This window comes from Podarcis bocagei, assembly GCF_964188305.1.
Source record: "Podarcis bocagei genome assembly, chromosome: 15".
NCBI classification, from domain to species: Eukaryota; Metazoa; Chordata; class Lepidosauria; order Squamata; family Lacertidae; genus Podarcis; species Podarcis bocagei.
In genome coordinates, this window is record NC_138141.1 from 24,195,023 (window position 1) to 24,316,918 (window position 121,896).

At 44.5% G+C, this 121,896-nt stretch overlaps 3 long non-coding RNA genes across 4 annotated transcripts in view; all 3 read right to left on the reverse strand.

Moving 5' to 3' along the window:
- Positions 1-11,378, reverse strand: part of LOC308574696 — a 14,550-nt gene extending 3,172 nt beyond the window's left edge. Inside the window, exons 1-4 of one of the 2 annotated variants that reach the window (XR_014002546.1) lie at positions 11,297-11,378; positions 8,477-8,602; positions 7,796-7,893; positions 1,768-3,252 (exon numbers count right to left, since the gene is read on the reverse strand). This is a non-coding gene — a long non-coding RNA (uncharacterized lncRNA). Of the gene's footprint in view, positions 1-1,767; positions 3,253-7,795; positions 7,894-8,476; positions 8,603-11,296 lie in introns of those variants that run through there. The other variant, XR_014002545.1, reaches the window with a different exon arrangement.
- Positions 11,379-29,918: 18,540 nt separating this feature from the next.
- LOC308574710 lies at positions 29,919-43,165 on the reverse strand. Its single transcript, XR_014002561.1, has 4 exons — positions 42,732-43,165; positions 41,693-41,775; positions 34,951-34,986; positions 29,919-30,248 (listed from the first exon to the last, which is right to left on the reverse strand). It is a non-coding gene; the product is annotated as an uncharacterized lncRNA (long non-coding RNA).
- A 13,376-nt stretch (positions 43,166-56,541) lies between these two features.
- LOC308574712 lies at positions 56,542-116,686 on the reverse strand. Its single transcript, XR_014002563.1, has 5 exons — positions 114,100-116,686; positions 72,366-72,462; positions 61,729-61,888; positions 59,782-59,831; positions 56,542-56,729 (listed from the first exon to the last, which is right to left on the reverse strand). It is a non-coding gene; the product is annotated as an uncharacterized lncRNA (long non-coding RNA).
- Positions 116,687-121,896: the final 5,210 nt, after the last annotated feature.

Genomic DNA, 121,896 nt, shown 5'->3' on the forward strand with positions numbered 1-121,896 from the left:
ATAAATTAGCACATGCAAATATTATGCAAATCTGTGTCCTCTTCTGACCTTTCTTGGGGGTGATGCAATGGTGGGCCACCTTTATCAGCAATCCTGCCCCCTCCCTCTGATCCTTTATTATTCCATGAATTTGCTCTGAATTCTGCTTTCTTTGAATTCTGGCTGCCCTCTATAGATGTAAAAAACCAATTGTCTCTTTCTTCAGGTTGTGTTTTCTACAGATCAGCTACACTTGCTGTGAGACATTGGTCTTATATGCAGTATAGGATTGGGAAGAAAAGAGGGGTGGGTGGGAGAGAGGGGGTGAGTGGTAAAGCTTATGTTCTTTTACTCAGCGTATGTGTGGGGGTTTTGTGTCAGCATCCCTTGAGTAGGTTCCCTTTCTAGTCACTTGTTATGTATCCTTGGTGGTGAGAGAGGTTGGTGTGGTCTAGGGTGTTGTGGATTGTCTTTGGTTGGCTGCAGTGGGATTTGTTTGTTTGTTTGGGGGGCCATATTGTTTGGTTAAGTTAGCCATATTGAATTGTATGCTGTCGGTGGGTTTGGTTTGTTGTCTTGTTGGGCTGTGTATGTGATAAAGGGGAGCCATAAAAAGGAATCTTGGTTTGATTGTACATGCACTTTCATCCAGATTCGTTTGCCCAAGCCAAGATGGCTTTTTATGATGGATAAATTTCTAAAACAACAATGGGATATCGGCTCCGCCCAAGGCATGACAGATAACAGCAACAATTGGGGGAAAGAAAGACATAACATTTTACAAGGACAGGACGAAGCACCATGGACAGAATAATTGCCACACACAGGAAGAACAAGGATATAGTTTGAGCTCCTCACTTAAAGTTTTTATAAATCATTTAATACGTCAACACAGATAGAAGTTATTAATATCGCAGTTGTTGTATAAGGGATTATTATTATGACTGGAATGTAATTGAAACTAAGGTTTTTGGAATGTAGGAATAAAGAAAATCATCAAATCTAGCTCACGGGGGGCCACTTTAACTAAATTATATAATTCGGTATTTGAATTATTGGTATTAATAATTGTATTATAAATTGTTTTTTTAAAATAAATTGGTATTGTTATAATGAGGCTATTATTGGAATGTAATTGAAAACTAATAAAACTTTTTATACAAGATTGCTTTTTATGGTGGGTGGGTGTTTTGAAATTGATGCACACATGTTCTTTTTTATGCAAAAGGGGAAGGACAGCTCTAAAGGCAAGTGAGACAAACAAGTGCTAACCCCAAATGTTTCCTGCTAATGCAATCACTCTTAGCTTTCAGAATGCTGTTCCGAACTTTTGGATCAGTTTATTTTCTTTTCTTTTTTTGGGGGGGGGGACGCGGGTGGTGCTGTGGGTAAAACCTCAGCGCCTTGGACTTGCCGATCGTATGGTCGGCGGTTTGAATCCCCGCGGCGGGGTGAGCTCCTGTCGTTCGGTCCCAGCTCCTGCCCACCTAGCAGTTCGAAAGCACTCTTAAGTGCAAGTAGATAAATAGGGACCGCTTTATAACGGGAAGGTAAACGGCGTTTCCATGTGCTGCACTGGTGCTGGCTCGCCAGCTGCAGCTTCGTCACGCTGGCCACGTGACCCGGAAGTGTCTTCGGACGGCACTGGCTCACGGCCTTTAGAGCGAGATGAGCACGCAACCCCAGAGTCGGACATGACTGGCCCGTACGGGCAGGGGTACCTTTACCTTTTACCTTTATTTTCTTTTTTAATCAATCCTGGAGAGAAGGATGAAGATCAGAAATTAAGATAGGGCTGAAATTTGTTTTGGTTGCTCACATTTTAATGCAATTTGACTTCTTGAAACAATACATGAACTAAAGCACAGCTGACCTTTAAAATTCATAGAATTTTGCAGTAGAGTTCTCAAACCAATTAAAGTTTACAAAAATGTATAGTTCAGAGGAAGCTGTGCTAAAACGTTATGTATTAAGGAAAATGACACAAAAAATGCAGTACATTGGGGAAACTGCATGAAAAAACTCATGTATTAGATAAACCTGCATATACAAATGTGTATAATGGATAGCATTTGTACTAAAATGCTGACAATTTTCTTGAGGACTTGCAGAATGTAGTGAACAATGGGGAAGCTGAGGATCTCCACCCCTGCTCTAGAACCTTGGGTCTATGAAAACCATCCCTTGCAGAAATAGACAGAGACAGATACACTGGTCCATAATGGGTTTGTTGTTGGCATCTGTCTGTCTCAAGAGAGAATGGTTAACATTTTGGTATTTCCTTCATCATACTCCAAGGGAAAAGCTTAAACTTTCCAAGTGAAACTCTCTATTTTAACAAGACCATTTGACCCTTAAAAAAAAATATGCTCGATTGTCCATCATCCAAAGGCTGTATGACAATGATTTGGAGCCTCAACATATTGCCCAGTCATTTTTAGCAGCTTTTGTTCTGTCAGTTAGTGGGACCCAAATAGCACCAGTCAAGAATCTCTTTAGCCAGCCAATTTTGCTGATGGGAACCAGGTTCAGGTTCCATGACAGTTTTTTAAAAGAAATGGTCCATTGTCTCCCAATGACTATGATACTCATTGTTAGACCTGACACCTAGGCACCGCTGTTAATTATAAACTGCTCCATTGTGACTCTCAGCTCAAAAGACGTAATGAAACCCTATGCGCTTTAGGTGTTCTCTAACTGGAGCAAAAACAAGTTCTGAAGCGTTCATCAAGATGTGATGAACAAAGGCTCAGATACTGCAAAGTGGTCTTGTTTCCTCTCTGGGAAAAGACTGGCTATGGAGGCACACCGATACCACCTTGCCATCAAGTCGTCCACTCTTTGCTAGCAGGTCAAACTTATAAACGACTATTTTAAACAACTTCTTTAAAAATTAATCAAAACTTTCTTGTCACTTGAAAATTTATTTCCCACCCTTTCTTTATGCGGCACCTGTTATGACAAAACCTTTGCAAATCCCAGATTTCAACCAGTCACCCTCCAAACTTGGGCTCTCCAGATATTTCTTGTTATTAACTCCCATCATTCCTGGCCATTGGCTATGCTGGCTGGTGGGGTGTGTGTGTGTGTGTGTGTGTGTCAAATAGCCTCACACGGGGTGGCATATTACCAAGGTCTGCCCATGATCCAACAGTGTCCAGAGAGCACCAGGGTGGTAGTCTAAATGACTTAGTAGCAGTATTCAAGTAGTTCCCCATACAGTGAGGCTGTTCAGATATAACAAGCTTAGTCCAGAAACAATGGTGTATCAGCCTAAGAATAAGACAGATACATGGTTAATCAGACCAAGAATGAGCCTTGAGCCTGCATGCTACCTCATTCCAGTGCCTTTTGCTTCTCTCCTTGCATACTCAGCTTTGCTGCTAATATCCTGGCCTGGATTTCAAACTGGGAAACTGGCTAGAAGTACTGCTTACAGACTAGGAGACAAAAACAGGCTCAGATGCATATCTCCATCAGTTTATCCTCACAACAAACCTGTGAGGTAGGTTTAGGCTGAGAGATATCCATGGTCCACTGGATAACCCAGTGAGTTTCATGAGATTTGAAGCTGCATCTCCCTGCCCCTAGTCCAGGGATGCGGAAACCTGTGTCCCTCCTGATTATGTTGGACTACAGCTACCATCATTCCTGAGTCTGGGTCATGCTGGTTGCTGCTGATGGGAGCTGGAGTCCAACAACATCTGGAAGGCCACCAGTTCCCTGTCATCTACTTGAATATTCCAATCACTACTACACACCGTCTCTCATGGGATGACCTTTGAGTTCCTCTACCAAGCCACCAATGCTTATGGCTTGTGATGCAGCCACCTTGTTGAAGCTAAGCTATTTTGGGTCTCTTCAGTGCCTGGAATGGAAATGGTCTGGGAACCCCATGAATGCAACCTTGCTCCATGATGGAGGAAATACAGCATGAAAATGCAATAAATAAAGCTTTTGGTTTATTTTCTCCAACTGTGGGTCTATGAGCTCCATTCCAGTGGTTGTAAAAAGGTTGCGGAACTAATGAGAACATCTGCAATTGGCTTGGCACTGAAGTTATTGTTTTTGAGGCCATTTTGACCAGAAATAGATTGACTTAACAAGCTAAAGAGGGCCTGGCTAAGGCTTTGTGATTTTCATAATATGGAGCTGGTGCAATCTACTAATTCCACCCCCTGCCCCAAATTACCAATGAAACGGGACCTTCTTCACAGCCTGGCCTGTGATTTTGGTGGTGATTTTGACAATGTTGATGCTTATGTGGTCCAGCAAGACTCCTAACAATTTCCAATCAGTCTGTGGAAAAGTGTGAGAACTGCTGCCAATTTATGTGTTCCCTTTTTTTTGCTCACAGTCAACCATAGCCTTTTCTGCATGTCTTTTGTTGTTTAGCTTTTAACTTATGATGCCAAAACCAAAGATCTCTTGCCATATCTTGTAGAGGATGGTGGACACCAGGAATGGGCAACCTGTGGCCTTCTAAATATTGCTGGACTCCAGCTCCCATGAGTCCCAGCCAGCATGGCCAACGGCCAAATGCTATGGGAACTGTAGTTTAACAACAACTGGAGGAAAACAGGTTCATCCTCCCTTCTACAGAACTATAACAGAAACATACATTTTTCTTAACCCACCATGAGCAAGTTTAAGTGCCACCCTTTGTTTTTGAAGTAGCTTTTTAAAAACACATGTATGAGAAAATTGCCTAGAACTTCCGTGGAAACACTCCAAATGCTTTTTATACCTTTGACAGAAGTAAATCCATTATTCAGCTTATGGGCCTCACTGTATACTAGGAAACCAATTCTAGAAGCTGGAATCCTTGACATTCAAGGAGAGAAACAAAAGCACAAATCAATGCTGGAGGAGCGGGACCAAAGTTAGCAGTTCCTGTGAGATGTGTGCCTGGGGAAAATAATATGACATTTGCAACAGACTCAGAGGAACATTTATTTGTAATCTGCAAAGACGCAAACCTTACTGGGTTTAATAGGGAGGTTATTAGGGAGACTTAGAATGCAATCCTATGCATGTCTAAATCAGAAGTAAGCCCCATGGAGCTAAATGGGACTTACTTTCTGGTAAGGGGATATGGAGAAATCACCTTTTCAAATGTGTTTACTAGAGCAGGACTTGGTTTAGATACAATGTATGTGTATGTGGGGTAATGTAAAAGGCTAGATTTGAAATACGAAGTATCCATTGGTGACTGATTACGTCCTTAAATAAGGCTGACCTGGTAAAAACTGGGTTCTTTTAAATGCACACAGGTCCAGCTATCGGAATGCTCATTATCTGAAATCTCAGTTTTCTGAACACAAAGAATTATATTATTATTTATTGAATTTATCTATTGCCCTATACGTGTTGGTCTTAGGGCGGCTCACAGAATAAAATCAAAATATAAAACCACAAAATACATAATCAAAATAAAAACAAGAACCCAATAACCCCCCCCCCAAAAAAAAACCACCCCACTACACAAACCTTATACCCAAACCTTACTACACAAATGACTGGTTCAGATATCCAAACAGCTGGAGTTTGCCCACTTCCTTAATTGTTTGTGTTTCACTGATTGACAGCAGCCTTTGGGGGCAGAAACCATGGAAGGAGAAAAATCTGTTAGACAAACCAGGGAGCAGGAGAGATGGGACAAAACAGTCCCTGCCCCACTTTGTTTGGCTTTTGCTAATTAGCTGCAGCAGTTTCAGGTAGGAAGCATGGAGGGAGAAAGCATGGATTAGAAATGTTCCCATAGGAAATGATGGAAACCATCAGCTCGTTATGTGAACTCTCGCTTAACAAATGATTTCCTGAAAATGCATTGCATTCAGAAAGGGATACTTGCATGTTCTAAGATAAAATTGCACTTCTGATTGGCTTATTACGTAGAAATTCTTGGTCACTCATTGGACAGGGGAAGTGGTGAGATGAGAGGGAGAATTTTGTTCTACTCGATTCTGGTGGGTTGGAGGATAGGCTAGCTAGAACATTAAATGGACCTTTTTACTACTGGAGGAGAGAGGCAAAGACAAGGATGAAGACAGAGAGTGAGTTTGGCTAAAGATCTGAGGGAGAAGGCCAAAAGGTAGAGCCTAGTTGCAGAGTGTAGGCCAACAACCTGAGGGGGGCAGGGCACAGTGGGAGCCTACTGCAGCTCACCTCGCAAAGTGGCATGGGCATACTCATGAGCCACAGTCCAGGCAAGGAGAAGGGTGGGGAAGCTGCCTCTGACTCTCATCCTGCTCTTCACCCTTGGGTCAGACCCGCCCCAGGAATGGAACTGTGGCCAGGCATGAGTGCCGCAGCTTAGGAGAGTGGGCGGCAGCATTACTGACCACTTTCCTTTCTCTGCCAAGATATGAAAATTCTGGAATAAAACCCACTCATCTCCTGAAGATTAAATCAATTTTGGGGGGTGTTTTCACCTCACACCCCCAAATCCAAGAAAAATTCTAGGCCTAATTCTTAAACCCAGGACTCCCTTAATTGCTCACTGCAGCAGGGAGTGCTAATGTACCAACACCACCTATGATAGCCCATGTCAGCAAATCTACTTCTTTTGTCAATAACAATATGGTGAATGCCCAAACTGGAGTAGGAATTCAGGCCCTGAATTCATGGATTCCACTCTCTACTAGCTCCATCTGGTACACAGGCTGAGATCCTACCTGCTGCCTGCAGACTGTCTCGCCAAAGTGGTGCATGCTCTAGTTATCTCCCGCTTGGACTACTGCAACCCGCTCTACGTGAGTCTACCTTTGAAGGTGACCCGGAAACTACAACTAATCCAGAATGCAGCAGCCAGACTGGAGACTGGGAGCATCTGCAGAGACCACATAACACAAGTCTTGAAAGACCTACATTGGCTCCCAGTACGTTTCCAATTCAAAGTATTGGTGTTGACCTTTAAAGGCCTAAACAGCCTCAGCCTGGTATACCTGAAGAAGAGTCTCCACCCCCATCGTTCTGCCTGGACACTGAGGTCCAGCGCTGAAGGCCTTCTGGTGGTTCCCTCACTGCAAGAAGTGAAGTTACAGGGCAGAGGGCCTTCTCAGTAGTGGCACCCGCCATGTGGAATGCCCTCCCATCAGATGTCAAAGAGATAAACAACTATCTGATGTTTAGAAGACATCTGAAGGCAGCCCTGTTTAGGGAAGTTTTTAATGACTGATGTTTTAATGACTGATGTTTTAATGTGTTTTTAATCTTTTGATAGATCCTGAAGCTGAGGCTCCAATACTTTGGTCACCTCATGAGAAGAGAAGACTCCCTGGAAAAGACCCTGATGTTGGGAGGGATTGAGGGCACAAGGAGAAGGAGACAGCAGAGGATGAGATGGTTGGACAGTGTTCTTGAAGCTACCAACATGAGTTTGACCAAACTGTGGGAGGCAGTGGAAGACGGGAGTGCCTGGTATGCTCTGGTCCATGGGGTCACGAAGAGTCGGGCACGACTAAATGACTAAACAACAACAACAAGAAAACACCCCAAAGCTTTTGATGGAAGCTGCCCACAGTGGCTGGGGAAACCCAGCCAGATGGGCGGGGAATAAATAATAAATTATTATTATTATTATTATTATTATTATTATTATTATTATTATTATTATTATTATTACATTACTCTCCTTAGATTGATCCCAAAATAAACAAGCACAATTGACCAGGAATATTGTTCATAGATGTACTTCAAAGTTACCCACTCGTCAATCAATGCAAGGATGGAGGGCAAGATTCCAATTTCCCTGATAGCATACTCTGGAGTCCCTCCCCTTCTGGTATCCCATAACACACTTCATGCAACTTACCAGTGTCAGTGGGTGATGCTGGGAAGCCTCCTGCCCCTGAGGTCTTGGATGCAAAACCCTTTTTGGCTTAGCACACTTTGTCTTTTTAAAAATATCCCCTGAAGAAGAAGAAAATGTCAGCCACAACTCATCCATTGCATTTAATTTAATATTACATTTCAGCTACTATGGAATGAACTGGAGTTCTCTTGTTCAGATTTTCACAGCTGCAAATGGATTTTATTGAAATATCATGAACCTCTGCATCATTGGTGTATTAACATGCTGCTGGAACACCAGAGCATGCAGTTGATGCATCACAGCTACATACCTCGTTTCTCTGATCCTATCTACCTTCCACCCTTTACAGCAGACCAGAAACCCCGCTTTTAGAGCAATGCATTTCTGAACTTTCTGAATTTTCTTTTCTTCTGCCACTCATTCCAGAGCAATGCTCATTTTGGCTTTGCAAAATAAACTAAGAATCTAGGACTGATGGACTTTCCCTTCGTTTTCATTAAAACAAACATTAAAAACATTAAAGCAAAGTAACAAGGAAAAGTCGAAGGTATCTTGCAATGCACTGTAGTAATAGGCAAGTAAAAGGAAAATGGAGAAATCTCAAAACAGGCATTATTTAGACCCAGCACTATCCAAGGTGTGAGACAAAGTGAGAAATCTGTCCATATCTTGACACATTACCTTTCCACCTCTTCCTTTCTCCTTTTGCTCCATCGCTCAAGGGCTGAAAGGTACAAAATAGCTGTTCCTGTGCCCACTGCAAAAGGTCCACGTTTGATTGCAAAACTGCCACATTCTCCAGGAAGTCTAATTAATGTGATGGAAGCCATATGATGGAAAACTAATTAGTGACAAGACATATGGAAAACATACGACAGAAGGATATATGGAGGACATATGACAGAAGGGCACTCAAGGACATATTAGGAATGCCATAATTAATCAACAGTCCAATATTCTTATTATGAATGCTCTTTTCCAGAATTGCCAAACGGCTACCTTTCATGTTAATTTCAGTCCTGGAATGCTCATGGGTTCCAGGAAGTAAGCGGGAGGTTCTCTCTGAAGCAGGCAGCATTCTATACAATGGATGGGGAACTCAAAGCACTGCTGTTCAGTCAAAGCTCTCGCCATCCCTGGCCATTGGCCATGCTGGCTGGGGCAGATGGGAGCTGAAGGACAACAGCACCCAGAGGGGACCTGGTTTACCATCCTGTTCTGCGTTTCCTATGATTTGATCAAGTTTACAAAGTTAAGGAACATTTCCCAGAGATGAACAAAGGGGGGGGGGCTTGTTTTCCACTAACCTGTATACAGCAATATATCAGCAAAAAATGATTTTTTTTTGGTTTTTTTACTGTTCCAAGGATAGAAAAGGACAACACAGAGATAACAGAACTTTCAGGTGGGTGTAGTTTAGTGGATCCTGGGTAATTTCCCTTCTGCCTTCAATCATGATTACAAGTTTGAAATGGGGAAGAGCCCCTTACCATGTTTTAAGTCCAGTGCCAGTTACTGTGAACTGGCCACAAATATTTTAGACCCAATCAAAATGGGTTCCCCAGCGCCATCTTTAATAGGAGTATGAATTCCCAAGGCCAAGTGATTTTGCAGTCCTTATTTCTAGATTCCTTTTGAAGGCATAAATGAGACAAAGCACTTTGCTGTTGGCAACAGATTTCAATGAAACATAAGGACAGTCTCTCACCACATTCTTAAAAAAAACACCTGACACAATTATAGAAAGGAGGGGGAAACTGGTCCTCCAGATGTTGTTGGACTCCGAGTCTACTCATTCATGGTTATTGGTCATGCTTGCTGGGGCTAATGGGAGTCCAATAAGAATATCTGGAGGGGCACAGATTCTCCAGCCCTTGATCAGAGGATGCACCCAGAGGGAAACCAATATGCTCCCTACCAGATGATGCGGTGCAAACAACTCATGGTCATCTGATGCAGTTCTATGTCAGTCCCACTGACAGGAGGGTGGGCTGAGCCAATGAAATTGAGGCACTGGGTACAATTGAACTGCGTAAATGAGAAGTACTGGAATTCTCCCTTGAACTCAAGAATTCAGATGACATGGCTGAAACCAGAACAAGCACCACTGAACCCTGCATGGTACACCCACTCTTGTGTAGACTTAGTCCAGTCTTTTTCCAACCTGCTTCCCTCTGGATGGTTTGGACCACAGTGACCATAATTCATAACCTTTGGCTGTGCTGGATTGGGCTGATGGGAGCTGTAGTTCAAAAGAGATGGCTGAGGAATGGTCCGGGACTGTCAGTTTCGTACAGCCCTGGCATAGAGCTAATCAGGTCAGATCATCCCATATTAGAACTAAGCATGCAGTACAGCCCCCAGGGTTTTTCAGTTTTATGATTCAGGTGAATTCAGATTCGCCATGGCTGATTCACATCAAAAATGCCCTGCATGTAGAAAGCTAACAAAGCTGAGAGAAGTTTTAACCAAGCTTGCCCTTGGGTATCTTGTTTTCTACTGGAAATGGGAGTAGGGAGATATATGTATATATATCATGATGCATTCAATACAAAAAGGGTAAGCACATTATCCCCTCTCAGTGCCTCGTAACTGCATAAGATATTCACCAAATTGTCCTTAGAGTCCTTTGGTTGTGAGAAATTAAAGGGGTGGGCAGAGAAGCAAGCAAAATATATGCTCACAAAACAGAACCTTGATGCAGTAATGCAAGACACCAAAGCTCCTAAGCAAATTCCAGGCTGCAGCCACAACCGAAGAAGTCAATTATGTGACCAAGGTGCTTTCTTGAATGTGCAGCTTTTAAGCTGGCCAGAGTCTAAGAAATTGGGTCCATTTCCTGGTGGGACAGGGTTGCGGTTGGGCTGCCTAGCTGCCCACCTTAGTGTGGGAGCAGGACAGCATCCTGCGTTACGCTGGGAGAGACCCTGGCCATGTCAGGTTGTTAGGGGGCCAATCAGGCCACTTGGGGGCATAGACCCATTAATAAACCTAAGTTAGATCAATTAACTTAAATGGGCATACACTGAATAGAGCTTAGTTGGCTATGACCATCTGTCTCCAAACATCAGCCCAAAACTGACCCTGTGTCTATTGTTCTCCTATGCCCAGGATAACATCACCTTCAGTCAGGTGGGGAGGAAAGTCCTGTCCTTTTCCTCTGGAAGCATCATTTACTTGTAGTTTCTATGGCAACACACCAGTTCTTGGCCAACTCTTTAGTCATGCAGAGAGATGCTTTACAGATAGGGCTAGGAGCATTAACGTCACAAGGTTTGACCACTTTGGCAGTCCCTTCTACTACAGAATCCCATCCTAAAGAATCCCATTCATAGGTGTGGAGGGGACCCAAAGGTGATGTCCAGACATCACCACCCCATTCCATAAACAGCCTGCAACTTTGTAGCCCAACCACAAAGCTGATTTGTCTTTGGGGTGTGGTGCATGCCAGGGAAGGGAGACTTCATTGACTTAAAAAAAGATTCACAAAACACACCTTACCTGTTGTTTCTCAATTTGACCGTGGACAGCAAAACATTCTCGAAGGTTTATAGCCTTTTCACCATGCTCGCTGTTTTGTGCAAGACCCAGGGAAAGCTAGGAGGTTGTACAGTTATCTCCCTTGGTGTAATTCTAAACCATACAACCTACTACCTCAACCCGGATACATGCAAGAAGTCAAATATGTTGGGAGGGTCAAAATCCCTGCCCCAATAATGTCCCAGCACGTACTTGCCAGGGTAGGCCAATAACGTGAGTGACCAGCACAGCAGCAGAAGTTGGGAACGTGCTGGATAAATGAAATAAACAAGTTCACGGCGGGAGCACCACCACCTACTAGATCAACAGAGAGCAAGCAGGAAATATGGTGCCAGAAGAGACAACCAAGATGAAAGAGACCAGTAAAAGAAGTTGGCAACCCCACATAGGAAGAGGTGACCACACATACAGGCACAAGCTAGGATCAAACTGATTGTGCATTAGTTTGGCAAAAAAAAGGGGGGGATTAGAAGTTGCAACATCAGAAGCAACAACAAAAGTCCTGTGTGGGATGTTGTGGCAAAAAAAAGGTCAACATCATTCTTAGCCTAGAATGGAGTAGGTGGGGAGAATACATTTATTTAAAAGAACTACAGTACATCTGGCCAGCGCATTTCTAGGAGGGTATTGATAGTTTGCAAATGTTTTGGTGAAGAAAAGCAAGCATGTTGTAGCATCATGTGGCCCAGCCACATCACAGTATCACCATCCAATCAGAATTAGCTAATGGCCTTTAGCTTAGTCACTTCCCAGGGATGTGATGATGCAGGTGGATCTGATCCTCCCACAGAATGGATCTCGCAGCTCATCCGGAACTCCTGGACAGAAGATAGGGCTTTCAGTGCTGATCAACTGATGGCTATGGGGAATTCTGCAGCAGCTAGTCTTCAAACTGCTTGCAAACAGACTTCAAAGGGGATGGCTCTCAGCACCCATCAGATGAATGCAAACTGCTTACCAGTGGACTTCAAAGGGGATGACTGTTGGCACCCATCAGAGGATCAGTGCTGACAGACAGTCTTCAAGCAGACTCAGCAGGCCCCTTTCAAGTTGTCACCTGGCATCAGTTGATTGGCAGGTGGGCAGTCGCACCAACCTGTCAAAGTTGGCCCGCGGCAGGTGGGGCAAAGGAAGGATCCAGCTAACCAGTCAAATCCAGTTCTTTGTTATTTACCATTTAGCTTCATTTCCCCCCATGGCCAAAGTATAGCCTTTCCTCACATGGGCGCCCATGTTTGTGCCCTGTATCCTCAACTCATTTGGGTGCTGATTCCATTTGAATCTCCTGCATGCACACTGGGTTGATCCTGACTTTCTCCCACCAAATGGGATCTACTCACCGATAAGCAGTCCCCAGATGGATGGGAGCACATTTAAAGGACACCTGAATGCTTTCAGAGAGTTAATTTGAGAGGGGAGAAACAACAAGCCCTGCTTCCTCTAATGTCCTTTTTCCTATTGGCAGTATTTCCTTGTTGATTTTAGACAATTATGTCTTTACCGAATTAGTGCAATTATAGATAATTATGCAATTAGGGTGAATATGTGCAGTCATGTAATAACAATGTGACATTACAATATGTGGTAATGTCATGAAGCATTAGTGAGTAAATATACCACAATGGTGAAAGTATGGCATATAAAAGTAGCAACCAAAAGCTGCAATTAAGTTTATCTGTTTGGCATGCTTTACTTTTGTTTTCTCTCTTTCTTTCAATATACAAATCCAAATTCCCATAAATTATTGTTTCAAAAAGATATGGGACCAAAGAATCTAACATGCAATCCTATACCCACATTACACTGGGTGGGGGGGCTCAGGTGACAATTGGGCACCCTAACTCTAACCCTATACAGTCAAACCTCGGAACTCAAACAGCTCCGTTGCCGAATATTTCAGTTCCCGAACACTGAAAACCCGGAAGTAAGTGTTCCGGTTTTCTAATGTTCCTCAGAACTCGAACGTCCGGTGAGACTTCTGCTTGAGTGCAAGAAGCTCTTGCAACCAATCAGAAGCTGCGCATCAGAAGTCAAATGTTTCGGAAGTCAAACGGTCTTCTGGGATGGAATACATTTGAGTTCCAAGGTTTGACTGTATCTCTCCAGCCTTGTGTTGAGCACAGAATTATACATGGGCAAATCCCAAATTTCAGGTTTTTAATTTTTGTTTTTTGTTTTCCAAGTCTTAGGTTCACTTCTCCAAATTTCTTTTGTTTGGTTCTCATAAAATTTACCAGCATTTTCCTGGGGATTTTTCCTTCCTTCCTTCCTTCCTTCCTTCCTTCCTTCCTTCCTTCCTTCCTTCCTTCCTTCCTTCCTTTCTTTTTTTTTTACCAATATTGGATGAATATTCTCTGCTGCTGAATATCAGTTGCTAGAAACCACAGTAGGACAGGGTGCTTGGGTCTTGCTTGTGGATTTCCCACAGGCATCTGATTGGAAACTGAGAAAATGATGCTGCACTAGATGGTCCACAGACTTGATCCAGTAGGCTCTTCTTGCATTCTTATTTTCTTAACATGCAACTTTTAAATGCAATTTTGACATATACACATTTTTGCAAGCAATTTCACCTAATAAGATTGCTTTTTTCTATACCTTTTTTCACCAACACGTGCATTTTTACTCTAGTAAATGCATTTTTGTACACATTACTTAGCTGGAGAGCTGTATTGCAAAATTCAGAGAAGTGTGAATTTTGAATGATTGCTGCAGTTTGGTTAACCAGAGTTTCCCAAACTTGGGTCTCTAGCTGTTTTTTTGGACTACAACCCCCATCATCTCTAGCTAGCAGGTCAGGGATGATGGGAATTATAATACAAAAACAGTTAGAGACCCAGGTTTGGGAAGTCCTGGGTTGTTTCAGGAAGTGCAAATTCGGCAAGCTCAACCTCTAAATATTGGGCTGAATTTCTCCCGCATCCCTACATACAACTCACCAGGTGAAAACTTTTGTGATGGGAAAGAGGGAGAAAGGGTTCTCTGCACACACAGAGAGAACACTTTGCACAGAACACCCCAAGACTAGAACATATGGAGGAGCTTAGACATTTTGCTAACACTTCACTGTTCAGAACTTTAACAGGTCCCTTACCTTTGGACTTCAGAGGCAAACCCTCAATCCAACTTCACTCCAACAACTAGAGAGGCCAGGGCATCCCACAAACTTAAGCAAGGGGGTGGGGAGAACACATGCTGTAATGTATGGCGGCTGCTGTCACCACCATCTTTCCCAAACTCTTTAATATATGTCTGAGCTGGACTGCTCTAGCACTCTTCACTTCCTAACAGCAGGGAGCAGTGTCCTGCAGACACAAGTGCAGTGCTCATTCTCAGGTAAGCTCACCTGCTGAGAATAGCCAGGCACTCCACGCCAACCATGGCCAAACACTCATGCACACTCTCGCCTTACAAAATTGCAGCCTGGATACATATAGCAGACCAAGCAAACACTGTTCATACCCAGTGCTTCACTGCAGTGCTCAAGGAGGAAGTGCGCTCACAGTCACAACCATGCTGGAAGAATCTGAAGCAGTGCTCCTTTTGTTTGGCTCAGCTGTGCCTCCGTGTCTGGGGTCCTGACCCCACCTTTCCTCGAGTGTGGTTGCATGCTGGATTCAAATCAACCCCATGTGTAACACAGAAGTAGCTCTACCTGGCTAGGGTTCCTCCTGCAGCCTCTGTGAGTTTCATAAAATCATGGTCAACAATGACCAAAATTCACACAACACACGAATAGCTTGGCTTCATCCAGCTGACAGTGGATTCAGGTGATGTGTGGCCCACCTGCTGCTTACATGTGTGTGGCTGAAGCAGAGCTCCAGGATGGTAGAAGAGGGAGCAAAAGTGGTGTGAGTCTTGGGAACAGGAGGTCATGAGTTTTCTGGGGAAAGATCATAGCTTAGTGCTAAACCACATGTTTTGCATGCCTTTGGTCTTAGATTTGCTTCTCACTATTTCCAGTTAAAAGGCTATAAAATATTAAGGCTGGGAGTAAGGACAGGGACAAATTCATTCAGTTCACATCCTGGTTTGCAATTCTGCCCCAAACAGTATGCAAATTGAAACACAGCTATTCTTCTAAATTTGCACTTCTCCAAATTTTGTAATGCAGTTCTCCATCAAAAAATGTGCATGAAAATGCGTGCATTAAGGAAGCATGCACACAAAAATGCTTATATTATGAATGTGTGTTCAAAATGTATCACGTTAGGAGAAAATGCTTTCAAAAAATTTGCATATTATGCAAGGTTGCATACAGAAAGGTGTATGTTTGGTGAAAGGCATGTGCATTGTCATGCACTGGAGAACTGAGCTTAATATTGTAAAAATGAAAAACAGAGAGAAACCAAACTTGGCAGATTCATCCATTCCTAGCTTGGTCAGAGTAGCCCAAATTGACTAGACAGTGTGATTCTGGATCCCAGAAAGCATCCAAAATAAACCCCAAAACAAAGGAACATGTGTCTCAAGATGCTGTAAAAATAATTTGGGATTTATTTCCAAAGCAGCTTAACACACTTTGGACAATCATTGTCTAAAACGCTTTCTTCAGGGGTTAAACTGGAAAAAGGTCCAGCAGAGATAAATATATTGGGGGCTATATCTAACAGAGATCTCTGCAGGTCACTTTTCAGTTTAGCCCCTGAAGAAGGTTCAAGTGTGTTGAACTGTTTTGCAACTGATTTTATACTTTTTCAGCACCTTGAGACATATGCTCTTTTGGGGTGATTCTGGATAAGGCAGCTTATTTCATTCTCCTGCTCATGAGTCTCATTTTTCAAAAGCAGTTTTTGCTCATGTCATGTCCATATATCCTTCTTGTAGGAACCAAGTCTTACTACTTTAAAAAAATAATCCTAATAATCCAAAAATACCTCTTCCTTCTACCTAGTTCTCCATCAGCTTTGCATTCCAGGGTGTTATCCCTAATTAGTACAGGTGTTGTCAAACACCACTGACATCATTCAAGGCAAGCAAGCATCAACACAGAAATCAAGCATGAAAGCACTGCAAAAGTTTGGTTCAGAAGCTGACTGAAGACATTAATTGAGAAACCCTTCAAGCTCATCATCCATAGCAAATCCTTTGCTAAGAAAGGAATAGAATAGAACTTCCTGTCCAATTGCAAGCAGACTTCAATGAAATAGTGAAGCCTATTAGCATTACAGTACATCAGCATTATAAATAAAATTGGGAATCGGGAGGGGGGGAGTCAACCTGTGAAATTTGCTTGGAAAGCAAGGATCAAGGAAGGCAAAAGCAGTCACCTGCTTTGTTCCAGTCCTGAGAAACACCTGTGGATTTGAACGCTACAAGCAAAAATAATATCGCAAGATAAATCTACCACATGATGGTAGCTAAATAACAGCTCAAAGTGGGGCAGGGGGAGACTTAGGCTCTTTGAAGTCTTCTATCATAATCCAAGTCAACTCCCACATGTAGAGAAGAACAAACATACACATGCCATAGACAGTGAGATCAAGAACCACATGCGTTCCACGACTCCATGCAAGCCAAATAAGCAGATAGTGGCAGCATCCTAGGAACTTCACTCGCTTCCAATTAAAAGAAACATGGCAAGGTTCTGTCCTTCATTCTTGTGTGAAGATAGGTCCCCAATTTGGCCCACAAAGCTGTTTCTCCCCCAAACTACTCTCACTTGCCCCATGCCGTATGTGATATCAGGTATGGCGCAGGTAGAAATGTAGCTACAAAGGAACAATTGGGAGCTTGACATGAGCTCCTGGTTGCTCTTTTGTAAGCTGGGTGAGGCCCTCAAATTATAGCTCCCAAGATCTTTTGCAGGGGAGCCAGGACGGTTTAAAACTGTTATGAAACCAGCATGCATTTTTTGGTGCATCCCAATGGGAAATGGTCCACTGGGACAACTGGGGCATCAGAAGTGCTTCTGCCAATCAGAACAGACAATGCAGAGCTAGATGGACCAATAAACCAGCCCTCCTGAATTCATTACATTGCACACTTTGTCATTTACTTCCTTTGAATAAAGTCATTTAAGCCACATTTGGGGCACTATATGAAACATAACCAGGATGTCATTTTAATTGTGCAGCAAGATTTGTATGGCTAATTTCAGTGCTCCTGCACAGAAGGGAAGGGGGAAGACAAGTGAGGCAGTTAGGCCAATCTAGTTATTGCCATATTGAAAGCATTAAACATTTATTGTTATTTTTAAAATCCACGTTTTGTGCATTGGCCAAGCAGACACATACCTATAGATACAAGCTTGTGTAGGATAGGAGCACAAGTTCGGATCTACGGGTTTGTGGCAACTGGCAGGAAGGTCTTCTTATAATATTAAAGAGAAATAAGCCATTTCTGGAAGTGAAAACACAAGGCTGTTAGAAATGGGAAAAGTTCACTCTCAACATTTTCACAAAGGCACTTAAGAAAATAAAAACAAAACAAAAAACCCAGCTGATTTTCAAATACTGGAATCTACACCAGAAAAGGATTGTTGATCTCCACCCCAAAACAGGTCTCAAAGATGTGGCAAATATCCAAAATGTATTCTAGTAACTGAAACAATTCCCACCAAAAATAAGAATAAAAAACAGGCAGATTGTTTGCTCCTTTCCTAGTACCTTTATCCATGCCTAGATTACATTCAGTTTATAATGGCTGGAAGATGAATGTATGAACTGAAGACATGATGCTATGGGGGCAGAAATGGAAAACATTTGAGGTCTTGAAAAGCTGGGTCTGTGGAATTACATTTGCAATGGCCTTTTCACATATTCACTTGATGAAGCATATTCACTTGATGAAGCACATCAAGGGATGAATATGCGTACATGAACCCACCCCTCCTTGGTTACTTCCTGCAGTGTCCAAGTTGAGGTCACACTGCTAAGTCTATCAGTGGCTGCTAGGCATGAAAAATGGGGCCTCCAGTACAGCAGAGCAAATGTTCTCCTGATCAGGGTTGCAGCCAGGCATGCCCTCCTTTAGACTACTCCATTCCATCTACTACCACCTCTAGCTATTTTCTTTCCCATCTGACACTCAACTTTCCAGGGCTCCTGGAAGCACTCAGCAGGTTCAATCCTCCTAATTGGGTTTTGGGGGTAGGACGATGGGATTTGAGGCCTAAAGCACTTGTACTTCTGTAATGCTGAGGCTTCTCCAGGCACACAGAGTTCACTGTTAGAAGGGAGTGTTGGCCACGTTTAGAGGAAGGGTGCCACTGAATGAATGCCAGCTACGGAGAGGGAGGACTGGCCCACCCATGAGGCAAGGTGAGGTGACTGCCTCAGGTGGCAAGATCCACAGGGGCAGCAGATCTGGCCTCCAAGGAATTCACTGCCCACTGCTGTTGCTGTGGTAGCAGCACTGACTGTGGCATGTTCCTTGGCAGGGCCGCCTTTACCTGGGGGTGCAAGGGGTCCAGTGTACACGGGCACCGAATTCGGCGGCGGCGGCAAATGTATACCTACTGTATACTGGTCCCTCTCGATCGGTGGCAGTGAAAAGCAATGGAGTGAAAGTCCCGCCCCCCATTGCTCTGTTACTCCGTAGCGTCAAATATTCCCGACGAGTCAGGAAACAAAAGCAGTTATTTCTGCTGGGTCGTTGTTACAGGTGAGTGATTTTCCTCCCCCAAAAAAGGTCAACAAAAAAATTTAGGGGCAGCTAAACTAAATTTGGGTGCGCAGGGCTGATATTTGCACCCTGGCGACACATATGCTACAGACGGCCCTGTTCCTCCCAATAAGCTGCCTCTTCAGTAGCCCCATGATGAATAGAAGGCACTGCTGGTCTCCTCCCCACATTGTTCCCAACACAAATCTTTATGCCCCCCTTGCTTCTGATGTAGATCTTCACTCACCCCTTGTTCCCTGGCTAGGGGGATGCCATTTTGTGTTTTGCCTCAGGTGCCAAGATGTCTTAGACTGGCCCTGGTGAGAGGCAACAGTGGGAGAAGGTTAGGGCACCTCCTTCTCCTGCTTGTGGGCTTCCCTAGAGGCCTTTGGTTGGTCACAGTGGGAAGCAGAATATTTGGATTACCATCAGCCTGATCCAACAGTGTTTTTCTCATGTTTTTACACACGTCCTGGAGGCCAGCTCCCTTCTGGGCTGCCCTACGCAGCTCAACTTTCATCTGCCTAGGAAGGAGGCTTCACCAACCCTTCTCCTCTTTGGTGATCTGTGGCCAGGGACCAATATGACAACCCTCCAGGAGCACATGCAGATGTGAAGCCAATCAACAGTTTTGGCTTCCAGCTTTCTGACAGCTTCTGCGCTTCCTTCCCATTTATTTTCTGTTGCCCCTCTTTGTTGTTACCCTTGCCACTTTAAATATCAACAATACATCACATTTCTTTATTTGCTTGTTTGAAACATTTTTTATACTGCCCATCAATGCAATTGGTTCCAAGACAGTTTGCACAATTAAGGCATCAACACAACTAAGGCAACCCCATCAAACTGCATGAGGAAGCAAGCTAGTGAATTAGACAGATGAAATTGCCAAAATTTAGTCTGCCAGCCTAGACACCTGGGGTAGAGGATTGTTTTCAGCCTGAGGGCCACATTCTCTCATGGGCAACCTTCCAGGGGCCGTGTGCCAGTGGTGGGAGGGGCTGGAGGCAAGCAGTGGGTAGAGCAATGCCTGTGACTCCTCCCTGTGTGAAGGAGGCTACATTCCAGCCATACAAAACTCATAGACAAATGGACTGTGTTGAAACAGCAAAGCTAACAGCTAAAATAAGAGAATCTAATGATGACTTTTTTTAAAAAAGAAAGAATAGAAGCCTTTTTTTGGATTATTTGAAGAAATACCACAACACGAAGAATCCACGAACAGGTTTTGAACTAGGAGCAACAGAGGAATTAAAGATTATTGTGTTAAAAATATGGAAGAGGGGATGCAGCAAAGGGGGTGGATAAGAAAAACATCACAGAAAATGGGAAGTCGATAATATAAAAGATTTTTTAAAAATATGTATTGGAATTTTATGTGGAACTTTTGTACATTTAATAAAAACATTTTTTAAAAATCAGGTATTTCTATGTACACCCTCCACCTTTCTATCCAGGCAAATGCGAAGCCTTTTCACACCTCAAGGGCATATATTCCAGCTCAGCAAAATCACTCAAGGAGGGTGGAGGGGGAGAAGGGCTGGTGACACCTGAGGTCTCTCATGGGGGCATGGCCTCATGAAAGGCCTGAGGCGGGAAAGGAAAGCGCTGGAGGCCTGAGGTTCCTACCCTTGCTATATACACTGAGGTCACACCCATGGCCTAGATTTAAAGTGCATTTGACACATGGCTCACCCTCAAAAGGTCCTGGGAACTGTAGTTTGCTCCAACACACTAAGCAAACAGCTCAGCCAGGATTTGTCCATGCCTACAGGAGAGTTCAGGATATGGATGGCACTGTGGGTTAAACCACAGTGCCTAGGACTTGCCGATCAGAAGGTCAGCGGTTCAAATCCCCGCGACGGGGTGAGCTCCCATCGCTCGGTCCCTGCTCCTGCCAACCTAGCAGTTTAAAAGCATGTCAAAGTGCAAGTAGATAAATAGGTACCACTCTGGCGGGAAGGTAAACGGCGTTTCTGTGCGCTGCTCTGCTTTGCCAGAAGTGGCTTAGTCATGCTGGCCACATGACCCGGAAGCTGTACACTGGCTCCCTCAGCCAATAAAGCGAGGTGGGTGCCGCAACCCCAGAGTCGGTCACGACTGGATCTAATGGTCAGGGGTCCCTTTTCCTTTACCTTTACAGGAGAGTTCAGGTGGCTTTCCAGCTCCCATCAGCCCCAGCCAGCATGACCAGTGTTTAGAGATGACAAGTGTGGCAATCCCGCACCATGTGACGTGCCACAGGACAGCAGCCCTATGCGCAAGAGCCATGGGCAGAGGCAAATGCAGGAAGTGAAGAGATTTTAAGGAGTGGGGTGTTCCCTCAGCATTGTTGCCCTGATCTGAATCAATTCCGACCTTTATACTACCTATGGCACTTTAAAAGCACCAAGGGGGGGCTATCTTGTTCATGAGTCTTCCTCACAAAACATTGCATGACGGTCTCCCAAGCCCCACTCCTCAGATGTCCCTTCATAAAATTCATTTTTGAGTTGCCACAGGGTGATGTTTGGCCTTTTTCTCACCTGGGAAGGTCGTTCTCTGTTTACAGCTTGCCCCCCCAAAAAAAAGAGAGGAAAATTTTTATTTGAGGAGGCTTTTTTTGCAGGAACACCTTGCGTTTACTTTGCTTGAAAGCAAAACCACAGAGCCATCTGCAAATACTGGAGAAAGGCTTGCACAGTTGCAAAGATAGCATCAACGCTACCTGTTATTTCGTGGCTTTTGTGGGGGCGGGGGCGGGGAGGGGATGGGGAGGCCAAGCTATGCTCCTAAGCAATAGATCCTGAGCATTTTATAAATAGGCAGCAGGGGGATTGCTTTGGCAGAACTGATGTAATGGGTCGATACGGAAGGAGGGAGGCATCGAGATGCCGGAGAGAAACGGCTGGGAAGCCACATTAGTTAAGAAGATCATGTGACCCTTTCGCCCAGCCAATCATAAACCAAATTAATCTTCCCTTTGTCTTTTATCACAGAGCCACAAACCATTTTTTTTGGGGGGGGAATGTCTACAGCTCGTAAAATCCTCTACTTGTAGGAAAGACAAGCATATTGAGGGGCAAAACACAGCAGCAAACCCTATTCACCAAAGATAGACGATGCTGCTGAAGGCTGCTCCAAAATGCTCAGTGAAACGGCTTAAGCATGAGCAATTTAGTTAGAAAGGGGTGGAGGTGGGCTGTGTATACTTGTCAGGTGCTGGGTGTAAAAAACAACAACAACCAGGAGGTCATGGTGGTATTGAAACCCTTCCTCACTGCGACTATAATGCCCAATGATGAAATTAAACACACACACATGGCAATTAGCTTTGAAATATCTTGAGAACAAAGGAAGGATGGCTGGACATGCAGCGGAGCAAGCAGAGTTCATAATACTTTTGAAAGCAGCCTTCATTAATGAAGTAACCTTCAATCCAGATATGACAGACTGCGAGTGCAATCCTATACATACTACAGTTATGGTAGCAGAAGGGCTATAGCAACTTTCCTGACCCATGGACCTTCCACATGTTGTCAGACTACAACCCCCATCATCCCTGACCACTGGCCATGCTGGATGGAACTGATGGGAGTTGGAGTCTGAAACACCCAGAAGTAGGGGTTAGGGGTCGTGGGGGTGTTCAAAGACCTGCTGCTGTTTCTCCAGCAGGATCCTGGCATGGTCCCCCATCTAGAGTATCCTAGAATTGCTCAGTCAGCATGAAATGGGAGCTTTTTAGACACTGAATGCTCCAAAGATAAGCATTTTGGAACAGTGAAAACACAAGGCACGCCAGTTTCCAGAGAAAGGGGACATGTTACCGTATGTTACGTAAAATAGGACTCCACAGAAAACACAGCATAAATCACTCTGAAAGAAGTGGCTGGTGCACTCCAAATCGTTGGCCCATTTACGTCCACAGAAAAATAGATCTAGCTGAAAAGCAACACATGGAGATCTGCACTGATGGTTGCAATGCATCCCTTATTATTATCATCATTATTGTTGCATAATCTTAGAAGGGGCCTGACTGTGAAAGGATCTGGCTGTGTGACTATCATGAAGGGACCCTGCACTTCTGAATTTGCCACTATCCTACACCAGGACGAGGACTGTCCAACAATGAGATATGACAGAAGCCCCCTTCTCTGGCAAAATGTGAGAAACGCCACCAGCACGCAGAATATGCCACTGCAACCATGCAGTTATGCCACTGCAGCGCTACACCAATGGACCTGCTATGCTCACACGACTCTGCTAGTATGGCAGAGATGTGTGTGGAACAAGGGAGGAGCAAACTGATGTCACAAATCCTCTAACCCATCAGAAGATTAATGCATCCCTAAATGATGGGGAGAACTCTACACTGGCCAACCCAGTTCAACAAGACTTGGAGGAAAAAGCAAACCACTGCTCCCCACTGCCTCTTGCTCTAATATGACAGAGTACAGGACTTAGCATTAATCAGCACCCAATCACAGCATGCCACCATCAGTAAATAAACCCAACCAAGGGAGACTCTGATTCAGACAATGCAAATATAGCATGGGGCTATATCTGTCTGACCTCATCCTGTGCATGCCTAGAACACTATGAGGGATAACTCTGATGATAGGAAAGAGGGAGAATGGGAAAAGGAAGTGCTTTAGCTAAAGACTTTGTCCTTGCACTTGAGGGTGGTTACCAGGCCACGACCAGCCTACCCCTACAGAAGGAAGAAGCCACCGCCAAAGAAGATAAAGAAGATGGGCAAAATAAGTTAATGAACTATGCAGGACAATTTAGATAATTTGAAATTCATGAAAGAAAGAGGACATTGATTTCAAAAAAGGGGAATTTTTTAATGCATATTTTTCAGATCTTTACATTAGTAGAACTTTTAAAAGTCACTTGGAATAACATGAATAAGGTTTTAAAAATGGACTGTTAAGAATATAAGGTGTTATAGACATGCATGAATAAGCACGAAACAATGGAACCAAGAGGGGGAGTGGAGAGAAGTCAAGGGATTTTTGAAATTCCAGGGTATGGTGATGTTATGATTTGTATATACAGTGGTACCTCGGTTTACGAACTTAATCCATTCCGGAAGTCCGTTCTTAAACTGAAACCATTCTGAAACTGAGGCACACTTTCCCTAATGAGGCCTCCGGTCGCAGATGCCCTTCCACCATTCGGCTTCTGTTCTTAGACCGAGGTAAAGTTCACAAACCAGGACTCTACTTCCGGTTTTGCGGAGTTCGTAAACCGAATAGCTTGTAAACAGGGCTGTTCTTAAACCGAGGTACCACTGTATAGTTGAGTTAAGAATTATGGTTTGAATTTTTGTTTGTGATGTTTTTCTTATCAGAAAATTAATAAAATGTATTAAAAGAAAAAGAAGGAAGTGCTTTGCACCAAACACCCTGTCTCCAGAATACAAAGAGGAACTTGACCTCTTTTGCTTTGCCTTGGAAGTCCAGCTGCAAACAGGAACCCCTGCCCCACTTGAACAACTGGACAGAGCATCCTGTAGCCATGCTACAAAGGGTATCTGCCGCAGTTGTCTCCTGTGTCTCTTCCCCTCCTTTGGTATATGTGAATATCCCGTATCTTGCCCAAATTGTATTGTTGGGAGCGTCTCTCATCCAAGACTTACTCCCACATGTATCCTAGCTCTCTACTGACAACGACAAAGAACTTCACTGAAAGCATTGGTACTTTTGCTGCTGTGGTGGCTGTGGCTTCCCTCATTGCCTCTCCTGGCCCTGCTCCACAGAAAGAGATAGACTCTTCCTCGCTCGGTGACCCTTGAACCTTTCTCCCGATGGGGGCTGTGCCTTCTCCCAAAGGTCTTGTCTGGATGCAGCCTTACATGGCCTCTCCCCCCAAAAAACCAGTACTTGTGAGCAGTGTGTGTGGGGGAAATCAGGGGAAGTGAAGCTTTGTCTGCAGGAACACCTCTGATTCTCGATTGCTGGTGTCTTACTATGTGGACCGCAGTGGCTCATGCAGCAAAGAGAGCTGTGGAATCATTCTATTTTTTACATATGTTTTTACTGTGTGGTTTTATGCACTTTTGTTATAAACTGCTTTGCTTGTTTGTTTTTTAAAAATAAGACAATGGACTATATTTCCAAATAAATAATAATAATAATAATAAATAATCTGACATATTCTGGGGGGTATCAGAGTATCATACTGGTGGGTGGTGCCAGTTAGTGAATTGATTCCTTCTGTGTCCAGCTGCTGTGTGTGTGTGGGCATTTCCACACATCCCCACACCAACTTCACATAATCTCCTCGGCATCTTCACAACTTCATCATTCCATAGATTAAACTATGGAACTGGCTCCCACAGGAGGCATTGATGGCCACCAAACAGAATGGCTTTTTTAAAAAAAGGATTGAATTAAGTCATGGAGGAGAAGTCTATCCATGACTACTAGTCCTGATGGCGATGCTCTGCCCCTGAGGTTGGTAGCAGCGATGCTTCTGAGTACCAGTTGTTGGAAGCCAGAGGAGGAGCTAGTGCTATCGTGCTCAGATTCTGCTTGAGGGTTACCCACAGGCATCTGGTTGGTTGCTGTGAGAACAGGATGCTGGACTAGAAGGGCTACTGGCCTGATCCAACAGGCTCCATGACACCACCACGCAGGGTGTGACTGGTAGGTGGAGGACCCCATTCTGTGCTTTTCAGAGGAGTGTCGTTTCCCCTTCCTTTTCTGGAATGGTGGAATGTAAGATAGGGTGGACATTTCTGCCAGTGTACTGGTGATATAGTTTGCATGCAAAATAAAAGCAGTTTGCAACCATTTTGTGTTTCAACCAGACCAATGTCGTGAAGACATCCAGAGCTTTTTGAAACACTCATGTCAGTGGTCATAAATTTATTCTTCCAGAACTTACTTATATTTCGCAGAACTTATTGTGGAGAGGGCAGAATGGGAAGAAGAAAAAATATAGAACTGTTGCTGGGGGAGGGCCAGAACTGGAACAAAAGGTATGTTAACGATTCGTCAACATATTGGGGAAATGCTTAGTGAATAGATGTCCCCATCTTGTTTTGCCCAAATCTTTGACAAATGAATTCAGGGGGTCAGGGTGAAGATCCGTTGATTTTAAAAAATATATCCTTATATATTGGGTTCATATTAACCAATATGCTGGGTTTTTGAAAGAGTTATTGATGAGCAGTGTTTCTGATGTGAAGCAAGAGGAATCCCCCTGGAGACAGGTGACATTTTAAAACAGAAGCCAGTTGTCTATATCATCACACACATACACATGTCTCACCTGGACTCACCTCCAGGATAAGGTGCTAACTTTAAGAAAATACAAAATAGCATTGCTTTCCCGCATGCTTGAAGACAATGGGTGGGGCAGGGGGATGGTGCTAATTTGAATATTGCCCAAATAAGCAAGGGGAAGGGCACAACTGCAGTAAACATATCACATATTGGGAGGCTACCAACATTGTACTAGGGGCAGTGGATAATACAATGTAGATGCATTTGAGAAAAAGTAATAAGATTTAGAGAAGTGTTACCTGTTTCCACAAAGGCTCATCAATTCTCCACTGTAACTTTTAACATGGATGGAGGAATAATTGCTCCGGCTGCCGAGATTGTTACCCAAAAAGAGAGAGAGAGAGAGAGAAAATAGAAAAATCACGGGGGGGAAGGAGAGCGGCAGAAATGCTTATTCTTGGTGCTTTTGCAAATGCTATTCTCTCTATGCCCCAGCAGGATTCTTGGCTGCTAGTCCAAACCTCTTTCTCGTGCCAAGTTTTCAAAATGCCGGTTTTGCCTTTCATTTTATTGTTCCTTTTGCAACCACTTAAAACCACGCAGCTGCTAACAGGAGGGGGAAGAAGAAGAAGAAGAAGAAGAAGAAGAAGAAGAAGAAGAAGAAGAAGAAGAAGAAGAAGAAGAAGAGATATTTCAGTTTTGCTTTGAAGACCACCCCTGGGATGGAAATGAAGTGATACCTACAAAGATGTGTTTTTGTTTTGTTTTTTGGAGGAGGGTTTCTCATACTCAAGGCAGAACTTGGATTTTTTAATTTCTTTTTATGAAATGACCAGGGATGCCACTCAAAGAACAGGCAAAACTAAATTGTTTGAATTTGTTAGCCACCATAGTTATGTAAAGGCTGCTGTTGGGTGAGGCGGCTTGGGTCTGCCCATTTCCACACTCTCCTCTTCCATTCCATCTCCCATGAAGGACAAAGCTCAAAACCAAAACAAAGGGAGAGAGGAAGGTTTCCCTCTTATTCCTTTTATAATGTAGTTTTTAGGAGGTCCGGCATTCTTAAGCTCACTGTATTTGCCTCTGCCAATGGTACTGCACCCGAATAAACAATAGAACAGGAGTCATTCTCAGAATTCAATTCTAATTGGAAAAGGACAATTGTTCAATGGAATTGGTGACTGTAAGTGAAACTATGGTGTTTTGAGGTTGGTTTTTTTCTGGTTTGGGGTTTAAAAGGGAAAAAAGTTAAATTTTGTTAAAAAGTTAAAAAGTTAAATTTTGTAAATTTTGTGGGGAATGATCAAGGAAATAATTTTATTTTTTCCACATATGACAGTACAACAGACAGTCATGGCAAACCTATGGTGACGCATGAAGGTAATTCTACATTTTTGGACCACAAATTTGTAGTACACTATACAGACCAATCAAATTTTTTGCACCAGATGTATTGATATGGCGAAATAAAGAAATGTATGTGATGGTCTTTTTATTTTTTTTAAAAAAAGCACAAACCACATAGATAGGCAAATTTAGAGCAAATCATATTGTTTATATGTAGATAATTAGAGGTAGGCGTCCCTAAATATAACATACTAAATCAGTGTCAGGAATGTTTATACTATCTAAATTTAAGTCTCTATGATTCACTGGATTCAGGAATAGAATTATAACAAAGAATAAAGTTATTTTGTTGTAATGAAAATAATCATCAAACCCTCTTCAGTTTCAGGAAATTAACTAGCACAGGTCTTATGCTTCAGTGGAAAGTGATTTTTTAATTTAAAGAAAGAAGGAAAAACAGAAGCTGGGAATAACAGTAATCCAGAACGACTAACAGCATAAGTATTTCAAATTGAACCAATAAGAGTTTTGTGTGTGTGTGCGTGTGTACGGTGTGTGAATTAAGGAGAGAGGAGAAAAGCGGAAGGCAGAGTAGAAGCATGAAATGTAAAATCGGAAAATCAGATGGCAGGATCTGCAATTCCCTTCATAGAAATGAATCGATCCGCTGCTACACTGCAGTTTGTGTGCCAAAAAAAGTTTAACGCTTGCGGGCCCGGAGAGGCGGGGAAAGCCCTTCTGCTTTTATTTTGGAGATGTACTCTCCAAAATAATTGGTGGTTAGGTCTGCGGAATAAACGCTAGAGCAGACTAAACTATATTGATATGTTTTTGGGTTGTTTTTTTTATAGAGGATTTAAAATAAAATTTACAAAGCCTGGGAGGGATGGAGAGGATTAATCCAGCGAACACATGCGATAGACAAAAGAGCAAGGAAATAGGGACTGTCCACTTTTCATTTCAACTTCTACTGTATAAAAGAACACGATTCTCTCTCTTACAATGCCGCAGAGAACCGGGAAGGGCGGCCAAAGGGCCTTCAGCCTCCGCAAATCCTGCCCACAAGAAAGGGAGCTCTCTGGCAAAACCATCAAAAACAGATTTTCCGCAGAAAATGAAATAGCAACAGAAGAAGAAGAAGAAAAAGAAAGAAAGAAATAAGGTGACATATCTCCCTCATCTAGTTCATTGCAAAACCTCCACTTACCGAGAAAATGTCTTGCGGCAAAGAGAGCACCCTTCTCCCCCCTTTCTTGTCCTTTTTAGCTAAATATTTTCACCAACTTTCTTTCTTTCTTTAACAAAGGAAGCACAAACAAAACAAAACAAATAAAAAACAGCGGCATAGTAGACATTTCCCCCGTTATAATTATCATTTTTAAAAGGTAATATAAGAATAAGGCACGCTTTTCACAGAAGATGGATTCCTCCAGCTTAAGAATCTCTATGTATGTAACACACTATATATATATATATATGGGGATCTTTCTGCCTATTGCCTTCCTCACCCACCTTTCTAAACTCCGCTGCAGTTCTCTTTAAACTGCTCCTTGTTCCAATGTGGAGCCCCTGCTTAACTACAGAATGACAAGTAACATCTGTTTGTATGGAAGCCAACATCGAGTCGTCCAAAAAAAAAAAAAGAAAAAAGAGGGGGGAAAGAGGCTTGGTTTCTTTATATTTTCCAGCCTCGTGCTCTCTCTCTCTCGCTTTTCCTTTTATCCCCCCACCCTTTTTTAAAAAAGAAAATGCAATGCAAGTTTGGAAAACCTCTCCAGTGAAGCAGTCGCTGTTTCCCAAGAGTCAATTCCGAGATATAGCATATCTCTAGAAGACTGCTTTCTTACACCAAATTCAAATTTAGCCCCCACAGTATTAACATAGTAATACGCAACTTTTTTTCCAAAAAAAAAGGAGTCACATACCTTCATCACTATCAAGCCACTCCCTCCTATAGGGGTTTATTCTTCAGCTGTCAAGTTTAGGGAAGGGAAAAAAAGTGGGAGGGGGAGAAATGGGAGGGGTTTGGGAGGAAGAGAGAGAGAGAGAGAGAGAGAGAGAGAGAGAGAGAGAGAGAGAAAGAGAGAGAGAAATCTTGCCCCAAAATATTATCTTTTGTTTTACAAGTTCGGTTCTAAAAATAATAAATTCAAATGTGTCCCAAATTACTTAACAAATGGCAGGGTGCTGATGATTCTGTAGCTTGTTGAATTGGCCAGGGGGCCGGAGGGGGTGGGAAGGCAAGGAATCACTGTTCCAAATTGGAATAACTGGGAAGAATCCAACTCTGTAGCGGTTTCTTTGAATGAAAAAGTACTGAGCGCCCCCTCCCATTTCCCTGCGCGCACAGCACGTCCCCCCCCCCAATAACCGTCTCTCAGACAACTAATTTAATCCAGTAATTGAACCAAAGAACATGAGAGTAGCTGGAAAACAGCGCTGCTTCAAAATGAAAGGAATGTTTTATTAAACGGGTGGTTTGGGGGAGATCCGTGTACATACACGAGCCTCTGCACACCTCCCCACCAACATTTTTTTTTTTAAAAAAAGAAAGATGTCAGACAAGTTGCTAAGGAGACTTGTACAAACTCTGAGCACCAGCACTTTCTTGCCCTTTCCCCCTATCTTCCATCTCGTATTCTGATCACGCTCCACTGCGACACAGCCGCACCAATCCATTGCATTAATCTTGGCCTTTAACGGTGCTGACTGGCATCACAAACTGTGTGTATATATCATCTTTCAAACTTAACAAGTTAAGGGAGAGAGAGGGAGAGAGAGAGATGTACAGAAAAAGGAAGAAGCAGAGACAGGGAGGAGGAGGTAAAGGAGGTGGGAAAAGGGTGGAGGAGAATCCCTCAGTTTTGAATATATAGAGGTACGAGTAAAAAAAAAAAAGGAGCTGAGCAAAATAAGGGAATAAAGAGGAAGTGGTGCTCAGGCATATGCTGAATGCATCCCTAATTCTTATTCTCTCTCTCTCTCTCTGCTTATAACAAGATCCCACATTCCCTGGCAGATGTTGAAAGCAGCTGAATCACTGCCAAATCTAACAATGTAGAACTCAGCCTATACCGCTAGCATTTTCTCGGTCACAAAATGAAACTCCTTCTCTCGGCATAGTGAGGCTGGATGTGTATGTTGTGTGTGTGTGTGTGTGTGTGTGTGTGTGTGTATAGTCATACTTTGGCCCTTGGAGACAGGGGAGGGGGAACATTAACTGTACAAAAAATCAAAGTGTCTAACAAGCCCACCACCACCACCCCTAACTAGGGATGTTTCTGGAGGGAGGGCGTTGAATGCCTTGTCCAACAAACCATTCCTTCCCATGTCAAACACCTCCAGCAAACAGGAATATCAATGCCAGGAAAAGGATGAACAGTTGGATTTCTTTCTTTCCTTTTTTAAAATACGTATGTCCAGGGCTGAAATTAACATTTTCTTTCAATACACAGTCCCAGCCAGCTTCTCTTTTCTTTCTTTCAGCTTTTCTCTCTCTCCCCCCCTCCCTTTTTTCTTAACCACGTTGTGTGTCGGGAATTCTTAATTTCCCCTTTTCAGTGGTGGCCGAGTTGAGGAATGGCACTGTACATGCTCCTGGGGGAACTTACATCGCTAAGGTTTTGCTTTCTTAAGAAAGCACACCCTGTTCGCCCCTCGTCATCATCATCTCTCTGGCCATTCTGCTTTCTTTCCAAAAATATCAGGGTTTCCAACTCACTCCACCATAGCCTCTTTCAAGCATAATTGTGTTATGTTTAGTTTAGCGGAACTCCTCAGATTGCCTCAAGGCAAAAACAAAACCCCCAAAAAAGAACGCTGATTATAATTGAGGGATTTTTTTGGGGGGTGGGGTGGAGATTAAATGAATATTCAGGTGTGTACAGGCCAGAACATCGCTCTTCATATTTTGTGTCATTTCAGTGTTTGTCCCTCAGTTGTTCATGGCTAATGGCCATATATTAGAAGTGGGAATCATTTTTATGCCTGTGAGACACGTTCACTTCTGAGAAGCCTTCTGGGGACCACATGACAGTGGTGGGAGGAGCAGAAGTGAAAGTGGGCCAAGCAACAAACGTAAATTTTACCCCTGAACAGTAGGCTGGTTTCTACACATCCTCCTCTGTGTCCTTCATCCAGGCGAGAGAGAGCCATTATCAGAGTTCAAGGACACATTTCTAGCCAAGCAAAAACACTCAAGGAGGGTGTGAAGCAATGTTGCTTGAGGGGTGGGGCTGGGGAAAGTTTTGGTGGCCTGGGAACAGTTCCAAGAATGAGAGAGAGAGAGAGAGAGAGAGAGAGAGAGAGAGAGAGAGAGAGAGAGAGAGAGAGGGGTCCAGCAGCTCCTCACCCCTGCCATACATGCATCTTTCTGCTACCGCCATTGCAGTCTTTTCTTTATTATCATTGCTGAACCTTCACCCAACTGCATCCACAATACTCTAAGATAAACGAGGTTCAACAAGAATAACCCTAAAGCAGAACACTTAATGGAAGGTTCTTGGTGCATGACCTTGCAGCACACAACATGCCTGCACAAGATGGTCTACACAAGGGTGTTAGTTGCCTGTCTATTTTGTTCATGGAGAGACTTTCCCAGGTAGGAATTGCGTGGCATTTGAAAAACTCATTGAAGAGAAGGAGGGGCACAGAATTCTGCCCTCCTCTCACCAAAGCACTGTGGTCCAGGTAGATAATCTCCAATCCTCTCCCAGCTGGAATTGAAAATGCATCAAGTGGCTTTCTGAATCTCTGAAGCTGTTTTATACTGAGCCAGATCTCCCTAAAGTGGGTATCACCCTTTCTACTAGAAATGCTTTTTTAGTAGAAGAATGAAAGGAGGAGACTTCTGCATGCAAAAAAAAAAAAAAATGTGCTCTGCTATGGTGGGCTTCCACTAACAGCTATAGCCAAAGGCTACACAATATGCTGCAATTTCCCTTGACAGAAATATTCTCAGCACAGGGGGAAGTGGAATGTGACAAGTGGCCCAGGATCTAGAGTAAAATATCTCTTCATCTCAAGATGGCCCCAAGAGTTGCGGCAATCCTCTGCCCCAGGAGTGAGCTCTCCTGTAAGATCTCCATAGATCACAAAGAAGCATCTCCTGAGGCCATGAGACCTTTTCCACTGACCCCTGAGAATGTCTCTCTTCCAGTGTCCAGAGGATCCCTCAGCTCCTGACATCCCAGCTTCACTGCCATGGAAGAGACACAGCTGAAGAATGCAACCCAGGCTTCAATCCAGCTCCTCTTTGAGCTGGGCTGAAGGGCAGAGGCATCCCTCATTCCACCCACTAAATGAGCAGGTGAAATGCTGTAATGGTGGTCCACAGAAAGCCACAGCATTGGGCAGGGAGGGAGTGGCAGGGGGCTGAATTAGTCCTGCATCCACTGGATCCTGATCCAGGCCTGCTCCTTAAGTGTGGGCTGACTTCTCCAGGGATCTGAAGTCAAGTTCACCCACCTCCCTCCCACAATGTCTCCATCTTACATATTCTATTGATTGACCATGGAGCAATATTCAGAGTTGCCTTCACTTGGAGCCCAGATGCCTTGTGATCTGTCCTTCATCCCGCTGCCTTATCTACCTGTCCTGATGACCTTGCGTTTATCAGATCTTCTCTAAGTATGGAAAATTCCACTGCATCTTTATTGGATGCAGTGGTGCCCAACTGCAAGATGAGCCTTACGCTGCCCAGTCTTTCCACTGAATGGCAGCCCCACACAATTCTGAGCCTTGAACAGGAGTCAGTGAAGCACCACAGGTAAGACTGCCTTCTCTACCAAGCAGAGGACATCCCTGTCTAGGTGGGAGAAGGAAAGCTAGCTGGAAGCAGCTGGAAAATGTGTGCATGTGGAAGGGAAACAGCCACAACCTTCACCCTATTGAACCTCCTGGGGTTTCAGAATTGTAATTGAGCTCCTCCTACTTCTAACACCACATGCGCTAACAGGATCAGGAAGTGGTCCAAAAGATACATCCTCCAAAGCACCTACACATATGAGCTCATAAAGTTTGAATGTGAGATGTAGGATATGACCAGATGATGGTCTGAAGGCTCATGAAACAGTTCTATTGTTGAAGCTAAGCAAGCTTGGCCATGTACCCTGCTTGGCTGGGGGACCACCTGGGAACCAGATGGAAGCTGCTCTGCAACTTGGATGGACAGTCTTGCAGCTTCTAAGGATAGGAGGAGAGGCAAAATGCAGATATCGATGTGCCTGACCTGCAGTTAAAGGATGTGAGAATAAATTTTGCTGGCTGTCTTATTTCCTCTCTGAAATTTCGTTGATGTTTTTCCTGATATTCCTTGAATTCACTTCAAACTTCCATGTTATGCAAAACCTGATAATAGTTAAGGCATGTGTGGGGAAAAGGCACACACACTTCTTTAGAAATGCAATGAGTCTTCCAGAACTCATCTGGGTCCCAGGGCCAGCTCTGCCATTAGGCAGGGTGAGGCATTTGCCTCAGGGAAGGAGTGATGTGCTTGTGGGATTGTCCTCCTTAGGTGCCAACTTAGCTTGGGCTGGCCTTGGGCGTTCTGTACCTTGACTTGGTGTGGGAAGAAGGAATCATTTCCTGCTCCACCTCAGGCAGAAATGCATATTAGGCCAGCCCTGTCAGCTCTCCTTAATACACATCACCAAAGGAGGAATCTCTGGATTTGCATTTCAATTTATTTATTCAAAAAATGTACAACCCCCCCTTCTCCCCCTGACTTGCTCAGAGCAGCTTGAGAACAAAAAGCAAACATAAAATCACCAATAATTCAATCACCAACACACAAAATAACGCAACTATTAACAAAAAAACCAGCAGTAAAAGCATCAAGGGTAACACTAACAGTCATCAGTAGCAGAAGTTTGAGCTTGTTTGAGAAAGCTGAGTGTCTAAGCATCTGCTCTGCATGCAGAAAAGTTCAACCTCCAATGGCATCTTCAGGTAGGACTGTGAACATCCTCCACCTGGAACCCTGGAGGGCTGCTGCCAGTCAGTGTAGAGCTAGCTTGGCCATTGGTCTGACTCAGTATAAGGCTTCTTTCCTGTCTTCTGGTGAAACTTTTCAATTGCCATCAGAACACAAAGATAGAGAAAGCTAACTTGATCTCTTGGGAGCAGGGAGTTCCACATAATTTCAGGTGCAATTTCAGTGGGACCTTATGGAAATCATTATTTAGTGTTGTTGTTATTCATCATCATTTGAATATCCTGCTTTTCATTGCCCAGGCCCAGACATCCTGAGCTTCAGCAAGGTTCCTGCAACTCAAGTCTGAGTTCTCAGTTCACCTTACACTGCTTTCTTTATCATGGAGGGAGCATGCAGAACATTTGACCCAGGTTTAAGATCAGGCATGTTCAGTACCCAATACCCAGATTTCAAGACCCAGAGGTGTTCCTGCCCCTAAGGTAGATTTACCAGATATCAAAAGGTGTTTGGCTTACCCATTCTGGCAACATCTGCTTTCTGAATCCATGCACCTGGGAATTTAAAACAGCAACCATGAATTCACGAGAAACAGCTAATCTTCAATAGGATTTTAGGCAAGAAAAGAGCCCATTCAAAATGCACCAGCTTTCCCAAAAAAACATGACAGAAGGAAATACAATTCTGACCAGTGGACTTTGGCACAGATTGTCCTGTCCAACTAGCTTTAGCATAGCAATCATGGTGAATTTTATTGAAGGGCTGCTGACTTTGCTCTGATGCCCTGCCTATGAGCTTTGTAAGGGCACCTGGCTGGTCACTGCAGGAAATGGCCAGATAGTGCACTGTTGCACTGGGGGGATATTTGGCCTGATGCAGCACAACTTATCTTATAAAGGGTCTTACCTCCATAGTGGCTGGAAAATGGCAACATACAAGTTTGAGGCAGATTATGAGGCAGGAAATCATGAGAATGCAGAGTCATAATCCATCACTCTATATGCGGTTATGGGGCTCTTGGGGGGGAAAAGATCCCTTCCATTCTGTACTTCCAGGGTCAGGAGCAGGAGACTCATTGATCTCCTACTGGGCAACCATGCATGGCTATTGGGTTATATTTGACTTGGAAGGTCACAAGATGCACAAAGGTGTCCTTGCATGAATGCCTTTCAGTGTGGGTCCCAAGGAGAGCCACAGAATCATAGATTTGGAAGAGATAATGAGTACCACCTAGTCCAACCTCCCGCAAGGCAGGAATATGCAGCTCTCCCATACGGGATCGAACCTGCAGCCATGGCATTATTATTAGCACCACACTTAAACTAACTGTGCTATCCAGGCCCAAAATGGAAGCGTGGTGGGGTGGGGAGAAGGCAGTTTCAGACAGGTCCCCCATTTCTCTTGCAACCCCAACACTTCCTGCACTTTGCCAGGAAGCCCCGAGGGCTGCAGCCAGAAGAGAAATGTTGGGTCCAAGAGCACCCCATTGCATGCATGGGGCTCTAGTTACAGAGCTCTGTATCCCACCCGTTGTCCTGACATCATTCTGCTGCTGCTATCCAAAGCACACTTGCCATCAAAACAAATCAATCTCACTTCCAAGCAAATGTATTTAGATCTGGGACATAATCGAGAAGCTGTAAGGACAAGTTCAGCTGGAGACCAGTGTGGCTGTTTGGCTTGTGTTAATTGGGAGCAGCCTAGAGGTGCACATGTTTTAAAGGGATTTAGAATATGCAGATGGGCAATACGGGCGACTCTCCCCCTTCCCTTTCCCCAGACGAAAGAGCAACATCAGTGAGTCCAGCAGGGACAGCAGAAATCAAGTTAAGAAGCCGGCACAAGACAAGGCTCATCTAGCTCTCCCCTCCTTTCAGCCGCTGCTCGAGAGAGACAGCGACAGCCCCACCACAGTGTAGCTTTTGGCTTCATGTCTCTCTGCAGCAGACAGAGCCTCAGCTCAGCTTGCAAAATCTAGGTCACCTGAATGTTTGCCTGCCTGCATTTCTTAAATGATACCTCCCGTCGGCGTCTCATGCACCAGCGCTGAGTTGGGGAATGACTCAGAAATAGCCTTCATCAAGCACATAGTCTGGGGCTGGGCTGACACAGTCTGCCCAAGTGTGTGTGTGTGTGTGTGTGTGTGTGTGTGTGTGTGTGTGTCTGGAGAGAGGTGGCTGTGCGCTTTTGGCAAGGTAGCTCATGCTTCTCCCTGCAGATGGAGCAGGAAGAAAGGAGCAGATCATCCATTATTGGCAATCAGGGAATTGCTCCATGGAGAATAGACTTTGAGTTTGCAATCAGAAGGAAGGGGTATTGATTTCTTTGTTGGTTGCCAGAAGCAAAGGCCAATGGGCGGCGGAGCTTAATCAGCGCTCTGTGTGCATTCTCTGATTCCACCTAAGAGCAGTAAATCTGAAGAAATTAGTAAGAAATTTCTTACATTTAAAAAAACACACACACAGAGACACACACATGCATCTATCCCTTATGACTACATACTCAGTGATCCAGAAATGCAGTTTGTTACAGGTGCTGAGAGCTGTAGGGAGCAGGGGTGCCAACTTGAATAAAATATTTTGGGGCCCAGGTAAGCCCCACTCCACACAACCGATCACATGACACAGTGCACACACACCATTTGAATGTCAATGCCCATCAATTTTGTGGGGGCCCAGCTCCCTCAAATATTTTATTGCAGGGGCTGAATTCCCCACAACCCCTAGGAGTTGGCTCCTATGGTTGGGAGACCACCCCCCCATTCACTTTCCAGAGCTATATTTCCCAGCATGATTTAACAATCAATCCCTCTTTCCAGGGAACTCTGGGAACTGTAGTTCTGTAAGAAGAATGGGAGCCTCTGAACAATTCTCAGCACCCTGAACAAATGACACTTCCCAAGATTCTTTGGAAGCAGTCCTGGCTCTGGTATGATACAGCTTTAAATGTATAGTCCGGATCATGTTCATTAATTTCAATGTGTCTACTCTGAGTAGCATTTAGTTGAATTGATTGAGATCTTTCTTTGCATTGATGATCTACTCTGCGTCAGATTTCCATGGACTCGGATAAGGGCCTGACGAGATGAGATATGGAGGATTGTTCCCACATCTTGGATAGTTTGGTGACTAAGACCAATGTCCAGTTATTTGACTCACTCTTTTGAGAAAACGCTATCAGTGTGAGGCACTCTCCTTGTTGGACAACAACTTCCAACATTCCCAGCCAGCATGGCCCAAGGTCATACAATGGGAGTTGCCGTCCAACAACATTTGATTCACAGCCTCTTGGATTTTCTTTTTAATGAATGATTTAGAATGTCGCCCCCGATGAATTAGACAGTGGTTAGAAAAATATTATAAAAACCACAAGCATCTTTGATCAAGCTCCCCTGCTTTTCTCAAATACAGGATAGAATGCTTTTCCTCAAACAATGTTGGTGGCAATACATATTTGCATCGAAGAACAAATTGCAGTTCTTCTACAGAAGTAAAGGAGGATTAGCTGAATTCTTGGAGGAGAAAGCCATCAGTGATTGCAGTGCAGTGCAGATGCAGTGATTGCATGATGGCTGTGCTCTGCATCTACAGTTGGACGCAGTGATGATCCTGAATACAAGCTGCTGCAAACTACAGGAGGGGAGAGGACTATTGTGCTCAGGTCCTGCTTGCGGGTTTCCCACAGGCATCTGATTGGCCACTGTGAGAACAAGATGCTGAACTCAATGGGCTATTGGCCTGATCCAGCAAGCTTGTCATATGTTCTTATTTCATATCCACTGCACATTTGTGTAGAATTCATCAGAACCTGTAGGATGAAGGAACTGCAGTTTAATTGAGTGACAGACTTATGTCAGGCTGTAGCTTCCTGATTCAACATAAACTTTCTGCACAAGGAATGGAAAGCATCTAGCCCTCCTCATTGTGAGCATCCTTCCCAGCCAATCTGTTTCTTAGTGTTTCTAGTCTTTCCAAAATTTCAGCTTGGGCTGGAGGCAGCAATGACCAAAATCGGCTTTTGCTCGCTCATAGGGTATTGAGAATCATATAGGGATGTGCCTTTCCTTTTTGATTTTGGTGACTCTTGTTTATGATGGTCAAGCCAGACCATCTCCACAGGACTAGACCATCTAGCCCTCCTGATGTTTCTGAACTACAACTCCCATCATGCCTGGCTATTGGCCATGATGGCTAGGGCTGATGGGAGATGTAGATGTGGCGGGCATCATTTTCCCCAGGACCCAGGATCTTGCTAGCTCTTGCTTTTGCTGAAACCTAAATTAATATTTATTTTCCACATGTTGAAGCTGCTGTGGCTCTGTGATTGGCTGCACATGCCAAAGGTCCCAGGTGGAATCCCATCATCTCCAGGTAGGGATTGGCAAAATCCCTGTTTGAAACCCGGGAGAGTCACTGCCAGTCAGAGCAGACAACACTGAGCTCAATAGACCGATGCTTTGATTTGTTGTAAGGAAACTTCCTATGCATGCATGGAACTTGACCATCATGAGGTCTAGGGACTTTAAGACCTTTCAAAAGCACATCTAAACAATGATTTGGGAGTTGGGGGTCAGACTGAATGAAGAATTATTCAATTATAGGGTGGCAGTGCAACTTCGGTTGTTTATTTGAGTTGTAAAACACCTTGAGTACAGTAATGTAGAAAGGTGGTATGCAATTCAAAAGTGAAATGAAATCTATCCTCAGGATTTTTAAAGATGAGCTGTAATACAAACTCAGGGCAGTGCATGATCAGTGTGCTGTACATCTCACTAACTCCTGTCCATTCTCAACATAAGGCATCATAACCTTTCCCCAAAGATATGAATGAAATCCAAGCGTTCAGCATGCTGAAAGCCCAGCAAGACCTCACTTCAGCTGCATGAAATTTGTTCCAGAACAGGCTGTGGTTTCACTTCCTCCCACATTCACCAAGAGTGGTGACTCAGAGATCCACAGCAAGGGCAGGGAGCAACTTTTGCTGGGACTTAAAAGGAAGAGTGGATGCAGTCCCTCACCCCCACCCCCACCCCAAAGAACTTTCACTTTCAGAGAATATGGTTTCAATCAATTTCCGTTTCCATAAAGGTTGCTGGGATTCTCCCCCTCCCCTTTTTCTTTCTTTCTTTTTTTGAATCTCTGCTCATTTGACAAGCGAGCATTATATTTGCAAGCTGATCAGCAAGCCAAAACACGCTCGCGTTCATTCATAACACTGAACTCTCCTGCGTTAAACAGCCGATTAGCGTGAATGAAGTGGGTGTGTAACTTCCTTGAAATCCTCCAGAGACCTGTCAAAGCAAAGCTACCGCAGCGCAGCGCTCGCCGTGAAGCACGGAGATCAGAGGTGTAGCTGAAAAGCGTTGCTCTGCAGAAAGACAGGGGTGGAATCTGCCCGGAAGGTTTGTTAGGAAAGGGCTGGTGAGGTTTAAGAAGTGGCCATGGAGCCGTTTCACCCCACGAAGCTGAACGTGGAAAGATTCAGGACAAACAAATGAAAGTACGACTTTGGAAAGTGCATAGATAAACTATGGAACTCACTTCTGCAGGAAGGGCTTGAAAGAGGATTGGACAAATTCATGGAAGAGAAAACTACCAATGGATTGCGAAAACTGTGTGGTTCTGAAGTAGATGGAAAGTCCCCGGGGTCTGTTCAGTTTTGGCCACTAGTGATGCAAGTTACCTTTATACCATGTTACCTTGATTTGATTCCCTGCCTTCAGCCTTAATAAGGAAGAAACTGTTCTACCAAGGAATCAGAACTGCATTCTCTATCAGCAGCTCTTATCCAGGATATCCTTTATACAGAGGGGTGCACTGAAGAATACACAATATTTTATGCACAAAGGACTTCCTGATCCCTTTGTGGCCCATATGAACTGGCTACGTAGGCCTTCCAGCAGCTAATGGTCAGTGCCAGATCACCAAATACGCAGAGTAGGCTCCAGCCTATGGGCCCCATGCTTTTTAGGGGCCCCACAATAATGGATCAAAATAATATTGATTTTAGAGATTTTTTAAAAGGCTGGCACAGCTAATGGTGGGGGTCAACCAGGAGACTCTGTCAGCAAAACTGCCTTGCTCTACTCCCCATCCCACTAAAGCAACTTAGAAGCTTTGAGAACCATGGGCCACAACTATGCAGCACTATAGCGCCACCGCTGCAGCAGTCCAGCAGTGGTAGTGCAACTTGCAGCCTGGCAGGGACCAGGTGACCGTAGCAGCCAATAGGGATCCATCTACCCTTTTGACAGCTACTGACTTTCTTGGTTTTGTTTGTTGCTTGTTTGTTCCTGACTAAGCAATTGGCCATTCTGTGCGGCAAACTGGATTGCTCACAGACTGCCTGGAGCCAACTTGACTTTAAACCAGTTCAGAGCCTGTCTCATTTTGTTTTATGGGCCTTGGCATTCAGGCAATGGGATGCCACAGTGATCTGCCCAACTCCAGCAGTCATCTGCCAGTGCCCTTTTCAGGGCACCCCAGTTGTCATTGCAGAGGTGGGTGGCCATCAAAGAAAGGTGTTTTTGCCCCCTCCTTCTGCCAGTGGTGGTGTTCAACATCCTCCCTAGGTGAGCTTGCTTGGCACCTCCATTTTTCTTTAGGTGCCAAGAGAAGAACTTTCAGTTGGTTTTTAAGGCATCCTTAAGTATCTCTCCAAGTTTTTTAATTGGTTGTTTATAGAGTTTTTGTGGATTTGCCTGCTGATGTTTTAGCACTTTTTCAGTCTTGTTTTTGGTCGCTTTCATCTTTTGATGTTTCATTTGTTATAGCTTTGCCGTAAACCTCCCTAGAATCCTTGATGGAAGGCTGGTATATACATTAAATAAAAATAAATAACAGTTTAGGGGCTGAGCCTTGGCTCATATGTCAACCTTGGCATGACAACACACTCCTTCCCTAGCCGTAAGAATGTAAGGAGAGCTTTGCAGGATTGGCCCAGGAGTCCCATCATTGAGTCCAACATCCTAATTCCGACAGGGACCAATCCAATGCCCCCAGGAAGGACAAAAAGCAATAGCTCTCCCCTACTGAAAATGGTATCCAGGGCTACATTGCCTTTGAACAAGAAGGTCCCATTTAGCCAGGCATGGCCCTGCAGATTTTGCTGTCCCCCAAAATCTCCCACCATCTTTGGACATCAACGTCTGATCTTGCTGTCTCCCCCCAAAAAACTCCCACCATCCCTGGACATCAATTTTCCTGCATTTTTAGTTATCATCGGTGCTATTTTTCCAGAAAAAGAGGTGCCAGAACTCACCATGAAAACACTTCCCTCATTCTCTTGGAATGCCAATAGCACCCACATGAGAAGCGCCAGAACTGAGTTTTGTTGAGTTCCAGCTGGGGGAAAAAAAGAAAAAGTCCTGGTTATCATGACTAAGACCATATTCACACCATACATTTAAAGCACAACGAAACAACTTTAAACAGTCATGGCTTCCCCAAAAGAATTATGGGAGCTGCAGTTTGTTAAGGATGCTGAGACTTGGTTGGAGACACCCACACACCACATTCCCCTCCCAGTTCCCCAAGTTCTCTGTAAAGAGGCTTTGAATGTTAAACCATTCTGGGAATTTTAGCTCTGGGAGAGGAGTAGGGGTCTTATTGCCTAGCCCTCATCTTAAGGTCTTATATACACGTTTGCATGTAATTTTGCCCAACAGACAACAAAAGAAAATGTGGTCTTGCATCATAGACATACCTGCAAAGCAATTTCCCCTAATTTAATACAGTTTCATGTGTTCTTTTCACTGATCTATACATTTATATGCATCGTTGACCCATTATTGTGCATTTTTATACACATTTCATGACCAGAGAACTGCGTTGCAAAATTCAGAGGGGTGCGAAGTTTAAAAGGATGGCTGTGTTTCAGATTGCTTATTCTTTCCAAAGCTTTAAATGTGAACTGAATCAAATTTCTCCCCCATCCCTGATCCCAAAAGATGGTTCCTGCTGTCTTAATTCTGAGCACCTTTATTTTTATGAGTTGGGCTCTGAATGCACACATAGACACCCAGTCTTCTGCATCTGCAGACATCCCAGGGCTCTCCTAATCACAGTCCACCACATGCAACACAGCCAGTAGTACAGTAAGGATGAGTTCCAGTAGGAACTCTGGCTAGGAGAGGAGAGGAGGCAATGAACTCCTCACTTCAGTTTCCCCTTTTTAACTGCAGGAATTCAGGCGTTGGCAGGCAGAGCTGAGACTAAGAAGTGATACACACTGTTTCCATTCTCGTTACCCTGACGGGCATGAACATTCATTTCTCTATTTGCTTCTGGCTGGCACTCACCGCTCGCTTTTGGAAGGGGATTCTGCGGTTTCATTGCTGTGAAGTGATCGTGGCCGATGACTCAAGGCGCAGAAGACGCATTTGCAAAGCCAAACTCATTGGTGGAGAGACAGGCAAGGGGGTGTGTTATATGGGGGGGGGGAGGGAGGGGAGAGAGAAAGACACACACACACAAAAAAAACCCCTTGCCTTCTTCCCTGGCAAAATGGGCAGAGTGACGGGAGGGTGAGGAGGCGCAGGTCCCTCTTGTCTGATTCATTTCCTGAAGAAATAAATGCCATACAGAGCAAACGAGTGATTAATGCCGAATCTATGCCTGACACATACTGGAAGAATGATGCGAGTGAAATCTGGCAAGCAATTAGCCACTTAGAAAAATAACCTGTTGCCAAAAAAGGTGGAGGTTATTTTTGAAGCCAATAAAGTCTCTCTCTCTCTCTCTGAGCTGGAGGGAGGATTAAAGACAGCAGTAGATTAAGAAGCAAATCAAAGATAATTATTAAAAAGGTCCTGAGCCAGCAATTGCTAAAGGAGAGAAAATAAATCTCCCCTTGGATTGACTGGAATGCACCAGGAACCCAACACATATTCTTAAATACTGTTTTCAAAGTGTTTCGATGGTATAGGCTGGCACAGAGAATGAACACTGTGAAACCCAGGGCATTTTGGGGTCTCTAATGCCCCCTGGATAGCGATAAAAATCTAGCAAAAAGCAAATTGGAGGGAAAGTATTAAGTCCAGTAGCTTTCTGGGAGATAAGAGCAAAAGCTCCCTTTCAGCACACCTGCATACAGTACCAGACTCACTACCAGGCATCTCCAGTAAAAAGGGATCTCACAGAGTAGAGCCGGGAAAGAAATCTCTCTAGGAATTGACACAGAGTGTAATCTAGGGTCATGGAGGATCAAGGAACTAGCACTATTTCTGCAGCAGAGTCGTTGTAGAGTCCCTGTCCCTAAAGCCATCCAATCTGCAGGAGAGGAGAGCTTTTGGGCCACTGAGAAGTCTTCACCATTTGTTCTGGTTGAAGCCAATCAGAGTGAACAGAGGTGAGTCAGCTACAGAGGATTGGCTCCTAGGGTCACTCTGGAGAATGCGTGCGGGAAGAACACTGATGAGTTGTTGTTCTGTATGCTCCAAAGCTAAGCTTTTGGGAACAACAGAGAACACAAGGTGCTTCAGGTTCAAGAAAGTGGAGAGTTTATTGGGGATGATGGTATATAAGGATTGTGTATGTATTTTGAGAAAATGATGACTAAAGTTAAGAAGTTAAGAAAGAGGATGCTGTGCACGTTCTGTTACATGCAATAGAACTTAAACAAAAACAAAAATCATTCCAAAAGAAGATATTGGAGCATTCCCAATCCTTTGCCCATGGAAAATAGTAGATCTAGCTGAAAGGCAGCACGTGGAGATCTGCATTCATTGTTGCAATACACTCTTAATTATTATTATTATTAGTATATAATTATAAGATTATTGCATAATCTTAAAGTGCGTAGCTGTGAGGGAGAATGGCTGTGCGGCAATCATGAAATGACCCTTTACATTAAAGTACAACAGACCAATGCAGCTACTGTTTAGGAAAGCAAGTGAAAGTAATTTCTTTCTGACTTCAGTGTGGCACACATAGTCCCTTCGCATTTTTATGAAACAAATAGGAAGAGAGGGAAATGATTTTAAAAGCCATGAAAAATGAAGAGGAAATGAACAGAAAGGAAGGGAATGGGGTGGAATGGAAGAATGGTATTGTGTCAAGTAGTGTTGGGGTGGTAGAGTATACAAGGAACACTACAATAATCATGGGGCAGGGAGGATTAATTTTCTAGCATGGCACAAAATGGCCCAAGTGGTTTTGATTTGGCTCCAGGACTGAAAGAGAGCTCTCAAGAGCGAGAGTTGATCTGATAGTGCAAAAGCAAGGATGCACAAATCTATGCATTTCAGTCTTTTTCAGTTTCTCTTGTTTTAATGTTCTTAGAACATTTTATTAATTTTGCAGTAATATAACACTGATCAATTTCAACAAAATCTATAAAGGGTTAAATTTTAAATTCAGTTCTCCACATTTCCACATCAATTCAAGATTTTTATTTTTTTCAAACGGAAAGTCCTTCTGAGCATTTCAGTGTGAAATTATCCGAATATACACATGTTTTATGTAATTTTGCCTAATATGCACATATTTGAAAAGCAATTTCCCCAAATATATAATGCATTTTTGTGTGTCATTTTCACTGATCTATGCATTTTTATGCACATTTTGCCCCTAGCCTGTTCATTTTTGCACGCAGTCCTTGACTGGAGAACCACATTGCAGAATTCAGAGAGGTGTGGATTTCAATGGCTTCGTTTTGAAAAGTGTGACTTAGTTACGTTTGTCTTTCAGTGTGAATGGAATGGAATTTCTCCTCTGTGTGCAACAGCATTCAGAAGGAGTGCAAAACCAAAGGGCTGCATTAGAAATTACTGAAAGTGCCGTGCTAAAGTCAGTCGCGCTTCAGCGTTATGTAGAAGTTGGTCTCCATCTCCCCGTCTCTTTGCTTACTTGGTAGAACTGGAATTTGCCCAGGAAGGTTGATCCAGCCAGACCGCTGATGTGCCTCATTCCACTGTCTGCCCCCAAACTGAGTCAGGGCACCTGGTCTGTCTCAGCCTAGCAACCAGTCTCAAAGCCAGCTTTCAAGTGCATTTTCTAACTGCTCCATCTCTGGCATGGATGACAGCAACGCTATTGTTTAGCCCAGGTAAAATGACCTCTGTTTAGTTTGCCAGCTCAATGACTTTGAGAGAATGCCTGGCTTTGAGATAACTCCTTGGGGGGAAAGATATCCAGAGGGCTGTATCACTTCTTACGGTGGTATTAAGGCAAAAGTGGGTCTCGTGGCAGGGCTTTTGGTTGGCTTCCTTTCACAGTAGCCAACATCTCACTGAGGAGACAGACTTGTGTCTGGGGGGCGGGGCGGGTACCACTGTGAATGAAAGCTCCTCCATTCAAAAGTAATAACAGCAATCCCCACACATGGAAAAGGAGCATGGCATGGAGAAAAGTGGTCCAGAAGGACCACAGGAGAAGGACCATTATCTCCATGGTAGAATACCTGCTTTGGATGGAGGAGATCCCAGGTTCATTCCTTGGGATCTCCAAGTGTTTCTGGGAAAGATGATTGCCTAAAACTGTGGACAGTCACTGCCAGTCAGTGCATATGAGAATGACCTAGATCAGTGTTCCCCAAACTTGGGTCACCAGCTGTTGTTGGACTACAACTCCCATTATCCCTAGCTAGCAGGACCAGTGGTCAGGGATGATGGAAATTGTAGTCCAAAAACAGCTGGAGACCCAGGTTTGGGAAACACTGGCCTAGATGAGTCAAGTGGTACGATGCTCTAAATTTGGGAAGGGCTGTAGCTCAGTGGTACGACATGTGGCTTTGAGTGCAGAATGTCCCAAGTTCAATCCCCAGCGTCTCCAGAGAAAGAGCTAGGGAAGATCACTATTTGAAAACCATGGACAGTCACCACCAGCCAATGCAGAGAGTGGTGAGCTAGATCATCCAAAATGGGCTTCCTGTGTAGCCCTTATCAAGCTTTCTGCATGGAATGTTTTGCTATGGAAGGATGTTCACATTGGGATATCGAACAGGTCTACTCAGAAATCAGCTCCTGATTTCAGTGGGAGTTATCTTTGGGTAAGTGTCTAGAGGACCGCACCCTCAGTCACCTGGAGGAGGGCTGTTCATTGTCCCTTGTCTTCCAGAGGCCTGTCTGGACTCAGCTAGGCATCAGGAGTTAAATGTTGCACTCTTCCTACAGAGACTCTGGAGGCACCCTCACTTTTGACTTGCAGGAGTCTCTTGAAGGCTTCTTTGTGCCAACAGACCTTTGCAGTGTGGTGTAGTAGTTAAGAGCGGTAGACTCGTAATCTGGTGAACCGGGTTCGCGTCTCCGCTCCGCCACATGCAGCTGCTGGGTGACCTTGGGCTAGTCACATTTGAAGTCTCTCAGCCCCACTCACCACACAGAGTGTTTGTTGTGGGGGAGGAAAGGAAAGAAGAGTGTTAGCCGCTTTGAGACTCCTTTGGGTAGTGATAAAGCGGGATATCAAATCCAAACTCTTCTTTGCAGTCAGTTGACTTCATGATTACCTGTACTTTCACATTCAATTTATGTATTTATTTATCTAATAAGGATTCTTATTATTTATTTATTAAATTTATATACCCCCCTATACCTGCAGGTCTTGGGGCAGTTTATGGGATAAAATTACAATATAAAATATACCGTACCATATAAAAATGATGTTGTTGGTTTTTTTAGCAGTGTGCGCTGCCTTGACAGCTTGCCATATGGCAGTACAGAAATACTTCTATAAATAAATAATATCAGAGTTCAAAGACACATTCCTACCAGGGAAAAAAGAAAAAGATTCAAGGACAGGATGAAGTAGGGCTGGGGAGAGAGAGTGTGGCCAAGGAAGCAGCATGTTTGAGGGAGGTATGTGGCCTGAGGAGATTCCCAAGGGCCAGATAGAGATGTATGGAAGACACATTTGGCCCCTGCACCTAGTGCATGGCATGCAATGAGGATTTTATGCATTGGTTATGTAGCCCCTTGGGCCTAGGCATGTACCTTTCTTTCTGTGTTCCTCTGACCCGGCAGAAACTTGCAGGACAGGAAGTTAGAGAAGTCAACTGGGATTCTCCTGATAGCCCAGGTAAGAAGCAGGGGTGGTTTTCTTTCTGGAGAACCTCTTGCCCATGTCTCTCTCTTCTCTCTTGCTTACTCTGCTGAAACAATGAGGTGCAAAGGAATCCTGAGCGTGTGCTAGATTTACAACAGACTTCAATAGAATCAGGACGTGAAGCTTACGGCCTGGCAGCTCCTGAAGAAAATGCTCTGTTGCAAGCAACGTTATTGGAGAAGAAACTTCAGGAACAATTCACATGGGTGGAACGCTTTGATTAAATTGTACAAATTTGGAAATAATTGGAATTACTCTGATATTAATTGGAATCTGTATAACTGGCAAAACTGTGGTAATATTGGGTAAATATTGGAAAAGTAATATTATTATTTTTTAAATCACATGGGTGAAACAGAGTAAAATAATTGTCTCATTCATAAAGAGAGCAGGAAGTATCATCCTCATCCCAAGGGCTTATCCACACTTACCTTTTGTCTTGTGCTTTCCAGATACAGGTCTGCACTTTAAAGCTCTGGGTCCAAGTGCCCCAGAGTTTTCCACGCAAAAAGCCACTCTATAAGACTCAACTGCAATTCTGGTTTTCCATGGATTACAATTTTCTCCAATTCGGTGGTAAAGAGTGGGTTTTCATTGGGAAAGCTCTGGGGCAAAAAAACCCACCACAAAGAGCACTCAGACATGAAGCTTTAAAGTGTGGACTATGTCTAGAAAGTGCAAAGGAAAGCTAAGTGTGGATAAATTCTAATTCAGCTTGCTTATGTCATTATTGCATAGCCAAATCTAATAGGTTATATAGTGTGGTGACATCATCACACTAGTTACAGGATCCCTGACTGGCTGGATAACATAGCCAAGAAGGATTTTTTCCCCTATCTGTTTATTTATTATTGCCAAAGCAGCTGCTGAAATGAGCAGCAAACAGGAGCAAAAAGGTGCCTATTTTTGATAAGGACATTTAGGCAGCTAAAACTCCTTCTTTTATAGTGAAAATGTTTGCACATGAAAATTCAGTTCTTCCCTTCTTGCTATGGACATTCAGCAGGAAGGCCAGTGCAGTGTCCTATTGAAAAACCACAAGACCAGAGGAGATATGAGTCTGTGGAAAACTCAGATTCAAATTCTGGCTCAGCTTCCTGGTTAGCCAACGGGCAAGCACTGTTTTTGGCACAGCTTCCTTCGCAGAGTTGTTACGAGGAGAAATGAGACTATAAGTGTATACAAAAATGTGCTATGAAAACAAATACAATAAGAAAAAAATATATTTTAAACAGTTGGCCAAGCCAAGTACTTGCTGGCACAAAAAAACTTTGCCGGATCTCAAGATCTAACCCAGAGGGATCAAGTTGGCATTGCTTTACTAGTGGTGCAAATCTGCAAACCTAACGTTGAATCAAGTGGTGCTAAGGGGGGTCAGATAAATGTGGCTTAACATTCCCCACCGTAGAGACACACAAAACGTTTCTGAGTCGTTTTAAATAAACGGAAATGAGTGAAACTTTAATAACCTATCTAAAAGCCAGCGCTAAATTAGGATCAGGGTGACTGAATGGAACACCACTAGTTGATTCAGATGGAAGAACACTACCACCATTGACCCAATGGCATTTGCTATATGCATCTTAAGTGTTTCTTGAGGGTCTTCAGCTGAAGCCACGTCACTCAGACTGACCTTCTTTTGCTTACGAGAGCTTAAAGGGGACCATAAGTGGGGATATCCTTATTGGTTTAAAAATGAAAGGCAAAATCCCCCTACCAGAGGATGTCTTAGTAAACACATTCTCTCCTCAGATCTCTGTCCGCCAGCAGCTGCATTTGGGACTCTGTTTTATCTGAGGACATGGGGACTGGCTTTTCTACTCTTTCCATTCTTTCTACCAAATATTGACACGTCCATTCATTTGCATTGTGACATTTCCTCTCCTCATTATAATCTTCTTTGCAAATAATGGCAGCTAATCCACCCTATACACACATGGCCAGACATGTATTTCCATGCATTTCTGGTAATTCCTTGCCCTATAGAGCGGGTCAGCGGAAGGTCTCTTGGCACAACCTAAATCCCCCACTTCACATTGCAAAACACTACCACTCAAGTGTTCCATAGGCCACCACCACAGCCCCTTGACACAGACCCCGAATCTCACCCTGAATAAAGGACTTCCTAAGATGCAATTTAGAAACTCGCAAGGCCCGGGGAATAATCTTGAGGGTCCATGATGCACTTCACTCTTCAAGCGAAGGAGGTCTCAGTCTGGACAATGTCTGGGTGAGGGGGGCATTTGGGAGCTACAAAGAAACAGCTCTGAGATAGAAGAAGAAGAAAGAAGAAGAAGAAGAAGAAGAAGAAGAAGAAGAAGAAGAAGAAGAAGAGAAGAAAGTTACCAAATAAATAAAGCAGAATGTGCATAAAATTTCTTAGGCTATTGAGCCTCCTACTCATATGTATTTGACTGATGCTGTGAGTGTAAGGTGAGTATGTGGTCTCATATTCAAGTGCCTTTTCAGCCACGAAGCATATACAGTGGTACCTCGCAAGACGAATGCCTCGCAAGACGGAAAACCCGCTAGACGAAAGGGTTTTCCGTTTTGGAGGCGCTTCGCAAAACGAATTTCCCTATGGGCTTCCTTCGCAAGACGAAAGCCCATTGGGAAATCTCCGGGACAGCGGGGAAGCGCAGTGCTTCTTCCCCACTGTCCTTGGACCTCCTCCGAAGGCTGGTGGTGGGGCGGAAAGCCCTTCTCCCCACGCCAGCCTTTGGAAGGCTCCTCCGAAGGCTGGCGGTGGGGCGGAAAGCCCTTCTCCCCGCGCCAGCCTTCGGGAGGCTCCTCCGAAGGCTGGCGGTGGGGCGGAAAGCCCTTCTCCCCGCGCCAGCCTTCGGGAGGCTCCTCCGAAGGCTGGCGGTGGGGAGAAAAGCCCTTCTCCCCGCGCCAGCCTTCTGAAGGCTCCTCCAAAGGCTGGCGGTGGGGCGGAAAGCCCTTCTCCCCGCGCCAGCCTTCGGATGGCTGTCCTGAAGACTTGCGGTGGGAGGAGGGTTTTCCTTCCCACCGCCAACATTCAGAATGCTGTTCTGAATGTTGGCGGTGGGGAGGAAAAACCCTCCTCCCACCGCAAGCCCCGGGAAGAGAGGAGAAGCACTGCGCCCCTTCCCCTCTGTTCCCGTACCTGTCCTGAAGGCTTGCGGTGGGGAGAAAAGCCCTTCTCCGCACCGCCAGCCTCGCAAGCGGTTTCCATAGGAACGCATTAATTGATTTTCAATGCATTCCTATGGGAAACCGTGCTTCGCAAGACGAAAAACTCGCAAGAAGAAAAAACTTGCGGAACGAATTAATTTCGTCTTGCGAGGCACCAATGTATGCCTATATTTACTAGCAGTAGTCTATAGTTCTTGGCTAACCACAGCCCGTTTTTGCATTATGGGAGACCACTGAAATTGTGTGGGTTGCTAGAGTTGTCTTTCACCAGAGTATAAAGGTAAAGGGACCCCTGACCATTAGGTCCAGTTGTGACCAACTCTGGGGTTGCGGCGCTCATCTCGCTTTATTGGCCAAGGGAGCCGGTGTACAGCTTCTGGGTCATGTGGCCAGCATGACTAAGGCACTTCTGGTGAACCAGAAAAGTGCATGGAAATGCTGTTTACCTTCCCACCGGAGCAGTACCTATTTATCTACTTGCACTTTGACGTGCTTTTGAACTGCTAGGTTGGCAGGAGCGGGGACCGAGCAACAGGAGCTCACCCCGTTGTAGGGATTCAAACAGCCAACCTTCTAATTGGCAAGTCCTAGGCTCTGTGGTTTAACCCACAGCGCCACCCGCATCCTCACCAGAGTATAGGTCTCCCCTATTTCCCTCACAAAGCTACAATTCCTAGAGTTCCCGGTGAAGAGGGATTAATTGTTAAAACAGCCTGGCCACTGTAGCTCTGTGAGGGTCTCCTAACAACCGTCAGCACCCTTAGCAAACTACAGCTCCCAAAATTATTTAGGGAAGCCATGATTGTTTAAAGTGGTACCATGACGCTTTAAATGTATTGAGTGTAAGTGACCTTGGTCTACTGTGACCAGGCTACCAAGGAGACTTGTCCTTTGTCATCTTTGCTATGCAGCTCTCCAAGGTCTCAGGCAAGGGACATTCCCAGCCATACCTGGATTGACCCTTGGACCCTTTTGCATGCAAAGCAGTTCCTCTACTCCTGAGATACGACTGCACAAAACTTATCTTTACTGCACCTGTTTTGATATTTGTGCTGGGGCTCAAAATCCAGAGCATCTGAAGGGAAAAAAAGAGAGGCCCTTGTCAAAATGTGCTAGAAAAGTTGTCTTAATATTAAATATCCAGTTCAAAAAGTATCCAGAGCATTTTCAGTTCTTCCTGGAGAATTCTAAAACTGATAGGAAGAAAAAACAACAACTTTACCCTGCCAACCTTCTGAAATCTGTACTTAAACGGCAGGATGCTTCTGGATTTTGACCTCACACCGCAGGTTAAATAAAGATCTTCAAAGAGGCCCTTTCCCTTTTTTGTTCTATGGACGTACATCCCCCTTCATATTTACTGGATTCCAAACTTGCACTTGTGATGCTAAAGCATTTTATTTGCATATAGCATTTCGAAGCATTGTCCATATCTTGAGTATCCAAAATCTGGAACTTTGAAAATTTCTGCTCCATAAATTTATCTTTGGCTTATCATTTGAAACAGGCAAGGTGATAACATATCATGTGACCAAATGAGACATTTTAGATGGAGGGTGGTAGAATGGGAGAAAACAGAGAAAGTCAATTGAATCCAAAATGGGTAACATTTTATATCCCAAGTTTCTACACAAAGGTGTGGTTGTGTATCCTTCCATTGCCACAGTAGGTGTGAGTCAGTGCCATTACACTGCCACCTAGTGGTGAGAGTCAGAAAAGGGAGGGGGAAATATCTAAATGAAGATGGATGACTAGCTAGAATTGCATTCAGCATTAAGACTGGGAGAAAATAACATGTCAGGGAAAAAAGGAGCATTTGTTGTCAATAACATCCTTTAAAAATATATCTGGCTAGAAGTAATGGCATAAGAATACTGAACAAGGATAGGGTTGACACAACTAGCCTCTGTGACAATACCAGTGCCTTGACCTCCAGGCATTAATAGTATTATATATTGCATTTATAGCACACCTTTTTCTCCAAAGAGCTCAAGGTGGCATACATGGTTTTCACCCTCCTCATTTAATCCCCACAACAACCCAGTGAGCTAGGTTAGGCCTACCTCACAGGTCGCACCCAGTGAGTTTCATGGCCCAGTGGGGTTTTGAATCCTGGTTTCCCAGGTCCTAGCCCAACCATCTAACCACTGCACCACAGTGGTGAGGTTGATGTCCTTACTGGGGGAAGCTTCACTTGCTGATTTTGGCACAGGCTGTGGTTAAAAGCACAAGAGCAAGACACCATTTCTTCTTTGCTCTTAACATCCTGGATATCCTGGTGTCAGTGGCAGCCTTGGGCAACACTGACACCTTATATTTAAAGCAGTGTCCTGCTGCTATAAACAGTAATGACTTCCCTCAATGAATTCTGGTAGCTGTAGCTTAAGGGGGCTGAGAGCTCTTAGGAGACCCTTATTCTCCTCACAGAGCTACAATTCTCAGGGTGGTTTAGCAGGCAATTGCTCTCTATGGGCTACTCTGAGAATTGTAGCTTTGTGAGAGGAATAGGAGTCTACTAACAACTCTCAGTACCCTTAACAAACTACAGCTCCCAGAATTATTTGGGGAAGCCGTGACTTTTTTTAAAAAAGTGGCATCATAGTGCTTTACGTGTATTATGGCAATGTGGCCTTGGTTAACTGTTAGCAGCCTAGCAGCAAGGCTTTTCCTTCATCACCTCTGTCTTTGCGATGTAGTTCTCGAAGGTTTCAGGCAGGGGACATTCTCAGATGCCAGGGACCTTCTGTATGCAAAGAATATCCTCTGCTCCAGAACGACAGCTACACAAAACTTAGCTTTATTACAGCTGTATTGATATTTCACCAGGTTTGCCCTTGGGCTTAGAATCCAGAGTGTCTGAAGAAAAGAGAGCAGCTTCTCAAAAGGCGCTAGAAATGTAGTCTTTGTATGAAATATTCCAGTTCAGAAAGTATCCAGAGCATTTCCAGTTCTTCTTTGGGGGTTTCTGGGAGCGGTAGTCTTTTAAGGATGCTGAGAGTTGCCTAGTCCCCTCACAGAACTCCCTTTCCCAGAGTTCCCTGCAAAGAGGGATTGATTGTTAAACTACTCTGGGAATTGTCTGGTTGGACAATAAAGAGGGGCAAGCGAGTGTTTGCAGAAACTAACCTCCTGTACAAAGGTAAAATTCGCATTTGTTTCACTGCCCACTTTTGCCAGCAGAAGCACACGGCCCCCATAAGGTCAGCCAGAAGGGCAGGTAGCCCTAACCTCACCCAGGTAGATTCCTTCCGACCTGACAAAGCACACACTTGCCATCTAGCCGGGGGTGGGGAAATCCTAAATGTAAAACTTATTCCCACCCAGCCATTGGGCCAAAGGTCATAGGCTTCAGAAAGCTGCTCTGGGGGAAGCAACAAATGGCTGCAAATGTCACAAGGAAGCAGTGCGGGGAGAAAAAGAAAAAAAAAAAGAATGATCTGGTGAGCTCTTACATTTTTGCTAATGCCCCCCTCCTTTCCTGACTTTCAACCGAGGCCGGAAATAGCAACATTTCCTGAGAAAATTTGTTCCCAAGGGAATCCCAGGTTGGTCTGAAACACAGTAGTGCTGCCATCGGAAAGCTGCCTGGGCTGTTTGACCTTGAGAACTTTTATGCTCAGTGCAAAATGTTGCACAATTTCATGTCTCGCAGCAGCAGGCAAACAAAGCAGGGGTAAAAAGAGAAGGAAAGGAGGGGAAGTGGAGGGAGGCAGGTGATCCAATTCCCGTCTCCACATGCCCGCAAAATAGTGGGGTCACTTTTGCAAATCTCAAAGTGGCGCAATTTCGACAGAAAAGATTCAGAAAAGGGCAGCTTAAAGGAGACGGAGAAACTCCCCTTGAGAAACGGTTGCAGCATTTGGAACTTGTTAGTTTAGAAAAAAGCTGAGGAAGAGGTAAGCAGGGCAAGTTGATCACAGTTTGCTTACTTCTGGTTGATTTAAGCAGCTCAGTTGGTAGAGCATGAGGCTCTTAATGTCACGGTTGCAGGTTCGAGTCCAACATTGGGTGAAAGATTTCTGCACTGCAGAGGGTTCAGCTAAGTAAGTCTCATGGTCCTGTCCAACTCTACAATTCTATTATTCTATGAACTTTCTATGGATAGGAGTCAGAGTCTGGAGCTTGAAAATTCATTTTGCGCCACAAATCCAATTCCATGTGGAATCTGTGCATCTGGATAGGCTGTCAGAAGACTAACACACCAGGCTATGGGAAAACGCTCATTCAGCCTAACCCCTGAGTTCTCTTGACTGTCCATTTGTCTTTGGGTCGGACCAGACTTTAGCAATTATCAACCATCCTTAGGCAAAAATGTTTCTTTCATTTTCTTTCAAGCAGGCGATCCTTTGATTAAAAGGTGAGAGTTAACGGCTCCAATTATTAACCTGAAAGGTTTACTTAGGCAGATAATGAATGGCGCAAATTTGTTAATTATTGCTATTATTTATAATTGTTTAATGAAGGGAGAGAATGATATCTTAAATGTCAAAGTTCCTCTTTTAATTGCCTCAGATGAGGCTCAGGAATCATTATGTTTCTCCAAAAGATCGTACTCAAATCTAATTTTAAATGCCCTGGGAAATCCTGAAGATATATTTAGAAAATGCACAGCATTTATGTTCATTACTGTGTGGATGGTTCAAAAGACAGAAAAGCTTATCAGGAATGTATTATAAATGAACTTTTTATTATTGTTTTCTTTACCAAAGTCATTACTGAGATTTACTTCAGTAATAGGATACATTAACAATAAGGGGCCATAGGAGTTAAAGCAAGGCAAAAGTGGAGCCAGCATGAAAGGGAGTATTTCGTCTCACACTATTGCAAGGCTATGTGTTTTGGCATACTGTTTTTAATTTTTGTTGGTCATGTTTTCTGATTTATATAGGCAACTTTGGCAGCCTTGTTGGCTAAAATGCAAGGTACAAATATATACACACATGCATACATGGGGCTGCCTTTTGAAGATGACTCAATTGATCCAAAATGAAGCAGCCAGGTTACTGGCTGAGGTTCCATCTAGATCTCATATAATCCCCTTTTTAAACAGTTGCACTGGTTGCCAGTTTATTTCTGGGCTCAATTCAATGGGGTCATATTAGTGTTTAAAGCGCTAAATGACTCAAGCCCCGAATATCTGAAAGATCGTCTCCTTCCCTACAAACCCTCCTGGGTGCTAAGATTGGGAGGAGGCCCTCTCAGTCGTTCCACCACCCTCAGAAGCTCAGGGTGGTGGTGGCCCAGGAGGAGGAATTGTGGTGGCTCCTAAACCGTGACACTCCTAACAGAGTTGTGTCTGGAACCTTCATTATTATAGTGGTACCTCGGGTTACAGACGCTTCAGGTTACAGACTCCACTAACCCAGAAATAGTACCTCAAGGTTAAGAACTTTGCTTCAGGATAAGAACAGAAATTGCGTGGCGGCAGCGTGGCGGCAGTGGGAGGCCCCATTAGCTAAAGTGGTGCTTCAGGTTAAGAACATTTTCAGGTTAAGAACAGACCTCCAGAAAGAATTAAGTTCTTAACCCAAGGTACCACTGTACAGCTTCTGGAGAATCCTGAAGGTGCAACTCTTGCCTGCAACTTCTGAGACTTGAGGTGTATATTTTTATAATCCACCTTATTTCTGTGATTGTAAGTTGTTTAAAACTCTTTTGAATATTGAATAATAAGAATAATACCAAAAAACCCAACCCTCAAAGCAGTTTGCAAAAAAGATAAAACAATAAAATTATCAATAAGCAGAATTAACAACAATAACTTTAAACTTTCAAAAAGTTAAAATAACAAATAAACTAAAAACAGATTAAAACTTGCATCAACATTCTAAATAGATGGGTATAATTATGGCAATGCATGTATGTCCAAGGAAAATGTATAGAATGTAAGAGATAGGGAGAGAGAGTGCATGCCCACCACACATGAACTCAGAATGCTTTGAACACATCCATCATTTCTCAACAGTGGGCATGGCACTTGTTCGGAGCTGTGATTCCTGCATCCACATTTGAGCTCAGTGATAGAATAGCCTTTGGTAAGCTGCAATCTCCACCTCGGTTCCAACTCTAACTGGAAAATAGGAATGATGCTGATCTTCAGGCTGGTGGGGAAACCACAGGATTAGGAGAACCTCTGAACAGATGCCGCACGTTTAAAAAGCGACACGAAAGTTGCCCAGCGTAGTGGAAGAGAAGTTGACTGCAGCGTTATCCGATCAGTAACTAGTAACACAGGAAACTGCCTTATTCCAGGGCAGACTATAGTCACACTGCTACCATACCTTTAAAGAGCATGGCTTCCCTCAAAGGATCCTGGGAGCTGTAGTTTGTTAAGGGTGCTGGGAATTGTCGCTTTGTTCGGGATAACCTACAGTCCCCAGGCTTCTTTAGATGGCTAGCTTGTATGGCCAGCTTTCCCAGTGCTCTCTACCCTGGCAGCACCTCTTCAGCAAAGGCAAGAGAAGTAGTGGTTCAGGGATTGCAGGGGCGCTGAAGACCCGTTGCAATTTCTGCAGCAGAGTCCCAGCGGGTTCCCTGTCTCCAGCATCCTAGAGCCATGCAATCAACACAAAAGGAGAGCTTTTTAGCCACTGCAAAGCCTTCTAAACCTTGGTTTTGACAAAGGAGGTGGCTCAGCCCTTTGCAAAAGTGTATGTGTTAGGCAAAACTGAACAGAAACAGGGCTTTACTGGGGGAATATTTGCATGAAAATGCTGGTAAATTTTCAGGAAGACACCAGCATGGTGTAGTGGTTGGATTCCAAACCAGGACCTGTGAGACCAGGGTTCAAATCCCTACTCAGCCATGAAGCAAACTGGGTCTCCTTTGGGCCAGTCACTGCCACTTAGCCTAATTTACACCACAGGATTGTTGTGGGGGTTAGATGAAGAGGGTGAAAACCACATATGCCACCTTGATCTCCTTGGAGAAAAGGGTGGGATATAAATGCAATAAAATACTTTTTTAAAAAATCATACAAATGCGGAGAACCAAATTTATGATTGGAAAAATGAAAAACGGAGAGAAACCAAAACTGACAGATTTACACATCTCTGCTGCTGAGGCATTTGGGGGATTTTTAGAAGGTAGAGCGTGGATTTCAGGGTTGTGAACTGAGAACACTAGATAACATTTCTGGCTAGGGTGGGAAGACGGGCCCCTTGCCATCAGACAGATCTTCAGTAAATGAGTCCGACAATCTGAATTGCAGGTCTGTCCAACTTGGGACCTAGGAAGCTGAATACATTTCACCAGCGCGACCTGTTTGGCTTCCCACTGGGAGCTAAATAAGCCTTCTTGGGTTCCCCAGACCATCAAGAGACTCAGATGGTCAAGGCTTTGGCAAACCAAAATGCATGGTCAGTTGGCTTCCTTTGGCTTTTCTCAGAGGAATCAACCTGCTACTGTTTTGATATGAAACATGCATCTTACACGCCCCCCCCCCCCAATAAAGGAAGCTCAAGAACAGCTGCATTAATCTTTACGCCAGGAAAAGTCAAATAGGCTCCTGAGGACAATCAGCAAATGGGTGGAGTTGATATTTTCTATACGCTCTATATGTTCTCCTCACACCACCACCTTTCCTAGGAATTGCTTTAACAACACATGAGCCTGGCTTTTCTCATTCCTTATTTTAAGTCCATGTCCCTCTCCTGTTCTCAGAATCAGGACTTGCTGAACCTAAGTGGAGAATTTTTGTTGGCACAGGTACAATGTCCAGAATGCTTGCAGGGCTGGCCAATTAAAACAAGCCAAAAACTGCTGAGCAAAGTGCTTTTGGGCCAAGATCTGCTTACATTCCCTTGCTGGAAAGAAGCGGGAGGCCTCTCTCACACACATACACACATAGAACAGAGAGAGGACTTTTCTTGTTTTTAAGGAGGAATACATCTTGTGGATTGGCCAACGCCCCTCCTACAGATGGAGATGACACTCAATTCAGTTCACATTCAAAGGTGAACTCAGAGAATCTGTATTTTCCAGAACAATATGTGAACCGAAACATGACCATCTTTTGACATTCACCTTTCTCCAGATTTTGTAATGCTGTTCTCTAAGCCCAGTGTGGTGTGCACAAAGGCATATACTAGGGTAAAGTGTGCATAAAAATGCATATATTATTGAATGAAGCATGCCAAAATCTTGTAATAGCTTTGCCAAAATGTGTATATTGGGATAAATTCACACTAAAAAGCTGGTGAATTTTTATGAGGACTTAAAAAGGAAAAACTCACATGAGGAAAACAGAATCTAAGGTTGGAAAAACGAGACAATGAAAGGAACTGAAATTGGCAGATTTATCCGTCCCAAGAGCCCTTCCTCCAAAAGCTGAATTGACAAATTGCATGATAAAATGACCAGATACCCAAGTTTCAAACGATGCTTATATCTCATCATGTAGTGTCAGTGTTGAGGAAATGATGGTTTTCACCTGAAAATCCATGTATACCCTCTATGGGGCTGGGACACTGGGGGTGAGAGGAGGTGTTTCAGACAGTCACTAGACCTGAGTTCAAATCCCAGTTCAGCCATGGAGTGGCCTGTGATGAACTGCAGTCTTCACCACTCCTGGTGGTGTAGCCTTACTGGAAATATCAGTAAACTAAATTAATGTGCTCCTGAGGAAGGCTTCCATTAAAACACACTGAGCATTTTGCCATTTCGTTAAAGTTATACATATGTTTCTCAGTGCTACATTATTTATTTTGGCTTTCTCATACTGATACAATGCAGAACATGGTGAGGGTTCTTGAAAAGTGATACAAGCAATGCCAATATCCAGCAGCTTATAAAAATGAACACTGGAGTATTGTTAACATAAGGAATTATATGTAACTTTGGTTGTTTATGCCGGCATGGTGCATTTTTTCTGTAAGAAATCTATGTGCATTTTCATATGCAGTCTTATGTGTTCCTTATACTGAGGCCACTCTATGACACCACTTTCAACAGTCATGGATTTTCCCAAAGAATTCTGGGAGCTGGAGTTTGTTAAGGGTTCTGAGAGTTGTTATGAGCACATATTCCCCTCCCAGAAGTGCAATCCACAGAATTCCTTGTGAAGGGAAATGGAATGTTAAGCTACTCTGCAAATCCAATGTCATAGTACTAGTGTTATAAATGCTTCAAACTACCCCACCCCAAACCCAGTACCTGGATGTGAAAGGGTAGAAATGGGATCAGTCCATCTGCCAAGGGGAGATCTGTGGTAAAGAAATGTAATCAGAAATCATCAGTCATTATTGATAGGTTCTCTCTTCTTTGCATCTACAGGAGGACTTTGACAATAGCAGCACCTCAATGCAATGCAAGCTAGTAACTAGCGGATCTGACTCTTGAGAGACTGTGTCACTTCTCCATGTTTTTACCCATAATTCTGCCCACATTATTCTGTGATTTTTATTTTTTTTTAAAGAAAACATCCCAAAATAAGTATTTAAATATATGCTTTCTCTCTCTCAAAATATGTGTGTATATTTCTTCTTCTTCAAAATACTCATTTAAATGTGCAGTTTGATACATTTAAACTGCTGTCTTGCAATGTTCAGAGGAGTGAAAAAATCCAATGGACACCTTTGGCACTAAGACAGCGGGAGTTTCTTTTCCTATCAAGGCTTTGCTTTCTGTCACTTCTGGGGGCACACGCGAGTGGCAGCAGGGGCCACATGAGAAACTGGGTTTGGTGAGAGGCAAGGAACAGAAAGTACCAGAGGCAAAAAGTGGCTGGAGCCATGGAAGTGATTCTTTTATACAGTCACCAAAATGCCAAAGGTTTCGCAGACATCCACGATCGAGAGCGTCATCTTGGTTCCAGAACTCACCCCAGTCAGGCAATAGCACTTGGGGGGGGGGAGGTGCAGAGCAGGGCAAATGAGGGGTGCATCTTGGGGAGAGGGTGTGTGACCTGGGGCGTGGGCTGGAAAGAGCCATGATGGCCAGATAGAGAGGTCTGGGGGGCCACATCTGGCTTCCAGGACACTGGTTTCCCATCCCTGGTCTAAAAGACGTGATTCATGCTCTATCATAGAGGCATTTGCAAAGATGGAATCCCTTAAGCAGCGCTGGAATAAGCTATTTCTAACTCCAAGGTGTTCCCAGTCCTGAATATTTTGGCTACTCTGATTCATTCCCAACCAGCGTTGCAGCCGCATCTCAAAAAGGGTATTGTGCAGAGTAGGATAGCATTCATAAATTGAATTATTATAAGTTGTATAATCTTAGAAGGCTGCATAAACCTAGAAGGGGCATGACTGTGAGGTGCCAGGTCTGTGAGCATGAAGACAGGCTGAACTTCTGACTTTGCTGCTGCACTATTGATGTTTCTGTAGCCAGAATTCCTCCCTCCCCCATCAAAAAAACCCCTAAAACTTCCCTTATGTGCATACACTCCATTTATTGTTCAATGACACAGACTGCCCCCCACAAAAGGCCCCATTTGCAAAGCACTAAAAGATAGGCACACCATTCCAGTGCCCACTTGGCAATCCCTTCTTCCCACCGATTGCCATCAACATTGCCACCATTAGACAAAGCATGGGCTTTATTGGGGCATCTGGGGATGAGCTTGGCAGTGAAGCCTTTGGCCTCCGAAAGAGGGGAGACCAGGAGACGTTGGAACAACAGCCAAGGCTGCTATTCCTTTGTGTTTTGCACTTTCATTGAACTCATACTTTGATTGAGGTGGGTAGATAAACGTTTGGGGACAATAATTCAGAGATTCCTCACCCTTTCCAGAGAAGAGAAGCCCATCGCCATGACAACACAGTTAAAAAGGGGGCCAGGGCACAAATATTACCCTGGCAGAGAGAGAGAGAGAGAGAGAGAGAGAGAGAGAGAGAGAGAGAGAGAATGAATTACTAAGGGTGGGTGGGGGCTGGGAGGGGAATCAGATTATCGTCAATTGCATTGATGTATCGCCAAAAGTGACTCGTTTTGACTTTCTCCAGGGCAGAGTTTTGGGCTTACAGTGGCGTAACTGAGATTGGGACATGGTCGATAGCCCTCAAAAGACAAACTTCAGCCCAGCAGATGGTCTCTGCATTCTGATTCGGAGGCCAAGCCGCAGGAGCCAAATGACTTTCTAAACCTTTGATTACTGACCTATGTGTTTGCTTCGAGAGCCACAAAGGTACAAAAACTCAGCATGGGACGACTCTTGTAGTTCCTCATCTTTCTCTTCTGGGCAATTTTATCCTTCTGGCTGTTGGCCAACACCTCTATCCTTGTTAACTTTTGTGTCTCCAGGAAAGCACCTGCAGCTCTTTGTGTGCGAGAAGGAGAAAGAGAAGGGAGGGGAGGGGAAATCCACCACGGGTTGAGACAATGACTCCCTGTTTATTCTTTTGTTACATTTTAAACACATAGACAGGACAATGGAGCACAGTTTGCCATAACTGTCAGCCAATCAGGGCTATCAGACAAGAGACACACAGTGAGTCAAATCTGGCAAAACTCCACGATGAGCTGCCATGATTATATGGCTGTTTCCAAGTAGCTGGTCCCAACTGGGAAAGTGCTAAAACAACCCTATTCTTTGTGCGGTTTCTTTTAAATCCTTTTAATTTTTACAGCTTTTTCACCCAATGGGGTTATTGGATAGCCTATCAGAAAGAGGGGTGGCACCATGGATTGGTAAGGTTGGGCATTTGCCACACCTGAGCATCCACTGTATAAGAAAGAGACTGACTCTACACAGTTCACTTGTGGTTGCTGAACTGTGAGGGTACATGGAGCTTGAAGAAGGACTGGCAATCTTTACTTCCCCAGGTGACTGATGGGGAGATGTTTGAGAGTGGAGACCCAAGTGAAAGTCAGGAGTTAGGAAGTTAGTAAGTTAATTGTGGTGAATTTCTGTGGAACCTTATGGCATGGAATCGAAGCAAGCTTTAGTAAAAGATCAGTGTCAGTGTGCATGCATTTTTTGCAGAAGGTCCCAGGTTCAATCCATGGGATCTTCAGTTAAAACCATCAGGTAGCAGGTGATGGGTACGGCCCTCTGCCTGTGGTCCTGCAGAGCTGCTACCAGTCAGAGTGGGCAATCCTGGACTAGAGGTCTAGTTTAGCTAAATTGTGCTTTGTGCATGCACAGACATGGTGCTGTGGGTTGCGAACGCCTCCCTCTGTGGACCTGCTCCTGCTCGTCATTACAGTAACCTATTTGTAAGTTTGCCTCTTGATCTGGCCCAGCCAATGGTGTGAGAAGGCGGAGCAGCAGGGACCACTGCCTGCTTCCTCATTGGTTCTTGGTGGTGATAGAGGGGCAGAAGAGGAACTATTAACAATGGTGGGAGAATTCACTCAGGAGTGGTTCACCAGTTGGGGTGAAGCTGCTACCCAACTTTCTGGAAAGTGGGTCACTGTTGCTTACCAGGAGGGAGAGGGAAGAGGCAGTGGGGAGGCCAGCACCAGTAGAGACCATCTGACGTGCCTGCTACTGTGTTTGTACCATGCTGACCTCCCCATCGTCTCACCCTCCTTGTAACCCACCTTCTGGGGAGCTAGGACAGCCACTCTGACCCACCTGGCAAGCCTTGTGCCTCATCTTCCTACCAGGAGACTCCAGGGAACAAACCTGCAGCTTTCTGCTTACAAAACACACACTCTTCCAATGTACTGGACCCTCCCCTGGTCCTGCCATCCACGCATCCCTCCAGATGCCATAATGAGCAGGACTGCAGGTGTGCGGCCGAGCAGGTGGGGAACGGAGTCTGAGAATAGGGTTGAAGAATTGTGCTACAAAATTCAGAGAAGTGCCAGTTTCGAAAGATGACTGTGTTTCAGCTCACAGAGTGCTACAGAAAGTGTGAATTAGGCAGCAGCAAATCTGAACCAAATCTCTCTCACTGCCCCCTGTGTGTTTGTGCGGAATGGGCAGAAGCCATTGTCCCCTTTCTCCGGAGGAGCATATTTTTAATGGGGCAGAGCAGATTTAGTAAACCTTCCAAGGCTTTGGGACCAGAGTCTTCCCCATTGCTTGAACTTGGGGAATTCTTGATGCAAAGCATGTGTTCTACCTCTCAGCTGCACTCTACATTTTCCCCTTTAAATCCCCCCCCCCTTATGCAACATATGTGATTTGTAGTCCTGTCTAGACGGATGTTCGTGTTGATTCCTGAAGCAATACAGCTCACACCCAACTGAACATACCTACGCACATACTTGGTTTAATCAAATGTAATGTTCTAACTGCAGGGTATGAGAAAAAAACCCTACTCCCAGCAGCCAGTGTCCCTGATACACATCAGAGAGGGACTGAGCACAATTTACGGCTACGCCCCACTTGCGGGTCTACCAACTCTTCCCTCTCTTGTCCCGAAGCATGAAAACAGAGGCTTGCTGTGGATCCTGACAATTTGCATTTTTAATTATCCAAGAGTTTAATTAGTATTGTGGCCTTAATCAGGGGTGGGAAAGATAGCTGAAGTCATCAGAGCTTAATTAGGCTGGAAAACAAAGTTTCCTCCAATCTGGAAGGCTCTCCAATGACAGTGAGGTGAGGAGCCTGCAGCCTGTTTTGACTCTGGAGTGGTGGCAAAATGAGGAGATGCTTTTTTAAAAGAATAAAAATAAAAATAACTGGTTGTGCATGGCCGAAGGGGGAAAGAACCCATCACCTCCCTCCTCTCTCCTGCTTCCTTTCATTTCAAAGGTGGGTTTTAATGCCAATTCGGGATGGGAGAGCAGCTGCAGTCGGTTTAGAAGCCCCCTCCCTGCTCCAAGCAGAGTGCATGACTGCTCACTTTGCATATGAAGCGCCTTGCGGAGTCTCTTTCTTTGTTCCTGTGCACCTACTCTTCCCACAGCGCATCACTAAGCTATGGAACACAGTACAAGGAGGGATTCAGTGCTGCCCAACCAGAAACCTAGTCTCTCTCGGAAGCATTTACTGCCAGGAGAAACCAATGTATATGAAAACTCGTGGACATGCGACAAAGCTGAACAATGGAAGAAGACTCAAGACAGATAAAAGAAAGCGGTTCTTTATGCAGTGAATAGTTAAACTATGAAACTCGCTCCCACAGGAGCCAGTGGTGGTCGCCGGCTTGGATGAGTTTGAAAGAGGGTTAGACAAATTCACGGAGGAGAAGGCCATCAATGGGTACTAGGCATGGTGGCTATGCTCTGCCTACATGGTAAAAGCAGTACAGTGGTGCCTTGGGTTACAGATGCTTCAGGTTACAGACGCTTCAGGTTACAGACTCCGCTAACCCAGAAATAGTACCTCGGGTTCAGAACTTTGCTTCAGGATGAGAACAGAAATCGCGTGATGGCAGCACGGCGGCAGCTGGAGGCCCCATAAGCTAAAGTGGTACCTCAGGTTAAGAACAGTTTCAGGTTAAGAACAGACCTCCAGAACTAATTAAGTTCTTAACCCAAGGTACCACTGTACTGCTTCTGAATACCAGTTGCTCAAAACCGTAGGACTCTTGTGCTCTCAAGGGCTTCCAGTCGAGGCATCTGGGTGGCCACTTCGAGAAGAGGATGCTGGACTAGATGGGCCATTGGCCTGATCCAGCAGGCTTTTCTTTTGTTCTTAGGGTTGTATCCAACGTACCACCAAGTTAAAACCATGTAGCAATACCGTTGCTTCGCTGGAGATATGTTTTGCTGCAGTGGAACATTGTTGCACAAGAGAATGCACAAGCAGGTTGCTAGTAACTTTGTTGCACAACGGAGGGTGCAATTTGTTGTGCAGAAAGTCTCCCCCACTGCAACAGTTGCACTTCATTCCCCAATTGCACAGCATTAAAACTGGCCTATCTGGCAGCTCAAGAGCCCATGCCACTAGCAAAAGGAGAATGTTGGATACAGCCATTACTCTTTACCATGTGGCCAACCTCACAGGGGACACAAGCAAGGACAGGGGAGAGAAACCTGTTCAGTTTTCATTTTAATGTAGGCCTGCCTGATTCGTGGGCAGGGACGCAGGTGGCGCTGTGGGTTAAACCACAGAGCCTAGGACTTGCTGATCAGAAGGTCGGCGGTTCGAATCCCTGCGACGGGGTGAGCTCCCGTTGCTCACTCCCTGCTCCTGACAACCTAGCACTTCAAAAGCATGTCAAAGTGCAAGTAGATAAATAGGTACTGCTCTGGCGGGAAGGTAAACGGCATTTCCGTGTGCTGCTCTGGTTCGCCAGAAGTGGCTTAGTCATGCTAGCCACATGACCCGGAAGCTGTACGCCGGCTCCCTCGGCCAATAAAGCAAGATGAGCGCCGCAGCCCCAGAGTCGTCTGCGACTCGACCTAATGGTCAGGGGTCCCTTTACCTTTACCTGATTTGTAGTTCTCAAGTGAAATGAAGCAGAGCACTTCTCTGGATGTTGCGGTACAATTGAAGCATGCACAAAAAATATACATAGTTTATGAAAGTAGCAATACCTGCAAATACAGACTTGGATTCAACTGAGATTGGGAGCGGCTAGGTCACTACCAAGAATCAGGGGTGCCAACCTGAAAAAAAATATTGGAGGGCAGGTAAGCCCTGCCCCCACATAATTGATTACATGACACGGCACACACACACACCATTTGAATGGCAACACCCATTAACGGGGGTGGGGTGGGGGTGGGTACCTGGGCCCCTTGAATATTTTATTGGGGTGGGGGACTGAAGGGATCCTGGCTCCTAGGAGTTGGGTTCTATACCAAGCATAATAATCCCTTCTTAGGTGATTATTTTGTACACGTGAGACCTGCAATAAAATTTTGCAGTGTGAATTGTTTCTGTTCAGTGTTCCAGACAACCACATCCCCTTTGAGGCTAGTCATGCAGCATTCTTATAACATTTGGACCCTGATCAAAATCCTACCAAGATGAAAAATAGTCATGTGTGCTGATTTTTCACTGACGTTGATGGTTATTATTTGGAGGTCTAATCTTCCCTGATCTGAGATACTAAGGCAGGATATACTATACATTTAAAAATATGTAGGCAATAAATCCAAGTAACTACAAAAGCCAGATCAATACTGCAAAAGGGTAGAAAATGTTGGCATTATGGTTTGCCCCTGGAAATTCCATCTCACCTGCTGCTTTGTCCCAAACTCATAAGCATTCTCATTTCACTGCCTCATTATGTGTATGCTGATAAGAAGCATAGATTTTGTCCACCCTGCATACGTCTAGACAAAGGGCACAACAGCAGGACCACTGGGAACAATATATATCAGTCTGAGGACCATGTCCAATAACGTCTAGGTCAGGAAACTCTTAACTGCAGACTCAGGGAATTAAGTCAGCTGTCATCACTTCTTAATTAAAAATAGCGGGGACTCACTTGCATTCCATTGCTGTGGCTAAGCCTATTTGTCATCTGTCCTCTCTTCACCAATAAACAACCCCAATCACCCCTGGGGAGGAAGGAAGAAAGTGGGGGTGGTAAAGGAAAACAGGTAAGAACGCTTGGGAGTCGCTGCCTGATTGACACACAGGGTTAGCAGCATGTACACCCATACTAACTAAAAAGCTGAGCCTTTACATATCCCAAGGCTTCCTTGTTTACTAAAAACCCCTGAAAATGCAAACTAGAAAACATCTTTCCCTTGGAATAGTAAGCAAAGAAAATCCTAAAAGGTGTATCTGCATCACACAGAAAGCTGTGATTTGATACACACTGGGGTTGTGTACACATCAGACATTTAAAACACATTCCCCACCCCCACCCTGTCCACACCTCCTTTCTCTCTCCATCCTGCTTTGTGGCTCAGCTGGATGGAAGTCAGGTGAGCAACACAGCCCACCATGTCACCAGCTGCCAGCACAAAAGCTCTAGCTAATGTGGTGCTCCTCTCGATGTTGTTGGTCTTTGCAAGTCCTGAGCAAGTTGTCTCCCGCTCAGCCCAGGAAAGGATTGAAAATTGCATGGAGATTCCTTAAGAGTGTGGATGTCAACAAGGAGGAGAGAGTCAACCTCTCAGAGCTGTCTATGGCCCTTGACAACATGCTAATAGCTTCCGAGAGTGGATTTCAACACGAGTCTTTTGCTTCCCGTAGACACAAACTTCACTGTCTTGGAGCACAGGCAGAACAAATCTCCATTGAAAGAGAAAATGCAAGGACTTGAATGTTTTCAGATGTTTTTGAACTGTTTTAATGTACTCTTTGGCTGTTTTGTTGCCTGTCACCCTAAGCTCCTTCGGAGGAAAAGTGGGATACAAAAGTATAGCTCCAACCAGCATGCACAAAGGTCAAGAATGGTGAGTGCTGCAGCACAACATTGCTTGGAGAATGCCATGCTGGCTCCCCTGTGTGTAGTGTTGTGGTAAGAAGGTTGAAAACTCATCTAGATTTCAGAGCTCAGAGAGCATAGGCTTTGCTGAGTTTGCTGGATGAGTCTTTAGGTGATGGTGGAGAAGGGCAGTCCCTTCAAGGCACCTATTTCTGGCCCATGCCTAGCTGAGAGTGACTTGAACTTTGATGGGGGCCCAAGGTCGTTCCCAGAAAAAATCATTTGGAAACAAACGGATGGCTTCATATAGCTTTTACACACACACACACACACACACAGAGAGAGAGAGAGAGAGAGAGAGAGAGAGAGAGAGAGAGAGCGCATCCATCATAAATTCCCTTAGCACCAAATTCCCAAATCATTTTTATGGGGTAAAGTTGGACACAGATTGGCTATATCCAGTAGATCTCAACACTGTTAATTGATCTTACAAAAGCTCCAACTTGGGCTTTGAAAGTTGGACTGAACCAAGAAGTAGCATATTTCAGTCTCTTGCAGCATGTCCCTAACCACTTCCATGTGCTAAAACATACTGAAAGCAACTGGCTTACGCTCAGTTCTACGTCTTTCTTTCAGAGGAGGGAAATATCACATTAGGGCCCCATCTGCACCATACATTTAAAGTGCCATCATACCACTTTAAACATGGCTCCCCCCCCCCAAAAGAATCCTGCTAACTGTAGTTTAAGGGTGCTGAGAGTGCTAAGGAGAGCCTTATTCCACTCCAAGAGCTACAGTTCCCAGAGTTCACTGCAGGGAGGGATTGACTGTTAAACCACTTATAATTCCCTGAGTACCTAGTACTCAGAGGAATATTGACTCTGATGGTGGAGGTAGAACACAGCTATCATGGCAAGTAGCCATTGAAGTGGGTTTGGCAAGGTTGTCAGTAAGCAGACGGGAGTCATTGTTCATCAACACCTGGAAGGCCAAAGGCCCCCAGTTTCTCCAATAAGTCAGAAGACAGAGGGGCATGTGCCCAAGGCCTTCTGGGAAAGAATGTGTCTGCCAGGGACCACATTGCCATACACATTCCTACCCTTTCATGAGCATCGTCCTAGTGGTAAATAAATACCATCCTGTCCGATAAAACTAGAGTGGGTTTCAAATGATGCTTTCATCTGTACTGGGAACTTATTAAAGGCAGAAATAAATGAAGCTGATCTTAATTTGCAGTCAGGGTTACCTACAGGGAGAGATTAAGAACCAAACAAGACAATAGCCATCTATTTCTGCCCGAAGATCAGATGACTGGAGAAGGAGGGAAAATTATCTCTCACACACATAACCTTTATAAAGCTGATGGGGAGTTGCCCAGGTAAGCCAGTCCTTGTTTATTTTAAGCCACATTCCATCTGAGAAGCAGGCCAGTTCAAAATATTATTAAGAAACATAAGCAGGAATCTTCCCCATGTAGCTGAGCTGGGACACTGGGAGGTGACGAGGGCAGGGAGGAGAGAAGGTTGTTTTCTTCTGTTGCTAAGACAGATTTCTGCCTCCCTCCCACCTTCCCCTCATCCAACCGTCAGTTCCTCCTTCCCATTGGCCTCCCGGTTGCATCGAATGATCGTGACAGGTTTTCATTCCCCTCGCTTTATTGGCTTAGTCTTGTGGCCTATTGTCAAGGGGAAGCAAATCAGATACCTAATCAATAGTTGGCAAAGGCTGCGAGAGGCTAGCCATTTGCATCAACACTCTCGCTGTCTGGGCTTCTGCACTCAAGATAAGCATCGCCTTAGCCTACGACAAGATGGAGCGCCACCATCCTATAACGCTGTTCGGTCGCAGAGGGAAAGAAGCAATTGCAAACTCTGGTGATGCCATTACAGGCCCAATACATTTTGATTTCTGGGGCAGAGCAGCAAATGACACCCCCTCCCTTAAGTTGAGGTGCATAAATACCCAAGGCCAATATTTTGGCATCAGAAGCACTTCCTCCCCTCCTGCCTGTAATTGAAATATATCAACACTATATTTAACGATGCACAATTTGCTGTCAGAAGCAGCCACCTCACTCTGCCTAATGGCAGGGCCATCCAATGGAGAACAAAGGAGCATTCAAAAGGGCCACACTGAATCCTCTCACATAGAGGAGAAGCTGATGACAATGGTTTTTTTGGAGAGCAGTGTTTCCCAAACTTGGGTATCTAATTGTTTTTGGACTACAACTCCCATCATCCCTGACCACTGGTCTTGCTACCTTGGGATGATGGGAGTTGTAGTCCAAAAACAGCTGGAGACCCAAGTTTCAGAAACACTGCTATAGAGGGTGACTTGCTCAAGGGCCTTCAAAAACCTTGTGCTAACACTGCTTTCCACTATCCCAACCCCCTGCAATGCAGGGATCTCAACAAAAGCAGCCATGACAGATGGAGAGCTGAAGTCCAATGAAACATGGAGGGTCGCAGGCTCTCCAATCTGCTGCATCCATTGGGGGCTTTGCACTATTGGGTGATACACTGGTGCAAGGCAAAGCATTTAGTCTTCAGCAGTCTCCATCACCGCTCATTGAAGCTTCCAGGGGGCTACAATAAGCAGGAGAGATTGGTAAAAGCTGGATGTCTTAACTCATGTGAGAATAGGCTGTTTCTGCTAGCAAAAAGCCACCATCAAACGCAATCTTTCATCATCATCATCAACAACATCATCATCATCTTTTAATACTTTATTTGAAGTTAGGCATGGATGGGTGTCAATTTTGGTTTCTCAGTTCCTCATTTTTCTGATCTGAAGTTCAGTTCTCCATATTTCCACATCAGTTTTCATTTTTTTTAAAATATAAAATGTCATTGAACGCGACTTTCTCCCAACTTTCATGCTTGCATTAAATTTTGCCCACAATGCACATTCTTGCAAAGCATTTCCCCATCCTATAATGTATTTTGTATGTTATTTTCACTACTATGTGCATTTTTCTCATGCACACTTTGCCAAGTACATGCATTTTGCACACACTGCTTGATTGCATGACTACATTGCAAAATTCAGAAAAGGACAACTTTTAAAGGATGGCTCTGTTTTGGTTCCCATTTTGTTTCAGAAAGTACAGACTAGGTAACTTCCCCTTTAAGTGTGAACTGAAATGAATTTCTACCCCATCCCTACTTGAGGTTAACAGCTTTGAGCGATTGGCCAAGCAGGATCTAAACAATTTTAAATGAACAGGCTGAAAAATCAATGTGGGGAAAGAGGGTCCTTTAGAGGAATTCACAATTAAAAGTGTTGGTGCTGACCTTTAAAGCACTAAACAGCCTCGGCCCAGTATTCCTGAAGGAGCTTCTCCACTCCCATTGTTCAGTCCGGACACTGAGGTCCAGCACCGAGGACCTTCTGGCGGTTCCCTCACTGCTAGAAATGAGGTTACAGGGAACCAGGCACAGGGCCTTCTTGGTAGTGGCGCCCGCCCTGTGGAACCCCTCCCATCAGATGTCAAGGAAACAAACAACAATCTGACTTTTAGAAGACATCTGAAGGCAGCCCTGTTTAGGGAAGTTTTTATTGTTTGATGTTTTACTGTGTTTTTAACATTCTGTTGGGAGCCGCCCTGAGTAGCTGGGGAAACCCAGCCAGATGGGCAGGGTATAAATAATAAATTATTTTTGTTGTTATTATATAGAGGTCCTGGTCTCAGACTTTTAAAATCTGCAATCTTATGAGGAATGTTTTCCTACTGCCTGGTGCTTAGATTAAAGAGGGAACAGCTACTGTTTCAGGAGGGGACACAGGGCGTGATTTGGCTGCAACTAGAGCGCTTGCAGATTTCCCTTATAAGAATGTAAGAAGCTGAATCAGGCCAGGGGCCCATCTAGTCCAGTATCCAGTTCTCACAGTGGCCAACTAGATGACTGTGAGAAACCTGAAAGCACAACACAAGAGCCCTCTCCCCTCTTGTGGTTTCCAGCAACTGGTATTCAGAAGCATCACTGCCTCCAACTGCAAAGGCACAGTATAGCCATCAGAGTTGGTAGTCATTTATAGCCTTATCCTCCATGATGTTGTCTAACCCTTTTAGAAGCCATTCAAGTTGGTGGTTCACACTGCGTCTTCAGGGAGGGAACGCCACACTTTTAACTGTGTGCTGCATAAAGTACAGTGGTACCTCGGGTTAAGAACTTAATTTGTTCTGGAGGTCCATTCTTAACCTGAAACTGTTCTTAACCTGAAGCACCTCTTTAGCTAATGGGGCCTCCTGCTGCTGCCACCGCCACGTGATTTCTGTTCTCATCCTGAAGCAAAGTTCTTAACCCGAGGTAGTATTTCTGGGTTAGCAGAGTCTGTAACCTGAAGCGTCTGTAACCTGAAGCATCTGTAACCCGAGGGACCACTGTACTTTCCTTTTGCCAGCCCTTAATCTTCCCACCTTGAGCTTCATCGAATGTCCAAGAGTTCTGGTGTCCTAAAAAGAGGGAGGAACACTTTCTCTCTCTACTTTCTCCATGCCATGCATCATTCAAGCACTGTTACTGCTAAAACTGCAGTGTGTGTGTGTGTGGGGGGGGTATTTCATACCTGTAGCCGCTGGCGTCCAAGAGAAGCACATGGCAGCCATGCTCCAGATGCATTCAACAGTTCATGCTTCTTCCTAGTTGTGTGAACACACTTCTTCCTGTGTGGATAAGAACAGAATCAAATATCAGCATTTTGACCCCACCTTTGGACATGCAGCAGAGGACTGCACCAGTTCCCAAAAGGGAACGACGCTTGAATCACTTACTCCAAAAACGTGGGTTTCAGCAGACAAAGCAAAGAAGACTCAGCACATTTTCTCCCCACACCCCCACCAATCCAAGGAAATGTTAAGAGGAAAAGGGAGTCACAGGTTACTTCCTCCAGTTCCTACTAGCCTGGTACCTGCAGTGCTACAGGCTCCATGCAGTATATTTATTCAGCCAGTAGATGTCACCATACACTTCAATGCATGACACTAGCAGAGAGGACGGGGTCGCTTCTAACAAAGTACTAAAAGGGATTTTTCACAGCAGCACTAAGTAAAGCTATAATACTCCAAAATACGAGAAAATAAAAATAGATTGCTGGATCATCTAATGCCAGTATCTGCTTCTCACAGTGACCAGCAAGATGCCTGGGGGAAATCCACAAGTTGTTTGCAGGTATATCATATGTTGCGTTTTTTATTTTATTCTTATTTTATTTTATTTTAATAAGGTAGATTTTTTTCCCCATTCTGTACCTGCTGAATCATGTTAGTGGTGAGACAGCCAGTCATTCTGAACACTCCAAATAGAGGGGGAAAGTGGGATTAAAGAATGTTGGGTCTTATCAGATACCTTGAGCAGCTCCTGAATAAATGCTTTACACACAGTAAGTACCAGGTTCAACCTCCGGCAACTCCAGCTCCCATTGTGAAATCCTATAGAGCTGCTGCCAATCAGTCCAAACAATACTTAGCTGCATGGAGCAATGCTCTGGCTTGGGATAAGGCAGCTTCATAAGGAAGGGGGAAGCAGGGAAGGATCTAATAAAATAAAAACAGGCACTGAACAGTATTGAAGCAATGCAAACACTTGGTGAGATCAGAGTATATATTGTTATAGGTTGGAGGGGTCAGTCTGAATGGTGCCTGTGGCTCCTTTTGAACCTGCAATCCTGTATCTCTGATGTAAGAGGAAACCAGTCAAACCAGTTCCTTTGCTAAGGTGGCCAGTTAAGGACTGTCCTTCATGTCCTAACAGATTGCTATAAGGACAAATGGGCGGGCCTTTTCTGGATGCCTCATCAGTTAGCTGGATGCCACATCACTTGAAGATGGGGAACAACAGGCCAAGGATTTTTTGTTTGTGGATGAGTTTGGGGCTGATTCTAGAAGCAGGAGACACAGAGGCCTGTGTGCTGGAGCCAAGAGATATGGTTTGGGGATCTCAGTAGGGGTCCATGGGGACGCAAGTTCTGTTGGAGTGTTGATGCTGTGAGCCCCTCCATCTTGTGCTCAGATTGGATATTTGAGTCAATAAAACCATACATCCTAAACACACTGCAATCTCCATTCACTATCATTCCAAGAAAACGGAACACTTTCACAGAAAGTGAACATGGCGTCGATGAGAACTTTGGATTACAACAGGAAAATAAAGAAGACAAAAATTAAAATATTTCGCACAGAACTACAAAAGACTAACCGGCTTGCTAAACAAATTCAGAGGCTGTTAAAAATAAAGGAAGGAAAAACACTGGAAATGTTTTATTGGGACTATTTGGACTAATTAAGGAATGCAGTACAATATTAGATCATTACTCCCTGAACTTCAGAGCATGGGAAGTCACCCAAAGATACATAATTTGGTATGATTATTTGGCTTTTTTTATTGTATTGTATGTTTTAATGTGGTTTTTCTTGGATTGTTAAAATGGAAAACTTAATAAATATTTTTTTTTAAAAAAAAAAGAAGAAGAAAGAAAATGGAACCCTGAATAAGCACAGGAACACCTGGAATCTCTCACCCCTCAGATATTGTGGTGCAAGCCACAAGATATTTTGTCAATTTTGCAGGTGCATGGAATGTGGCACTTTTGAAGTGAAGAAGGATCAGATTAGTCAACTGATAGTACATCCAGTTCTTTTTTTTATGGGGTACTCAAAGGTATGTAGCAACAGCACTTTTCACCCCCGAATGTTAAAAGGGTGGCACTTGCTATAACAACTTCATGGTGAGTACCGGCACTTTTGTTTCTTTAAAAAAATAAAGTAAAAGCACTTAGTACACCCCTGGTGTTAAGGACTATTAGGCTACAAATGTCCACCTTTTTCTCACATCTTTCATCCAAACAGCCCCATGCCATAGCAGGCCATGTACCTGCTCATAGAGCTGCATGTTTTCCTCCTGCAGCCTCTTTCCCTGAAGTTTAGCCTTACTTTTTTAAAAAGAGAGAGAGAGAATCTCTCATAGACACTGATTGATGTCTCTTCCACAATCCTGAAGGCTTCCCCCCCACCCTTCCCTTTTGCAATTAACAAGCCAGACATGTCTAAATAAACTGGGGCACAATGACTTTATGACTAAGGCAGCGATGCCAGGCCCCCTGATGAATGTGGGCTCTTAAACGAAACCAAACAAAAATAAGCCTGGCTAACAAGTCTCTAGGCTTGTTCCTTCGGGATGACAGATTGACAAAACATAGGCTTTTTATAACTCTCAAACCAAAATAAGCCATTGACCCAGCTGCAGTGCCATGCTAAACAATCGCGGCTCTATATAGGCCTCACCAAGGCGTTTTGTGGGAGCGCTGGATGGGATCATTTCAGGCCTTTCCACAGACGTTCTCTGGGTGGGGAGAAACTGGACATAAAAACATAAGAAGAGCCTGCTGGATTAGGCCCATGGCCCAACTAGTCCAGCATCCTGTTCTCACAGTAGCCTGTGGGAAACCAGCAAGCAGGATTTGAGCACCAGAGCTCTCTTCCCTCCCATGGTTTCCAAGAGCATTGTTTCCATCAACTCTAGAGGCAGAGCATAACCACTGTGGCTATTAGCCAGCAAAAGCCCTCTCTTCCTCCATGAATTTGTATAATCCTCTTTTAAAACCATTCAAGTTAGTGGCCCTCACTGCCTACTGTGGTAGTGAGTTCCATAGTTTAACTACGCACTGGCTATAGGGCCCACAGTGCACTTAGAAAACAAGAAGCAGTCATTAAAGGTAAAGGGTAAAGGGACCCCTGACCATTAGGTCCAGTCATGGCAGACTCTGGGGTTGAGGCGCTCATCTTGCTTTATTGGCTGAGGGAGCCAGCATACAGCTTCCGGGTCATGTGGCCAGCATGACTAAGCCGCTTCTGGTGAACCAGAGCAGCACATGGAAATGCCGTTTACCTTCCCGCTGGAGCGGTACCTATTTACCTACTTGCACTTTGGTGTGCTTTTGAACTGCTAGGTTGGCAGGAGCAATTGGAGCTCACCCCGTCGCGGGGATTCAAACCGCTGACCTTCTGATCGGCAAGTCCTAGGCTCTGTGGTTTAACCCGCAGCACCACCTCCGTCCCTGAAGCAGTCATTATTTGGGTTGATATTTTTTTTTAAAAAAAGGAAATTAATTCAATGGTGCTTTTTCCCCCTGGCGGTACACAGTACCAGCACTTTCCCCCCCTCTTCCCAATCTTGAAGTAAGGGAAATACAGTAGAGGGTGGGGAGTGCAAGGAAGCAACTGTGGTGGAAAGGGGGGTTGCGAAGAGCTGAGGTGGCGGCAGCCAGGGAAAGGAGGCCCTTGTTCAGGGCTGCAGTTGCTGCTCTCAGTCCACAGGCTGCACTGTTCCCCCTCAGCTGCCTCGCAATGCGCGCTCTCCCCCCTTGGGTGCGCTTCTGTGCCGCTGCCTCACTACGCCACAAGTGGCCAGATGTGAGTGAGTGCTGTTTCTCCTTCACCTCTGCTTGCTCTTTCCATGCCTGCAGGGAGGGGAAGGGGAAAGATGAGGGGAAGAGGGAAAGAGAGAGAGAAATGGGAAGAGAAAGCAACCTCTGCTGCTTGGACCACTGTCTTCCATTCTGTGGCTGGGGCAAGCCATAAAGGCGAGCGGAGATGGTCCGGCTGGTTACTAGGAGGAGAGGAAGGGAGGAAGAAGAAGAAGAAGAAGAAGAAGAAGAAGAAGAAGAAGAAGAAGAAGAAGAAGAAGAAGAAGGAAGGAAGGAGTCAGAAGGAAGGAGGAACTTCCTGTTGCCGTCTAAAATGCTGTGGAAGTTGGAAGGAGAATTTAGAAGAGTTTGAAGAGTTTGGATTTGATATCCCACTTTATCACTACCCGAAGGAGTCTCAAAGCGGCTAACATTCTCCTTTCCCTTCCTCCCCCACAACAAACACTCTGTGAGGTGAGTGGGGCTGAGAGACTTCAGAGAAGTGTGACTAGCCCAAGGTCACCCAGCAGCTGCATGTGGGGGAGTGGAGACACGAACCCGGTTCACCAGATTACGAGTCTTTTGCTCTTAACCACTACACCACACTGGCTCTGGAGAGGGAGAAGGAGAAGAAGGAGAAAGGGGAGGGCAGGATGCTGTGTGAGAGAGAGTGAGAGAGAGAGAGAAAGGAGGAAAAGGATTATGTGAGGTTCTGTGCTATTCACTTGTGTTCCTTTGGTTGTGAGAGAGGTTGGGGTTGGCCTGGGGTGTGGTTGTTTGTTTGTGATTGGCTGTGGTGAACCTGTACAAGCGACGCTGACACAAAACCCCACATATACTAAGTATAATAGAAACACCGCCACCCGACCCCACCCCCATCCATCTCCCCTTCTTCTTCCTAATGTCTCAACAAATGAAACTGATCTGTAAAAAATGTTAGAGAAAAGAGAGAGAGATTGCACATACTTTTGTAAACTAAGAAAATCTTTAATAAAAATACATTTTAAAAAAGAAAAGGATTATGTGAGTACTGGCACTTTTTAATTTATAGAAAAAAGCATTAATCATCATCAACAACAGCCTGAAAGGCCTCCCGTCTCCTCACAGACCTTCTTGGATGTTAAGATCTGCAGAGGAAGCCCTCTTGGTAGCTCTGCCACCCACAGAAGTCCAGGGGAAGTGATGGCCCGGGGGAAGGCATGATTTGAGACAACCCCTAAGATGTGGAATTCCCTCCCCACAGAGGTACATCAGGCACCTATAAGAGGGCAGTGCTGTGTAATGGTTAAGAGTGTTGGACCAAGATCTGGGAGGCCAAGGTTCAAATTTTCACTCAGCAACTGGAATTCAGAAGCATTATTGCCTCTGGCAGAGAAGGTTGGACATAGCCGTTGTGGCTACTAGACCTTAATAGCCTTTTCTCTGTGAATCTGTCTCATCCTAGTGCACTGGGGGCCAATGTCCCTCCAGTTGTTGTGGGACTCCATCTTCTAGGGAGACATCCAGGAGGCAGCAGAGGTAGGGTGGCTGGAGGATCAAGCTGAATCCAGCCCTGATTCAGCTGCTTGCTGCATGACTTGGACTGTGTTCAACCCATTCCTCCTCATGAATAACCAGTCAAGGGTGGAGGTTCTCATTTGTATGCTCCTTTGCTTAATTTCTTGCAGCATCCCTAATTTGGGCTCAGCTGTTCATTTGCTTCAGAAACAAATGCACACACCCTGATCAGGACGACTCTGTGTGCATGGGTTAAAAGTGTCTGGCTTAAAACAGTCTATCAAAAACTTCATTCTTGTGGCCTATCCCCACAACACCTACTCACTATGGGCCCTACTAAAACAAACTAATTGGTCAACGTCTAAAAGACATCGAGCATCAGAACAACCTGGCCACTATAAGGAAATTATGCCCTTGGTATGTTCCTTTTCCACCTCTCCATTTTGATTCTCTGGCCCCATATCTCCCCAACCTATTATCCCAAAATACAGACATGCTTTTACACTTGCAAGACTAGATATTTTGCCATCTGCGGTACTTGAGGGTCGATTCCAAAAGATCCCGCCTGAGAAACGTCTTTGCCCCTGTGGGGATGGTAGCATCGAAACAGCGGCACACGTCCTCCTGTCCTGTACTCTCTACAAAGACCTGAGGAACGAGATCATCACCCCACTCGTACTAACCATCCCAGGGCGCTCAACCACTGCCACAATGTCCTTTCTTCTATCAGATCAAAATAAGCAGATAACAGCAAAGGTTGCTAGGTTCATAGCAGGGGCAATCAGAATAAGGGCCACTAACTGACTGCTGATTCAGGACTTTAAATTGTGCTCTTATATCAAATTTCCTTTTCTGTGTATACTGGAATGTTTTACTGTTGCTATGGCCATTGGCTAATGTGAATAAAGTTTTATCTTATCTTATGTGTGCATGGGCACAGTGGATCTCCTGACTCATTTCTGACATGCAACATGCTTGGCCAGTCTCTGCATATGGAAGGCCAACATCCAAGGCCCTTTTAAAATGTTGAAATATATAAAAAAACAAAAAATTGTCCAGTAGCACCTTAGAGACCTCCTACTACCCTCCTGAAAAAACCCCCACCCCACCCTTCCACTATAAATAATGGTCTGGACTTCTTTTCCAGTGTATCTGAAGAAGTGTGCATGCACACGAAAGCCTATACCAAGAACAAACTTTGTTGGTCTTTAAGGTCCTACTGGACAATTCTTTTATATATTTTGACTCTGTCAGACCAACACGGCTACCTACCTGAACCTTTTAATTCTTTTAGGGTTATTGGGTTGTTTTTGTTTTTATTATGCATTTTGTGTTTTTATATTGTAATTTTTATGTCGTAACCGCCCTGAGACCTGTGGGTATTGGGCAGTATACAAATTTAATAAACAAATAATAAACAAACAAACATATAAAATGGCTCGTTTTTCATCCTATACAGCAGGATACATTAAATGTCTGTGTGCCTGCATGCAGAGACCACTGTTGCCCACTACAATGGCTGATTTAGCACATTTGTTCCCGATTACTCTCATGTAGGGCCTGAAACACCAGTCCAAGTTGAAACGCAACCCTGCTGTATAGTGTCGGCCTCCGACTTAGCACTTAAATGCTGGAAACAATTCCGTTTGGATCTGCTTCGCCGAGAGGCCTTGTTACTTCAACACTCATGTTCCCAACACACATACTGTGCATTGAATATGCTTAGCCCTTCAGATGGCAACATGCCTGAACCGGCTTGCCCAGGGGCATGCTAATGCCATGTCAGGATAAAGTGGGTAACGAACAGTAATGTTATCCACTGCTCTGCACAAAACCTTGGCACAGCCTCTTGCTTCCGCTCTTGGTGACACCGGCGAGCGTGCCAAAAGGGGAAGAGGAAACTCTCCAAATCAAAGGGTGTGTGATTGGGACTTGCCAGTCCTCGAGACTGCCAAAATGTTATAGTATGGCAGCGGGCCTCTTGTCAATCCCCAAAGAGCATTAATGATAGGAAATATGGATATTACTTGCAAATATGTAGACTTCTCATCTGGCCAGCCTCATGGAATTTAATGAACTGTAAAGGATGACATTGCTTGCTCACTCGCTCAGAAAGAAAGATGGCGGACATCCAAAAGACAGTAACCCTAGGTGGTCAAGTGCTGTTTGACTAAATAAAACCCCACAGAGGTAGAAGCCAAGGAGACAATGTGGACAATGTATATGCTATTATTTTCTGGTTTTCTGCCCCTGGGCTGTAAATATCTATGGAAAAATATGACCGCACAGCCACATTCTGTGGGGTTCCATTGGCAAAGGATATAATCTCTCTTCAAATTATAGTCCTCCAATATGTACGTTTCATAACAGTTGCACTGCATTATGAGTTTTTGTAGTCTTAAGGGCATGCTGCAAGCTGCCTAATATTAGGACCTGGGCAAAAAGGTTCAAAGTATCAGGACAATAGTGCAGTGCTCACTGCTTTATGGAAAAGTGGATTTGGATAAGGTTGACCTTGTTCTGAAACACTATTCAATTGTAATTGAACTATACATTTTGAGTCAAATTCTGCGATTAACAGAATTGGTTGGCAATCCTGTTGATAATGCAAAACCCAGTGAGCTACAAGTGACAAAAAAAGTCTCCTTGAAGAAAACTATATTTAGTTTGCCTTTAATTTGTTACAGTTTCCATTTAAATCAGGTGCCACTTTAATATTCAGCATTGGTGCAAACACTCCCTGGCACACAGCAGTGATGTCACTGGTGTGCGCCAGGGCCTTGGTTTCTAAGATCAGGCTTTCAGTCTTGGGGTGTACACTGTGCATATTACAGACTGCAGGATAAAGATTATACAATTAAAAGATTAAGGAGTGCAGTCTTAAAATTAAGCCAATGGATTCCACCCTCCTCCACCCCCATCACTACAATGCAAGCTGTTGAGGCAACATCACAACTACAAAGTGTAATTATCTATTAGAGTGTGTGGCTCCTGCAGTTTTTCTTCTTTTGCATGTGCTTAAAAGCACTTTTACAGCATGCCAGACCATTTTTCAGTGTAAGGGCTGGCTTCCCTTTGCGGCAAGCTTGTAGGGGCCAGGTGCTCGCAGTGGGAAGAGCATGGAATCTGGCCAGAATTGTTTGGAGAAAGGCTCACAACTCAGACCCAGTTCCCAATGAACTACAGAATGCACCACTGTATGACTCCTCTAGGAAAAAACCCCTTCCCTTGGAAAGAAAGGCTCTAGACTGGGGCAGCCAACTTGGCAGATCAGTTAGCTGCTGGACTACACTTCCCATTTCCCATAGCATTGGACATGCTGGCTAGAGCTCATAGGACCTGCAGCCACGCAACTTCCAGAGGGCATCAAGTTAGATTGTACACTTCACCAAACTATGATTCTCAGGAGCAGGCATGGGGAATCTGTGGCCCTTCAGATGTTGCTGAACTCAGCTCCCAGTCTGTGAGTTAGGATTGCAGCCGAAGTTATTTTTGCACGATGGTGTGCTGTACCCTGAGGGAAGGGGCACATCAAAAGAAGGGTGTTATGTATCTTCCATAGTTGCCTGCCAGACTAAGGGGTCAAAGGAAGCACTGACTCCTGCTTGCTCTGCGGCAAGGATCACTTTGTTTCAGGTCTGTTGCGTCAAAGCTTCCCTACATAAAGGGCAAGGTCGCTGGCAAAAGAACTGGTGAGCCCTGGTTCTCCATGAGGGACACATTCCTTTGGCATTGTTTTTAACCTCTGCATTGAAATAAAAAGGTGAGTTACATACACACACACACACACACACACACACACACACACACACACACACACACATATATATATATATATATATATATATATATATATATATGCAGGTTTTGGTGTCTTCGGGTGTCTTCCCGTGTAAGAGTTGGGGTGTCTAGGCGACGTTTCGACGAGGTCTCACTCGTCATCTTCAGGCTGGTGCTTTCGGCTTCTTGTTACTAGAACAGAGCAGGATCTCAGTGTTTGAGTTCCTATAAATACTGTTGAGGGGGTGTGGTGTATAGCCTCCAACGTTCTGGGCAGAGAGGGAGTTCCCAGGTTAGTGTGCCTTTTCTTCTTTTGTTCCTTAATTACTTGAGGGATATCTTGAGTGATTTCTTGAGTGATATTCTGAGTACCACTTAGGAGGGTCATTAGGTGTGGATTAGTTGCTAAAGCTTTCGTGTCTTGGCCTCTTGAGCTTGTGAAAAGTTTTTCTGAGAAGATGGCTGTACTGCACTTAGTTGTGCTCTGGCTTGGCTTCGTGTATAGGGGCGAGCTGTGGTTTTGTGCCCTGTGCCAGCCAGATCTGTGTAGGGATTGCAGGGGGGTGCAGCATCCGGAGGTGCCACTATGGTTTGGCTACTGGATGGTGTCTGTACTTTATCTGTGGAGAGGGTCTGGGTTTGGGTCTGGTGTGGTTGATTGGAGATGGCGTTCTGTGTGTCTCTGGTTCTGGTGTCGGTTTTTGTGGGGAGGGCTAATTTCCAGATGTCTGGCAGGCGGGACGTGTCGTCACGCTTGTTCATGTTGTGAGGGTGTTTCTCTATCTCGATGGCTTCCATGATTATTCTCTTGTGGTGATGTTCCATGTTAAAGAGCAATTTGGAATCTGCAAAATTAATTTCGTGTCCTGTTTCTTTCATGTGTTGGTAAAGAGAGGAAGTTTTTTCTTCTTTTTTGACGGCATTCTTGTGTTCTGCGATACGTGCATTTATTCGTCTGTTTGTTTGTCCAATGTACGTGGCTGGGCAGACTTTGCAGGGTATTTCATAGACCCCTTGGTTTTCTAACTGGATTTTATCTTTTGGGTTTCTGAGGATATTGGCTATTTTTTGGTTGGTGCAAAAGGCTGTTTTGATATTGTGTTTATGGAGGATTTTGCTAATTTTATCTGTAGTGCCCTTGATATAAGGAAGGAGGGCCATGCCATTGTTTTCTTCTGTGTCTTGGTTTTTGGGGGGTGTTTCTTTTTGGATTAGCTTCGTAACCCTGTTTTGTTGGTATCCGTTGGCGATTAACACATTTGAGAGATCCTGCTCTGTTCTAGTAACAAGAAGCCGAAAGCACCAGCCTGAAGATGACGAGTGAGACCTCGTCGAAACGTCGCCTAGACACCCCAACTCTTACACGGGAAGACACCCGAAGACACCAAAACCTGCATTCCTGTACCCGTGAAAATCTACGAAAGCATATATATATATATATATATATATATATATATATATATATATATATATATATATATATATATATATTTGCTTTCGTAGATTTTCACGGGTACAGGAATGTAGGTTTTGGTGTTAAAGAGCAATTTGGAATCTGCAAAATTAATTTCGTGTCCTGTTTCTTTCATGTGTTGGAAAAGAGAGGAGGTTTTTTCTTCTTTTTTGACGGCATTCTTGTGTTCTGCGATACGTGCATTTATTCGTCTGTTTGTTTGTCCAATGTACGTGGCTGGGCAGACTTTGCAGGGTATTTCATAGACCCCTTGGTTTTCTAACTGGATTTTATCTTTGGGGTTTCTGAGGATATTGGCTATTTTTTGGTTGGTGCAAAAGGCTGTTTTGATATTGTGTTTATGGAGGATTTTGCTGATTTTGTCTGTAGTGCCCTTGATATAAGGAAGGAGGGCCATGCCATTGTTTTCTTCTGTGTCTTGGTTTTTGGGGGGTGTTTCTTTTTGGATTAGCTTCGTAACCCTGTTTTGCTGGTATCCATTGGCGATTAACACATTTGAGAGATTCTGTAACTCAGTTGTCAAGTGGTCTTTGTCAGCCAGGCGTTTGGTTCTGGAGATGAGAGTCTTGGCTACGGAGTTTATTTGTGCAGGGTGGTGGTGTGATTGTGCATGTAAGTAGCGGTTGGTGTGTGTTTTTTTTCCGGTAGATAGTGTGTCCTAGGGAGCCATCAGGTTTTTTTGTAGATTAGGACGTCAAGGAAGGGAAGTTGGTTGTTGGCTTCTATTTCCATAGTAAATTGTATTTTGGGGTGTAGGCTGTTGAGATGTGTGAGGAAGCTGTCTAGTTTTTCTTTCCCGTGTGGCCAAATTACAAAGGTGTCGTCAACATATCTGAGCCAAAGTTTGGGTTTGTGTTCTGACTTGTCTAAAGCATTGGTTTCAAAGTGTTCCATGTACAGATTTGCGATGACCGGTGAGAGGGGTGATCCCATAGGCGCTCCTTCTATCTGTTTGTATCTTTGTCCATTGTGGATGAAGTAAACTCCGTAGCCAAGACTCTCATCTCCAGAACCAAACGCCTGGCTGACAAAGACCACTTGACAACTGAGTTACAGAATCTCTCAAATGTGTTAATCGCCAATGGATACCAGCAAAACAGGGTTACGAAGCTAATCCAAAAAGAAACACCCCCCAAAAACCAAGACACAGAAGAAAACAATGGCATGGCCCTCCTTCCTTATATCAAGGGCACTACAGACAAAATCAGCAAAATCCTCCATAAACACAATATCAAAACAGCCTTTTGCACCAACCAAAAAATAGCCAATATCCTCAGAAACCCCAAAGATAAAATCCAGTTAGAAAACCAAGGGGTCTATGAAATACCCTGCAAAGTCTGCCCAGCCACGTACATTGGACAAACAAACAGACGAATAAATGCACGTATCGCAGAACACAAGAATGCCGTCAAAAAAGAAGAAAAAACCTCCTCTCTTTTCCAACACATGAAAGAAACAGGACACGAAATTAATTTTGCAGATTCCAAATTGCTCTTTAACATGGAACATCACCACAAGAGAATAATCATGGAAGCCATTGAGATAGAGAAACACCCTCACAACATGAACAAGCGTGACGACACGTCCCGCCTGCCAGACATCTGGAAATTAGCCCTCCCCACAAAAACCGACACCAGAACCAGAGGCACACAGAACGCCATCACCTATCAACCGCACCAGACCCAAACCCAGACCCTCTCCACAGATAAATTACAGACTCCATCCGGTAGCCAAACCATAGTGGCACCTCCGGATGCTGCACCCCCCTGCAATCCCTACACAGATCTGGCTGGCACAGGGCACAAAACCACAGCTCGCCCCTATACACGAAGCCAAGCCAGAGCACAACTAAGTGCAGTACAGCCATCTTCTCAGAAAAATCTCTTCACAAGCTCAAAAGGTCAAGACACGAAAGCTATAGCAACTAATCCACACTTAATGACCCACCTAAGTGGTACTCAGAATATCACTCAAGATATCACTCAAGATATCCCCCAAGTAATTAAGGAACAAAAGAAGAAAAGGCACAATAACCTGGGAACTTCCTCTCTGCACCACACCCCCTCAACAGTATTTATAGGAACTCAAACACTGAGACCCTGCTCTGTTCCAGTAACAAGAAGCCGAAAGCACCAGCCTGAAGATGACGAGTGAGACCTCGTCGAAACGTCGCCTAGACACCCCAACTCTTACACGGGAAGACACCCGAAGACACCAAAACCTACATATATATATATATATATATATCACAGTCATACATTGGGTTACAGACGCTTCAGGTTGCGTTTTTTCGGGTTGCGGACTGCAGAAACCCAGAAGTACTGGAACGGGTTACTTCCGGGTTTCAGCGGTTGTGCATGCACAGAAGTGCTAAATCATGCTTTGCGCATGTGCAGACTTGCCGAATCACAACCCGTGTGTGTGCAGCTGTGCCGCTGCGGGTTGTGAATGTGCATCCCACATGGATCACATTCGCAACCCGAGCATCTACTGTATATGCAATTGAAATTGAATCATCTCATCAGTTGTGATCCCAGGAACAACTTAAAGGCAAAGGGACCCCTGACCATTAGGTCCAGTCATGGACGACTCTGGGGTTGCGGCGCTCATCTCGCTTTACTGGCCAAGGGAGCCGGTGTACAGGTCATGTGGCCAGCATGACTAAGCCGCTTCTGGTGAACCAGAGCAGCGCACGGAAATACCGTTTACCTTCCCGCTGGAGCGGTACCTATTGATCTACTTGCACTTTGATGTGTTTTTGAACTGGAGCAACTTAGAATCATAGAATCGTAGAGATGGAAGGCACCCCAAGGTTCATCTAATTCAACCTCTTGCAATGCAGGAATCTCAGCTAAAACAACCATGACAGGTGGCCATGCCACCTCCAGTTAAGAACCCCCAAGGAAGGAGAGCCCACAACGTCCTGAGACAGTTCTACTGTCGGACAGCTTTTAGTGTCAGAAAGTTCTTCCTGATGTCATCTAGTCCAACCCCCTGCAATGCAGAAATGCTTTGCCCAATGTGGGGCTCAAACCCATGTCCCTGAGATTAAGAGTCTCATGCTCTACCGAGTGAGCTATCACAGTCTACTAGTGACTGCTCATTCCTCAATGAAAAAGCGAGCTTTGCATTTTATTTCACAGCCAACACCACTTGTGTCCAGCAGAGGGCAATAGCACACCTGCCACTAATTTGTCACCTGCTCCTCCATGACACTCTCTACTGACGCGTGCCGGCATCCTTTCATTTTGTTAGTGCACGTTTGCAATGGATACACACCGGCAGTCGAATCCTGTACTTCCACCAACTAGGTGCGGCTTTGTTCACACAACCACAACCAGGTTGTGGCTGTGGCTCTAGATGCAGAGCAAGCACCTAAAACTTCATTTGCAGGCTGGTGGGATGCTCCCATCACTGTAACAGACTGAGGAGCAGAGGATTTCTCAGGCAGCTATCAGGCACCAGAAGAAATATAGAGGGGGGAGGCCTTCTTCAGCTTGAGGACCACATTACCTTCTGAGCAACCTTCTGAGGGCTTCATGCATGTGGTGGGCGGGGCCAGAGGCAAAAGTGGGAGGAGCAATGGATGTCAATTTTACCTTTGTACAGTAGGCCTGTTCCTAGACACGCTCTCCCGCACCCCTATCTATTCTCCACCTAGGCAAGCAAGAGGCATGTTCAGAGTTCAAGGACCCATCCCAACCAGCAGGGCTTTTTTTCAGCTGAGAACACCACTGACAGTGTTCTTCTTCAGCTATAAGGCAAATGTCAGTACAGTGGTACCTCGCGTTAAGAACTTAATTTGTTCTGGAGGTCCGTTCTTAACCTGAAACTGTTCTTAACCTGAAGCACCACTTTAGCTAATGGGGCCTCCTGCTGCTGCCGGGCCGCCGGAACACAATTTCTGTTCTCATCCTGAAGCAAAGTTCTTAACCCGAGGTACTATTTCTGGGTTAGCAGAGTCTGTAACCCGAAGTGTCTGTAACCTGAGGTACCACTGTATTAGATGAGGTGGCTTTGTTCCTCCTGTTTGCCCTTTTGAATGCCAACAGTGGCTTAAGTGAGGTGTCTACTAAATGCCAATAAGGAAGGACCCCATTCCGGGCTAAAAGAGCTTTCTTTTCCACGATTAAAGCTGGAATTCTATGGCTGCTGAAGGTTAGAAGAGTTGTCTTGTGGTACCCATCATTAAAAAGGCCCTTGATTGATTTTAAGTCAATATTTCCAACAGTACAACCTAGAAGTAAATTCAAATGTTGCTTAGCCCAGTAGGCTGACTTCTAGTAAGGCAGGGCCCCCCTAAATGGAAATAGCTGCAGAACAATCTCACATGATGACATACACAACCAGCCCGGACACGGCTTTGCCACCAGCACTTTAAATTGGGCTGGAAACACCGGCAATCAGGGCAATGGGTACAATATGCTCCACTCACCCGATTTCAGTCAGGAGCTGAAGGCCACAACTGCTTGAAGTTTCCAAGCAGTCTTTAACTCTCTTTGACATTACCACTCTCTTGATCTTTCTGTTCCTCCTTCTCTTCCTCACCATCATTTGGTTGCCTGCCATTATGCCAACAATGATGATAACCAAGAGAAGGAGTGGCATTTCCAGGGGCTTTGCAGGCCTGTGGGTCAGACCTGCCCTTTCCCCCTCCCTGCAGGCCGTTGTGAAAGTTGGGAGGGCCAATCACCTGTCAATCATCTATTGCCACCATGCTGTCCAGCAGCAGCTACAAGGAGTGTCACTGCTAGTACTGTGTCAGCTGATTGTCACTGACAGCGTGCCCCCAATGTTTGCAGATGTGGTTTGAATTCAAACTGTGCTTGCAAATGGACATTTTTATTCTGGTCCTATACAGACTAGCCTATTGCAGGGGGTGGGGTGGGGAATGGCTATTAGCATGGGCAGTTTGGATACAAACTGTGTCTGCAAATGGAGAAAGACAGACTCACGGCTGATTGGCATTGAAAGTGTGCCTTCAGAGGGCTCACCTTCAGTGCCAATCAGGTGATACTGATAACAAACTCTCAGGGCTGCACAAGGGAGTTCTCAACAGGGAACTCCTGAGTACAGCTGATCGCAACAGGCTCTCTGTCGGTGCCAATGAGCTGAACAGCACTGGCAACACGCCCTACTCGCAAAGGAGCATTTGGGAGCTCCCTTTAAGTTCCTAGTTGCTCCTTTGCAGTCGGGTCCTTATCTGCCCAGCACCCAATGTCACATATGACAACAGGTGTGTGGGCAGGTGGGTTTGTTTAGTGAGAAATGGGCTTGGAGGGGTCAACTTAGGGCCTATGAGCCAGAGGGTTCCTATGTTTGCATCTTGAGGCTGGTTCTCCCTCTTTGTCTTCTCCTTTGGATGATGATGATTAGGAGTAAAATTCAGCCAGAACTGGTTGTGTGTCTAGATTTCTTCTTCCCTAGTGGTTGGCCTTAAAGATACAATCCCTTCTTCCCAGGGACAGAAAGGTGTGTGGGTTTTTTTTTTAAAAAAAAGGTAAAGGACCACTGACAGTTAAGTCCAGTCACAGACGACTCTGGGGTTGTGGCGCTCATCTCGCTTTACAGGCTGAGGGAGCCGGCATTTGTCCACAGACAATTTTTCCGGGCCATGTGGCCAGCATGACTAAGCCACTTCTGGCACAATGGAACACTGAAACCAGAGCAGCACACGGAAACGCAGTTTACCAACCCGCCGGAGTGGTACCTATTTATCTACTTGCACTTTTGGTGTGCTTTTGAACTGCTAGGTTGACAGGAGCTGGGACCGAGTAACGGGAGCTCACCCCATCGTGGGGATTCAGATCAGCAACCTTCTGATCGGCAAGCCCAAGAGGCTCAGTGGTTTAGACCACAGCACCACTGTGTTCCCTGTGACAGAAAAGTGTGTGGCTTAACAACAAATAAACAAGCAAAAACCAAGACAGCAGCCCTGTTATATGTCTGACCTTCCCTCAAGCTCCCTCAAGCTGAACTGGACGAGGAATCTCCATTTCCACCTTACTATCTCAGAAGACTATTTGGATTCAGAAGACCAAATTGCCACCATGCTAGGAGCCAATGACTGCAGAACAAGGCAGCAGCCTTCAAGGGCACAGAGCAGCTCCTCCAAAAGCAAGACTGGCCTGGTTGGCCTTGAGATGGCCTCTGAAGCATGCTGAAGCTATATAGTTTTCTTGCCCTGAGGGATAGCACAGCTGGTAGAGCACAAGACTCTTAATCTCAGGGTTGTGGGTTTGAGCCCCACGTCAGGCTAAAAGTTCCTGCATTGCAGGGGGTTGGGACTAGATGATCCTTCCCTTCCAGCTGAAGGGTTGGTTGGTTGGTTGGATGCATTTGTAGCCCACCTTTTTCTTCAAGAACCATCAGGTGCCATACATGCATTTTCCCCACCACCACCACAATCCTGTGAAGCAGGATAGGCTGAGAGGCAGCAGTTCCGATAGCACTTGCCTGAAAGCAATTTTACTGCAGCAGGTGGGGAGACTGTCAGATTATGCTGGGCTACCACTCCCATCACCACACCAACCATTCTGGGTCCTATGGGAGCTGTTGTCTGACAATATTAGGAATGGACCATGCTAGTTATCCTTGGTGTACAGTACACCATCCTGAGCTCCTTGAAGGAACAGCAGGATTTTTTTTTAATGCAAACTATTTATCAGTAAATTGAAATATGCAGGTATTAAATCTCAAGCACAGAGATGCACAGAGCAATTCCACATACAACCCCATCATATGCCACACATAAGGTATGCGTGCATCACATGATCTCATTTATGCAAGTCATTGTGGAACATGCTTCACAGTGAGGATCTTTTTAAAAAATAATAATATTTTGCAGCTTAAAAAAAAGTCTATTGAGTCAATCACAATGGGGGGACCCAACCACAGCACACATGCCCCCCCCCAAAAAACCCTCCAAGCTACTCCTCATCAAAACCTTTGCTAGTTAATCTTTGCCTCTGTGCTGGAAGATGGGTTCTATGCCCTGGGCTTAAACCCAGCTCCTTTCCTGTCAAGTTCTGTATTTGCACGACAGTGTTGGGTGGCAAAGCTGCCATACTGCTCTTCTTTTTCGCCTGTGACTTCAAATGAATTCAGCACTGATTTGTTGCCCTAATCGGAATTCATTGACTTCCTGCCTTTTGCAAATTGATCATAAAAATGTGTTAAAAGTCAGTCAAAATGGAAATCCAAAATTACGTGGCCTCCTTACGGTTGCTATGGCAACAAAGGATGTTCCTCTAGATGAAGTGTGTGTGTGTGTGTGTGTGTGTGTTTGTTTGTTTGTGTGTGTGTGTGTGTGTGTGTGTATGTGTGTGTGTGTGTGTGTGTGTGTGTGTGTGTAAAAGGGCAGGTGTCCCTTCCCCAGATAAGCCAAAATACCCTGATTCTCAGCTTTCTTTAAAAAAGAAGAAAAAAAGAAGTGTGTTTGTTCCATTTGGAGAACATGAAATATGAGACAATATGTGCAACCTCAATTCCCATTTCCTTTTTAAAAAAACAAGCCTGTATTTATTTATTTGGGGCATTTGCATCACACATACACATTCCTGGGGATGCCCATACCTCTCATAGCGATAGTTCAGGGCAGGTCAAGCCTAAGGCATGTTGTTGCCTGAGGTGAAGAGCAAGCTCCTGCCCTCCTTAATACCCCACATAGAAGCATACTGAAATGGCAGCCAAAACTTATTTGAAGATCTTCAATGTTTCAGAGCCCTCCACCACACAGCTCCGTCCTCCCAACATCTCACCACCATTCCCTGCTCCTCAGCATCTGCCATCTTGGGCGGCTGCCACATTTGGCCTAATGGAAAGGCCAGTCATGATTTGTTGGGATCTTTGTTCCATTCAGCCCCGTATTCATCACAAGCAGCACCGCTTGCCTTCCACTGCGCCTCATCTTGCACCCAAAACTATGTTGCTCATCTCACCGTCTGCTCTGGCAAAACTACATACCATATATAACGTACTTAATTAATTAAGTAAATTACATAAATTGTTGTTATGTCATCCCACCCCATTGTTTTTAATGCAAAGGAAACCCTGTGCGAATGGGGGTGGGGAATGTAGTCAATGACATATTATTTTGCAGATGAAATAAAGCAACAAGAGTAAATGCCACTAGGATTCAGTGGAACGAAGACTGGTGATTTCTGCTCCTGTTCCCATTTCTGTTGGAATTCTCTGACACGCCTACAGATTTTGCAGAGTGCAAAAGGGAATACTTCTTTGTGCATTGTGCAATTAATCTATGGAACTCACAGCTGCAAGGTGTCAACTTTTAAGGAGGCCATCCATAAGGCAATGTCCAGCATACACCATGCCCTTCTTGGCACATGTTCTGCCATGAGGAAGGGTTGGATTGTGAATAGGTAGTGAAATATATCCTTTCCCTTACAAGAGTGGGGTCTCTTGAGAAGGGGGGTGGAACTTTCAGCCATCACCACTCCTGAAGCAGCACCTTTTGGGTTATAAAACAAGCGACACAAATCTCCTGAAAATCTAGTCCCTCTCTTTTAGGGATGGATTTGTTAAGAACATAAGAGCAACTCTGTTGGATTAGATAAGCTATCTATGGCAGCATCGGTGTCCTGTTGTGGCCAAATGAATACCTGTGAGAAGCTCATTAGCAGGTAGGGATGAAGGAGAAATTTGACACCGTTCACACTTCAGCACAAACCAACAACATCTGTACTTCCAGAAAAAAGACACAAGCCCAAATGAACATAATAACTTAAGAAGAGCTTGAAGGATCAGACCAATGACAGCATCCAGATGCCTGTGGAAAACCCACACCCATTCTTCAAACTTCACACTTCTCTGAACTTTTTTCAATGCACTTTTCTAATGAAAAGCAGTGTTTACTAAGAAAAAGTGTACATAAAATGTATATATTGGTCAAAACAACAAAGAAAAGCCCATTATATTTGACCTTGGTACCAGAAGCTAGTTTCTGTACACACTCACTCATCCCTCACTCTAGCCCAGTGTTTCCTAAACTTGGGCCTCCAGCTGTTATCAGACTACAGTTCCCACCATCCCTGGCCACTGGTCCTGTTAGCTAGGGATGATGGGAGTTGTAGTCCCAAAACAGCTGGAGACCCAAGTTTGGAAAGCCCTGCTCTAGCCAGACAAGGAAGAGGCATGATCAAAGCTGAAGGATACATTTCAATAAGGCAAAAGCACGGGTGTGAAACACAACCCAGTGAGGGGTGTGGGCCGAGTCTGAGTTTCCGCATCCCTGCTATAGAGAAAGGCAAAGGCACAACCCATGAGAATGTATGGATTGTCTTACTGGAGCAGAGCAAAAGGCCCATCTAGTTGTGACCCTTCAGAATTGGACTTCAACTTCAAATGGTCAGGGAGGATTGGAGTTGTAGACCAACACCATCTGCATCATTAATCCAGACCCTCCATTTAATCCAGCATTCTAATTCCAAATTGCTGGAACCCATGTCATATCCCAAAAATTGGGGATGGGGGGATGGGGTCGGGACACCAGTAGCCTGTGCAGCTGCTTCATCCTCTAAAACCCTGGTTGTCTTCACTGCTTTGTGACCTATCATAGGGTTCCTGAGATCTTGCCAGGATCAGCCAACAGCACTCCAAAAGTATGACAGATTATGCGGAACAGTTTCCCCTGCCTCAAAGACAGGGGTTAAGAAGATTAAACCAGTTCACCGACATCACTCATCAGAAGCTGACGGAGCAGTCAAAATTCAAGAATCTAGACTGCTTGCTAACACAAAGTTGTGCATCCCTGACCCGAACCAATGCTGTCACCATTCTTATAAAAACAGCAAGAATTCTTCAGTGGCAAGATCAATTGCCTGCCTGGCCTAGTTCTTAATAACTTCATTGAAAATGTTGATAGTTTTGCATGCATACAGAATTTGTCTCAAGATGTGCAGGAATGCTGTGCAAATTTTATCTCCCCATAGCTGTTGCTATGGCCCACTGGTTCGACAGTGGGTCAACAAAGGGCACTTTGGGCTGTTCCAAGAGTCTAAAATGAGCTTTGTCTGGATCTATGGGGTGTGCATGAGGATGGCATCCTGCCCTCACAGTTGCCAACCAGATGCCTGTGGGAAACCTGTAAGCAGGACATGAGCATGGGACCACTTTCCCCTTCTGTGGTTTCCAGCAACTGGTCTTCAGAAGCCACAGCGCCTTGTAGCCATTAATTGCCCTCCCTTTCATGAATTTGTCCAATCCTCTGTTAAAGCCACCCATGTCATTGGCCATCACTGCCTCCTGTGGGAGTGAGCTTCACAGTTTATGCATTGTGTGAAGAAATACTTCCTTTTATCTGCCCTGAATGTGTTCCAACATTCATCTTAATTGGATGTCCACGAGAGTTCTTGTGTCATGAGAGTGGAAGAGAAACTTTCCTCCATCCACTTTCTCCATGCCATGCATAATTTTTATAAGCCTCCATCATGCCACCTCTGAGTCATCTTTTCACTGAACAAAAACGTCCCAAACGCTGCAGTCTTTCTCCTGAATGTCCATTCAACCCTGCCCATTTGTAAGACAACGGATGATTACTCAGGCACCCTAAGGGCTTCTGATCGGGGTAAAAAATGGGGTAGGATGAGAGAAATCGGTGTGAAGGAAAGAAGGAATCGGTGCGAGGCAGAAGGAAAGGGCTGGAAGGGGGCAAGGACAGGATGGAAGAGTGCCTGCCTTCGACAGTCAAATCTACACAGCCCCTCAAAAGTGACTTACAATTGCACTGTTAAAATAAAGAGTTCATCCGAGCATGCACAGAGAACCTTTCCAACACCACCCAGCAACTGCAAGGCTTTCTCCTGCAGACACACTCATTTGCGCCTTTCATTGTGGAATCTGAGCTCCCTACAGGATAAACCCCCTGTTCCCAATTTCCCCAAAGGCATCTGCTGTTGTGTCTTTTACCCTAGCACATCAGTATCTATTAGAAACAGAACAGCCTCCTCCTTCTCCTCCTCCTCCCAAACATTTTCTTTTTCCACCGCAACGCAGTCTGCTCCTCTCGGAGCCTCCTTTCCCCCCTTACAACGGGCCTCTCATCAGGCTCAGTGACAACATCGCTTAGCTGCTGCTTGAGAAGGACGCACTGGAATAATAATCAAAAGGAACCTATTTTCTGCCGCAATGTAATCCCTGCTCCATTGCCATGGTACCAGACGGTGGTCTTTTCCTTTCAGTGACCAGGCATGGTCCTCCTCGATTTCTCCTGACGGAAGGCTTTATTCTCCCTTTGCATTACGCAAGAGGCCTGGATTGTCTCTCCTTGGGAGGAGAGGCGGGCATTAAAAAGGATGTGTTTAGGTCGATTGATCCTTCAGGGACCCGAGCCGGTTCCGGGCCTTTGAAATCCTTGACTAGGAGCTCAGACAGAATCCTTTCGATGGGACATAACAATAGGGAGAGATGCTGCCCCGCCACTCTTCTGCCTTTCAAGGAATCCTGCCCACCCAAGAAACCTTGCAGCTTTTCTGATCCTCGCCTTAGATACAACAGTCACTAAATGCAGTGGAAAAGCACCCTGTTTTTTACAGAAAACAAAACCTCTGCGTATTGATGCTTGGCACTCATTGTTAATAGCTATGTGTGGGGAGAGGGGGTGCAATGAATTAGATGTTTGATGGGTTTTTTTAAAAAAAACAACAACAGCAAAACAACAACAATAATATTATGAGTCGCACACAGCATGCTGGGGCTCACCTGGCCTCCGGACAGTTGACTCATTGCTGCCTTCCAGGAATGGGAGGTGGCAAAGAGGCCTGCATAGTGTGAACGCACTCACTGCAGTACCACATTGGCTCAACCAGCACATGTGAACCACACCGACTGCCCTGCCACCTTGCTTCTCCCCCTCTCAGCAAGCAGCAGCTTCTCAGCTGTCAGGATTTTTAAAAATCCAGTGAATACCTCCCAATTCTAACCCCCCCCCCCAGTTTACAAATTTAGGAAGCGGTCTGAGCGACCTACCTTTTGTATTTCTTTCTTATTAAAAGAAAAGCCAGGAGTAGGTGCTTGAGAGAAGTCAGAATGTACAAATGGACCCTCCGTTCATCTGCTTAACCCCTTTTCAAGGCTACTTGAGCTCACATCTTGTGGCCCTGAGTTCCACAGATCCATTGCAAAGCTTGTGAGGAGGTATTCCCTCTCCACTTTCCTCCAGTGGAGGAAACTTGGATGAGCCCAAGTTCTTGGAGAGGGAGAGAGAAGCTCTCTGTATCCACTTTCTCTAGACCATGAATAATTCTGTAAGCCCTTCTCATGTCTCTTTTGAGTCCCCTGCCCTCCTCTTTTCATCGAAGGTAGGAATGTGTAACCTCTGGCCCTCCAGATGTTGCAGGACTCCAACTCCCATCAGCCCCAGTCAGCCAGCATGACTGATAGCTGGGGATGCTGGGAGTTGTAGTTCAGCAACATCTGGGTGTGCATAGGCTCCCCATCCCTGATCTCATTTGCTTTTTTTCTTATGGGGTGGTGTGCCTTTCATCACTTGCTGTTACCACCCTACAGTCCAGAGAGGCAGAGTTCACCTGACAAGCCATTGTTGTCTCATAGGAGTACAAATGAAGATATTCCAATTGTAATCATTTCAATATATTTACAAACGGGGCAAGTGTTCTGGCTGCATTGCTCAGCTCATAGCAGCACCAAAATAAAAGATTTCTAATTGCAATTGTTTCCATATGACACCAGCAGGGGGAGCGTGCATATATTTGTGACAAGCATGTCTACTCTACACAGCTCTCTCTCTCTCTTTCTCTCTGTCCCATAAATTTTCTCTCCCGCTAACCCCCACTTGAAATAACAAACTCTTGCCAACATTTCCCATTTCATAGGATAGATTCATCGTTATTGGCTTAAATGAGATTAAAGGAAACTATGTTACTGGATAAAAGCAATGATAGGGAAGGAAAAAGTGGGAAGCTAAAAATGACCCTGGTGTTTATGGCATTAGACTATTGCCTCGTGTTCCCTGCTTTCCCTCCTAATTATTTAAAAATGCAGACATAGTGAAATGAGAGGTTAAAAGCAATGTAACAGGAAGGCAGGGCCTCTTGAGCTTTTAATGCACGTTATGCATTTGCAAGAAATGAATCTATTCATGCAGGAGCACCCACACTTTGGAACTCCCTGCCCATTGACATTGTGCAGGTGCCTTCGCTATACTGTTGTTGGCACCTGCTTAAAACATTTTTGGCTGAGGCAAGCCTATCCTGGTATGTAGAACATTGACATATGCATTGATATGGTTTTAGCTTGTGGTTGGATTGAATTATTTGTGACTTTATTAAATACTTGGTAATGTTATTATTTTCTTCTTTCTACAAACCGCTTTGCAGTTTTATTACAATTAAGCGGCATACACACACACAATTAATCGGAGCCGGCCCTACCATTAGGGAAAATGAGATGGATGCCTCAGGCAGCAGATGCTGTAGGGCAGGAGTGATGGTGAGTCATCAGAGGACGGAGCTGGATGCGTCTACAAACCATAGGGCCTGTGCTGAACCTGTTAAGCAAGCTAGCCATCAATAGGTGCAGTGAAGGATTTTGTGCTATCATCAGGGTTGGACCAAAATGGGTGGTTTCATGTTAAAATGCAAACTGAGGAAAATCACCACCATCAACACACACACACCGGCAGCCAAGCACACATCATAATCTATCCTATTGGCTACAAGAGAATGCTTCTTTCAAGCCAAATTTCAGGGGGAACAGGGACACTCCTGCGGGTTTATGTGTGCCCTTGGACTCCCTGTTGGTAACCTCTGATGGAGATGAAGGTCGGGCAATTTCCTTTGTTCTCTATGCATAAGCATTGTTTCTGTTGAGGCTGAGGGCATCAGTGCCACCTCCTCTGGCCAGAAAGACACTGCCCTTTCCCCAAGGCATATTGGGGAGCGAGGCGGCTGGAGCATACCCTGGGTGGGCTTCCATCTCTTATTTGGATTTCTCGACTCCTTTACCGGAAGAAGAACCTGACTCTTGGTACATGAACGGCAGCAGTTGGCAATGCGGTCCTGTGGTGCTGATACAAATTCCCAATTCTGCACATCACTGCCAGTTACCAAGAAGAGGGAGAAGCCCAGTGCGGTGCAACCTCAGCAGCAGAACCAATTCAACAGTCCTATTGCTGTGCCTACACCAAGCTCACCACTCCCCTTTCGCTCCCAACTCTCCCTACTTGGTAAACGGCAGTGATGCACACAATGGGGAAGGCAAGTTAGCAACGCAACCCTTCCTGCACCACCCCATTAGCCACTACTGTCCCCCATACCTTCCCCCTTTGCTTTACATGAATGGATTCCACCAGGAAGCTGCTGGAATCAGCACCATTTCTCAATGAAGCCTCTGAAACACTGAGAGGCTTGTGGCAGCATGGCAGCCCACCTGGACACAGGTTTCAGGGTCTCCATTTATTTTGTATATGATGGGAAACTTCCATTAAAGTGAGTGTAAAAAAAATTGGGCAAAGCTGCCACACCTTTTCCAGTATGTTCACTGCCTGACCCCCCTCAACTAATTGCTCAGATCTTCCTGTTCACTGAAAATACCTCATTTTTCTCTTCCATCTTCACTCCCTCTCCAAGCATCACTTCAAATATTTCCGGCTAAAAGCTCAGCCAGGAGGGAGCTCCAGGCCTAAGTGACAGACAGGGGAACTGGGTGAAATCATATGAGGAAGCAAGAGTAGTTTGGTCACCCAGTGTAATCCTATACAGGTCTATTCAGGAGGAAGTTCCACTTAATTCAGTAGGGTTTATTTCCAAGTAGGGGTAGGAGAAATTCAGTTCAGTTTGCCTTTAAAGGCAGACCAAACTAATTCACACTTTCTGAACCAATATGTGAGCTGGAACACAGCTACCCTCCAAAATTCATGCTTCTCTGAATTTTGCAATGCACAGTTCAAGGTGGGTTAAAGGCATTTTCCCCAGTGTAGGTTTCATGGATTCTTGTGACTATGAGTTTAAAAAACTCAATAAACTTTGGTTGGGTCCCTAATCCATTTAAATTATCATTAAGTCTTTAATACTTTAACCATAGGGGAAAGTGGAAAATAAATCAATGGGACATTTGCCATCACTGGAAATTTCAAGTGGCGGAAGTGCAGTTGCCATCCCTCGAAATTCACACTTCTCTGAATTTTGCAAAGCAGTACTTTAGGTGAATAATGTGCACCAAAAAGCACGTACAAAGTTAAAGTGTGCATAAAAATGCACACATGCATGAAACTATTAAACAGAAATGCATTATACTTGGGGAAATTGCTCTGCAAAACTATGAACAACTGCATACAAACATGCGTCCATTAGGAGAAATTATCACTAAAATGCTGTTGAATTTCCATGATGGTTTTTTTAAAAAAACCTAATGTAGAAATATGGAGAATTTAACTTAAATTGTAAAAAGGAGAAACTGATAATGCAAAAATAAATAAATGGCGGATTCACATACTCGCAGGGAAGTGGACACAGGGAGCCACCAGAAGAAAAATAATGGGAAATGAAAACTTGATTCTCAGGGATAAAGTCTGAGACCTGGAAACCCTAACAGGCTCGCTGCTAGAGAAGCATCATCTCTGCTCCCTTCCAGCTCTCCCTTGCGCAGTTCTTGCGACTGCTTGAATCACTCAGAAAGAAAAGTTCTGCAAACTTTCAGCTGTTTTCACCCAGGGCATGGCAAGTTGATAAGTTGTCACACTTTGGACCATTCACAAGTGTGCTTTCCCCTTGCCAAAACCACAGAAAGTGGGAAGCTGTCCTACTCCCTGCGGATACCAGTTAGTGGGAATTGCAAGTGGGCACAGTGCTGTTGCACCCAGGTGCTACTTGCAGGCAACTCACAGGCATCAAGTTGGTCTCTGTGAGGACGGACTGCTGGACTGAATGAGCAACCACCCTCATCCGGCAGGACACCTCCTATGTGCTAAATTCAAAGCTACACAAGCCACCAGGCATATCTTTCTGTTCAGAGTTAGGTGGCAAATGGGCTTTTCTTGTAAATCCCCATGTGAAGGGCACACAATGTTCCATATTTTCTGCAAAGGAAGAACAAACAAACTTTTTTTTTCCCTGTACCCAAAAAACTGACTACTGCCTACCTGACCATTTTAGCCACAACCATTTACAGTAGTGCACTGCAGTCTACCAAACAGCCCCAAATATCTTGCACCATTAGAAAAAATGCCTCTTTCTACTCCACTTAAGGGACCCCCCCCCCAATCCTGCTATTTTCCAACTTCAGTTTCCGACCAGTGCTATGTCTGTTACAGAACACTTAGGGCAAACCCTGGGGGGGGGGTGTCAAAAAAAATGAGGAAGAGGGGGCAAAGGTCTGCATCTGTCTGGTTTTAGGCTTGGGTGGGGAGTGGGAAATCATCTGCCCTTAATGAAGACCACAGGACCCTGGAAGACAAGCCAGACTGGGACACACCCGGTCAATTCTCCCAGGCCCTGGAAGAGCAATCGCCAGGCAGAACAAAAGGCGTCTATGGAGGAAGGAACAAATGAGAATCGACCGAACACAAGGACATTGGGGGAGAACCCGGCTGCTCCAACAGCACGCCCAGGGTCAACAGCACTGACTGGAGCGGATAAGTCAAGAGGAATCGATAATGCAAAACAGCCCACGTCTCTGGGAAGCAAATCAGTTCAAATGCAGTTAAAAACCTTCTGGATGCTCTGCGGCTATAAATCCTTATTGAAGTCTGGCAGGTGATGCACTGACTTTGACAAACGCAGGTCCCCCTGTATATTTCCCAGGCTCTGTGTTTTCCCCCCACTCTGCTTGTGTGTTCATGCGCACCGCACATGTGGGTGTAAAATCTGGACCAACAATGGTTATAAAGAGTATGCTCCGTTTTTCTTTCCCCCATGCAAATTGAGGTTTATCATAAGCCAGATTTCCTGGCTGAATAGAATTACAGTCTGGCTGCCTAAAATTTCTCTTCTACTTCCAACAGGCTGCTGGAGGGCTTTTTCTTTATCTTTGCTATGAGTCAGCATAGCAGGCTTCAAAATGAAAAAAGACAGTCACCCATTTTTTAAGGTGGGTGGGTGAGAAGAACCTGCTTCCCCACATTTTGACATGAAGGGGTTCTTCAGTAGATCTCTCCAACCCAACAAAAACCTTTCAGGCTGCAAGCCTAAGGTCACTTTCTGGTGAGTAAGCCCCACTGAACACCATGGGAGTTCTTAGTAAGCATACGTAAGACTTTACTGCTGGCTGAATATAAGACCTTATATTGTCAGGTTGTTTGTCCATATAGCACAGTATTGTCAAGAATGACCAGCAGTGATTCTCTGGGGTTTCAGACAGAGGATCTTTCTCAGTCCTAGGAATGGGGGAGGAATTCAGTTCAGTTTGCATTTAAAGGCAAACCTACCTAATATGCACTATCTGGAACAATATGCGAACCAAAACACCACAGTCCTGCAAAATTCACCCTTCTCAGACTCCCCCCCCCCACTCTGAACTTTGCAATGCAGTTCTCCAGCCAAGTTGTATAATGTGGTAAAGTGTGCGCAAAACTTAATTTATTAGAGAAAAAGAACATACAAAAATGAATATAGTTAGGGAAATTGCATACAAAAATTTCTATGTTTGAAGAAATTCACACTAAAGTCCTGATAAATTTTCATGGGGGCTATCTCTGTCTCTCTTTCTCTCCCCCCCCCTCTCTCTCTCTCTCACACACACACACACACACACACACACACACACACACACACACAACCTGATGTGAAGATGTGGAGAACTGAACTGAAGATTGGAAAATGAAAAACTGAGCAAAACCAAAATGGACAAATCTGCCTGCCACTAGTTGCCAACCAGGCAGGCCAAACATCTACGGGCTGGACATGGACAAGCATCCTGACGCCACTTTGAAAAATGAGGAAGCAGCTTATTAGATATCGCCATTGAAACTGCCTGCCCTGCCCAGCTGACTCACTTGAGTTGTTTCACTCAGTCTTTTCCCAAAGCACCCCTGAAGAGAAGGATAAGTGAGTCATTGTATGGGGACAGAGGAATGCATGACTCATCAACTTCAGGAAAATTGGATGAACCGTTACTTTCTTGATCAAAGTCAGCACAGGGGACAAAACTCAATCCCCTTTAAAAACACAGGTTGACCAGTAAAAAGAGAACTACATTTTCTCTGCCAGGGATAATGGTCAGAGCATTTCCAACAATGAACTAGTGATCAATTCCCCACGCCAACACAGTGATATTTTGCAAAATTCTCCACCATGTCTGCAAGTTTCTCTGTCCATCTGCCTTCGCCTCCTTGAACAGTTTCTTAGTGTGGGCAGTAAGAAAGGGACTTTTGGAAAGCTCAGAGAAAGGGGGCACTGAAATTATGTTTATGGAACTTCAGCCCTTGAAAGAGAAAATTCTCCAACTGAGTTCTTTCCTTTGGGGATTTATAGATCATCTGCAACCATTCCACCAGTCCCTACTCTCACCTCAAACCTATTTGCATGAGTAGCAACCAAGAGGCAGAAATTGTAGTGCTTAATATGCCTGGAAACAACCCCCTCCCCAGCTTGGGTGCAGTCCTTTCTTAGTGCACAGAGCTACAATTCCCAGAGTTCCCTGGGAAGATGGAATGATTGCTACGCCACTCTGGGAATTGTAGCTCTCTGAAGGGAATAGAGGTCTCCTAACAACTCTGAGCACCCTTGGCAAATTATAGTTCCCAGGATTCTGTTGGGGAAGTCCTTATTTGTTAGCCAAGGGCAGGGGTCTGCAACCTTTAAGACAAAAAGAGCCACTTGGACCCGTTTCCGAAGGAAAAAAAACTGGGAGCCGCAAAACTCGTCATTATAAAAATAACCTTTTTGTCACTTTTTTATTATTTATTTGTTTGACCCCTCAGAATTACTCCTCCTCATAGAAATAAACGTTAAATTAACAAGTTACCTTTTTGTGTGTGTGTGTTCTTCACTCCCCTTCAAAACAGTGACCAGCGTACATGCCCCCTTTCAATGCAGTGACCAGCGTACATGCCCCTTACAATGTAGCGGGTGGGCGGGCGGGAAGGTGACGTCGGGACGTTGCGTGACTAACGCACGCACCGCCCCCATGCGACGTCACAGCCAGTACAGCGCCCGCCACAGTGGGGAGTGTCGGGGCGCACAATGCACCGCCTCCCCTCGCTAGTATCCGCCCCGGAGCCACGGCAAAGGTGTAAAAGAGCCACATGTGGCTCCGGAGCCACGGGTTGCCGACCCCTGGCCTAGGGCTTTCAATTGGACAGCTGTAAGTGGCATGATACTGTTTTCAATGTACAGAGTCACAGTCAGAGTAGACCCAGTGAAATCAATGGACTTGTGAGTAGCGACAAACTTAACTCCATTTCTAATTTAGATAGGTCACTATAGGAAACATAAACAGAAAGAATGGGGTCTTCTTTCCTCATCCAAATTGCAGTTGTTGGTGGCCCATTCTGGTCTGGGATGCAGCAGAGGGTGAAGAAGTCTTCCCCCCACTACAAGGATCCCAATCCAGTCCTTTCACTGGCTGTTTCTACAAGAAAAACTATACACACCAGGCCAAAAGACATGATTAACATCATATGTACTTTTGCCTTTGATAGGGATCCTGTTACAGGTACCCCCTGTAGACAGTGGTCCCTAAAATCCAGCATCCCAGGAAGTTGTCTAATTTGCCTGCCCCTACATCCTGACCAGATGCAGCACATGCAAGAGCTTAAAAAGCGCATGCTTACAGATTACCTGAACAAGTAAGCCAAGCCACATGTTATAGGAAAGGCTCCTACAATTGTCAGGGGAGACCATGCTGGTGGTGTAATCATTGGTCCCTGCCCAGTCAACATTGACCAGTGTCAGCGCGTTTTCAATGATGGTCCCTGTTTCTGGACCACCTTCATTCATGAGGTCCATGCATCTCTCCATCATTCAGAAGGAACTTTCAATTTTCTTGTGTACTCTGATATTTGATGGCTGAAATATACTGCTCCTGGCAAGCATGAAACTATTGGCTGTGAAGCTGTGTATTTTTTATTATGCCTTAAATAGGTTTTTATTTCATTTTTAATTGTATTCTTTTAACATGTGGGCATTTGCCACCCTGGGCTTCTTTGGGAGGAGGAGTGGGGTATAAATGTAATAAATGGCTAAAAACAACACCAACAGAAGAACGTAAGGCCAGGACTGAGGATAATGTGCCACCAGATGCTGATGGGTCAACATCTCTCATCATCCCTAAGCATTGCCCATGCATCCTGAGGCTGATGAGAGTCAGATTCCAACATCTGCAGGGCCACAGGTTCCTTAACCCCATGATAAGAATAGGACTGGAATGTCCACTGTAGTTGGATTGGAATTGAAAAAGGAGCACACAGATCTTCTTTGAAGTCCACCAAACATCCAAGGTCCATTACCGTCTATCACCATATAGAGAAATCCTCTGTAACTGAATCTTTGTTCACAAGCTCTCAAATTATGATTATCTCTGCTTTGCTCTTGTTCTCCGGCTCCCTCCACCTGCTATAGTGGTTTATGTGCGTGCATCTATATATTTATTGGCAGGAGGAGAGACTAAGTATCTATTACAGTCAGCTGTTTTCCCCGCTCCTACGCACTTATCCCATTATGCTATAATACTTGTTGTAAGGTGCGCCTCCTCATCACCACTTTCATTCCATAATATTGAAGTCCCATTTCGCCAACACAGCGTAATGCACCATAATCTCATACGAGAGAGACACCAAAATGGATGGATTGATGGCTCTTTCCCTTTCATCTGCCTTGGTCCAATCCCCCAACGAGGGTCAGGGTTTCTAATAGGGGATATACCACAGTCACATCAACAGCTGGCACCAGCTGCAGCAGTTAGGAACGTAAGAACACAGGGAAAGCCTGCTAGATCAGGCCAGTGGTCTGGCATTGTGCTTTCAGGGTGGCCACCCAGATGCCTGTGGGAAAGCTGTATGCAGGATTCGAGCACTAAGAGCCCCCTCCCTCCCTGCTGTGATTTCCAGCTACTGGTATTCAGAAGCATTATGGCCTCCAACTGTGGAGGCCAAACAAAGCCATCAAGGCTAGTAGCCATTGATAGTCTTTTTATTTCCATGAACGTGTCCACTCCTCTTTTAAAGTCATCCAGGTTGGTGGCCATCACTGTTTCCTGTGGCACTGAGTTCCGTAGTCTAACTATGTGATGCACGAAGAAGCGCTTTCTTGCATCCGTCCTGATTTGTCCAATATTATTTATTATTTTATTACTTATTGGATTTATATTGTGCCCTATACCCGGAGGTCTCAGGGCGGTTCACAGAAAAGATCACAATATATAAAACAAAAACAAAAACCCAGTAACAGCCCTCCCAAAGGAGCCACATTTTAAAAGGGTATTGGATGTTGATAAGGTCAATGAAACGCCTGATTAAAAAGGAACGTTTTTGCCTGGTGCCTAAAGGTGTATAATGAAGGCGCTAGGCGAACTTCCCTGGGGAGAGCATTCCACAGACGGGGAGCCACTGCAGAGAAGGCCCATTCTCATGTTGCCACCCTCCGGAACTCTCGAGGAGGGGGCACACGAAGGAGGGCCTCAGAATATGATCTCAGGGTCCAAGTAGGTTCATATGGAAAGAGGCGGTCCCTAAGGTATTGCGGTCCTGAGCCATGTAAGGGTTTATAGGTCAAAACCAGCACTTTGAATTGGGCCTGGAATCTAATCAGCTTAATTGGACATCCATGAGTTCTACTGTTATGAGAGAATGAGAAAAAACTTTCTCTACCCACTTTTTCCATGCCACCCATAATTGGTTACACCTCTAGCATGTCACCTCTTATTCACATTTCCCCTGAACTTGTTGTTGCTGTTTAGTCGTTTAGTTGTGTCCGACTCTTCATGACTCCATGGACCAGAGCACACCAGGCACTCCTGTCTTCCACTGCCTCCCGCAGTTTGGTCAAATTCATGCTGTAGCTTTGAGAACACTGTCCAACCATCTCGTCCTCTGTCATCCCCTTCTCCTTGTGCCCTCAATCTTTCCCAACATCAGGGTCTCTTCCAGGGAGTCTTCTCTTCTCATGAGGTGGCCATAGTACTGGCGCCTCAGCTTCAGGATCTGTCCTTCCAGTGAGTACTCAGGGCTGATTTCCTTCAGAATGGATAGGTTTGATCTTCTTGCAGTCCATGGGACTCTCAAGAGTCTCCTCCAGCACCATAATTCAAAAGCATCAATTCTTCGGCGATCAGCCTGCTTTATGGTCCAGTTCTCACTTCCATACATCACTGCTGGGAAAACCATAGCTTTAACTATACGGACCTTTGTTGGCAAGGTGATGTCTCTGCTTTGTAAGATGCTGTCTAGGTTTGTCATTGCTTTTCTCCCAAGAAAACTAAAATGCCCCAAATGCTGCAAACTTCCTTTTTTAAGGGAGTCACTTCATCCCCTTGGTCATCTTGGTGGCCCTTTTCTGAAACTTTTCCAACCCTACAATATCGTTTTTGAGGTGAGGAGACCCAAACTGTACACAGTATTCCAAACGTGCAACATAAATCTGTATAACAACGCTATGATATTGGCAGTGCTATTTTCACTTCCTTTCTTTTAATGCTCCTTCAATGGAATTTCCCTTTTGCATAGGGACTTGCAAGATAAAAACGATTCTCTTGAATTTTTCCTAGAAGCAAACTGGAAGCTGGCAGCACTTGTGTAATGCTGGCATTATGGGTTCTGCACAGGTGAGATACCTGTTGCCAGCCAGACTCCTGCATTCTGAGCAAAAATAGGATTTGTTATAAGAATTCATGTTTCAGACAGTTGTTACCCAAATTGTAAATTCAGGAAGTCATTATGTAATCTATGGGTGCAACATCCTGTTCTCATAATGGCTAACTTGGTACCTCTAGGAAATCCACAGGCACTCTTCTCTCCTGAGGTTTCCAGGTATTCAGAAACATTTCTGCCTCTGGCAGCGGTGGCAGAACATAGCCATTGATTCTAGTCCATTTCTCTGCTCTGAAAAAATAACCAGCCAGGCAGCATGAGAATCTCAAATGCATGGCACATTGCAATAACTTTGTCTTGCCATTTGAACCTCCCTCTACACCACAACTGGAGGTATGCTGCCACTAACTATGGAGACTTTGTTTGACTTCTCATGGTTAAAGTATTTTGTTAGATCTGTGGTCGATAGGAAATATAGAAATCTGGGCCCTGGTAGAGACTTATTTCATCTACGCATTTCATGCCCAGAAGCTGCCCAGAAGCCTTACTAGTTCATCTCATCCAAACTCACCACTGCTCTGTTGCTGCCACAGCTAATCACAGCCTGTAGGAGTACAGTGCACTCAGCTGACAACAACATTATGGAAAACCAACACTGCTGGGGGCGGGGGGTGTTCAGCCACACTGGTTTATTCTAAACATTGGCACAAGGAGGGCCTGTGGCAGGCAGGCTCAGCAGATCCACTCAGCTCAATGACGTTTTTCAAACAAGCAAGAACCAGATGGCCCATTTTGCAAATGTTTGGTTTTCAAATTGGCTCTTATAAAAGGAAGGCAACCAGAGGAGCAATTGACAACCCGCCTAGCCTTGGAAGCGGAGGCACGCTTTGGCGAAAAATGGAAATACAAGCCAACTAGTGTACAGAGCTCTATCATTCCACCTCCATTACCTGTCTGAATGTCACATTGACTGAGGGTGCACTACAAGGAACTGCATAGGAATCATTTATCCTTTCCTCATTAGGACAAATTGGAATTCATCTGAAAAACAGCAGTATGAATTGTACTTACTCAGAGCAGTTTTCTTAAAAAACAAAACAAAAAACCCCTCATATTCTCAAAGTCTTGTCTTGTCTATAACCCTGAGAGTTCAATATGATTCCTCTAGGCTACTAATCTAGAGCAGCTAGAAAGTAGATTGCAGTCCATTGGTGTACCTGGGTCAGTAGACCACCAAAGCATCTGTGGCAGGTGGCATTTTTTGCAAGCAATGCTAGACCTTGGCTTTATCCAGAAAGGTAGTTTTAAGGTTCTTAAATCGCAAGCACAAACGAATAATAATATTAGACAAATCTGCTATGCTATGCTGACCACAAGATCTGGAGGGGAGGGGGAGAGATCTGCAGGACTGAAGGCAGTCAACTCCTGACCTACAGAAGATAATTCTAGTTGAGTACCCATAACATTTTCCAAGTTACAAAGGGCAAACTCAGACAGATAGGGGTCTTCCCCACTACCAGTAAGCTTGTCATACATTGGGAATAAAATGGAATCAATTTGTCCAGAGCTTCCCACAAAAAGCAATACTTGGGAAGGCTGCCCCCGAAGTACATGCTGCAGAGAGCATTGGGAATGGTATAAAGAACCTAGTTTTATCCAACAAATGTTGCCTTTATGGTGCTGCAGAATTCTGGGTCATCCAATGAAACTAACCAGCAGAAGACCTGGGCCAGATATTAGGAAGAACTTCTTCACACAACATATCATTCATATATGATGTGCTGCCACAAAGGGTGATAATGGCCCAAGGTCACACTCAGTAAGCTTCAGTGGGGATTCAAACCCATCTCTCACAGGTCTTAGTCTTACATTCTAACCCCAACACCACACTGGCTACAATCAAGTTGCTAATCTCTGAATGCTGCAGGACTTTTCGTTCTCTTGGGGAGAGAGGACAAAATAAGCTTCATCAGAATCTACTCCAAATTTTCTGCACAGGTATCTTTACCTACAATGGTTGTTTTTTTGGCCCCAAGCCAACATGCTTTTGTCCTATAGAATTGTATCTTGGAGAGTGCTAGAATACTTCCTTTATAGCCTCTATCTTTTCCATCCAGGATTCATCCATCCAAGAGAATGAAAAGTCCTGCCTGCATTCAAAGATTAGCATCCATCCAAGGTTAGACTGATGGGGCTCACGCCTGCAGCCTTGAGCTAGAAACATGGTCCAAAGTCATCCACATGAATGCCCTCTAGACCTCTCCATCTGGTCCTTGGGACACTTCCTAGGCTGCACACTCTTCCCCCATTCTCTTTCTATGGGAAACATCCCTCACTGACCTTGTTTGACGTCTTTCTTGTGTGTCTATGCCTGGCTGGAATGTTTCTTCAAGGCTCAATTGCTGTAACACGCTCTGCATGGGGCTACTCTTAGATTTGGTCCACAAACTGCTGCTGGTGTAGAACACAGCAGCTAGACTGCAAACTGGAATAACCTCGCACCAGCTTATCACATTAGCGCTGAGGGATTTGCACTGACTGCCAATACAACACCAGGCCAGGTTTTAGTATTGGCCTACAAATCCCTTAACAAATTGGGACCAGGGTATCTGAGACATTGTCCCCCCCCCCTTAATATACCTATGCAGGGAGGCCCCTGTAGTCTGCTCTGAGGTGACACAGAGTAGGGCTCTTAGTACAGTTGCCCCAGTGTTATAAAACTCCCTTACAGTCGACATCAGTCAGGTGTCAACCCTTCAGGGAATTTATTAAAATTTTACATATTTATTAAATTTATATCCCACCCTCTGAAGGAGCCCAGGTTGGCCAACAACAAAGGATGAAACAATAACAGCACCTTTAAAAACAATTCTAATACAAATGCAGATTGGGAAAGACTTGGAGTCTATTGAGGACTTTTTTGGCCATCTGTTGATGGCATTTTTCATGCACCAGGCTTTCTTAGAAGGGTAATCCTGGCTGTGCCACTGTTGATCTTGGAACTGTGTATTTTAGTAAATTTTAATCTGGCAATACATTGTATTGATTTCCATTTCATACATGGCTTTGGGATACTTTTCAACGCAGAACGATGAAGAGAATTTTCTAAACAAGTAAATGCATTAATTCCGGTGGCACTTACAAACCCAGAAGCTTTTGAACTCTGATAATACCACTTGCCTCCTTAGATGGTGGATGGGTGTGTGTGTGTTTCACTCCCAAAGGCTGCATGTCCCTGAACACCAGTTGTCGGAAATCGCAAGAGGGGAGAGGGCTCTTTGTGCTGGGTCTTGCTTGCAGGATTCCCACAGGCATCTGGAAGGCTACTGTAATAATAAGATGCTGGACTACAGTAGATGTGCCTTCAGCCACATCCAGCAGGGTTCTTCTTAAGATTCTTACAATCTTAAGATTTTGTCTTTGGCTCCATGCAGTAAATACTACTACTACTACTCATGATAATACTGTTATTGATGATGGTGGTAATGATTCAGTTCTTTTAGCTGAATTGCCTATGTTTCTTTGAGTTATTGGAATCTCTTGAAAAGAGCTACCTCATTTCCCCCAAACCTTTATCCAAATGTTGTTGTTTTTTAAAGAGAGACCACCTAAAGAGAAGGCCCATGGTCTCTCTATAAACCTGCCCACCAGTTACAATGTTCTTCAGATGTTCACCTCCAGGCACCTCCACTTTCTGAAGCCGGGCAAACAACTACTGGAGAGAAAGGCCTCTTTCATGATTGACAGCAATACCACAGAACTATTGGTATTGGAACTATTGGAGTAGGATAGTGAGAGCCAGAGCAGGAGTTTTTGAGAGCAGAGGGTGGGTCCATGAGGATAAGAGTGTGGGTTCATGTGCAAGAGTTTTAGAGAATTAGAAGAAGGGTTTGGACTTGATATCTTGCCTTTCACGCCCCTTAAGGAGTCTCAAAGCAGCTAATATTCTCCTTTCCCTTCCTCCCCCACAACAAATACTCTGTGAGGTGAGTGAGGCTGAGAGACTTCAGAGAAGTGTGACTAGGCCAAGGTCACCCAGCAGGTGCATGTGGAGGAGCAGGGAAGCGAACCCGGTTCACCAGATTACAAGTACACTGCTCTTAACCACTACACCACACTGGCTCCCATGGGAAGCAGGCAGAGAGTGGGGTGGGCCGGGAGGAGGAGTTTGAGAGAGAGTTTTTGCGTAGGCAGAGGGTGGGTCAAAGAGAGCAAAAGAGGGGGGTTGCAGTGCACGGGCCTGCTACAGTGGCAAGGGGGGGAGTCAGAGAGTGAGAGAGGGGTTTTGCAGGGGGCTGGCTGGTGTGGGAAAGAGAGTTTTTGTGTGGGCAGAGGGGGTGAGGTGGGTCAGACTCGGAAAACGAGAGAGGAGGTTTGCACAACCCAGGGAGAGTATTTTGGACAAGCAGAAGTGGGTGGTTTGGAGACAGAGATGGAGACTTTGGAATCAGAGAGCAAGGGGTGGTGTTGCACAGGCCTAGTCTGTTCGTCCAGTGGATTGCTTTGAAGTCATTTCTGCACCAGATAAAGTAATTTTAGCCCCCTCCCCATGCCCCACCTGACCTGTCCTGTATTTTGCCTGACCTGTCCATCACTTTTTCTGACCCAAGGCGGCAACCCTACTTGGGCTAGAGGTAAAAGCAGGTGGAGCGAAGAATGCAAATTTTACCTCTGTACATTAGGCTAGTTTCTACACCCACTCAGACACATCCTTCTCCATCCTTCATCCAGACAAGCAAGACATTATCAGAGTTGAAGGTTACATTTGGCAAGGCTTTTAAGCTGAGATCTTTCCGAGTCTTCATCTTTATTGGATCATTTTTAAGATTGTTTTTATTGTTTAATCCCTTGTTGTTTGCTGCCCTGGGCTCCTTTGGAAAGAAGGGCAGGATATACACTTTGTTTATTGTTGTTGTTAATTCACATTAGGCAAAAAAAGCACAATGTGAAGCAGGGCCAATGAGGGTGTGACCTTAGGGCCAGATAGGAAGGCATGTGGCCCCTGGGTCTGAGGTTTCCTAGCCCTGCTTCAACGGTACACAAATATTTGCTGCTGAAAGTAGGCAGTCTCAGCCAGCCTAATGGTAGAGCCAGCTCTGGCTTTTAATGAATCTTAAGTTACTTGAATAAGGAAAATCTCTTTACCTAAGCCAGTAGCCCCATCTGCAGTGCCAGTACGCCTCTGGCTTTGGATCAGGTCCCCATACACTTTTCTTTACCAAAGAACACGCCAGACATTGGATCCAAGTACATAGACAACATTCTGGCAACGTTCCTGTATATACACTCCTAGAGCAAAAATCAAACATGTCTTGATATTGGCCAAGTTTCAAGTCAATGGGAGAATTCCCAAATGGGCTTAGTAACAGCAAAGTCAGGCCAGTGGTGAGAACTCGTAAAAACCTCACCCTTGTTTTCCAAGTCTAAAAAGATATATATATTTTCCCCTAGCTATAATTGACTCAACAAAACATGCCCAGACTTTCAAATGCTTATCCATGGAAACAGGAAGTTGGAGACTTTCTCTTCCTGTTTTAACAGCTATGCAAGTGGAACAACTCTACAAAAACTGTGGCCTTGCACTCTTGTCAATAAGAGTGCCTGAACCAGCCCCCACACTATCACTTTTTATGAATGTAAAACTGAAGAATTTGACAAATAAGAGCAATGTTTGGCATAATAGCTTTCATGGCAAGAGCAGCAACAAAAATAAAAAGAACTTTATTCAGATGCATCATTTCTTTCTTGTTTCACCTCTGCAAAACATCGTGGTCATTAATGAGATGACTCCATGTTTACACAGGTATCAGACTTTACCCCCAAATTCTAGGAAGCGGGGGGGGGGGAGGGGGGAATGGACAAATCTGTCCATTTTCAGTTTCTCACCATTTCCAATTGCTCCAGTCTTAAGTTCAGTTTGCCTCCATTCCACATCAGTTTTTTAATTTTACGACTGCATGAAAATTCGTAACATTTTTGTGCAAATTTCTCTTTGAAATAAATTTATTTTCCCTTACATTCTCTCCCCACACCCCCAGCCGTGCATATGTAATGCTATTCACATTTTATGCCTGAGAGGAATGCATAGAGAAATTTGGAGATCCTTGAAGTTTGAAGTACAGCTGTACTTTGGTTCATATAACAATCTGAGAAGTGTGAAACTGAGTGACCGAATTCCACCATCACCAGTCCCTATGAGGAAGCCAAATTTTCAGACATGAAAATCCTGCATTGCAATATTATCTCCAGATTGATGCATGAATCAAGAGTTGTCTCACCAATTCCAACTGCAGAAGTATTTCTTTAGAATTATTGGGGTTTTTTGGGGGGGTGTCTCCCCTTTTTCCCCTTCCCCCCAAAGAAGCAGCAAACTTTAGCACTTTCCAGTCCATATCTGCCTTTTACTTATTTCAACTTCTATTGATAAAGCAGATGTGAAACAGGAATGGCTCACTGTAATCCCAGACTGACTTTGACTGCAGCCAGTTTGTTTTGAGAGAAGGCCAGAATCTTTCATGGTTGCTTCATAAAATTTCATTTAAAGCACAATCCAACAACCACCCAACAATTCGCAAGGGGAGAAAAACAGTGCATACTTTTTAAAAAGACTTAATATGTAAACAGCAACCAAGACAATGTATTTAACTATCAGATTATTTAAAGTAATCTGTTTGGTGCACAAAAGGACAAATTTGCAATTTTCAGACTGTTGGTGATAAAAAGGCAATGGGAACAAACCAGGTTTCCTCCATAAATTCCCAAACATTTATTTGAAAAATCTTTTCCCCCCCTCCCTTTCTAGGACAATCAAATGGAGGGCGTCAATTACATGGTATATAATTATTCATTTCCGGAATGAAGGTTTTTCTTGAGGTGGGCAGATCCCCCTGCCAACCCTCTAAGAATTAAATGACATTTATTAAAATGAAAGCATTAGGCCACTAAAATTAGGCATGTTTTAAAATGATGCTAAGCACTCAGTCAGAGCAACTAAGACCCTTAAGATTTAAGGCGTAAACACTCGACAGGTTTTAAATGTTTCTCTAGATAATTACAGAGCTCAAAATACTTTTGTCAATGGTAACGTAAGAAGGGATCCTTCTAAAAATAGGACCCCACAAAGGGTGTATTTTTAATCCAAAGCGCATGCTTTTAAGTGAGAGGAGGCTGGAACAATGCTGATTTTTTTTTAAAACAATCCAATTTAAAGCAGTGCAGAGATGATTCCTCCAAGCTTTCATTCTTCAGATTTACTGGTTGTTGTATTTAAATAAACAGAATCAGAAGCACTGGATGTAGAACGTTCTGGAATTTTCAAAGCATTTAAGCAAGCTGCATTTTAGAGACAGTATTAAGAATATCCGAGTTCTGTTAAAACAAAAGTTCTAAGGCCAGGAATTTAAGCCCTGCAAAGTTCTGGATATCAGCCTGTTTCTAAATGAGATGTAGATGCCTGAGACTCACGCATAAGAAGACAACTGAAGATCTAACATTATTCTTTGCAAACAGAAACAAGCGTAATGAGACGGATTTTACTTGCAGATGACCCCAACCATCCAGGATTCTTGTGAGAGGAAAAAAAGAAAGACTTCTCCCCTGAACTTGCCGGTGCAAAACCTAATGCTCTGAGACACAAAAGCCCATCTTTACACGCAGCTCCCGTTCGAGCAAAGCGTAAGTTGAAAAACTATCTTTGGCCTCTTTCAGAAATCACTGCTGAAAAAGAGATAAGCAGAAGGACGGGCAGAAAACGCCTTCCGTTTTGCCTTTCCCAAGACTTTGAGACCAGAGAGCAACAGTAGAGTTTTCTTAAGCCTGCTATAGAACAGATCACTGTTTTCACTTTGCAGCTGCATCTGATTTCTTACCGCTGGCCAGAAAATAAAAAGCAAGCCATATATGCATATATACCCTCCCCTCCCAAATCGCCAACACAAAAAAGTCTCTCAAGATACCACGGCATTTGACATACGGGCAGTGAGCGACAAAAAATGAGAAAGGCAAAAGAATCGGCTGCCGCCCCGGCGTTATAATTCCTAATTTTGCAGGGTGCATTGCGGAGCTGTTTATCAGACACCCGGTGCACTATAGATAGATAGCTATGTGATGAATAACTCTCTGGTAGATATCTTCTCCTTCCTTCGCTACCACCTCCCCTTGACAGGGGCCACTGGTAGAGAAAGAGGTTCAGAAAAGCGGCAAAGTGAAAGACGAAGAAACAATAGGCAACCGTGGCATTGACAATGCTGCCTGGACCCCTTTTTGGGCTCCTGCTGTGACACTTCCATTCAAGAGCAAGAGAGGCTGCCATCATAAGAATGGACAATGGCATGAGGAATATGGGGGGAGTGGGGGTGGAGGAAAGAGAGAGAGGGAGAGAGGGAGAGAAAAATCAGATGAATACAGCGCTAAGATGGCAGAGTTCTCACCTTCTCCACTTTTTTCCCGGACATTCTGGATGGAGACGTCCCATCAAGAGGAGCCTAAGAGGATGTTCGGAACCTTTGGGCAGTTCTGAAGACTTCAGCATTTGCAAATGCAATTTTGGAACTGTTTGTAGGGGCATATTCACTGGATGCCATCTGTGTGTGTGTGTGTGTGTGTGCATGAGTGTGTGTGTGTGTGTCTCCTGTTTTATGTCCTGCTATCTGCATCACACACCTCTATTAGTATGAAGACTTTCTGTCCATGTAAGTAAGTGAGAGTGTGTGTTCCTTAAATGTTTGAATCGAGATAACACATCTGCATGCATTTGTTAAGTGAAGGATAGCCTATAGCAGTTACTACAACTATCAATTAGTCAGCAATAGCATGAGATCCCCATGCGTCGGGGTGTACAAAAGGTGGGAAATATGCAAATAAGCTCTAACACCTGGGTCACGTACAGTAACTTTGCTTGCAACATAAATGCTTCACATTTTCTGCCTTTTTTAAAAACAAAAACAAAAGATCTTCCCTTTCTGTTTTCAGTACTATAAGGTTATTCACAATAATATTAGTATTCAATTTTGCAATTCCCTCCCCCCCCCCCTTGGATGTTATGCTTTATTTTTTTAGCAGTTAAAACTAGGAGGAAATTAAAATATTGCTTTTCAAATCTTCTAGGGCTGTTTCTGAGAGCAGTCAGTTTCCAGAGAGTGGAAGACAGATATGAAATGCATATGACTTTCTTACTATTTCCAACACAGATCTAGTTTGAAGTTGGGAAAAGGGGCAGTGGGAAGAGATTAAATGTTTATTAAAAATCCAAAACAAAGAAAATGGGAAGGTGTAGTGTGTGGGGATTATTCAATGAACCTCTCTTTTTGGGGGAATCTTAAAAATGTAGAGCATGTTTGCTTTTCTTTTAAAGGCATTGTTCACATTAAGATCATTTTAAATAGGTTTTTCTTTTTTTAAGAACCTGACCACCGTCAGTTTTATGTTTCGCTTGTTATGTTCTTATCAGCTTTAACCACAATGAATATATTTATACACATACACACACACATATATGCATACACATACAAATCTCTCCTTTGCAATGTGCTTGTAAATTTAGCTCCCAGAGGGTGCAAGCAAGCTGAAAGCCAACCTTCCCAAATTATTAAGCTCAGTAAAACCCCATAACAAGAACTAAAGGCAGGGGGAGGGGTAGATCATAATCTAGACACTGAAAACAATGTCGGAAAAGGACAGAGTGCTATTTTTCTGCCTTGCACCTAATCCTTGCCCACCCTTCGAAGCATTTTGGCTGCATTCAATGCACTTTGCGGTCCTTGGATGCAAATAATTTCATTTCTGCTAAACAGCAACATTTGTGTAGGTATTTAATGTGCAGACAGAGCTCCTTGCGGTGGCATAAGGTTGCATGTTGGCAGCCGGCCAGCTCAGTGGCTGGAAGCCTGAGCAACGATACCAAAGGGAGCTTTTTTCACTCTCACCCTCAGCAACCCTGATACCCCTTAGATTCGCTCGTTCTCAGAGGGGCTGGGAATCCTGAGAAACAGAGGGAAAAGGCAGGGCTACCCAAAAAGAACCGTGTGTGTGTGTGTGTGTGATGAGGGAATTGCTTAATCTGAGACGCAATGTGAGACTTTTAAAAATGCAAAAAAATACATCCAGTCATTGTATATGAAAGGGCACTGCTGTTGTTTAGCAATGCTATTAAATGGGTGTGCCAGAATCCAAACCACTCTGAGATCCTTGCAGCACAATCTCCTACAGGTCTGTTCAGAAGGGAGCCCACTGAGCTCAATGAGACGGTCCCTGTGCATTTATTTATTTCAGCCATTGCCAGCACGCCCCTCGCCAAGGGCTTCGGATTACAGCCCCGGCGCTTGCAATGTGCCCTGGCGATCGCGACAATATGGAAAGCACTGCATTTTTAAACTTTCATCATCTGGCTCCCCCCCCAAAAAAAGAGACAGGATTGTGTTAAGAAGCAAAGGGAAGACCTTGTATGATTTCTGAGCTTTGTGGCCTCATGGAAGAGCAACCCTCTAGTTCTGTTCAGATCTATTTTGCACAAAACCTCTGACCAGTGACAAGCATAGAACTACAAAATCATCTGCTTCTTCACCGAACAAAGAAATGTTAAAATATATGCATGTGGAGGAAGGGGGGCTCACTGTGTGCGGAATGGGGAGGAGGGGGGAGGAAGGGACTTGCAAACCCCCAACCGTGAGTGGAGCTCTGCTGCAAAAATGAATCCATGCGCTTTCTGAGTTAGCCATCTGCAAACCCACATCACGCAAGGAAGGTATTAAAAGGTGGCTTTATTCTCTCAGCAAATAGCTAGATAGCTAGATATTAAGTTTGGATGGGATCCAAAATTATGCTTTTTGATTACCTGCTTTAGAATCAGCGCTTTGTGCCTTATTTGAGGAGGGAACAGAATGAGATCGTTGTACAAGGGCTAAGTCTCTGGGATGAGCATGTTGCAGTTACCAGAACAGGAGAGGCAAGGACATAGTGGGTTCATAACTATGTGCTTCTTCTCCTTCTCCTGAGTGCTTGTCTTCTTTTTATATATATATATATATATATATATATATATATATATATATATATATATAACATTTTCCTTCCAGAACACAGCAATATAAATTGTCCCTTTCATTTTCAGAAGACGAAATAGTCTATGGCAAGGAAGCAGCCCCATCTCACGTACTTCAGTAACACCTCTGAATATCTTAAGGGTGTAACCTTGTACATACATACCTGGGAGTTCCAGGTATGAACGTACACACAAGATTGCACTGCTAATTTTGCCAGTTTTGCACAATTCAATATTCCATGTTGTCTGGGCATATCTGGAACATTTATTATTCAAATGACTTACACACACACAGCACTTTTGCTTCAAAGCTTTTCAACAGCGACTCATTGCCTGGACATTTTAGTGGAACTCCTTGCCACTACAAACGATAAGTTGAAGCTAGGTAGAAACCAAAGCCTGGCTCACAGTGCACATTGTTCCATTCAGCAAAAGAGCTCTAAATGTGCACTGACTTCACTGTCTATCCAAATTTCAGCAAAGCAAGACAACCTTGACCTTAGAATCTTGTATAATTATATTTTATTTGGGGCATACGCGGAGAGATGCTATGCAGACTCAGGAAACGAAATTCTGTTCCAACTTTAATGTCTCAATTATTCAAGATGAGTTTTGGTTTTAAAAATAAAATAAACCGCATTGCATTTTTTATTTTATTTTTTTTACCTTTGGACGTGTTCTCAAAGCAGGATGGGTGTATTATTCCAATAAAATTAAGCCATTTGGGGGAAAGGGGGAGCTTTTGAAAAAATCTGCCTTCCAGCCAACTTGATTTAATCTTACCCCGTTCACGCAGCAACAGCAAAAATCTGTATATCCACGTGCACACATCAGAGAAATAGCAATGAAAGATTTCTGGGAGATTAAAATGATGAACACAGCTCTTTCCAATTTATAAATCTGTCTGCAATTCAGGCGTAAGGGAAACGGTAACAAATGCTCCTTGATTAGGCAAACCAGTTTTCAAGTCAGGCCTCTGCTGAAATTATGTGGAGTCAAGTAAGAGGGAAAAGATCAGTTCATGGAGATTAGATAGATAGATAGACAGACAGACTGATGATAGATTTGTACATAAGATTAGGGTGCATGCTTTTACAACAGCTTTCTTCAGCATTTCAAAATTGTATTTTTTAAAAAGCACACACACACACATTTAAAGCAGACTGACATTTAGAATTTCACATTGTAAATCTCCCAATGTCTGAATGCAGTTACAAGGTCTGACAATGGAGGAATAATTCATGTCAGTCCCGAAAAGGGGGTGGGGGAGACGGGGGTGGGGTGGGGGCCTCAATCAGCTCCTTGCAGCTAGTCTCCTGCAGGGCTCCACCAAGGCGAAAATGTGGAATCCAGATCTGCATCATCCATCACCTTTCCCGAGTCTTTCAATTAATGACACTGCAATCAGATCGATAGCGTGTAATAAGAACAGAGCATTGCATTTCTGTACCTATTAATTTGCTGAGTGGCTTCAATGCAAAAACGTGACCAGAAAGGGGGATAATGACAAAATATCCCCTTAATCGGGGAGAGGGGAGCATGAGATTTGGTCCAGTAGTAGTTCAATGACTCCCTCTAACACACACACACACCCGCCATCTCCGCAGCTCATCTCTATCCAAATCTTCAGCTTGTAGGGGCTGGGAGGGAGTCAGTCTCACTAACTGCCTTGCACATGCTGGGATTCTGCTGAAGCACAAGAGGAAGCCTGAACAACAGCTTTCTTTTATATATATATATATATATATATATATATATATATAGAGAGAGAGAGAGAGAGAGAGAGAGAGTAAATTCTTAGTCCTAATGATCACAGAGGTATGCTTCGAGCTGTATGGGCAACACCAGTATAAAACCTGAAAATCATAAGGAAAGGGATGCCTAATAAGATTCCTAGTAGCTTAGGGGGCAAGGAATTTTTTGAGCACCCCACTAGGGTCTTTTACCTCTTCCTAACGGCTAGCAAAACCAGAACAAATTGTGGAAATCTGCCTGACAATAATTATGCGTACAGGTTGCAGAACGCAGCGTTTCTTGGTGCAGCATTTAAATTTCCTGGGCAAAAATGGTTAAAAACAGAAGAAGAAGAACACAACCCTGACTAGACACCCTGACACACACACACACACACACACACACACACACACACACACGGCAAGCTATTTATCTTGGGAGTGGTTAATGTGTGTTTAAGGTGCATGCAAGTTGACAGAGGGAAATCCATTTTTCTTCCTGACTTGGACCAGTCACCCCCCATTAGCTACACAGCTAGCCAGAATCATTCTGCCATCTGAACTGTGGGTGAGCAAGCAGGACTCTCCAAACCCCTTTCTCTAGGCTTGGTGGAGTGTAAGCGTTTGCGCAGGGCTGGCGGCGAGGGGCAGGGGGAAGGGCACGTAACTGGCCTCTGAGCATTTCTAGATCACAGAAAATGCCGCGGCATTGTAAACCTTGTAGCATCGAGGACATGTTGTGAGTGAGAAGACACCTACTCATGCAGGCACCCACCAGGGTGGAAGTGCAGGCGACCTCCAAATGGGTTGACATCACGAGTTAGGACTCATGGGAAATTTTAACATGGGTTTCACTCACATCATCAAAACTGAGAGGCACAGAATTATAGCAGGGGTGAGGAACTCCCAGTCTGCATCTCTGATTTCATAAGAACATAAGAAGAGCCCTGCTGGATAATAATAATAATAATAATAATAATAATAATAATAATAATAATAATAATAATAATATTTATACCCCAGCCACTTCCCCAGTGGCTTCCCCAGCCACTCTGGGCAGCTTCCAAGAAAATATTAAAATACAGTAATGCATCAAACATTAAAAGCTTCCCTAAACAGGGCTGCCTTCAGATGTCTTCTAAAAGTCTGGTAGTTGTTGTTCTCTTTGACATCTTGTGGGAGGGCGTTCCACAGGGCGGGTGTCACTATCGAAAAGGCCCTCTGCCTGGTTCCCTGTAACTTGGCTTCTCGCAGTGAGGGAACAGCCAGAAGGCCCTCGGCACTGGACCTTGGTGTCCAGGTAGAATGATGGAGTTGGAGAGGTTCCTTCAGATCAGGTCAGCTCCAGCATTCTGATCTCACCATAGTCAACAAGATGCCTGTGGAAAGCCCACAAGCAGGACATGGCCGCAACACCACGTTCTTACTGGTCCTACTTGTGCTTGCCAGCAACTGGCATTCAGAGGCCTACTGCCTCCAACAGGATATAGCCATCAGGAGGCAGGATATAGCCATCAGGGTTAGTAGCCATTGATAGCCTTCTGCTGAGCCTTAGAAGTTGGCCCACCGGGCCATTTTGGGTGAGCTACGCCTACCTTTCCTGTGCTTGACATCATAACATATATGATATCCATAGCAGACATCTTCGAGCCGCAGTTAAAATGAAGGAAAATTGGAAGCGCGTCTTCCTTTGAATAAGAAAGCTGGAACACTTTCAACTGAGCATATGTTTGTTTCACCCTGCATGGCAGCAACAGCAAAAAGGCACAAAATTTGAAAGCACTGGATTTTTAATGCAAAGGAAGAATGGGTCTTGAGTAATGTCCTTAGTGTCTCAGGCATGGCTCTGAAGTCTGAGCTATAGGGAAGGGCCATAGCTCAGTGAACAGAGACCCTGCTTTGCATGTCCCAGGTTTAATCCCTGGCATGTCCAGGAAGGCCTGGAACAGTCCCCTGCCTGAAACCCTGAAGAGTTGCTGCAGGCCAGTGTAGACAATATTGAGCTAGATGGGTCAATGGACTGACTGGGTATAAGGCAGCTTCCTATCTTTATAGAGATTATCACCTACAGTAGTTGCTGCCCAGACTGCTATTGCCTTGACTTTTCTATCTTTTAGAATCTGACCCTGAGCCTTGGGATATCTGAGCGCAATCTCTTAACTCTTTGCTGCCCCAGGCTATATTGCTCACTTCTGCTGGGATGTGGTCATGCCTACATTTTGCAATGAAATATATGCAGAGCTGATATTTCCTGCTCCAAAACCCACTTAGCTCACAGGATTGTTCCTCCAGCCATCTCTACTCCTAACCTGGCTCCAATACCTGGATTGAGCTAAATTTGTAAGGGAAAGTGTATGAAGTTACAAAGTGCAGTGAGAAAAGAAGGGGAAGATCCAGGTCCTCCTTTAGTTGCAAAAAGTAAAATCTCCCCCCAACACACTCACACTCACACACACACACACACACACACACACACACACACACACCATAAAAGAGCAGATGCATGACTAAACAAAGATAGCTACTCCTCAACATGTCTAATTTGACCCCAAGCAGATAACAAGACTAAAGTCTACAGGACCTTGGAAAGCTCCTAGGGTGAGTAGCTGGTTGCTCCCAACAATGGACAGAACTTTACCAGTGGGTCAGGTCTGCTGAGTATCCAAGGAATGTAAAGAGCAAGACTAAGTGGTTTCCCAATATACATACTCCTTTCTCGGCCAGGAGCTTCACACCTGGGGTGGATAGTTGTTGGGTTGCAGATCCAGATGAATCAGACTTGTTCTCTGTGACTCCAGAGGGCAGGGTGAGAATCAATGGTTGGATATTTCAGGGATGCACATTTGAGCAAGGGATTGGGGAAGCGTCCTAAAAGTAAGAACTGCTTGATAGTATAACAGACTGCCTTGGGAGGTGGTGGGCTCTTTTTCACCAGAGGTATTTAACCAGAAGCTGGATTGTAAGATCTCTGTTTTGACTAAAACATCAAGCTTGGAATGAGAGGGAATGGTATTACTTGGAAAGTGAATTCCTTTAAGGTCTCCCTCCTCCATCAATCAACTTTAAAAGTTGTCCAGCACAAAAACCTAGGATCTGTGTCTTTTATTTATCAAGTTTCATTCACACTATAGAGGTTACAATTTCTGCAAATTTTATCCACTTCTTTAAAAAGGAAAAATATATATCGTCATTTTTAAAGTCCCCTGAAGTGCTGAATTGGGCTTTAACATACCACTATGGCTGGTGCATACCACTAGTGTTAGCACAGCCTAAAGTGTTCATATGCTATGAACATTAGAGGCAAGAACATGATCAATAGTGGTACCACTATTATGCAACTGGAGGTAGCAGCAGCATCACCATGTCCCCAAAGAGTCAAATATCAGATGGCATTGAGAATCTAGAATATGGCCCCAGTTGACAGCTCTAGCCTTGCATTAAGAAGCAGAAATGTC